The sequence below is a fragment of the Pinus tabuliformis genome, chromosome 7 (genome assembly GCF_031772625.1).
Source record: "Pinus tabuliformis cultivar Carrire ecotype Pingquan chromosome 7, CPIR1, whole genome shotgun sequence".
In the NCBI taxonomy this organism is placed as follows: Eukaryota; Viridiplantae; Streptophyta; class Pinopsida; order Pinales; family Pinaceae; genus Pinus; species Pinus tabuliformis.
The window spans coordinates 1,902,360,105-1,902,504,283 of NC_142293.1; positions in this window are offsets into that span (position 1 = coordinate 1,902,360,105).

Below are 144,179 nucleotides of genomic sequence, written 5' to 3' on the forward strand. Positions count from 1 at the left end.
TTCATTGGTATAATTGAGTAAATATTCTTACTTATCATTGACACTTTTGGGCATGGATTAGTGGGGGGATTCGACAAAAAGAGTGGGCTAGGTTTGTACTCTAGTGTCCTTCTCTCCATTTGGAAGTTACCCTTGTATCCTAGTTTCATGGGATCTCCTTTACAGTCGGTTAGCTTTAGGGTTGGCACTACATGGTAAATCTTGATTTTGGTGGCGTGGTCCCACTTCCTGACACGATATACATCACTCTTTTTCACTCATTCTAGCCCCATTCATCATTTTTCCTATATGGGTCCACATGTGTCCACTGGGTGCACATAGGGTTGGCCTCTCCCTCCCCTTGTCCACACCTTGGGTCGGCCTAGAACGATGCCTCGTAGGTTGATATAGTTAAAAAAACATAATTTGACCACTCTCAACATCAAATGTACCACAAAATGCAAAAGATGGTTGGGACATACAAATTTAACACGTGGGTAAAAGTCAAACATGAACTCTATGTAGAAATTTCTCTATAGATCAGCTAGCTCTGATACCATGTAGAAATTCTCACTGTAGATTAAACTGATTATGCAATGTGCTAAAGCAAAATACTTAATCTACTTCTACAATCAAACTTGCGGAAGCTTATTTGATTTTGGGCAAGATCAAACAGAACGCATATAATAGAGAAGAAGATTCAATCACACATGAAACACAGAGGAATACTCTGGGGAAAGCCTCAGCTAAAAACCCCGCTATCTGTATTATCATCAATGTTTTTAAAACCGGAACCGGTGACTGGACCGGTCCACCTAATGAACCGGTTTACCGACCGGAACCGGTCTAACCGGGACTGGTTTGGTCTAAACGAACCGGTTTTTAAAAAATACATTAAATAATTAATTTTTAATGAAACAAAACTATTTTTAAGATGTAAAACCATGATTCCAAGCCAATAGAGACAAAATATGCAAAGTTTGCTCATTTATATACCATGCAAAGGTGAATATATCAAAATGGCACCGAGTGCAATACATATCATCGACAAAATAGCAAAATACATAAGAAATGAGGCTCTAAATGGCCTATAAAGTCCAAAAACAATGCTGCAAGCTATGAGGCCATTGGCCTACTACAAGTCTACAGTGTACACATGATCAATCATCAAGTCCATCACCACTACTAGACACAGGATCATCATCAGGAGCTACATAGACATCATCTGGTTCAGAGTCTGAGGATGCCTCAGCCTGATCTGCAACATCAGTATCAATGCCACCAATGACAATAGAAGTGGACCTAATGGAAGCACGAGTTTGTCGACCTGCACGACTAGTGCCTTCCATTGGTTCCTTGCCTTTCCTTGATGCCGCTACTGATCCTGGTTCTGATGCCGCCACATAATCTGCCTCATCCCCCGCTAAAGCCATGTCGATATCAAAATCAGCCTCAAACACAGGATCTTCAGTCTCCTCCACCCATTCTGATGTTGGATCAATATCGTCCAACACAATGGGATCTAGATCCGGTGATTTGCTCATCATTTGGTTCCTCCTCAGTTGAAGGTTGTATTGCACAAAAACAAGATCATTTAACCGTTTTTGTTCCAAATGGTTTCTCTTCTTCGTGTGTATGCGCTCAAAAACAGACCAATTGCGCTCACAACCTGAAGCACTGCAAGTTTGACTGAGGACTCTAATTGCAAACCTTTGCAATTAAGGACACTGGCCACCAAATGACTCCCACCAATGTGCTGCAAAGAAAAAGACAATAATTAGTAACTTAGTTTATAATTTGAATTATAAAGAACGTAAACAATTTTAACTTGAAATGAAAACAAAATGGAAATTGGAATTGCTTACCTGGTTGGTCCACATCTCTTGCCATCTTTGCCAAGTTTTTGCCAAAAGTACCACTTGCCATATTGAAAATAGTAAGCTGTCTATGTATTTCCAACTGGTCTACATGGTTAGGGACCATGCGCTCCAAGCAATCAATCAATCCAGCTCTGACCTCCCCATCATGCTGATCTCCTAGCCGATTTTTATAGTGATACCTTGGGTTCAAAAAATACCCGGCTGCATGTATAGGACGATGGAGTTGATTGTTCCATCTGTTATCAATGGTCTCCCATATACGGCCATATTTAGCTAACCTGTCCTTGTAAGCTGCCCGTATCTGCTCCTTTGCCTGATCCATAGCTTCATAAATGTAGCCCATGGCCAATCTTTCCCCATCCACCAACCTTAGCACCTTAACAAGGGGCTCGGTAATTTTCACAAGCTCTACAGACCTTTTCCAAAAATAAGTGTCAAACACTTTCTTTTTGGTGTCTTTTCCATCTGGTCTACGAGCCCACCGAGATTCAGACCATTCTTCAGAGGAAAACATTTTCTGCAAGTTTTTATGTTGACCATTGAGACATTGCAACGTGAGGAAGTGAGTTGCAAATCTCGTAATTGCAGACCTAACAAGCTCTTTGCCTCCAGTGTGTTTCCTCATTAGGTTCAATACCCATGAGTGGTTGTAAATGTATTTTGTAATGCACTTGGCATGCTCTACAGTGTTTTTTACCCACTCCACTTTGCCTATATCCTCAAGCATGAGGTCTATGCAATGTGCAGCACATGGAGTCCAAAATATGGTCTTATATTTGGCCTCAAGCATCTTTCCAGCAAGAACATAGTTTGAGGCATTATCAGTGATGACCTGCACAACATGTTGCTCCCTAACTTCCTGAATAACGTTATCCAAAAGCTCAAATAGAAGGATTGCATCCTTTATCTTATCAGATGCATCAACTGATTTCAAAAACATGGTTCCTTGAGGACAAGAAACAAGGAAATTAATGATAGTGCGGTTCTTTCCATCGGTCCATCCATTTGACATAATGGAACAACTTGTTTTGAGCCATGACTCTTTAAACTCAACCAAATACTCATAAATGGAAGATATCTCTTTTTGCAAAAGAGCTCCCCTCAAGTCATGCATACTAGGGCCTTTGAAGCCCTTTCCTGCAGCTATAACAGAGTCCCACATAGCTTGGTAATAAGGTGAGCGAGCAGCATTAAATGGGATATCTGAATCATACCACCATCTAGCAATGTATTGGTGAGAAGTTTCTTTGCATTGTTTTTTCCAATGTTGATCCAAAGTGGGTTGAGAACTTGGCTGGGAGGAAGTGGGATTAGATTTAGAAGAGGCAATGTTGGCAGAAGATGAGAAATAACTTTGGATGTTTGCTCTCTTTTTTCCTTTTGATGATTGGCCAACTCCAACAGAAGGATGAACATAGTGAAAGGGGTCATTGGTGGAAGGGATAGAAGTGGAGTCTTGAATCTCATAATCATCATACCCACTCTCTTTCATGGCTTCTATTAATTCCCTCTTCCTTGCAATTTCATCTTGGATGGCCTTCTCCCTAGTCTTATCCTCATAAAATTTTTCAAGCTTGGCAATGTATTCTGCCCTAATAGGACCTAACAGTTCTTTTGGTGCATCACATGGCTTTACTTGGCCTCTTACCCCAGCGAAGTGTTGTTTCAACCTAAGAATACCCCCACCTCCAATAGATTTATGGCATAATTTTCATATCATTTTTCCCTCAATTACATCACAATGAACCCATGCACTGTCCTTTCCTTTTGGAGCCATGTTTGCTTGAAATAATAACAATTTGCAAAGAAATCTGCCATTTAAAAAAAAATTGCAGCTAAGCAAAATGGAAAACCAAAGATAAATGTAGGAAAACAAATGCACATGCAAGGCTCAAGCTACAAAATTTGATAGCATATAGCTAGAGAGTTTATAGCATACATGATAGATCATAGAAGTGAGAAGTTTATAAGTATAACACATTAAAAAAAAATTCATGGACAGCATACTCAAATGAGGAATTATCAAGTGCAAAGCCTTACCTGGAAATGCAAACTAGCTCCCTTAGCCTCCTCTTGAAGATGGCAACTCCACTGACAGCTACACACTATCTCCAAAATAGCTCCAACTCCAACTCCAAGATGACTACTTCAGCAAAAACTCCACACTCTCCAAGCTCACAAACAAACTCACAAACACTCCAAATCAGTTGTGTGAGACAAATGAGAGTGAGAGGGGTCTCTTATAGCAAGTGTGAGGGTGTTTTTGGAGGGAAAATACCTTTCCCTCCCCCCCAAAACCCCTAAACCACAAAACAGCTGCGCTTTTTGTCATTAATCGGTGGGCTGTCCATAAACCGGCCGGTTTAGGACGGAACCGGCCGGTTTGATACAAACCGGCCGGTTCCATCCTAAACCGGTCGGTTTTTACCGGTTAGGGCCAGATTTCGGGCACAGGAGGGAGCTGACCGGGTTTTTTAGGCCGGTTCGGACCGGCCAGCTATCTAACTGGCCGGTTTGACCGGTTACCGGTTTTTGTGAACGGTTTTTAAAACTATGATTATCATACAAGTGGAAATATCTTAGGATTACACAAAGCTTTAGCTGTCAAGCTATCCAACTCTCAGTACAATCCCTCTCTGCTGCTCATAGACAGAATAGACAACACATATGCCTTTTCCTCTGTCCTCCAAGCCTCCTATTTCCTTGCATTGTTCCTCTGGGATGATTCACCTTCAACCAAGTGGAACACTGCTCTTACACATTGTAAAACTGCGCAGTTCTCAAGGAACCTTTTCCTTTGGCATGGATGAGTTTCCTTTATAGGAAAATTCCTCTCGCTGAGAGTACAATGTCCCTGTCTTTAATCTCAACCGGGTCTTTGTCTGAACTGACATGCATGAGTTATTTAGGAGAGAATATTCAGTTATTTGGAGAACACTAGTTGCATGCATGCATGCATTAACTGACTGAACTCACAATTAGTTCCATAAACTGTTTGGAACTAATTTAGCTGGACTTAACTCAATTAACTGAGCTAACTAATTACAACTCAAATACAACACATCCTTATCTCCTTAATTAAGGGATAACTTCCTCAATCAAAGGGATAACTGTTGCATGTCTTCACAAAGACTTAATGTTTGAATTTCACCAACTAATTAACTCAAGATGAATTAATTAATTATTTTTCAAACAATTGGTAAGACTAAATTCGAATTTTAATTCTCAATTTTAATTCAAGGACAAATTAAAATTGGAATATATCGTGAAATGCTATCTATGGCAATGCTATTTTTAGCATTTCATGTTGCTATTTTCAACACTCTACCCCTTATTTGTGGTCATTATCTTAGTTCCTATGGGACCTAGATGAGCCCCTCCACATTAAGGAACCCATGATTGTTTTAAGCCCTCGTGGGCAACGAAATGCCCCATCTTAAAAAGGGTACCTACTGCTATATCCTACACATCATGCTCTCATCCCTTGGATCCCCGAGCAGTTATGAAGAAAAAGCAATCAAAGGCAAAAGGCATATGAAGAAGGGTGGGAAAACAAAGCCCGGGGTAACTCATGTAAAGCGATTTTCTCCCTCCTACATTCATATACTCAAGTATGGGCTTCCCTCATCATAGCTACCTTTGTACCATGACACACCCCCTAAAGCATTCCCCTAATGCTCACTCTATTCCATGACTATATCACTCACCACTTGCTGTATGTACCATGGACATATCACCCCCTTTAAAGGTTGAAACCAACTAATAGGGTCCTAGATTAACCCCCTTATTAAGCTTGGAGACAATTTTACATGCCAAAACCCACTATGGAAGAGCATGGCACCTTGAGGTGACTCATTGATTTCATGATTTGTAAGTTCTTTTACTTGATTATTCTAATGATTTGTTCTATTGAAGGGAAAGGGGACACATTGGATCTTATGGAGGATTGCAGGTGGGTCTCCAAAGAGCCACATTGACACTTGTAGGGTGAGCGTTGAGAGCTATGGGCCTCCACCATAACATAGATCACTTCATATATCCCCAACACCATTCAGTGGTTGCTTGTGTTCCACCTTTTGGATGAGGATGCTGCACCTAGACTACCATGCCCAACCTGCTCCACACTTGTGCCTCATACTTGGCAGAGGTTCCAGGGTCCAGATGAGGATGTGTCTCACTGCAGGAGACAAAGAGAGGGCTTATGTCGTCATCCTATCCCTTATAGACAATTTATAGGCATTATCGACCGACTTGGAGATCCATGAGGAAATCCTAGTGCCCCCACACCCACTTGGGAGAACCACAGTGACTTGCTTCGAAACCAAGGGGTCAATCCCTGTCCACTATGTTTGGAGTTCATTCCCTCACCATGGCATGATTTGGACTTCATTAGGCCTTTTCAATGGCTCAACGACTCATCATGTTCATTATTTTTCCCTCTTGAGAGAGGCTATTCTTTGTGTTATTGAGCTATCTTGGTGGGCTTGTTGCCAAGTCATGTCATTTTTATGTATTGTTTTAATTATTTGGGGCTAAATTAGGCTAATTAGGAAAATTGAATCCCATTTTGAGTTGTATAAATAGATGAGAGATGATTCATTTCTCTCATCATCACTTGGATTGGATTGGTATCTCTTAAGATATTTTCACACTTTTTGCTGGGTAAACTTTTCTTAGCTTTCTTGATGCACTATGATGTTTGTATTTTTGATATTGTCTTTGGATCTTCTTTCTAATTCGAAATTGATGAATGGATATACTCTCTCTCTCATGTAAGTCGAATTTTAATGCTATTCTTGTTATTTTACTAGTTTACTGCATGTTATGGTTATCATTATTCTTGTATGGGTTAAAGTAAATGCGAAATTCTTTTGGGATCCTTGAATAAGTGATTTAATGCATGTGTTGTACTTGGAGATAGTGGGTGAATGTTCCTAGAGGCACCTAATATGTTTTAAGCCTCAAAACTTCATCTCTTTGGAAAATTTGAAGTATAAATCCATTAACCTAGTTGTTGCCCTTGGAGAGGCTAGCAAAGATCAATTAGGGCTCCTTAGCTCACAAAAACTCTTGATCCATGTGTGTCTTGACTCCATTAAGCCCAAGAAATAAGGCATTAATCCTCGTATCCCTTAGTGGTCAAATTTACCTCTCTTTTCTTCATTTTTCCAAATTCTAGGCCTAACTCTAGAGGGTCACCTAGGGTATCAAGAAAAATATTTTATAGCCATCCAAACACCTTGAAAATTGGTCCACAACCGCGGTGGGGTCTTCGCAAGGGGTCCTCCAAATTTGAGTACAATTCGATGGTGGAATCCCAAGATATTGCAAGCCCTAGCTCAAGGATCATTTTGTTAGTTTTTGTAGCATCAAATGTGTTCTAGCCATGAAATTTTGTGGAGAGACTAGAATACATAAGATCTCCAAGACCTTGAAATTTTTTTTTTTTTTTTTTTTTTTTATTATTTTATTTTATTTTTATTTTTATTTTTTTATTTTTATTTTTTATTTTTATTAATTTTTATTTTATTTTATTTTTTTTATTTTTTATTTTTTATTTTTTATTTTTACTTTTATTTTTTTTTTTTTATTTTTTATTTTTTATTTATTTTTATTTTTTTATTATATATATATATTTTTTGGAAATTCCATTTAGAGATGGCTTAATTAGATTATTAACCTATTTTTTAATGTTTCCTAAGTCTAAACTTAGTAAAGCTGGTTAATTAATCATAATTAATTAAGGCAAAGTAAGAATAGTTTAAAAACTCACACGGATTGACTTCAAGATGATCCTAGCCCTTGATTAAGATTGAGTCTTGTTCGTTGGAGTCCCAACAAAGGATTATAAGAATAATTCGATGGGCACTTGGAGAGGAGACACCAACAGTTTGGTTTCCTTGGCAGATTGATTTCTAGAGAGAGCGACAGTAATTTCAGGAAAGCCAAAGATTGAAGTAGATTCATTGAGGGGCGGAGACAATGACCTAGAGGAAGTTTTCCATATCCGAAGAGGCAACAACGATGAGGCTGAATTATTCCCAGTGTGGTAGCGCGGATGACTGTGCATTTTCTTCAGAAGAGAAACTCGATTTCGTTGGACGAGAAATCATTTTCAGTTCCCGAGGTCCGGCAAAGCTTCCAGAGTGTCAAAGAAGTGATTTCCTCAACATAGAGAGGCATAACAAATTCATTAGAGGCATTTCAGAGGCTAGACATCATAGGGCATGCGAAACCACTATGCATCGACTGGCATAGAGGGTCCAGGAGAACAATTTTCTGAAGGAAAGTTGTGTCAGGGTTGCTTGTGGAGGAAGGGAATTTCCCTTAGTTAATTTTGGCTAGATTTTCTTGATGTTTGGATTTCCAGTTTGACATCCATAGATTGTACTCATATTTCACTACTACTTAATAATTAAAACCTTAAGCTGCTGCACTGATTTTCCCAAGTTGGGTTTTCCTAGGGACATTTGTCCAAAAATAACAGTGTCATTTTTTATGTGTATATGCTAGTATTTTCTCAATTTCCAACGCTATTATTTTTTGTAGTTTTATTTGTGAACATTACAGTGTGATTTATTTGATATTTGTCATAGTAGATAAATTGTTAAACTAATTAACAATTAGAAAAATGAATTCCATTTGCTGCAATACAATTTCAGTTATGAAATTTTCACACATTTCTCTCCCTAGGTTGATTTGGGTTAGTGTCCTCATCTGGATCATTGCATTTCAATCCTCAAAGAAAAGTTGCCCTTTGATCCTCTTCTCTTCCATAATTAGGTCAAGCCCCTCATTGGTTGATCAACTCCATAGACTTGACCTAATTCTGGGTCCACTTGGTCCTTTGTGGTCACACAACTTTATAACTCTAATTTCACAAAGATCACATAAAGGTCAATTCTCCATGAGGATTCTCCAGTCTATAAATTATCTTGATGAAATTCATTCCCAAACCCTAGCCTTGAGAATCCACTTAGCACTTCTTAGAGAGCCCACAACCTTGCTTTTGAAGCAAGCAAACTATCTAACTGAGCCTCTCTTGTGAATAGGCCTTGGGAATCACTTCTTATCCTTTCATAGATTCATCCTTCCTTGTGATTCCTCTTATACCGAGTCTCCTTCTATCAGTGAAAGTCCGCAAAGTGCAGGGAGATTTAGCTGAGGTGATATGGGTTATCACTCCATTATTTCCCTTGACCTAGTAGTTTCTCTATATGATCCCCTCCTAGGATCCTTGCTAGTTTGAGTGGTAACATTTTTGGTGTTGTTTCCAAGGACATGAGACATGTGTCTTGTTTCCCATACGACATCATTGATATATTTTTCTTGGCAATTGCATTGGAAGAAAAAATCCCTGGTTCTTCATTGAATTTTAGAGTTATTGCATGTAGGGTGAAGCAAGAATTTCTCTAGGCATCTTTAAATTCACTATGGCGGCCCCTACGTAATTTACATATATATCTCAATAGGATGTCTTTCTTTGATGATTTCCCTGCTTTGGACATCACTAGCATCCTTGGGCACCCTAATCATGTCACAAGAAGGATGGTATGTGGGGTGCCTGTGTTTGATGGTGATCGACTCTCCACAATTGATCATGTAGAAATATTTATTTCACATACTTCAAAGGAGAATGTGGTACATCAAGATGTCCATATATTATTATTCATGAGCTCTCTCCATGGTCATAACGCATGGTTGCATAATCACGAACCTAGGATCATCTCGTTTATTGAAGAGTTATTTGAAGGATTTCTTAGACATTTTCAAGTGTTCCCCGCACTAAACACTCAAGAGGAAGCTTTCATTGAGCATCACCATCACCTTTGGAATGTAGACGATGAGAAAGAAAGAGGTTCCTCCCTGGGTCCACATGATGGAAATAGGCATGGTGATAATTTTTGAAAGAACATGTGATAGGGAGGGTGAGTTTGTAGAATTTAACCCTACATTTTTTAAGGATACTATCTTCGATGATCTACCCTTTGAAGACCTTGGAGGTGATCCCATAACCCCTTCAAACATTGATATCAATGATTACTTATTCGAAAAGGGAAGTGGGAAGTCCGTTTTGACAAGGACTGTATCTATGACGCCAATGACAAATATATCCATAGGACCTTTGTTTTTCCTCAAAATTCTAGGGTTGTACTAGGGTCCCACGTGGACCCCTTCTTCAACCTTTCTTACATTATCACTAATAATGGAGAATATTCCATATCTCCTAAGTGTGATCATCATAGGCCACTTTCTTGTTGTGTCTCTCTATCTCATTGGTCTCTCTTTCCTACTAATCATGACCCTATGATGGTCGTAAAGCATGACATAAATAACGAAGACCATGATGGGAGTGATATGCGTGAGCTTGCCATCGATAAAACGTTTATGAGCCTAATTGTTGATATCTCTATCTTTTGGTTAGAAGAGTGGATCTCGTGGAGTAGATTACATCCATTTGTTCCCTCTTCTCTCGTAGTCCTCCATGTATGGAGATTCTATTTTCCCAGGTGACCCTCCATATGATTGTTCCCATCCTTGTTCTTCGATTTCTTGCATAAGTAATCATTGGGAAAAATGTTTTTATATTGATCTAGTGATGTCTTGGTTGTATTGCTTCTATGATTACACTTAGTACTTGCATGATGTAATATGCATGTTAGGTAGGATGCATTTCATGCTTATTTTTCTCATTAGAACTAACATCATATGCTATTTTCATGTTAGATTAGCTGCATTTAGATTAAAATTGCATTCGAAATTTTATTTTATTTATTAGTTGATTTTTATGGCCTAATACTAAGCATGGGAGATCATAAGACACCACAAAAACAAGTTCCCCTGTGTGCTTGGTATTTGATATGTGCAGATAACAGGTCTGTGATACTAATAGATTGCTGGTGTTCTCATGACCTCTCGTTCGAGTAGCTTTGTGTACCTTTCTGAGAGCTCATGTCCTAGTTGGAGCCAGATGTTACCCACCACCCACTAGTAGTATGCATAAGAGAAAAGATTTCTCCTAGATTGTCGTCATCCGACAACCAACAAACCCTTGCAGCAACTAGATAACTCTATGTGTCATTATCTCCGCCACCTGAGTGAGACATGTGGTCCCTCACCCATCTGTTATGATCGTATGCTTGAAGTTGGGCCTTCCGACCTTGAAGGTATGTATTTTCATTGATATAATTGAGTAAGTTTCCTTATTTATCTTGGACACTTTTGGGCATGGATTGGTGGGGGGATTCGGCAGAAAGAGTGGGCTAGGTCTACACTCTTGTCTCCTCCGCTCTATTTGGTAGTTACCCTTGTATCCTAGTCCTGTGGGATCTGCTTTATTGGCGATTAGCTTTAGGGTTGGCACTACATGGGAAATCTTGATTTTGGTTGGGTGGCCCCACTTCCCGACACCATATACATCATTCCCTTCCACTTATTCTATCCCCATTCATATTTTTCCCCATCTCGGTCCACATGTGTCCATTGGGTCCACATAGGGTTGGTCTCCCCCTCTCCTTGTCCACACCTTGGGTCGGGCTTGGAACGATGCCCTAGAGGTTAATGCATCTTAAAAAAAAAGAAAAAATAATAATTTGGCCACTCTCAATAGGAAATGTACCACAAAATGCAAAAGATGGTCGGGGACATACAAATTTAGCACGTGGGCAAAAGCCAAACATGAGCTCTGCCCCTTATTTGTGGCTATCACCCTGGTTCCCATGGGCCGTAGATGGGCCCCCTCCACATTAAGTGATCCAAATTGGATCCTAAAACACTCTCTAAGTTTTCATGAACTCTGTAAAATTCATGCCAAAGTTTCAAAGTCTTATAAAGATCAAGCTTATCAGAGATAACCTCGTAACAGTTGCAATTTGTGATCAGCGCGGAGCAACGAGGACCCTCGGTCAAGCGCGCAGACCGTTGGCCCATGGTAACACGCGCTACCACAAATTAGCAAAACCAAGAGTCAATTCAAGAAACGGGGGTAGTTTTTGATATGCGATTAGCGACAAGTCGCTAATCGCATATCGCAGGGAAAACCCCTCAAAGAAGGAAAAGCCCCGAGCGCCTGAACCCGAAATAATTGTAAATTGCGGAAAAGTACCGTTCCGATTCCGTCAGAAGCGGGGTCCCACAAAAACTGACAGAATATCGGAAGGGCTTCAAGCGGTAAGCGGTTTCAACCGAGTCCTGCCCGATGCCACACAATGGGTGCCACGTGTCCGGCGGAAGAGAGAGAAAACCGTTCACATCAGACGGGTAAACATCATGTTACTTACCCGCTCGATATGGACGATGACCGTAGGATTTGGGGCCCCCAGATCAACGACGAAGATGCGTTCTGATGGGTGACTAGACCTGACGAGGTAAATAGACAGAGTTGTATAAGATTTGAAGTCCGACGTGAACGATGCGTTGGCGATGGTCGTGTTCGCAGGCATTCTTGGAATTAACGGAATAAACGGTCGTTTTGAAAACGTCCAAGAGAACTGACACTCAGTTCGTTATGAAACAAGTGGCCACCTCCCTGTGATGCGTTATGTTAGTGTCGGTCTTGAAGCCCTCCATCAGCGATCAAAGCTCTTTGCATTTGCATAGGTAGGTGTCTCATCAATATCAAGTTTTGCATCTCGTTAGGCATGCCATAACCCTGATGGAGGAGCTGGTGTGTTGTACCCCTCTTGGCATTGCTGGTTCAGGTCATTTCAGTCATTAAGCTCTTTCAAGCTTGTCTTATCTTGTCTTGAGGTCAATTTCCTAGGTCTAGGGTTTTGGTCAAATATGTTTACAGGGTCATGTGTCTGAAAATTCAATGAGTATTCAACAAGCCAGAGGGATGATTGTAAAAGTGTTTCTTCAAGATTTCTTATCTGGTACAGTTAATCTTCACCTTGGATTTAAAAACTCTGTTTTTAAAGCCAAGGTCATTTTCCAAGTTTGTAAATAAGTGATGAAATTTCAAAAGTCTTCAGCGAACAAAATGCAACCCTGGTCCCCTTGCCAAGATCCCTCAGATGATCTACCTGCAAAAAGAATCAAGTCAAAGCACTCAATGAGTCAAATTCAGGACAAAAGAAACCAAAAAGTCAGTGTTATAAAGTGTCAAAGAGAAAACATTAGAAAGTGGGTTTGTGAATGAAATTTTTTCAAATGAAACTTATAAAACCCCAAATTCCCTCCTATCACTCTCATTGTGCATCCTAGACGCTTGCAAGAGAGGTTTGAGAGAGTGATTGAGAGAAAGGAGCGAATAGAGAGCGAGTTCGGGCATTGGACTGGTGCGCGACCCATCAGGCCAGGTGCGCGACCCGTCAGGTGCGCGCGACCCGTCAGAGGGTCTTCCACAGTGTGAAAATACAACGGGCGCGACCCGTCAGAGGTGCGCGACCCGTTGGGCGTGGTGCGCGACCCGTCGAGCTGTCTCCCTGCAAAACGATTTTAAATTTGCTCAAACGCTCTCCAAGCCACAAATTTGTTTGAGGTAGGTGTTCTAAACTTGAAATGGGTGTGGTTATGATTGGTGGATATCATAAAACATTTTTAATGATTGAAATTGTACAAGTGAAACCTCTTCATATGACTGCAATGTTAATGGGTAAAATGTGCTAGGGTTTGTGTTGTTTCAAGGTGTTTTCCCTTTGTAATTGTTTCCCTCCTTCCCCTTTCCACTCACACTTGTATGTATGCCTATTTTTCTCCCATGCTATTTATAAATTAAATGCAAACCCTCCCTTCTCCCTAATAACTAAAAGTGTAAACCCTACCCCTCTCCCAAAGCATTCAAAACCCTAATCTCCCTCTACCATATGCATGTGTAAACAATGGAAAATGTTGGTGAATATGTCAGCGATTTTGTGCATATGTTTCCCTATCTTCCCCTATTAATGCTGCATGTTTTCATATCCCCATATGTTCACTTTCATACATATTTTTCCCATATGCAGTGATTTTTGCAAATGATTTCCTAATATCCCTGATTTTAAATATGTACTCCTATATGCATAATGGTTTGCAACATTTTCCTTAAAAATTCCCGATCATATTTATATATTCCCAATTCCTTGTAAAAAGGTCCCTCCCCTAACATTTCCCTCATGTCTTTTTCCCCTTGAAACAGCATAGAATTCAACACTTTTTACAGGCAGAGACAGCAGTACAGTTTGTCCACTTTGCTCCTAAACTATGTCAGAAACCGAAACTTACGAGCAAAGTGATGACCATTCATCATCTGCAGAGGTTGAGGTACAGAGGAGGCCTCGTAAGGGTGGACATCATAAGCGAGAGGAGCCCACTTCTTTAGCAGAGTTACAGGCCTGTCCTATGGCAGTCACTTGTTTTCAGTACATGTCTTGTTATGAGTTCTGTGAGAGGATTTCTCGGATTCAGCACCACAGAGAGTTGGCCCGCCTTTTTGTTTTACACCTCCATGATGGACATGTCAATCTTGCAGGGGTGAACTTTACATTGACACCCGAGGTGATCTCACATGCTACAGGGATACCTAATGTTGGTGAGGTGTGGAATAAGCGCAAGATGCTAGATATTGTTCACTTTGAGCCTTATGTCCGGCCACCATTCATAAGACATTTGGCGGGTGTTTTTCCATTCAGGTTTCTCCGGAGCGAGTATGCTCCCATCATGAGGCTTATTATGCACTATTTTACCTGTGAGGGCAGATTTTCATAGGTGTACTCATATCACATTCGCCTTTTGATGCACTTCACCCGAGTGAGGATGATGAACATCCCTGTTTTCTTCTTTCAGAACATTCAGAGGATGGTGCCCATGTTGCAGAGGAAGACCCCGGCACAGCAGTACAGGAGCCTTCATCATTATGGTTTGATTCAGCTAGTAGTATTGCATCAGTTGACTCAGCAGGGCATCTCATGGGAGGAGTTCATCTCTCGTGAGTTTTTCACAGCGCCATCACAGCCACATCCTGAGGTTGTTCATGAGGAGGGAGGACCATCACACCGGCATCACATCCCTGTCACTAGACATGTTAGTTCCTCATCTCAGCTCACTTATCAGAGAGGCCAGAGGGCCTTGTTTGCAGCAGCTCGGCGAGTACTATCTCCACAGCAGGCGGAAGGGGTCTCGCCTTCATCTTCAGCTCAGCGAGTGTTCTCTCCACATCGGGTGGAAGGGGCCTCGCTTTCTTCACCAGCACAGGTACCAGAGAGGGGCAAAGGGCCCATGCTTGATGAGGGTCCATCAGGAGTTCCCGATGTTGAGTTTGTTGATCTTGAGACCAGTTCTCCTAGCCAGGAGGCAAAGGAGATCATTCAGCATCTGAGAGCTGAAAATTATGCTTTGCAGAGGAGATTTGAGGGTGCCCAATGGACCATCACTTACCTGGAGCAGCGCAACAAACAGTTGGAGGAGGAGAAAGCACTTGATGAGCTATGGAGGATTCGTAGTGACCGAACCTTAAACCGTAGAAGACCCGGTGACCCATTGCCTGCTGACCGAGAGTCTATGCTTATCCAGGAGAACGCACACTTGGAGAGGCTGTTGGCTAAGGCCAACCAAGATAAAAAGTTGCTGAGGAACATGAAAAACCATTACTGGGCAAGAATGCATGTGTGCAAGGCCAAAATGAAGATGTTTCAAAGGCGGTTGTCCGAGGCCCTAAAAGGGAAGAAGAAGACCAATCCACTCCGTATCTTGGCTGAGGCTTCACTCAAAGATCATGGCACTCAATAGCCTAGCCACAACTCAAATCCCAAATTTTTTTGAGAATTTTGGGTAATTTTGGCATTTTTTGGTAATTTACAGGTTTTGGCTCTTTAACGGGTCTCACCCCCCGTGAGACCCTTTGTCATGGCAACTCCTTTTCACAAAAACTCAGCATTTCTTGATTTTTTATGCAAATTTACATATGCCCATGGATGGACTTGAGTTTTTATGGAGTTTTGGGCCTCCAGAAGGTCAAAATACATGCAAAATTTGACTTTCTGCCACTTTTTTGAACTGCAGAAAGCTGTCTTGGGAGAATTGGTTTTTGACAGGGCAAATGAACTCCAAATTCAAAAATTCCAGTTGGGTTGGAAAGTAGACTCACAGAACTTTCCAACAAGCCCACTTTTGCTCAATTTGGCCACCTGAAAGTACCCCAAACAGAGCTCCAAATGGGCGCGACCCGTCAGGCAGGGGGGCGCGACCTGTCAGACAGTTTTTTGCCAGATTGCACTGTACAGCCCAGAAAACGCAGATTTGACTCAGTTTGAATTTTTGGGGTTGAAGATGATTACCTTTGATGTAATTTTTGTAACTCTAAGACACTTTTACTTTTGTTTAACACTTCTAGAAGATTCATTCATGTAATGTATGAATTGGTTTCCAAGTTTATAGAGGCAAGTTGTTTTGACTGCCTAGTTTGTAGTGCTTAGTTTAGAAGTGGTTGAAACAGCTCCTAGGATAGTGAGCTCGACCCATGGAGGCAGGGAAAGAGGTTAGATCATCTATATTATGTACTTTCTTGCTCATTTTCATGGTTGGACTCTTGAGGGAGAAGCTATCATTGTATTATTTCACTGTATCTCTGACATTTTTGGCTAAGGAAGACCAGGGTTTTGCAGTCCTCTTTGGGATTCTTGTGGACTCATGTGTTGATGGTGTGTTTCTTAATTTTCTTGTTGTTAAACACACATGGACAGCAAAGAATAGGAAAGATAAATCAGTGAGTACATTTTTTATTAACATCAAATATACATTTATAGTACAATATGTGACTCTTGGGTTTCAGATCCCAAGGTCACTTGGACTGCTTTTGTCCATTCGACTTCCACACTAACCCATTTAGGATTAGGTGTCCAACATTCCCCCCCTTAATCCGAAGGGTTATGTATGAGTCCAAGAAAATAGCTGTAATACAAAATGTGCAAAAATTGCATGGCAGCACTAGGCTGAATGTGCTCTATGAAATGTTGGTATAAAGGGCAGTGGTTTAAGGATGACCACCAACACTGGAACGCTTAGTGCAGTTCCCGGAACTCTTCCAAAACTGGCAAGAAACTGAAGTTTTCTGCTAGAGGAAGTGATCCTATTGTTTTAAAGAGAGAAACCTTCAACCATAAAAGGGAGGTCTCACCTGTGATGGTTTAAGGATGACCAACAACTCTGGAATGCTTAATGCAATTCCTAGAACTCTTCCAAAACTGGCAAGAAGCTGGAGTCTTCTGCTAGAGGAAGTGTTCTTAATCTGTGATGGTTTAAGGATGACCAACAACTCTGCGATTCCTGGAACTCTTCCAAAACTGGCAAGAAGCTGGAGTCTTCTGCTAGAGAAAGTGTCCCAGATTGCCAACTGAAGGCATGTTCAAGAATCTTTGTCTCTGGCTACAACTCTAAAACTGGTGTGGCAGGTTGTGGCTCAGGCTCGCTTGATGTGACTTCGAAGCTTGTAGATGACCATCATTTCCCCCCCTGTCAGATACAAGGTGAGAAGATGGAGAAAACTCAACTGCAAGACTGTTCAATATTCTGGAACAAGTTCTGACATGTGTTTGGAATATCTTCTTGGCTGTTGATGCCCATTGCCAAGAAGCGATCCATCCAAGATGAATCTTTGTTCTTGCAGGACGTTTTTTTTTGAAGCATCTGTGTGAAGAATGGCTAGTTTTATGACAGTGCTTACATGGATGAAGATCAAAACAATGATCTTTCAGATGGCCAACTCGGTCACAGTGTTGGCATTTTACGATCTATTGTTGTTGTTGTTGCGGTGGAAGAGGAGTAGAATCTGGAATAGCTGAAACTGAACTGTCATAAGGAGCAAGTGAACTGTCATGAATGAATCCAGCACTCTGAAACTGAATGGGCTTGGCATAGTCTGGAATATGAAAGGACAAGTCCTTGTCATATCCAAGACCAGTTCTGTGCTTATTGTGGACAAGCTGTTCCCAAGGTCTGATGATGGGCTTGGGAAGTGCAGACTGAGTTTCTGCATCTGCATGTACAGCTGCTACTTTATTGGGCACTAGATCTGAATGAACTGTAATATTATTGTCTTGCTGTTTATGGGAGTCTGTTTCAATCTTCTGAACAGAAACAAGTTCAGAATGATGACTCCACTGCTGTAATTCTTCCTGCTGTAGCTTTGTTTCAAGCTGCAAAAACTCAATATTCTCTTGTACATTATACAAACAGGTTCTAATATCAACCAGAGAAGCTTTGCTTATTCTCACTGTATCATGATCTGAGGAATGTATGAGAGTTTTTAAGAACTCTAATATTTCAGTAATTCGAGGCATATTCTCCATTGTCAAAATTACACCCCTTTAAAAAACTGATTACAACTATGACCCAATGAGTAAAAATAACACCCACTCACAGTACAAAGACACAGAAAAATCCTTTGTAAATGTGCAGCAAATGAATCAAGGAACAGAAACTATAATGAGTTTTAAATACAGTTTCACAACTGGGGCAGCAGCAACTGCAACATTGGTAACTGAGAAGAGAAACCAGCTGCCTCAAGCTGGATCTTCAAAGAGTCTTTTTGCCCAATTAAGAGATATACAAAAGAGGCTCCTTGAGTTTATTAGAAAGAGGGTATCACTTCTAGAAAAAGCACTGAATGCTGAATACCATAAGGAGTCAATAATTGCAGAGCAGAAGGAATTTGAGTCTATCAATGAAGAACCTGAGCAAGAGGCTAGAGATGCACATCAACCACTGGCAGAAATTGGTAGCACTGCTTTTTCTGCTCTATCAGCTCTAGGTTGATATTTATGCGTTTCTGCTGAAAGTTGACCCAAAGTTTTGATTCCAGATCCAGAAGAGGTGTCAACACATGTTTTTGATAATGATTTATTTGAATGCCCAGTGTATATTCGTCTGTCGCCAATATTGATGAATGGAGATGGAGGCTTAGCTGTCTAACACGACTAGACAAATCCCAGCGTGTTGAATATTCCAAATATAAAAAAACATCACTTGTAATGTAGAAACCAAACCGATATAGGGCACATATAATTCTCTGCTGGAATAATCTATGCTGTTTTACAAGTCCAGCATTCAAATACAGCGCACAATACACCACATGAATTCTTAAATAATGCCAAATTGCTGCAACTTTAAAGAATATAAACAGTCCCCATGACTGATCAAATAAAGATACAAGCAATGTTTTCTAAATGGCCAACAATGAATATTTACTGCATCAAAATTAGCTTAAGTAGGTTTGTATCAAACCTTGTCTCTGCCCATCAACCAACGCACCTTTGAGTGCTTTCGACCCTCTAAATTCTCAATGTACCAAGGGATGCACAACAATCGGTTTTTACTTCTCGCCTATTTGTGTTTTCACCTTGTGTTTGTAACAAGCTATCGAGGTTACTGTGGTTTGTTCCTCTGAATCAAAGGGAGCTCGCGTCTTTTTGCTGTGTGATAGATAGAGAGCGTTAAAATGGCTTGTTCTTTTTCTTGGCTTCGACTGTCTGCCTTGCTACATATAGCAGTGTGTATAGTGATATTATCTGCAGTCCCTGCTTCTGGACAGTCGAGAAAACTTGCGGCTTTGGTGGAAGGGCCAGAACAATGTAGCTATCAATGAGACTCCTGCCTTCACCGTTGTTGCAGCAGAAACAGTGAAACATCGGCAAGGGAATAAAGTGAAAAAGAAAAGAGAATGCGATTCAGCAGGTGCCACTGCGTATGGAAACCGAAATTTATCCACGCAAAGCAATACATTTCAGAGTTCACACAACGGTGGATGTCCAATGCATTATCACTGTAATACAATATACTTCATCGCAGAGAATAGAAAGGCATTCCAAGGCTGCTTGAACAGAGAGAATATGAAGAGATTACACTTCATTCAACACAGAGATCCTAAAATACAGTTTCGACATTCAATACAACGTTCAACCATCAAATGCCAGCGCACATAAATCCAGATTTTAATCAACGCAAGCTTCAATGCACTCACAAGACTCAACGCACAAAGAATTCAACCAAGGGATAAACCATCGCACGAATTCGATTGTCCCAAGTCGGCTTCACCAGTGTACATTCAACGTTCAAATATATTTGCGTCCAGGTGAAAAGAAAGCAGTCCTTCAACAGCACAACGACAATGACTTAGATCCTAAAATTTCTCTGGAGCTCGAAGGTGAATCCACAGGGCGCTTCTCGATTCCGCATCCCACAAATACTCTTCAATGTACAATGTACCTATATATCCCAGGTACTCATTTTATCTCTCAGAAGATGAACTGTATGGGATAATTCACTCACTACATTACTCACAGATTCAGGACGCTTACACAAAACTGCTTTGTTTAGAGTTGGACAAACACTACTGCTAAAGGAGCCTCTGAGATATATATTACATTTTCCGGAAAAACATTAAGTACTAACACTTAGTTACAGAAGGCTTGTCCATTCATCGAATATTGCACCCACGGGCTTCCAACATCTCAATCAGAACTCGTGGTAAATTAAACTTTAAGGATTGAAGAAGCTTAAGTTTCTTCAAACTTTTGCAAGCCAGCAGAAAATACATGAAACCATTGGCCGTTACACTCCTCAAATAAACTAGCTTTACGTTTTGTAAGCATCAAAGACTTGCCTGTGTATGAGACATTCATCTGTCGCAAATTTTGACAGGACTTGGCTACAGCCAATATTCCAACATCATCCACACCGTAGCACCTTTTGATATCTAACTCAACAATGCGTTTACATCCTGAAGCAATTGCAGAAAGACCAGCTGAGGAAATCCCGAAAAATCCTCGAATTTCAGAGAATAAAAGTACATTGCAGGTGGTGCAGTGCTTTTAAATGGAGCGAGAGCGTTATGTAGATGCATTATGGACAGAGGGGTTGAGCGTTATGCAGATGCGATTGGAAATGATGCGTTATTCAACGTAGCATATGCGTTATGACAGAATTGTAACATATGCGTTATGACAGAATCGTAATATATGCGTTATGACAGATGCGTTATTCAACGTAACATACGATACCTGGTATCATTTAACGCAACATAGTGGACTAACAGAGTGGTAGGTCAAGAATTGCAGGGAAGGCACCTCCTAATATAGCAGTACTGACAATTATATGAATGTACAGGACTGTCATGTAAGAAAGGCCACGGAAAACAAGTGGCTCATATTTGAGCAGGGCAGGAGATCGCCCGCTCTGATACCATGTTAAACACACATGGACAACAAAGAATAGGAAAGATAAATCAGTGAGTACATTTTTTATTAACATCAAATATACATTTATAGTACAATATGTGACTCTTGGGTTTCAGATCCCAAGGTCTCTTGGACTGCTTTTGTCCATTCGACTTCCACACTAACCCATTTAGGATTAGGTGTCCAACACTTGTAAGTGTGTTTATGTGATTCATCTCCTTTCTTTCCTTCTGCATATTAAACAAATGAAGTGTTAAAGTAAGAATTCATGCTTGCCATGCTCTGCTTTTAAATTTGTTTAATTTCAATGTTTTCTACTGTCTAAAGGGAATTCAAAGTCATTGTTTGCTCTCTTTAGCTCTTCATCTTTCTTTCTTGACCATCCACTTCAGTTAAAGGCATCAACACTGTCTCCTACCTCGCCCCAAGGAACCCCCTGCAGAAACTGTGTCCAATCTCCACACCCAAAATTGCCATCCCCTCAGTTTGCCACCAAAAACCCAAAAAACCCCAAATCAAACTCTTTGATCAGTTTACTAGCCTAATATCAGTGTTACCTTATTGGTCATCTCCATCTATTGAAGATTTTATGAGACAGACCGGAGAGAGCCTTCTCCTGCCCCGTAGGGCTAGCTACGAGGCTAAATGGTTTGATGTTGCCTTGAGGTTTACCTTTCTCAGCCTGAGGTGGAACTTCAAGCGCTAACACGTTATATAGTGATGATTACGCAGAACAGAGGGATTCAAATGGACAGAGGCAGGGGAACCAGAAAGCTGGGAAGCGGAAACGAATAGTTAGAAAGTAGATTGGCTTTAAAGCCACAAACTGACAGAGAAAGCGACTTAAGAAAGCTAAGAGCAGAGCATAGAGAGAAGAAGTTGAGCTGACCTGCAAAAGCAAAGGCAGCAACGAGTCAGAGAGTCTATGTACTCCAGAAAGGGCTTGAGAGGTTCAAGCGAACTCCTCTGTATATGCCTGTCATGTATTGAGTCTCAGATTGGACTCATACTATTGTGACCAATAGAGGTCGAGATTCAGTAAGGAGAGTCTGTGTACTCCAGAGACTTGGGGAATCCAAGTACAGTCTTGCTGATTTATATTTGTTGAGTGAGACTCAAATTGAGCTCACTGTTGTAAAAAACTTTGCTTTGAAAACATAATAGAGAGACCACCATTGAAGGCTGGACCAGGAGACGTAGCCCAGGAGTATTGGGTGAACTCCTTATTAAACTTGTGTTTATATGTTTGCCTGTTGTGTTTTCTTTAACTGCTTCAGTGTCTGTGTATTTCGCAATCTTATCGATCCGTTGCATAAAATAACATAGACACATCCATGCACATGAGTCTGTAATACCTTATTAATTGTCTTAGATCAATTATGGATCAAGTGGTATCAGAGCTCTAGGTTGCTAAGGTTAGACAAGTTTGTGCTGGATTTTGTTGTTGAATGCTAACTAGGACAAAGCTCAAATTAGGAGAAGGAGAATTGGTTGAAGCTAACCCAGAAATTGGAAGAGTCTATCCTAAGAGGAAAATGGCAGAAGAAAGTCCCTTGGAATCAGACTCCCAGTTCATGGATAGTTTCATGACCATGAGAGCCATGGTAGAGGAAATGTATAGAGAATTTAAGAAAGGTAGAGATGAAGATTCATCAAACTCCAAACAAGATAAAGGAGCAGAAGAATCTCTCCTCCATGACCATTCTAAAGGCAAAGGGAAAGAAGAAAAGCTTCCCACACCTCCTAATAGCCCTGAAAATAAAAAGAAAACATCTTTGATTAAATTAGATGTTAAATTTGATTTGTCGATATATGATGGAGAGTTGAATGCAGAGAAGTTGGATAATTGGATTAGACAGATTGATGTGTATTGCAGGGTGCAGACCATTGATTTAGACAAAAGTAGGATTCAGCTGGCCAGCCTACGCCTTGGAGGCATTGCCTTGGTATGGTGGGAAGGCAAGACACAAGCTGACCTGAAGAAGCATAGTAAAATTCTTTCTGTTTGGAGTGAATTTGTTTATGCAATTAAAAAGCAATTCTATCCACTAGCTTATATACAACGAGCCATGATGAGCTGGCAAACTCTTCGCCAATTAAAAGGGCAAAGTGTACAAGGCTACACTTAAGAATTTAGAAAAAGAGCTTTGATTCTAGGAATTTCTTTAGGCTCACCTGAAACTCTGCTGAAGTATATAGGTGGTCTACATAGCTATTTAAAGCACACCATTCTCATGTTTAATCCCACTAGCATAGATGAGGTATTTGTTCAGGCTGCACGTCTAGAGGCTAGAGGCAAGAATGCGAACCCAGAAGTTGGGGGATTATCAAAACCCACTGCAAGCAAAAACAAGGAAAAGAAAAAGCAGAAATGGAAAGAGAGGAAGACAAACACTGTACAAAAGACCAAGCCTTCATGCACTCACTACAAGAAGGATGGGCATGATGATGAACACTGCTAGATTCTGCATTCAGAGTTGAGACCCAAGAAGTTCGATGGCAAAAAGAAGAAGACTGCTGCAGCTATTCAAAAAGATTTGGGGAACCACAATCGCAGCCACAGGTATAAAAGGTAAAAATTCTGAAGCATCTAGTAGTAATTCTGCGCAATCTACTGATAATGAAGAAAATGAGAGGAAAAGACATGAGCTTTTTCATATTCGAGTTATTTCCAAGCATCAAAAGATTGATACTTTGTTTGATAGTGGCTCACAAGTAAATTTAATTTCTGAAGCAATTGTAAAGAAGCTGGGATTACTAACCACACCTCACAAGAAGCCATATCTATTTGGTTGGTTATGTGATAAAGCAAAGCTACAAGTGACTAGACAATGTAAACTTAGGTTTTCTTTTGGGTCAGCATTTGTAGATGAGGTTGAGTTAGATATAGTTCCTTTGGATATATGTGGAATTGTTTTTGGAAGTCCTTACTTGTATGATAGGAAAGCCATTTTCTATAGAGCTGAAAACAAGTATCACTCATTAAAGATGGAATCGAAAATATTGTAAGAGCTCATAAACTCAAGAATAATTATACTCTCATAAACTCAGGGCAGATGAAAAGAATTGTAAATTCATGCAAACAATTTTTACTGATGGTTGTAAAGGAAAAGAAACTTGATAAAACCAATATACTTGAGGGCTATAATGCTAAACAACAAGCTGATTTAGAAAAAGTTGTTTCAGAATATGATATACTATTTCAAGAACCTAAAAGTTTGCCACCCCAAAAAGAAATAGTACATGATATTAATTTGCAGCAAGATGCTCTATTGCCTAACATCGGAATGTACAGGTTGTTTGCCTTAGAGAATGCAGAAATCAAGAAGCAAGTACAAGAGCTGCTCGAGAAAGGGTTCATAAGACCTAGCACATCACCATGTGGGTCTCCAATTGTCTTGGTGAGAAAGAAAGATGGCTCATGGAGAATGTGCATTGATTACCGAGCAATGAATAAGATAACGATAAAAAATTGTTATCCCCTTCCTCGCATAGATGATCTATTAGATAAGTTGAAAGAAGCTGTTTACTTTTCCAAGTTGGACTTGCATAGTGGCTACCATCAGGTTAGAGTTGCAGAGCAAGATGCATGGAAGACTGCTTTCAAAACAAGGCAGGGATTGTATGAGTGGTTAGTTATGCCTTTTGGCTTAACTAATGCTCCTGCTACTTTCATGAGAGTAATGAATGATGTACTTAGGCCATTTATTGATGATTTTGTCATTGTATATTTAGATGACATTCTTATTTTTAGTAAAACATGGGAAGAACATTTGAAGCATGTCAAGCAGACTCTAGATGTTTTGAAAAGAGAAAATCTCTATGTTAAGCTATCAAAATGTGAATTTGGAAAAATGTCACGCTCTAAAACATAGGTAAATTTTTTTTATTATATATAAGTAAATCTACATTCACCAGACCATAATATATCAAACGTATAATCCACATGTACCGTGATTCTCCGAGAATTTGACTTATCTGTTTATGTAATAATGTTACGGCATGCACCTAAGACCTTTCGGGCTTTGAGACATTCATATTTTATTGCATGACACGCACTTTATAATCATCACAGTCAACATTCATTTGATTACAGTATTAGTCGTAACATTCGATTCCCTATCTAATTATAAGAAGGGTTTTCTTATATATATATGGGTTTATGTTGTGGCGGTCATGGGACTTGCTGCCACGGCAGATTCCGGGTACCATGGGCTGGCACCAACCTTAATTGCGACCTGTATGGCGTTCAACCCGAGATCGGACTAACTTGCTCTTTGGAGACATGGGTACAGTAATGCACTGTCGTTTGCAGTACTGGCCTGCTGTGGTTCATCCATCTGGCCCGATCAACGGCTCACCTTCGTTCTGCCATGTGCGGTGGCGTGATCGAGGGCTACGAGGCTGGCTCCTCGGTCTTACCATTTCGCGCTCAAACCCTTCCGGATCCTTCTCGCTGATCGGACGGTGGTGGCAGACTTCCTCAGATCAAAGGCGGAGGCTGTGCCACGAGGCAGGGTCATGCGTTGAATATTTAAGGTTCATTTTGTATTGGCTTGGTTATTGTTTTCATTCTGGGTCGAGAGTTTGGCTGCCGAAGTCCTCGGCTCGACTGTGTTCGGCCGAAGACCTTATGGTTCTCCACCGCACCAGGGTTCCACGCTCTACCAAGGCACAAAGAAACTCTCCAACTCACTGCTCAGGTTAAGTCGAGTTCTTGAAAGATATTTCCGATATTGTTTACATTTAAATGATTTCGTTCCTCAGTCATTTCACATGTTACTCAGTCATCTGTCTCCATGGTTTTACAGGGAAGGCTTTCGGCGCCCAGACATCGTTGGGGAAAAGACCCGACTTTCCAGCCCCGACCATCCTGCCACAGGTATGAGGAAATCCTCTTTCTTAGAATCTGATTTCGATTTTCTTCCTCGGAACAGTGGCTAATCCTCTGTTCTGCTGAACAGGGATGCCGAGTTCCTTGCTACCAAACTTTCCTCCGCTATACGACCAGGTTCTACTTGTTACGAACCTATATGGTTCATTTCCCTCGTCTGTTAGATTATTGTATTTAGTCTTTGTTTAAGGGCTCATGTTATGACGGCCTCTGTCTAAGCTTGGTTCACCGAGTAATGTATCTATGCACAGTTTATCATCTATTTAAATGCCCGACTCACGGCATAACTGTTATTCAAATACGGTTCTGACTTTATCATGCTATCCATTGGGTTATGCTCGTCTCAAGCTCGTCTATATATTACAAGTATTAAGTTTTGGCATTACCTGTTCTCGGTATAATAGCATTGTTTCTTTTTTTATCAGCGTTAAGCCTGTTTATGAGTTGCATGCCTTAAATATGTTTTAAGTTCTGCATTAACCTTGTTTTCTTGGTATACAATCCTATACCCAAGTTTATTTATTATTTTTCGACTATGGCGCTCCGGCCGTCCTGAATAAGCTTCAGCCCAGCTCGTTTAACTTATTCTGAGTGAGGGTTTTTACTAGAAAGCTTTGGCTGAGACTGCTTGTAACCACAGTTATCATGCAGTCCTCGGCATACATATTTCTTTTAAATGTTATGAATCTTGAATGCGTAAACCCTGTGCTGTTTAATCCGTGCATATGAATATTATTAATACAGTGTCTGGTTCTTCGACTCTAAGGTACTTGCGGTCCTCCTGGCCGGGGTCAATGTATATATATATATTCTTTTATTTCGTTTGAATAAGGCAATATCTACTACGGTGTATATATTGGGTTTGCGAGACTTGCCAGTCCCGTCTTATAAAATAATTGTCATATTGTTATGAGCATAATACATTCCTTTGCAAAGAGTGTCTGTACTTTTCTTTTCGATTCTGTCTGTAAATAAAGAATTCTGATTCTTTCCTTCGACATGTAAATATAAGTAGGAGTTTTTTTTACAGTATTACTTCTGTTCATATTTCTTGCCGTCCCTGTAGTAGCAAAGACTTATTTATTCAACTTTTATACTGTTATTTCCGAATGAGATATGCAAGGGTTTAATATTCGTTTCTTCAGAATGCAAGTGTCTCGGTCTTTGTCTAAAATACAACAACTAGTGTTCTTTTCTTATTTTCGGTTATGAATGATAGTCAAAGGGTTTCCACTGAATCAATCTTCTTAGCGCAGAACAGTGTATCTTTTAACACAGAACCATACAAGAGACATCTCAATAAGTAAATATACACATAGTATGCCGTACCTGTTTCTTTACAAACCTACTTGTAATGCTTGTCAATCCACCCGTCCGTAGGAAGAGTTCCTCTTTAATCTTCCACCCCCAAGCACTTGCAGGTCCTCTCGACTGCAATTACACTGGTCTCGCCAGTAAACGCTATCTGATCCTAACCAGACATAGCGTACACAGGAAAATTCCTTTCCTTAATGCCATCTGATCCTAACCAGACATAGCATGAACATTTTCTTTCTTCTCTGCCATCTGATCCTAACCAGACTTGGCATTCCCCCTTTTCCTCTGGGGTCTCAACTACCCCTGAAGGTAGTTAGGGTTCCATTGTAACTGATTCCACAGTTACTAACCATGATTTAATCATAAGCTCAGTTCAAATAGCACTAACACAATTGTTTTTAATTAACATAAAATTAATAACAGAGTTATATATATTTTTCAAATAAAGTCTTTGTTCATAATTACTTTTATTATTTACTAACATTAACTTTTCACGAGGGATGTTACACAAAACATATTTGAATTATTTGGGTTATATTGTAGGGGGGTGGTGAAATGAAAATAGATCCCTCTAAGGTTGCAGTCATTGTAAACTGGCCTTAACCCAAATCTGCTACAGAAGTTAGAAGCTTCCTAGGAGTAGCACAGTATTGGAGAAAGTTTATTGCTAACTTTTCCTTGATTGCAGCTCCCTTACATGCTTTAACAGGATTGAATAAGGTATTTCAGTGGGGAGGCAAACAACAGAAAGCCTTCGACACCTTAAAAGAAAATATTAGTACAACACCAGTACTAGCACTGCACGATCTTCAAAGACCATTTGAGATTGAAATAGATGCCAGTGACTATGCCATGGGAGCAGTGTTGATGCAGCACGGTAAATCCATATGTTATCATTCTGAGACATTTAATTCTGCAGTAGTTAATTATCCCACATATGATAAGGAATTGTATGCATTAGTACAAAGTGTGAAAAAGTGGAAACATTATCTAATGGGCAAAGAGACAGTTATACATACTGATCATCAACCACTTCAATATTTACACTCACAAACTAAGTTGCAACAATCAAGACACTATAGGTGGATGGGTTTTCTACAACAATTTCATCTTGTCATCAGATATAAAAAGGGCATACACAATAAAGTTGCAGATATGTTGTCCAGACCAATCATAAACGCATCTACTATACTTAAGCATAATTCAGTATTGCATGAAAGCTACATTGAACAGTATGCTCAAGATATATATTTTAAAGATGTATATGCAACTTTAAGTCGTGGCAAACAAGTAGAAGAATTGGATTATCATGTTAAGGACCAACTCTTGTATCATTTTGGAAAGTTATGCATTCCACAAACTGAAAGAGTAAAGATAATTCGAGAAGCACACACTTCTCTAATATCAGGTCACTTTGGTATAAGTAAAATAGTTGCACAGCTGCAAAGATTTTGTTATTGGCCAAAAAAATGAATGAGACAATTTCTAGATATGTAAGAGGGTGTACTGTGTGTGCTAAAAGCAAGCCCAACAATAGAAAACTAGGCTTGTACACTCCACTACCAGTTCCTTCTCATCCTTGGGAAAGTGTTTCCTTGGACTTTGTTGGGGGGCTACCTAAATCTAGAAAAGTTCATGACTATTTATATGTTATTGTGGATAAGTTCAGCAAAATGTGTATTTTAATGACTTATAACAAGCAAATTACAGCTGAACAAACAACAAAGTTGTTCTTTCAACATGTATGGGTTCATTTTGGATTATCCACTTCCATTGTATCTGATCGAGATTCCCGATTTGTTGGGAAGTTTTGGTCGAGTCTGTGGGAATTGATGGACACCACACTGAAAAAGAGTACAACCTTTCATCCACAAACAGATGGCCAAACAGAAGTGGTCAACATGACAGTGATCCAGTTGCTCAGAGGCTATTGCAGCAAGCATCCAAAGCTTTGGGATGAACATTTATGTTATGTGCAGCATGCTTACAACTGTGCTACACATTCTTCTACACAGAGATCTCCTTTTGAGACCTGTTTTGGTTTCACACCAAGGTCTCCCTTGGATTCTGTCTTTGGTAAAGACATAGCGAGTGATGGACACAGTGATGTGGACAAGGCAACCAAGTTCATTGAACAAATCCAAGATATTCACCAGGTAGTACAGGAACAGCTGGGAAAAAGCCAAGCCAAGTACAAGTCAAGACATGATAAGCATTGGATTGAGCATAGTTTCTAAGTTGGCGATCAAGCTGGCTGTATATCAACAAAGACAGAATGCAAGGTGAAGGTAAGAAGCTGAAGCCAATAAGGTATGGACCTTTCAAGATACTTGCGAAAATTGGTGAGAATGCTTTTTGCCTTTATTTTCCAGCTTACATGCACATCTATTTGGTAGTTAATGCAGAAAGCTTGAGACTATTTGAACCTTCATTGATTGAAGATCCCGAAGAGCAGAGTCAATTACCTTCCATTGATGATCTGTTACCTGAATATCTCAATGAATTGCAGAAAGATACAATTCTGGACAAGAAGGTGAGAACTACGTGCAGAGGTGATGTTGAGTACCTCAGGATTGGACACAAAGGTTCAAAACCAAGCAGTGCAAAATGGATAGAAATTGGGAAAGCGAGGAATCTATACCCTCACTTGATTGATGCTTAAAAACCAACTTTTGGTGGTTCAAAAGATTTTTCAGTGGGAAGGCCGTGATCCGAATTGGATCCTAAAACACTCTCTAAGTTTTCATGAAGTCTGTAAAATTCATGCCAAAGTTTCAAAGTCTTATAAAGACCAAGCTTATCAGAGATACCTCGTAACAGTTGCAATTTGTGATTAGCACGGAGCAACGAGGACCCTCGGTCAAACACGCAAATCGTTGGCCCATGGTAACGCGCGTTGCCACAAATTAGCAAAACCAGGAGTCAATTCAAGAAACGGGGGTAGTTTTTGATATGCGATTAGTCGCTAATCGCATATCGCAGGGCAAACCCCTCAAAGAAGGAAAAGCCCCGAGCGCTCGGACCCGAAATAATTGTAAATTGTGGAAAATTACCATTCCGATTCCGTTAGAAGCGGGGTCCCACAAAAATCGGTAGAATATCGGAAGGGCTTCGAGCGGTAAGTGGTTTCAACCGAGTCCTGCCTGATGCCACACAATGGGTGCCACGCGTCCGACGGAAGAGAGAGAAAACCGTTCACATCGGACGGGTAAACATCATGTTACTTACCCGCCCGATATGGATGATGACCGTAGGATCTGGGGCCCCCAGATCAACGATGGAGATGCGTTCTGATGGGTGACCGGACTTGACGAGGTAAATAGACAGAGTTGTATAAGATTTGAAGTCCGACGTGGATGATGCGTTGGCAGAAGGTCGTGTTTGCAGGAATTCTTGGAGTTAACGGAATAAACGGTCGTTTTGAAAACGTCCAAGAGAACTGACACTCAGTTTGTTATGAAACAGGTGGCCACCTCCCTGTGAGGTGTTATACAATGATGATTACGCAAAACAGAGGGATTCAAACGAACAGAGGCAGGGGAACCAGAAAGCCAGGAAGCAGAAATGAACAGTCAGAAAGCAGATTGGCTTTAAAGCCATGAACTGACAGAGAAAGCAGGAAGCAGAAAAAACAGTAAGCGAGTTAAGAAAGCTAAGAGCAGAGAACAGAGAGAAGAAGTCGAGCTGACCTGCAGAAGCAAAGGCAACATCGAGACAGAGACAAAGAGAGTTAGAGAGTCTGTGTACTCCAGAAAGGGCTTGAGAGGTTCAAGCGAACTCCTCTGTATATGCTTGTCATGTATTGAGTCTCAGATTGGACTCATACTATTATGACCAATAGAGGTCGAGATTCAGTAAGGAGAGTCTGTGTACTCCAGAGACTTGGGGAATCCAAGTACAGTCTTGCTGATTTATATCTGTTGAGTGAGACTCAAATTGAGCTCACTGTTGTAAAAAATTTTCTTTGAAAACATAATAGAGAGGCCACCACTGAAGGCTGGACCAGGAGACGTAGCCCAGGAGTATTGGGTGAACTCCTTATTAAACTTGTTGTGTTTATATGTTTGCCTGTTGTGTTTTCTTTAACTGCTTCAGTGTCTGTGTATTTCACAATCTTATTGATCTGTTGCATAAAATAACATAGACACATCCATGCACATGAGTCTGTAATACCTTATTAATTCTCTTAGATCAATTACAGATCATTAAGGAACCCATGACTGTCCCAAACCCTGGTGGGAAATGTAATACCCCACATTAAAAGGGGTTACCTACTACTACATCCTACATCATGCCCTCATCCCTTGGAGCCCCGAGTAGTTATGAAGAAAAATCAATCAAAGACAAAAGGCATATGAATAAGGTGGGAAAGCAAAGGTCGGGGTAATGCATTTACCACAATGTTCTCCCTCCTACATTCATATGCCCAGGTATGGGCTTCCCTCATCATAGCTACCCTTGCACCATGACATGTTCCCTAAAGCATTCCCCTGATCCCCACTCTATTCCAGGACTATATCACTTACCACATGATGGATGTATCATGGACATGTCACCCCCTTTAAAGGTTGAAACCACCTAATAGGGTCCTAGATTAACCCCCTTATTAAGCTTGAAGACACTTGTACATGTCAAAGCCCACTATGGAAGTGTAGAATTTCTCACTGTAGATCAATAGATTATGCAATATACTAAAGCAAAATACAAGATCTACTTCTATAACAAACTTGTGGAAGCTTAATCGATTATGAGCAAGATCAAATAGAACACATATAACTGAGATTGAGAAAGAAATCACACATGAACACAAAAGACTTCTTTGGGGAAAGCCTCAGCTAAAAACCCCGATCTCTGTAATATCATACAAGTGGAAATATGTCCAGATTAGACAAAGCTTTAGCTCACAAGCTATCCAGCTCTCAGTACAATCCTACAATGCTGCTCATAGACTGAATAAACACAACATATGCCTTCCCTCAGCCCTCCAAGCCTCCTATTTCCTTGCGCAGTTTCTCCTGGGGTCCAATGCTGCCACCTGTGTGAATTCACCTCTCACACAACTCACCAAACTCAGAAATAACTGTGCAGTCCTGAAGGAGGTGATTCCTTTTGCATGGATGAGTTTCCTGTATAGGAGAAATCCTCCAATTGATAGTACACTGTCCCTTTATTTGATCTCAATTGGGTCTCTGACTGAACTGACATGCATGAGTTATTTATGAGAGAATATTCAGTGATCTGAAGTGCAGCAGTCACATGCATGCATGCATTAACTAACTAAACTCACAATTAGTTCCACAAACTGTTGGAATTAATCTAACTGGACTTAATTAAGATAACTGAGCTAACTAATTACATCTCAAAGTACAACAAATCCTGATCTCCTTAATCAAGGGATAACTTCCTCAATCAATGGAGAAACTGTTGCATGTCTTCACATAGACTTCATGTTTGATTTCCTACAACTAATTAACTCAAGATGAATTAATTAATTATTTTACAAAGAGCTGCTAAGATCAAATTCGAATTTTAATTCTCAATTTTAGTTCAGGGACTAACTAAAATTGGAATGTATCCCAAAATGCTATTTTTATCATTTCTATTTTATCATTCCTTTTTGCTATTTCCAACACTGGTACCTGAGATGCTATTTATAGCATTTCTTGTTGCCATTTTCAACACTCTCTCTCAACAAGAAAGGCATTCAACTTGAACCCGATCCTGAAACTTTGGAATGTTTTGCATGCAACACTTTTCCCTAGTGTTGTTGCTCCAACAACTCAAGAAACAAAAAAATATCCAACTTGAATCAGAATGATGCCTCTGTCATCAAAGTCTCTGACTGCTATTGCCTCTGTCGACTGAAAACTCTACACCTCTATGCCCTGCAGTATCTGACTGCTCTAGCCTTTGTCACTTTGATCTATGACTGCATCAATCACACTGATTCTTGCTGCAACTGGTCCAATCTCCTAGCACTACATCCGCACTGCACCTCCTCTCATCATGTTGCATCGTGCTGCCCACTGCTATATTGCAACTCAGTTACTGAGAAACAAGTAACTGATCTCCCAACTGACTTCCCTATTGGGCTAGAAACATCCTCTGATGCTGAAGCTTCCTCTGTCGCTCCATCCGCATCTGTCTCTACCCACTCATCTAGTCCTGCTACTCATCGTTAGGGCTCCCGTAGCAAGGTTTAATCAAAGAGGTTGGGTACCTCAATGATCCTGCCCCTATTCCAGCCTTCTTGGGACTGTCACTCCACATCGCCCCACCTCCGACCTGGAGATATGGATGCATGTGATCCCTCTGCCCACTTGGCTTGAAATTTCCCCCTACTGGAGGTCTCTGCATGAGTGGATGCCTCCAATAAGTCTCCTCTCGACTTCTCTAATTGTGGCTGCTCCACAACCCCCTGAAGCTGCTTCACCAATTGCGGTTTCTCCACAATTGTCTGAGACTTCTTCTGGCACTGCATGTTGAGAGGTAATGTACTCTCCCTCTCAACCACCAAGTCTCCAACAGTTGCCTTGCTCCTCAAGGCTTTGCATGCATCTTGAACCTCAAGAGCATACAGGTTCTTGACTTGTGAACCGATCTGCTTCACCTGTCTCGTGGTGATGTGTCTAAGGAAAACCTTTCCCTTACTGAAGACTACATCATAGCCTTTGTCTTCCAGCATCGCGATCGATACCAAGTTTTTCCTCAGTCCTGGGACATACTTCACATTTGTCAAGGTAATGCGAGCTCCATGCTCCCTCTGAAAGGCAACCGTGCCTACACCTGAGACACTATACTTTTCCTCATTACCTATCTCTATGAGTATCTGGAGGTCTTTCTCCTCCAAGGTACTGAACAAACTCTTATCGCCGGTCATGTGGAATGAGGCTCCACTGTCAAGAAACCAACAACAACCCATCATTGATGAAACCATGCATACGATGAGGGTGAAATCCAATTCGAACTGTGAGGCCAATGCCTCACCTTTTGATCCTTCCAAGGATCCCTTCTTGGATTTCTTCTGTGGACAATTTGTTGCATAATGGCCCACCTCAAGACAATGAAAGCATCGCACTTTCGATTTGTCAAACTTCTTCCCACCATGGGAAGAACTCGATTTGGGATGAGAATCTTTCTCCTTCCCTTTCTTCGCCTTACTAAGGCGCAATTTTTTTTATCCTCCTTGGATGAAAAACCATCTCTGGTGCTTCTCCTTATCTCCTTCTGCATCAGATCCGACCAAAGTCGTTCCCAATCTGGTAGTTTCTCTCTTCCATTTACTGAGTCTTGGTAGCTATGCCAACACTTAGGAAGACCAAGGAGAGCAAGACTCACCATGTCATCATCGGCTATCGGGATCCCTACACTTCCAAGCTCATCCCTGCAGGTGGTGAGCTTGTTCATATATGTAGAGATCGTGTCGCCTTTTTCACACTTGATTTTCTGAAGCTTGTCTTTCAGTGCCAGCTTCCTCTAATCGCTGCTATTCTGATATAGATCCTTCAGTGTTTTCCACATTGAAAACGGTGTCTCCTTCCCATGGAGACTTGAGACTATGTGGTCTCAAACTCTAGAAGGATTCTCCTCGCTCTAGCCACACATTTCTTCCATTCCGCCAATTCTGTAGCATTAGCTGTTGCTGGCTTGGGGACTTCTTGATCAATGAAGTCCTTTAGACCGTTGTCCTCTAATACTGCTTCCATGCGATCCTTCCAGGCTATATAATTCGAGTTGCCATCAAGGGCATACTCGAGTCTTAAACCTTTGAACGCCATTGGTGAAATTTGAGATGTGATAAGAATTCGATTTCTATAATCAGGAACTTCAAACTTCGAACTTCTCCCTTCTTTGTATACTGTTCTTCTCTTTGATCACCTTTGCTCTGATACCATGTAGAATTTCTCATTGTAGATCAACAGATTATGCAATATACTAAAGCAAAATACAAGATCTACTTCTACAACAAACTTGCGGAAGCTTAATCGATTATGAGCAAGATCAAATAGAACACATATAACTGAGAATGAGAGTAATCACACATGTACACAGAAGAATACTCTGGGGAAAGCCTCAGCTAAAAACCCCGATCTCTGTAATATCATACAAGTGGAAATATGTCCGGATTACACAAAGCTTTAGCTCACAAGCTATCCAGCTCTCAGTACAATCCTACAATGCTGCTCATAGACTGAATAGACACAACATATGCCTTCCCTCAGCCCTCCAAGCCTCCTATTTCCTTGCGCAGTTTCTCCTGGGGTCCAATGCTGCCACTTGTGTGAATTCACCTCTCACACAACTCACCAAACTCAGAAATAACTGCACAGTCTTGAAGGAGATGATTCCTTCTGCATGGATGAGTTTGCTATATAGGAAAAATCCTCCAATTGATAGTACACTGTCCCTTCCTCTGATATCAACTGGGTCTCTGACTGAACTGACATGCATGAGTTATTTATGAGAGAATATTCAGTTATCTAAAGTGCAGCAATTACATGCATGCATGCATTAACTAATTGAACTCACAATCAGTTCCACAAACTGTTGGAACTAATCTAACTGGACTTAACTCAGATAACTGAGTTAACTAATTACAACTCAAAGTACAACTCATCATGATCTTCTTAATCAAGGGATAACTTCCTCAATCAATGGAGAAACTGTTGCATGTCTTCACATAGACTTCATTTTTGATTTCCTACAACTAATTAACTCAAGATGAATTAATTAATTATTTTACGAAGAGCTGCTAAGATCAAATTCCAATTTTAATTCTCAATTTTAGTTCAGGGACTAACTAAAATTGGAATGTATCCCGAAATGCTATTTATAGCAATGCTATTTTTAGCATTTCTATTTTATCATTCTGTGTTGCTATTTCCAACACTGGTACTTGAGATGCTATTTATAGCATTTCTATTTTTAGAATTTCTTGTTGCCATTTTCAACAGGAAGAGTATGGCATGAAGTGCCTCATTGATTCCATGATTTGTAAGCTTTTTTACTTGATTATTCTAATGATTTGTTGTATTGGAGGGCAAGGTGACACATTAAATCTTATGCAGGATTGCAGGTGGGTATCCGTTTGGGGTTTGGTCTCCATATACGAGGTCCAAGCCCTCGAAAGAGCCACATTGGCACTTATAGGGTGGGCATTAAGAGCCATGGGCCTCCACCATAGCAAATATTACTTCATGTATCCCCAATACCATTCAATGATTGCTCGTGTTCCACCTTTTGGATGAGGATGATGCACCTAAATCACCATACCCAACCGGATCCATACTTGTACCACACACTTAATAGAGGTTCCAGGGTCCAGATGAGGATGTGTCTCACTGCAGGAGACCAAGGGAGGGCTTATGTCGTCATCCTAGCCCTTATAGATGATGGTTTACATACATTACCTATCCATTTGGAGACCCATGAGGATGTCCAAGTGCCCCACATCCACTTGGGAGCACCATAGTGACTTACTTGGAAAACAAGGGGTCAACCATCTTTCCACTATGTTTGCAGTCCATTCCCTCACCATGGCACACTTTGGACTTTATTAGGCCTTCTTAATGGCCCAATGACTCGTCATATTCATTATTTTGCCCGCTTTAGAGGCTATTCTTTGTATTATTGAGCTATCATGGTGGTCTTGTCACCAAGTCATGTCATTTTTATGTGTGATTTTAATTATTTGGGGAAAAATTAGGCTAATTAGGCAAATTGAATCCCTTTTGAGTTGTATAAATAGATGAGAGGTGATTCATTTCTCTCATCATCACTTGGATTGGATTGGTATCTCTTAAGAGATTTTCGCACTTTTCATTGGGTAAACTTTTTGGAGCTTTCTTGATGCACTATGATGTTTGGATTTTCGATATTGTCTTTGGAGTTTCTTTCTAATGCGAAGTTGATGAATGGATATACTCTCTCTCTCTCATGTAAGTCGAATTTTGATGTTATTCTTGTTATTTTACTAGTTTACTACATGTTATGGTTATCATTATTCTTGTATGGGTTAAAGTAAATGTGAAATTCTTCTGGGAACCTTGAATAAGTGATTTAATGCATGTGTTGTACTTGAAGATAGCAGGTGAATGTTCCTAGAGGCACCTAATAGGTTTTAAGTCTCGAAACTTCATCTCTTTGGAAATTTTGAAGTATAAATCCCTATTGACCTATTTGTTACCCTTGGAGAGGCAAGCAAAGATCAATTAAGGCTCTCTAGCTCATGAAAATTCTCAATCCATGTGTATCTTGACTCCATTAAGCCCAAGCAATAAGGTATTGATCCTCGTATCCCTTTGGTAGTCAAATTTACCTCTCTTTTCTTCATTTTTCCAAATTCTAGGCCTAAACCTAGAGGGTCACCTAGGACATCAAGTGAAATATTTTATAGCTTTCCAAAAACCTTGAAAATTGTGTTGGGGTCTTTTAAAGGGGTCCTTCAAATTTGAGCACAATTTGATGGCAGAATCCCGGGATATTGCAAGCCCTATCTCGAGGATCATTTCTCTCCCTAGGCTGATTTGGGTTAGTGTCCTCATCTGGATCATTGCACTTCAATCCTCAAAAAAAAATTGTCCTTTGATCCTCTTCTATTCGATAATTAGTTCAAGCCCCTCCTTGGTTGATCAACTCCATATTATTGACCTAATTCTGGGTCCGCTTGGTCCTCTGTGGTCCCGCAACTTTATAACTCTCATTTCACAAAGATCACATAAATGCCCAATATCCACAAGGATTCTTTGGTGTAGGAATCATCTTGAAGAAATACATTCCCAAACCCTAGCCTCGAGAATCCCTTCAGCCCTTCCTAGAGAGCCCACCACCTTGCTTTTGAAACAAACAAACAATTTAATTGAGCCTCTCTTCTGAATAGGCCTTGGAAATCACTTCTTATACTTTCATAGATTTATCTTTCCTTGTGATTCCTCTTATACCGGGTCTCCTTCTATCGGTGAAAGTCCGTAAAGAGTAGGGATCTTTAGATGAGGTGATGGTATGCTATTGCTCCATTGTTTCCCTTGACCTAGTAATTGCTCTATAGGATCCCTTCCTAAGACCCCTGCTAGTTGAGTGGTAACAGGGCTAAAAAATGTTTGTGACAACAAAAAATATATTTTACATTACCAAGTATATAGATATTTATTTTTGAATTTAAACTTTTGTGACTTAAAAAATTTTGATTTCTATCTTCTGAATCCGTCACATTAATTTATTTTTTCCAATATTCCAAACAAGCCAATGTGATTCATCATCATGGTCACATCATCAGTCACATTAGCTTGTTCAAAACTTTGGAAAAAATAAAACATTAATGTGATGACAGAAGATAGAAATCAAAGGTATCTTTATTATTTCCAGTAAGTTCAAGTTGGCAGATGGTTGAAGATGAATGGACACTGATTTATTTTTCATTTTAAAACTTACATATTTTGCTAATCATATGGCACATTCACTCATATCACATCTGGTTATGATAGTGAGAATGTTGTTACCTTGCTTGAATGTGCTGAAGCTTCAGAATCTATCTGTAGTTACGTCCAAACAAAACATGCTAGACAGTGGACATGATAGCTCTAATCCATGCACATGACAATAATTATCTGCCTTGAGATATGATCATTTCCCCTCTCAAAGAACTTTACCTTCAATTGTAGTGGCAAATTTGGAAGTATAGACTACCTTGTCATGGGTTTCAATGGAGGATCACGTCCGTTTACCCTCTTCTCATTTAGTAATAAATGTCATCTAATACACATTCTCTAAGGACTAGAACTAATGAGAAAAGTCTTTTAAGAGGAAGTTTGCTACATCTTTGTAGAAAATAATTCAGTAAGTAATAAAGGTCATCTAATACACATTCTCTAAGGACTAATGAGAAAAGTCTTTTAAGAGTAAGTTTGCTACATCTTTGTAGAAAATAATTCTAAGTTAAAAGATAGGAAGAATGCAGGAACTGGTATCATCGTCTGATTTCCTGGATTTAATTCATCCAACCAACAAAATGTTTGAGGAAAGAAGGTTAGAATGGAGCAAGATTATTCATTTGACTTTGTTTCTATTTTAATATTTTAATGTGTAATGTTTCAATGTTTGTGAGTGTAAAATTCACTAAATAGTTTTATTAATTTTGGAGATACTAAATAAATAAAAAAATATTATTTTGTGAGAGAAAAGTGGAAATTATTATTTTAATGGAGAATTAGAGCAAACCTAAATGTTTGAGGAAAAATGTTAGCATGGAGCAAGATTATTCATTTCACTTTTTTTCTACTTCAATATTTTAATGTGTCATGTCCCAATTTTTGTGAGTGTAAAATTCACTAAATACTTTTATTAATTTTGGAGATATTAAATAAAAAAGAGAAAATATTATTTTGTGAGAAAAGTGGAAATTATTATTTTAATGGAGAATGGGAGTAAAATAATACTTTATTAGAGAAAGGAGGTAAATTATATTTTAATAGAGAATGACAACAAAATAATATTTTATTGGAGAATGGAAGAAAATAATTATTTTGTTCAAATGGTGAAAAAAAATAGAAAATGACCCCCACAAATAAAATAATAAGGAAAAATGAGGGATCTAGAAGATAGAGGGGGGCTCCATGAAGAATTATAAAAAGAGAATAAATTCAATTACAAATCATTCTATTTTATCATTTCTATTTGACATCTAAGCTTGAGTTCCCTTGAGTTGTTCAACCAAGACAACTAGTGCTACTTAGCACAAGGGATTTGCAGGTGGAAATTCTACTTCTATCTTCGGAGGATTTAGAGTGTCTCCCTAATGAGGCTTTTGGGGAGTCTATTTTAGGACTTTTGTTGGAGTTTATTGCAGAGTATTCACTCAGAAATTTGCTATTTCTGGGTGCGAAAGATAAACCCAGAGGTTATTTGGAGCATCATCTTTCTATTGCAGGTTCCAGGCATTTGTAAGATATTTTCTATTAGTTAGAGGAGTTTGGCACCATTTTTCAATAATTTCTCTTTGGTTGGGCGCAAAACTGTGTAGCTCGGAGATTTGCTCTATTTTGGGCATTCCGGGCCAGTTGAAATTAGGCCAAATAATTTCTGGGTTTTGTTGGTTGAGGTGTGAGGAGCCTATTGCTAATTTTATAGAATTTTCTGGGCAATATTCAGACCATAATCATACATTCTTATAGTAGGGTGTATTGTTGGTTAGCTGGCCAGTTTGTATCACATTGTGGGTTCGATTTTGGCTTCGAGTTGGGCTAAACTTTTTATGGGTATTATTGGGTTATAGGAGAGGAGTCCATGGTTGCAATTTCAGATCGATCCAGGAATTATTGAAGTCAAAATTTCAATTTCTTCTCTAGCAGTAGTAACAAAAACAATAACATTATTTGTTGGGTATTTTGCACATTTTGGGGCTTTCCGAGTAAGCTTGAATTAGCACAAGATTTTTCTAGGTTTGGTAGATTTGGGTGAGAGAAGCCTCCAATTAATTTTGTAGAATTTTTGGAGCAAATTTGATGGCATAAACCATAGTTCACCTCCAGCAGCAACAACATTTTTTTTGGGTAGTACATTGGGACAAATAGAGCCATTTCAGTTGGAGTTTGCTTAGATCTTCACGTGGGTATTGCATGCTTGCATTAGCAAACCCAGGTTCTATCATTCCACTCACTGTACTCACTTCTAGTTGAAAAATTAATAAAATGGCTCAGGTTTATGGTTGTTATTCTATGGTTCATTAATCTATATTTGCAAGTGTGAATTTTGTGTTTGCATGTGTAAAATGTTTGTTGTAGCTTCGTGAAGGTATTTGATATTCATTGTTTTTCCTAGTTTGGGACATTACAGTGGTATCAAAGCATGATTTTCGCTAGCTGTGGGAATGCTAGCAAGATCATGTAGGTGTAGGCATGCATGCATAGTGATTGGTGAAATTTATGGACATTACAATGGCGCAAAAGAGGAGAAGTACATAGGGAATCATGGAGGAGATCTTCAAAAACAATGAGGAGATGATAGAGATGTTAGCACATTTGTGTATTAGTAAGGGAATAAAACTGATCTATCCTCATCCTTATAATAGAGGCACTAGAGGTGTGGATGCCACGAGAATGAAGCTACTTACACCATGTGGGAAAAGTCAACAGAATCAGGGCACCAAACCTGCTCAAGAGGAGTGGGTAGGACGAGAGCAGTTGAATGATGAGACCAGGAGGAGATCTTACTTCATATCATGGGGCCTAAGGTGCAGGTACACTAACAATGAGCCTGAGGAGGTGGTTGAGGAGGAGACTAAGGGCACGTAGGATTTTGAGGAGCATGTTGATACACCCAGTGTGATACAAGAGCCACCCTTGTTGAAGTTTCCTTTGGTAGCCCTAGTTGACAGATCAATGGAGACATGTGAGCATACACTCGTTGATGAGGTGATGGGGAACACAAAGTTACCCACCATCGATGAAGTTCTAGGAGACACAAAGGTACCCAAAGCTAGGATTGAGTTTACAGATGTTGGTCGCCTAGAGCCCAGAGAGGTTTCATTAGCTCCAAGTAGACTTTCTAGCATTGAAAAATAAGTTCATGACAGTCTAAGAGAATTCTCTAGCGAAACAAGGAGCTAGATGGCATGAAAGTGGTTTGTGCCAAGACAACGACCAAGCTCACTTGTGTTGGGAAATGGTTAGATTCCCTAATGGTACAGTTAGAGGAGTACACATTGGAGCATCAGAGAAGCCCCCTTTAGGCAAATAGGTGGGGTTGATAACACTCTTAGGTTACCTTTGCACATTGGAGAGAGAGAGGCAGAGTTACCTAGACGATCTCATGCGTTGATGAAGATTATGAGCTAATGCAATATGATTGTGAGGATCTCCAAGCGACATGTGTACCTCCCAAACGGTAACACCTCTGTAGAATTTGAGATAGGATTTTGTAGATGAGATTTTTTGTGAAGAAAAGCCTTTATCATTATTTTCAAAGTCTTCCCAACTCCTCAAAGACCATTATGAAAAATCATGACCAAAACGGGAAAATACACAGTTTGAAAAATAGGCCTTAAAGATGCATTCGAAACTCCCAATCTATGACACCTGTGCAAAAACTGGAAGAGGTTATTGTGCTTTGATTCAATCTTGAGAATAATTCTTTCAAGTTTTTGAAATTCGGCTCCATGCGGTCAAAATAATCATTTCAAATTGATGACTAAAACAAGGTATTTTGCGCAACACTGTGCAATGAACAGTCCGAGTAGCACTTACGCACAACGGATTTTCCATAGTGAGTGCAACCTTGTTTCTTGTCAATTACTAACTAGGGATCAATCTGTCGTCTTTTGAATTGATGGTTGATTAGCTCATAACTAGCATGAAGGTACTGTGTATAAGATTAAGGCGACATTCCAATTTGAATTACCTCCTATCTTGTCCTATAGCGCAATGATGATTTGAACTGATGAGTTAGAGCGCTCCATTTGATTTAGCATGAGCATAAAAGCATGGGAAATCGCATGTTATAAATGAATGTCAACTCATACTATGAGTATGGGATATTATAGTGGTATTATGGGGAAATAGGTTGTAAAAATAACGAAGCAAGGGTGGAAAAGAATAGGGAATAAAATGTAGGATATTTTTAAGGACCATATTCCTTGCCCTTTAGAACTCTGAGGGTAATAATATCAATTGAATCATTCTGATAGACATATGACCAACACATAACCTTTTCGACTTGACGGTATAAAGATGTACGACCGTGACTCCCATTGACTAAGGCCCTATTGACGGTGTTGGAATCGCAAACATTCAAGGGATCTCTTCGGTATGAAGTCCCAACTAGACCTCACATCGTTTGGTGTAGGAGTCCCATCTGGTATGATGGCCTCATTGCCATTATCTTAAATGTTTGCCTTAGCGCTTACTTGTTGGCACAAGAGGTGGTCTACTTTGTCTTCGAACAACGAAGTTCGCATGCCTCGTGAGTGCCAATGTTACTTGTGTCAAGGTTCTTTCACAACAGAGAGAGAGGGTGGGAGTGAGTTTCAAGTCAGAAGGGAGGAAGTCCCAACTTTGTCAGAGACACACAACACAACTAAACATGGACAACTTCCGGAAGAGCAATCCACATGGATGCAATAGTCACAACACACAAAGGAGGATAACACATACAATGCCCAACGGGGCAGTCCGCGCGAGTACGACGGTCGTTATAACAAGTTTATGTGAAATGTTGTCTGATGTCGAGGGAGGTAACCAACACGGGCAGGACAATGCTAATGACTTATACAACACATTTTCATAAATATATGTATTAGAACAGATGAATGAGTTCAATTGTTTAACACAGGTTGAAGTAAAATGTATTACAAGTGTTCAAGGTTAATTCTTACAAACAGTTACAACACGTGTGAAAACTTGTTGCCCTGTGAGCAAGCTTCTGAATTAAGTGAAAGTTACAAGACACATCAATATATCATACATCACTAACCCTGTGGGCGTGACGTTGGAGCCTCTACTCGATCAGAGAAAAGATTACAGACTCTCAAGGCTATGTGGGAGGAGCCAAGGTGAAAAGTCCTTTACATGTACAAATGAGGGGGTATTTATAGCCAAGGGTGAAACTGGCCCTTATGACTATTCGACTTCCCTCATGACTGTTTGACTTTCATGCCTTTTTTCAGATTATGTGACTCTCCATATTACAAGTGGGTCTCTTGGACTTCCACATTACATTACATTGATTGACAACAGAGTGGCTCACAGTAGTGATGTGGCCGACACATATTGACATGATAGTGCTGGTATCTTCATGCTGCTGCTGGTGTGCATGTCGAGCTGCAGTGTTTCTGAGTGATGGATGTCCTCTTGGTGTATCACAGCTTCACCTCCACATGGAAAGCTATGCAGAGTCCTCAATGGTCATTGGGTTCGTTTGATGTTGCATGTGCACGTTCCTCCATTGCTTGTACTTTGGCATGCTTGACATGTTCGTATGTTCGCAAAAATATCTCCTCACATATTCACTTGTCCATCCGTTCACGAACACATTCTTGCATGTTGTCCATTCATCTGTCCGCGAACACATCTTCGCACGCATCGTTTGTTCGTTTATTCACGAACACATCCCTTTTCATGTACTCTCCTTGTTCATCCCATCTGTTGTCGCGTCATGTTTATTCATGTACCTGTATCTGTAGTCACTCATGACGATATGACATCATATCCATAAACCTTCTAGTCTACCATGATGCATGGTCGTTCGCTTTCGGATGCAGGTGACCAGGAGAGAGGATAAGGCTGCGAAACTACACGAGGCAAGTTTCAAGTTGGGATGCGAGCTCAAGGAACTGTTGGTGAAAATTGCGCAGAGGTCACTGGGGAACTGAGATGAACAATTCTAATCAGCAGTGACTATCCGCGAGATTTGGCTTAGCTGGAGGGTAGATCTGCACAATTTTTGGAGGGAAGTAGTTTGAGCAGCAGCGGGCCTTGGTAGCAAAATCCGCACAATTCTTGGAGGGAGCTCGCACGGGGCTGCGGGATGGCTTGGTAGCGAAAACTGTGCAATTCTTGGAGGGAGCTAACAGTAGCTTGTGGGGTTGCGGGAGATAAAAACTGCGCAATTGTTGGGAGGCTGACCTGTTGGACACATCTGCATAGTTTTTGAGTTGAGCGAGATGCTTGACTGCTGATGGGCTTTCACAAAAATCTGCGTAGTTTTTTGGGTGAGCAGTCGTCCGACTGTCTAGGTGACTGGCTGGAAAAACTGCACAATTCTTGAGGGGAGACAAGGACAGACTCTTGGTGTCAGTTCAACCTGTCTGTGCAATTTTTTCAGTCAGTGGAGCGGGCAAGGTCTACAGATTTTGTGCAATTTTTGAGGGGAGTGAGTCCTGGGGTCACTGCTCGGTCAAACTCTCTAGTTGACTAGTGGGAGGGTTGGTTGATCATATTATGGGCATCACAGATTGAAATGGCTTGTTGGACATTTCTGCATTGTTCTAGGTGACAATAAGTTGAGTCGATTGCATGGTGGAGGTCTAATTGTTAGAGGGTGGTCCGGTCGTCAGGACTTCACCCAAAATGACTAAGTGTGTGAGCAAGTGAATTTGTTCATACGCGACCTTGCGAACACACACTCCACATAACTTGACGACAAGACGCCTCAAGCCATCAAGACAACATATGTTCAACATGATTGACCAATGGTGTGAACGACAAGCACGACGCTTGTGATGGATCGTTGAACGACCGGGATGACGCTTGTGTGACAGTGCATACAACTTCGTGTGTGAGTGCGATAGATGTTTACATAGTGAACACAACATGTATACATGAAGTGAAGACCTTGTGCACGACCAGAGCATGGTTGCAAGTGTGACATTGTGACCAACGTGCAAAAGTTGTCCGTTGAACGGTTAAGCAAAGAGGGTGCAAAGATTCACACGAGCCCACGGGGTGAGGCCGAGTGCTTACAAACATCAAGTAAAAACTCAAGGGAGGCCTTGAAATTGGATGTAGGCCAAAATTTTGGAGGGTGTTACAACTGTTACAACACTTGGCGACACATTGGTAGAATTCCAGCTTCTCTGTTCTGGTTCATTGACAGCATAGGGCCTTGGTCTTTCAGGGAGTATTGAATCGTTGTTGGGGCTACTTCAGCTTTCCCACTTACCCTATGGACAGACATGGTTCACCTTTTTCCAACTCACTCTAACACAACAAAGTTTCATCTTGATCAAAATGTTTCGAAATTGGGAACGGTAGTTTGGCTCGTGAGTTAAAAATTTTTAGAGTATAAGTTTTCACTATAGTGTTGCTCCGGTGCTAGCAGGCCTAGACAGTACCCCGATGGAGTCACACAGGAACACACGCATTGCTCCACTACCAGCGAGCCTGGTTAGTACCGTCGTGGAGTTGCATGCTTCACCTCTCTCCACAGGAAGCCTTTCTCTTCTTTCGCCTTTGTTTTTTTTTTTTAAAGAGGACTGTATATAGGCACTTACTTATTTTTGGGGCAGAAGAGGGATCCTTACTTATTGAGAGAAGAAGAGGTTGTTCCTTCAGATAAGCATGTAAGACCTATGACATAGGTTTTCTCATCTAGATTTTCCCCTTCTCCGTTTCTGCTAGTTGGATGAGCTTGATCACACATAGAAGAAGACTGAGTATAGGCATGGGGTTTCACTGTGTGGACACAGTTTCATGGTTGGAACCAAGCTTCCCTTGCATACAACTCTTATTTTACATCAAGACTTCATCGGCCGAAGGTTATAACCAAGCAAAGGGAAGACGGATACAGGACTGGCCAAGTGCTACAGTGTCACAAGCCTCTTAAGATCTCAGCCACATACTCATTCAAGAGCCAAAACTCAGTAAAGGGAAACACTTGTTTCTAGAAAACAAAAATAGAAAGGTACCAAGCAAACAAAACAACACGAAACAAAAATAGTAAGCAAAGCAAACAAAGAAAAAAAAAACAATAAGTAGTAATCAGACTATGTACATGGCGCGGGGCACGACCCGACCTACTGAAAATAGTGTTTGAGATCTTTGCTGTTGAGAGGAAGGTTGTCAATCCTCCTGTCAAGTGATTGAAGATGGTATGTATGTGGGCCAAGCTTCTCATGGACTGTGTACAGACCAATCCACAAGGACTGGAACTTCGTATGCTTGCCTTTGTCTTCATGGGGCTTATCCCATTTTAAGGCTAAGTCACCAACATCGAAGTTAGCTTTCCCTATGGACTTCTTGTCGAACCATCTCTTGATACGGTTCTAGTGGAGTGTAAACTTTTCTTTTGCTTTCATCCTTTCTTCTTGTAGTTTGTGAAGCGTATCCGTCCTATGCTGAACTATCTGGCAAGGATTACCTTGGGATTCTTGAGACAATTGAAGTGCATGAAAGTAGATGTTGGGCGGTAGGATGACTTCTTTACCATAGACCAGGAAGTACGGTGACGTATTCAGGGAGGGTTTGGGTGTTACGCAGACAGTCCATAAAGAATTCGTCAAGGCATAGTGCGAGTTACGCTGCATTATTTTTTATTATACGGATAAGGTTTTTGTTCATGGACTCTGCGAGAACGTTTCCTTGCGGGTAGTAGTTAGATAAGTGTTTCAGCACGATACCATTTTGTAATGCAAAATCATAAAGCTTTAAAGATGAAAAGTACGTTGCATTATCAAACACAAGTGATATCGGAATGCCAAAGCGTGAGATGATGTTCTGCTGGAGGAAGCTGATGACTTCCTGGTCGTTCACTTGCTTGAGCGGAACTACTTCTGAAGATCGCGTGAAGTAATCAATTGTTGTAAGAATATAGCGGTGCTCTTTCGACGAATGTAGGAATATTTCCCGATGATGTCCATGCCCCATTGTTGGAACGGTTCAGTCACTGCAACAGGGTGCAGTGGGGTTGCCGACCTTCGCGTTTTGTTGGTGCATCGATGACAAACCAGGTGCTTGCAGGCATAAGCATGTGCATCCTTGAATAATGTGGGCCAGTAGAAACCATCTCGCATAACTTTGTGCGTGGTGGTATTTCCCATGAAGTGACCCTCGGCTGGTCCATCATGTAGATATTGCAAAAACTTCTTTGATTCATTTGCCTCCAGGCACCTGAGAAAGATTATGTTGTTGTGCTTTCTCTAAAGCACTCCGTGCACCAACTGATAAGCTAAAGCTTTAAGACGCAATGCCCTCTTCTGTTTGATGGAAAAATGAGAGGGTATGGTGCCCTGCTCAAGGTACTGGCACACATCGACGTACCAAGAGTTTATGTTAGCAGTGGGTGGTGCTCACACTACATCATACATTTCAACTTCCTACTCCGAGCTGACGAGCTTTGCTTCTTCCTCCTATGCGTGTACTGCCTTTGCTGCGAGTCTGCAGAGACCATGACCCTTGACATTGTGAATTGGCTTGATGTCAAGATCATATTCTTGCAAGCCTATCATCTAGTTCGAACGTCGTTCACCCATCTCTTGCTCTACAAGCAGTGAATGTACTGCGGCACATAGACAATGGAATGGTTTTTCAGCAAGTAGGGTCTGAAGTGTTTCACTGCCTTGTATACTACACATTCTTGTTTGTTAATGGTGGGGTAGTTTAGTTCGGTTCCCTGCATGCTTGCGCTCATGAAGGAGATGGGATGTTTGTCGTTCATCTCATCCTTCTGAGTGAGTACTGCAGCGAGTGAGTCATCAGAGGTGAAGGTGTATAGCAGGAAGTCTTTGTTGAAATCTGAGTTGTAGAGTGCAGGCACTTCTACAATATCCTACTTAATACAGGTGAATGCGTACTTTTCCCCCTTGCCTCAATTGTAAATGGCATCCTTCTTGATCATGGCTTGCATTGGTTTGACTATCTATGCATAATTCGAGATGAACTCTCGAAGGAAGTTTATCTTTCCCAAGAAGGACTACATTACTTTCTTGTTGGCTGGGTGAAGGATTTGTGTGATAGTCTGGACCCGGTCCAGATCAACCTTGATCCCTCTCTTGGCAACGATGTGTACAAGGAGGTTCCCCTCAAACACTGCAAATATGCTCTTTTTGGGGTTCAAGGAAATCCCGTATTTTCGGCATCGCTAATTTTTTTTCTTCAGATGGCATATGTGGTCTTCTCGTTTTCTTGAAAACACAGTGACATCATTGAGGTACACCACTACTCTCTGTTCGATGAGTTCGTGGAAGGCGATGTCCATGGCACACTGAAAGGTCGCGCCTACATTCACGAGCCCAAATGGCATTCGTCTGTATGCGAACGAACCCACTTGGTACGGAAGGTAGTTTTGAGTCTATCAGGTTCAGCTACCAGAACCTGATTATATCTTGAGAACCTATCAAGTAAGGAAAACATCTGTGCCCCAGATATTGTTTTCAGAATGTGCTCCATAGACGACACAGGGTAATTATTTTTGTCTGAGGTGCGGTTCAAGTTCTAGAAATCAACACACAAGCGTATTTCCCCAGACTTCTTTCATACATGAACAAGGTTTGAAACCCAAGTAGCATGACGAACTTTGTATATGATCCGTGCATCCAAAAGCTTGGTGAGCTCTTTTTGGAAGAGGGGTTTAAGTGACGAATGTACTTTCCTAAGCTTCCGCGGATATGGATTGACCCCTTCTTTGATCGGAATGATGTGTTGGATTATTCGTGTGTCGTAAGTTTTCAGATCATCATATGTCCACGCGAACACTTCCGGTATTGTTTGAACAAGCATACAAAGGGTTGCCGCGCCTGCTGTGTGCAACACGTACCGAGTTTGACGAAATTTGGAACTTGTTATAAGTTGATCAGTTTGTGCATCATGGTAGAGTTGTGGGCTTGGCTATTCCTCAGCCCCTGAAAACGTTCTTGCAAGTCATAGAGCTTTTCCAAAGATTACACACCTCTAGGGATGAGTGTCCTTTCTTGATATCCACCCCGGCTTGCAAAGATCACTCGTGCTCATCTTCGTCTATTGCTGCATCCTTGAAGGTATCAACATTGGCCATGAAATGCAGTATCTATTGATCATCATCAAACATGCGCAAATTAGTTATGTTATCCGGGATAGATGGTCTATACAAAATTTCAACAGTAAATCTATCCCTAAGCGGTGACATTCTAGAAACTATGTTTGCCAAAGCGCTGACAACAACGTTATGCATTCTTGGTACAACAATGATATTGAATGCTTGGAAGTTAGAGATCAGTCACCATACCTCTTGTTGGTAACTTTTGGGACACGATGATAAATAGTGAATTGTGTTACGTACTAACCATACCACTATTTCTGAATCACCTACCACTTTGAGTGTGACCACATTGAGGCTAATGGCTTTCTGCAAGCCCAACATGAGTGCTTTGTATTCAACAACGTTGTTCGTGCACTCAAACTCCAAGTGACTCGAGATCAGATTCTTCCTATTATTTGGGTCAATCACGACACACTTGGTGCATGAACCATCATGTGTATTTGATTTGTCGAAGTACATGGTCCACAACTCGTCTGTACACAGACTGTTCGACACACTTGCACTATTTCTACTGTTGTTGCTACTGCTACTACTACTACTAATGTTACAATGTATTGTACATGTTTCATTTCCATCAGTTGGGCAAGGAAGGAGACCCAACTGCATGTCTAGTGGGGTTGGGGCTGGCCGTGTGGGATAACACCCCAACGTTGTTTCCAAGAGGCAGTTTCTGAACATGAGCTCTGTGAAGGCCAATGGTTCATTTTCGCCATTGATGGGAGTGACATTGTGCCTCATATATCTCTTGGATAACACCCAGATTTGATTTTTTTTTCCCTTGTACGAAAGCCACATGTGCGACCAATCTGTAGCAAAGTATCCATTCATCTTGTTGGACCAATCTCTACTGAGTATTAAGCCATATGCTTCCGATATGTCCACAACAACGATCTTTATACACTAGTGAACTCGACCGTCGTGAGATTGTCTGATGGTCATGTCGTGAAGTTCACCAATGACTGGTAGAATTTTTCGATCAAGTTGGATGATCTAAGCGGGTGCCTTGCTCCACTGTGCATTGATCTTTTTAGCAATGGAGAGCGACATGACATTAGTTGTCTCACTAGAATCAACCAAACAATTATGAACATAAAATTTGAAGATTTCAAATGAAAGCAGGAACGGAGGGAAAACATAGTTTGCTTCTTCCATCCAGAGTGTGTTTAGCACAATTGAAAGTGATTTGGGAGGTGTGCTTACTCCCTTGCTGGTAGAGGCTGCGATGTCCGCTGATGTCTGTTCCAGCGCGCACGACAGGATGTCCCGCTGACTCTGGATTTTAGCCAACTCGAATAAACTAATTTTTGTGCGAGTTTTCTTCATGTCTTCCAGAATGTTGTAATCCAGAGGGGGTAGAGTCACCGAGGTGTTCGGGGTGAGGCTAGTCTTCGTGTTGGCTGGCGGAGTGTTTTGCAGTTTGTTTCTCATGGACGTACTTTTGTCCGCCACTATCTTCCCTGGATTGCTTTGTGTTTTCTACTTTTGGAGTGCTGGTGGATCAACCTTCCTCAGCAGTTCAAGATTTTCTTTCACTTCCCCAAGTTTAAGGGGAGCCCCCTTACTTTTGAGATTGTAACAATCATTTTGTTTTTGGGGCTCCTTCTCGGTATTCGTCTTCTGCGCTGCTTGAAAGCACTGATACATGTCTACCACATGCCCAGAGCTTGATGCCTCATTTGGCACAACATCTTCCTCATTTCCTATATCTCTTGGTTGTCCCTGCATACTGCTCACTACGTTAAGTGCGCGGTTGCATACTGAGCCTGCAACTCACTTCCAATCCGAACAAGACCCATCTGAATTATCATCTTCATGAAATGAACATAATTCGTCGTTCGTGCAGTGTTCGAGTTGGAACACGGAGCTCTGCGCAGTTTTAGTCTAGAGATGATTGCTATTGGATGACATGCTTCCTTGTCTCTGTCTGGGCGGTCGGTTGCTCGCAGATGTGTCAATGGTTCGTTGCTTGAGCTCAGACACTTTTGTTGTCAAGTTTTTGACAAGACGAGTAAGGGTTTCAATATCACTTGTTTCCCTATCCTTACCCTTGCTCGCCGCGACTTGTGGCTTCCCTTTCACCTCTCTGGGGTCCTTTTTTGGTTCATCATCCTTGATGACCCCAATCGCGTGCAGGTCCTTTTCAACAACGATTGCCTCTTTACAGTTTTCTAACAGTGTTGGTTTCGCGGCTTGATTGACGAACTACGCAATGCTGATTAACAATGCAGGCGTGTAGTAATCGACGGTGATAGAGTCATGAGGTTCCGTGTCTGTTGAAAACTTATTCAATATCCGCAGAAACCTCTGATTGAAATATTTTACCTTTTATTTCCACACCACGTTCAGGATTCCCAATTCTTTGAGTAACATTGCTGGGGTCTTGTCATCAGCAAACTTTTCTAGAAACATATGTTTGAACATACACCAGTTTTGTATGGACTTGACAAGAAGGTTGTGATGACATGCAGCTGCGTGACCATCCAAGGTACATGGGAATAGTCTACATGCAACATCATTGTAGCGTACCTCAATTGTTTGCAGCTATAGGTAGAAGTTGTCTAAGTGATATTTTGCCTTCACTATGCTGTCAGGGTCGAACTTTGTGATCATCCTCTCCGATTGCTTTAGCATCTTGTGCAAAGCACCTAGGAGGGCCAATGGTCCTTAAGTCATCCATTCCAAATTTTGGTCAGCCATGTCTTCTTGCTCTTCGTCCTCCTCCTCTTCTTCAGAATCTGATAGTTCCAGCTTTGAGTTTGTTGGTTCGTCTCTGCCTCCGCCTCCTCCGCTGCCTTCCCCCCTGCCTCTTGTATTAGAGTCTGAACCCAAGATCATGATGGTGTCTCGTTCTCCCTTTTGGAAGACTGAAGGTTCCTCTTTGTTCTCAGCTGCTTCTGTGAGACTTTCAAGTGTGGCAAGAACTTCTTCTTGCACTGATGATACAACAACCCTTGTGGGAGTGGTTTTAGATTTCTTGATGTGTATAGAAGATGTTGGATTCCTGGGATCAGTCTCATTGCTTTCGCAAACTTGCAGGTGATGGGACGGACGGAGCGAAGGCGCTGATATGAAATTTCATGTTCAGTCCTCAGAAGTGAGGAGTAAACAACTGTAGAGTCGTGCGTAGGTGAGGGGGAGTCCAAATTACTACCTTGACCAGATGATTGATGAGTGGATGTGAGAGGACATTCATCCATAAACAACTAGCGGCCCTCCCTCTAGCGCCATAAATGTTGACGGTGCTGGACCTGCCAACATTCCGGGGATCTCCTCAGTATGAAGTCCCAACTAGACCTCACACTGTTTGGTGCAGGAGTCCCATCCGGTATGATGGCCCAGTTTCCATTATCTTAAATGTTTTCCTTATCTCTTTCTTTTCAGCACGAGAGAGTGGTTTTCTTTGTCTTCAAACAATGAGGTTTGCGTGCCTAGTGAGTGCTAGTGTTACTTGTGTCAAGGTTATTTCACAGCAGATAGAGAGGGTGGGAGTAAGTCTCAAGTCGAAAGGGAGGAAGTTCCAACTTTTTCAGAGACACACAACACAACAGAACATGCAAAACTTCTGGAAGAGAAATCCACACGGATGTGGCAGTCACAACACACAAAGGAGGATAACGTGTACAACACCCAATAGGGCAGTGTGCGCGAGTGGGACTGCCGTTATAACAAGTTTACATGAAAGGTTTTATCTGATGTCTGCCGAGGTAACCAACACGGGTAGGACAACATTAACAACATATACAAGAAATTTTCATAAATATATGTATTAGAACAACTAAATGAGTTCAATTGTTTAACACAAGTTGCAGCAACATGTATTACAAGTGTTCAAGATTAATTCTTACAAACAATTATAGCACATGTGTGAAAACGTGCTGGTCTATGAGCAGGCCTCTGAATTAAGTGAAAGTTCTAAGACACATCGATACACCATACATCACTAACCCCATGGACAGGGCGTTGGAGCCACTACTCGCTCAAAGAAAATATTACAGACTCTCAAGGTTATGTGGAAGGAGCCAAGTCGAAACGTCCTTTGCATGTATAAATGAGGGGGTATTTATAGCCAAGGGTGAAACTGGTCCTTGTGACTGTTCGACTTCCATCATGATTGTTTGACTTTCAAGACTTTTTAGATTACATGACTCTTCAGATTACAAGTGGGTTGCTTGGACTTCCACGTTACATTAAACTGATTCACACCAATATGACTCATAGTAGTGATGTGGCTGACATGACTCATGACACGAGTCGAAATGAAAGTGCTGGTATGTTCATGCTGTTGCTAGTGTGCATGTCGAGTTGTAGTGTGGCTGAGTGATGGATTTCCTCTTGGTGTATCACAACTTCATCTCTGCATGGCAAGGTGTGCAAAGTCCCGATGTTCATTGGGTTCGATTGATGTTGCATGTGCACGTTTCTCCTTTGCTTGTACTTTGGCATGCTTGACATGTTCGTCTGTTTGCGAAAATATCTCCTAGCATGTTCGATCGTCCATATGTCCACAAACACATTCTTGCATGTCATCCATTCATCCATCCGCGAACACATCTTCGCATGCATCATTTGTTCGTCCGTTCGCGAACACGTCCTTTTTCATGTACTCTCCTTGTTCATCCCATTTGTCGTCGTGTCATGTTTATTCATGTACCTGCATCTGAAGTCATTCATGACGAGACGACATCAAATCCATAAACCTCCTTGTCTACCATGATGCATGGTCATTCACTTTCGGATGTAGGCGATCGGGAGAGAGGACAAGGCTGCGAAAATGCGCGAGGCTAGTTTTAAGCTAGGATGCGAACTCCGGGAACTATTGGAGAAAATTTCACAGAGGTCACTGGGGAATTTAGATGGACAATCCGGATCAACAGTGACTATCTGTGGATCTGGCTCGGCTGGAGGGTAGATCTGTGAAACTTCTGGAGGGAAGAAATTTGGGTAGCAGAGGGCCCTGGCAGCAAAAACTACGCAATTCCTAAAGGGAGCTAACATTGGGTTGCGAGATGGCTTGGCAGCAAAAAATGCGCAATTCCTGGAGGGAGATGGTAGCGGGCTACGGGGTTGCTGAAGACAAAAACTGCCCAATTCCTAGGAGGTTGACTTGCTGGACAACTCTGCACAATTTCTGAGCTGAGCGAGATGTTGGGCTGCTGATGGGCTTGCTCAGAAATCTATGCAGTTTTCTGGGTGAGAAGGCGGTCGACTGTCTGGGCGACTAGCTGGAAAAAATATGCGATTCTTGAGGGAAGACAGAGATGGAATCTTGGTGTCTTTCTGGCCTGTCTGCACAGTTTTCTCAGTGAGTGGAGTAGGAAAGGTCTGCAGATTCTGTGCAACTTTTGGGGGGAGTGAGTCCTGGGGTCACTACCCAGTTAAACCCTCTGGTTGACCAACAGGAGGGTTGGTTGATCAGCTTGCGGGCAACACAGATTGAAATGGCTTGTTGGACACTTCTGCGTTATTCTAGGTGACATTCGGTCGAGTCAGTTGCAGGGTGGAGATCCCGTTGTTAGAGGGTGATCCGGTCATCAGCACTTCAACCAAAATGAATAAGTGTGTGAGAGAGTGAATTTGTGCATGCACGACCTTGCAAACACACACTCAACATAACTTGACAAAAATATGCCTCAAACCATCAAGACAACATATGTTCAACATGACTGACCAACAGTGCGAGAGATAAGCGCGACGCTTGTGATGGATCGGTGAACGCCTGCGACGACGCTTGCACGACAATGCATACAACTTCGTGTGTGAGTGCGACATATGTTTACATAGTGAAAACAACATGTACACACGAAGCGAAGACCTTGTGCACGACCATAACATGGTTGCAAGTGTGACATTGTGACCAACGTGCAAAAAGTTGTCCATTGAATGATTAAGCAAAGAGGGTGGAAAGATTTAGACGAGCCCACGAGGTGAGTTTGAGTGCTTGCAAACGTCAAGTAAAAACTCAAGGGAGGCTTTGAAATTGGATGCATGCAAACATTTTGGTGGGTGTTGCAACTGCTACAACAGACCCTTTCATGCTTTTGGTGAACCCTTTGTGAGTGACCTTTGAGGCTATGATAGTAGTAGTGGTCATAGGCTTGACTTATTCAAAAATTGAAAATTAAAGGACATGGAAAATACATTTGACGATGAAAACTAATGACCCTAATAGGGTTAAAATGAGTGGAAGGGAGTGGCACCTGGTGTCAGGAAGCGAGACCACACAACCAAAATCAGATTTCCCATGTAGTGCCAACCCTAAAACTAATGGCCAGTAAATGTGATCCCATGAGACTAGGGTACAAGGCTAACCACAGGACCGGGCAATGGAGAAAAGAGTACAAACCTAGCCTACTCTTTTCGCCTAATCCCCCCACCAATCCATGCTCAAAAGTACCCATGAAAAGTAAGGAAAATTACTGAACTATACCAATGAAAATTCATACATTTAGGGTTGGGAGGCCCACCTTCAAATATATAATCATAAAAAGTGGGATAGGTGTTACAGGTCTATTTGGGCACATCACTCCTGATATTCAAATCAATACTTTTAGGGCTCATCAAACCCTACTTCAGTTGTTACCTTCCCTAGAGAATTCAACTCATTGAATGCCTCCTTCTATGAAAGTTTCCTAGCCTGAAGCCTTCCTAAAATTCCTCCTTGGGACACCAGCGCAGCCCAAACCTTGAGACAGTGCGCTGCATAGCAGGAATTCTCAGTGTGGCCTGCACTATAGTGCACTTAGGTCCTCTTTAGCCTGCGCTGGGTGAGATTGAGCAAAAATTGCATAGGGTTCTAGGAATATTCTTTCATTCTAGATGATTCTACAAGGTTCCCATCTCTTATCCCCTCCTATGAGCTCAAAATTGGATAGGCTAAGGATCCATTAACCTCCTTTCCTCTCATCCCTTGCTCCATGGAAACTAACTCCAAGTTTGGAAGGCTATTCAATACCCTCATTTATGATAAAACCACATCCATTTCCTATAAATTGAGCACTCATCATAGTGATGAGGGGGCTAGAATCTGAAGTTTGTAAGGAAATTTTGTTGGTTTAAGGTTTGATTTTATGTTAAGCAATGTTATGCTGCTGGAGTTGTGTGCTTTTGATGTGGCGAGGGTTGAACTGAAGCTGGAGGAGTGGCATAGGATCAAACTGTATTGGGTGATACTCTTCCTTCTACATTAATAAAGAGATTATTTATTTTCTCATATGATTGTTCATATCTGTGATGATTATGTGTTTCAATGTCTTCGATTCCATTGTTTTATAGTAGATAGATCATGTATGCTTTGATCGTTTCTTGTTTCTGTTTCTCTTGATGCAGGTACCTTTTGAGCAGATTTAGTTCAAGTGGGAGTGACGAGAGCGATTGAAAAGGGATAAAGGAAGCGAAATGCAACAAGTAAGTTCCTCCATCTCATCTATCTTCTATAAGAAAAGGTTAAACTACTTTCTTTCTGTTGCTCTAGGTGTAGTCACCCACCTAGGAAAAATGTGTTTATTTGTAGATGCAAATTCCATGTAACAAATTGGCGACCATACTGGGGAACGACTATTGTTCCTGGTCGCTTACCCTCATAATATTACACCCTAGTGCACTGCAGAGCACCCTTGGCTTAGAGACAATGATCTATAGTGGAGTCTCTCCCACTCTGGCCTGCACTGATCCTCCTTAGGCCAAAAACCCACCTTTGACTTGGGTTTTTCCAAATTTTCTTCTCAAGTTGTTTGCTGAAAGATCAATTTTCTCTATGGTTCTGAAATCAATTTGAATTTTCTCTCCTAGCCCTACTTTGACCTTGATTGTTTAATGTTTCTTCAATGATTTCTTTGTCATTGTCAATTCATTGTCAAAGTTAGCTTATAGTCTATTAATATTTTCTAAAAAGGAAGTGTCGTAAAGTCTTCATTTCTTTGAAAAAGAAACTGTCGTAAAGTATTCGTTTCTTGCGAAAAGTATTGATTGATTGTTTGTGCATCTAGTTCCTTTTTGTTCATCTAAACATTAAAGGGACTGAAGAGAAAAACTTACGTTGTGCATATTGCATTTTGTGAATGGTTGATAGGAATAGCTAGGGAAACTTCATTAGGTGTGCTCTTTGCTCTTTGTCAAAGATCTGATTGTTATATCGCTTACTAGCTACGGTTTTCATTGTTAATTGAATGAAATAATTTTTCTCATGTTATTTTCCTTCTAGGAATTGCAAACATACATCACATGGTGAACCTTGAAAGGCAAATTCTTAAGAAGATCAACATAAAAGTTATCTCAATTAACCTAATGGAGCATTGTAACTTAACGCATAACATTTAGAGGTTCTAGGCTAGAGACGTGTTTCGACGTCGTAAAACATAGCAGCTCTCGTTAATTGTCTACGATACATTTTGAGTGTGATACCTCATTCCACGTACATAAGTATATCGTAGCTTGTCCACCTACCTTTGAGCATATAGGGCAATGTTATAGTATGAAAAGTATAAAGGAATTCTCTCACTGTGCGGTTTCGCATTAGATAATGCTAATACAGACTGGGCCTCCTGTTATGAAACCAACTCAAGAAAAGATAGAAAAGATAGATCAACGCCTTAGAATTCAGCCTCTTCGAGGGAGAAACCTCCTTTACATTACATAAATGAACAATTCTTGGATGATTCAAATGACAAAACCTCCTTTCTATATATAGGAGTCTAAGGAGTCACAATATAATCCAGCCGACCTAACAATAATATAAAACCACAAAAATAACAATAGAGGGATTCTATGGGGCACAAAAATAACAACATGGGGGTAATAGGGGCACAACAATATAAATAAGGGGTATAACTACAATAGTAATGGGGTAATCACTAGTATTATAGGGACCCAACATGCCCCTCTCCTTCAAAAAAGTGTTGTCCTCAACGCTTGAGTAGTTTTGGATACTTCTGCATAAAATTCTCATCCTCCCATGTGGAATCTTCAGCGGATAAGTTCTTCCACTTGATAAGATACTCTGAAATTGATCGATTTCGTAGCTGTTGAGTTCTTGTTTCTGTGACTGCTTCCGGTTCCAATATAATTTTTCCTTCCTCGTCAAGTTCTGGCAATATTGTTTGAACTGGGAGCTTGTCGCCTATAACCTTCTTTAAACATGAAACATGGAAAACTGGGTGCAATCGAGAAGCTGCAGGAAGCTCCAATTTGTATGCCATAGTACCAATCTTTTGCAACACCTTGTACGGACCATAATACTTTGGTGATAATTTATTATCCTTCTTAGCTTGCTTTAGGGACATTTGCTTATATGGTTGTAGCCGTAGGAATACCCAATCACCTACATCAAAACTTCTTTCACTGCGATGTTGATCTGCTTGTTGTTCATTCTATTTTGTGCCAACACGAGGTTATCCTTTAAGAGTTGGAGGACTTGTTGTTGATGTTCGATGTGATGTTCCACTGCCTGAACCTTAGAATTTTCTCTTAAATATGATGTGATGGATGGTGGTTGATACCCATAAAGTGCCATAAATGGGGTCATTTTTGTTGCTGTATGGAAGGAAGTGTTATACCACCATTCAGCCAGAGGCAACCATTTGACCCATTGTGTCTGTTTATCAGAAACAAAGCAACGAAGATATCCTTCCAAACATTTGTTTACTATCTCAGTTTGCCCATCAGATTGAGGATGATAAGATGAGCTATGAGCTAACTGAGTACCAAGACAAGAAAATAATTCTGTCCAAAAATTTCCAGTGAAAATGGGATCTCTGTCACTTACAATAATCTTTGGGTTTCCATGTAGCTTTTGAATTGTTTCCATAAATGCAGTAGAAACTGTACTGGCTTTAAATGGATGTGATAATGCACAAAAGTGTGCATACTTGGTAAGTCTGTCAACTACCACCATGATGACACTCTTTCCCTCAGACTTGGGTAAACCTGTGATAAAATCCATTGAAACCTCCTCCCAACGTTGGCTTGGAATGGATAAAGGTTGTAATAGACCCGGTGTCTTAATTGTTTCAACTTTATTTTGTTGGCAAACCAAACATTCCGCCACAAACTTTTGAATATCTGATTTAAGGCCATCCCAAAAAAATTCCTTCTTAACCCTGTGGTAAGTTTTTAAAAATCCTGAGTGCCCTCCTAAGGGAGAAGTGTGCAATTCCATAAGAATCTTTTGTTTTAGCTGGGAATTCTTACAGAGGTATAAGCGATCTTTGTACCATAACGAATCATTTTGCCAGCTAAATGTATCAGACGTACTGGAATCTTGTTGTAGCTTTCGAATAAGTGCCCACACTTCTTCATCATTCTTCCATTCCTCCCTTGCTTCGTTTATCCAATCTGGTTGGATAATAGAAATGGCGCACAACAATGCTTCCACATCCTCATCCTTTCTTGAGAGTGCATCTGCCACCACATTTTGCTTCCCTTTTTTGTAGATGATTTCAAAGTCATAACCCAACATCTTTGTGACCCACTTTTGTTGCTCTTCAGAGGATAATCTTTGTTCTAAAAAGTATTTAAGGCTATCATGATCCGTTTTTACCTTGAAGTGTCTTCCCATTAGGTAGGGTCGCCATTTCTTAAGTGCATGGAGTATTGCCAACATTTCCTTCTCATAAATAGCTTTGCTTAAAAACTTTCCCTTGATTGGACGACTTTCAAAAGCAATGGGTCTTTCATCTTGCATTAGAACAACACCAATTCCATTTCCTGAAGCATCACATTCCACAATAAAGGTTTTTGTGAAGTCCGGTGTAGCTAAGACCGGTGCTTGGCACATTGCCTCTTTAAGATGTTCAAAGGCCTTTGTTGCTTCCGGAGTCCATGAAAATGCATCTTTCTTCAATAATGTTGTTAGAGGTGCTGCTATTCTCCCATAATTCTTAACAAACTTGCGATAATACCCTGTCAACCCAAGAAATCCTCGCAGATGCTTTATGGATGTGGGGATTTTCCATTCCTTAATGGCTTTAATTTTGCTAGGGTCTACCTTAACTCCTTCATGAGATACAATATGACCCAAATATTCCACCTCCTGGACTCCAAAGAAACATTTGGATCTTTTTGCATATAATTGTTTCTCCTCCAATAGTTGTAGCACCTGTCAACATGTTCAACATGATCCTTCCAAGACTTGTTGTAGATTAGTATATCATCAAAAAATACTAACACAAATTTTCTAAGGAATGGTTTGAAAATTGAATTCATCAAACCTTGAAATGTTGAAGGTGCATTGGTAAGGCCAAAAGGCATGACCAAAAATTCATAATGACCCTCATGAGTTCTAAATGCCGTTTTCGGAATGTCTTCAATCTTCATTCTGATTTGATGATATCCCGAACGAAGATCCAACTTGGTGAAGTAAATTGATCCATGCAATTCATCCAGTAATTCATCAATGACAGGAATGGGGAACTTATCTTTAATAGTGAGCTTGTTGAGCTCCCTATAATCCGGACACATGCGCCATGATCCATCCTTCTTGTGCACCAATACTACTGGAGCAGAGAAAGAACTTTGACTCGGTTGAATTATACCAGCCTCTAGCATTTCTGCAACCATACGTTCAATTTCACTTTTTTGGACATAGGGATATCTGTACGGCCTGATGTTTGGAGGAACACTTCCTGGAATCAGATGAATAGCATGATCATGATCACGCATAGGTGGGAGACCTTTGGGAGTCTCAAATACCTTGGAATGATTGTCCAAGACTTTTTGGAGATCTGGAGAAATAGATGATTCCAATGTGGAAACATCTAGCGAACATAATTGTGCAATTACACCTCTTTGCTCCTTTTTTAGAAGCTTTGTCATACCATTAGAGCTGATTATCTTTCCTGGTTTCCCTGCAATACCCCTTAATTCAACTTCCTTTCCTTCCGTAGAAAATTTGATGAAAAGTTCTTGAAAATTAAAAGCTATTGTACCCAAGGATTGTAGCCATTGGACTCCTAGTACAACATCAGCACCTCCCATTGGAATGGAAAGCATTGGGCTAGTCAATACATATTCTCCCATGGATAGCTTGATATTATGGCACTTTCCAGAGCAATTTATTGTTCCTCCATTTGCAATCATCACTTGACACTCTGGTGCTGGATATAGGAAGCAATTCAATTCTTTTGCTACCCTACAATGAATAAAATTGTGGGTGCTTCCTGAATCAATCAACACTATTACCTTTTTCTTCTTGATTTGTCCTTCTATCTTGATGGTTTGAGGAGTGGTAATTCCCGCCAATGCATTACAAGATATGGTCGGATTTATTTGTTCTTCATCTAGGCTTTGTTCCTGGAGTATATCTTCTTCTTTTGACCTTTCTTGCTCCTTTTCTTCTTCCTCTTCACAATCTATGTAGAATAATTTCTTCTCAGCACACTTATGACCTTTAGTGTATTTGCTATCACAACTGTAACAAAGCCCTTTTGCTCTTTTTTCTTCCAATTGTTGTGGTGTCAACCTTATAGGTTGTGGAAGACTAGGGGCAACAACACTTCCGTCTTTATAGTTGTGAGTGGTATGCTTCCTGGTTGCCATAATTTTGCTTTCCATTTTTCTTGCTAACCTGAATGCCTTCTCTAATGAATCAGGTTCCCAAAGGCGAACATCATGTTGGATATTATCCTTTAAAGACCCTATGAACACATCAATCCTATGCTCCTCTGGAATATCTTTTACCCTTATGTTCAATTTTTGGAACTCCTCAATGTGCTCCATTACTGAACCCTTTTGTTTGAGACTTATCAATTGGCTAAAAAAAGTGTTGCTTTTTGTATCTTCATAATGTGCTATCAATTCTTCCGTAAAAATTGCCCAAGTGATAAATTTTTTACGAGAGAAAAGCCATTGATACCATACAAACTGATTTGGTTCCAAATATACAGTTGCCATACGTACCTTTTGTGTGTTTTGCACATTATTGAGATCGAAGAATTGCTCCATCTGTAATATCCATGTGGCGGGATCCTTGCCATCAAACTTCCTCATATCGATTTTTGGAATATGGTGGGTCTTCGATCCAACATTAGAGTCTATGGAATCATGATTAACATTTCTTTTGTTCACATCATGAGTTTCCTTTACAACCTTTTCACCATTAGTAAGTATTTCTTGTAGAAAATTTGTCAAATCTGTCTTCAAATCTGCCATGTCTGTCTTCAAATCTGCCATGTATCTCTTCAAATCTGTCTTCGAATCATCCATCTTAGCTTCCATGCCCTTTATCTTAGATTCCACGCCATTTATCTTAGATTCCACGCCATTTATCTTAGCTTCTGTTAGCTTTTGTGAGCGTGACATTTGTTGCACTTGTTCTTGTAATTTTGATATATCATGTAGCATTTCTTCCTCTTCTTCATGAGTCATGCTAGAGCTTTCAGGTTCCTTACTAGGTGTTTGCATTTTTTTTCCTCGGGGCATCAGTTACCGATAATAATGCTTTACTATGCCCTTTGAATTCTGTTAAACCAAGCTTACGCAAAAATTAAAAAAAAACTACACACCTTTTTTCACTTTATAGAAGCCTGATATTGAATCTGATGTATCTCTGTAATTTTAGATCATCCAGTTCTGAAATTGTGATCTGTAGTAGCCTTTTGCGTCCTATTTCCAATGCCACAAGTCTGACCCAAATTGGATTCTCCAACGAAGAGTTATGTGAAATCTCCCACAGTGACTTGCTTCTAGACTAGTTCAGTAGAGCGAACTTGTAAGACGTGCCACGAGTCACTGTTTCAACCTTTGGATCTAAAAAATGCACAAAAGAAACTACAGTCCGTCCTCTTTCTGTAACTTCTTACGAAATTTCAATCCGATCCCCAGAGAGAAAGTTATGACGATTTTCCCCAGGTCACCTGTTTTGAATGTAATTCAGGAGTCTGCAAAAAGACCAAATTCCTTAGATCATATCTCCGAAAATATCACGCGAAAAGCTCTGAAATTCGGACCCAAGGTTCAGCGCGATTTCTTCTCAAATGGGTTTTTTTTGCGACTTCTGAAACGTCACAGAAAAAACGTTATAGCGAAAATGCCACGATGACCTGTTTGGAGCAGCGAAACCCTAGAATCCAAAGCTCTGATACCAAATGTTATGAAACCAGCTCAAGAAAAGATAGAAAAGATAGATCAACGCCTTAGAATTCAGCCTCTTTGAGGGGGCAACCTCCTTTACATTACATAAATGAACAATTCTTGGATGATTCAAATGACAAAACCTCCTTTCTATATATAGGAGTCTAAGGAGTCACAATATAATCCAGCCGACCTAACAATAATAATATAAAGCCACAAAAATAACAATAGAGGGATTCTATGGGGCACAGAAATAACAACATGGGGGTAATAGGGGCACAAAAATATAAATAAGGGGTATAACTACAATAGTAATGGGGTAATCACTAGTATTATAGGGACCCAACACCTCCACTTACTTTTGGGTATATTTGGGAGGACTACATTAGGTTGCTATCCATCCTTAGGTAACCAAGTCGGCCACCTTGTACACTGTGATACACCAAAGACAACATTCGGGGAGATTTCCTACACGTATGTTAAGTCATTGGTTTACTGAGGCAGTATATTGCAGTTCACAGTTACCTGGTAATCATTTTTCCTAGATTATCCCTCTTTTTTTTTGTTATGTTATTTTGATTAAAATAAAATTAATTGACCGTGATAACATCCTCCACGTCACTCCTTAGTTGATCTTAGGTTGAGACATATGGCAACAAATCCAGAGTCCACCGATCAAGGAATTCCTTTTGATGGGAATCCTAGTCCTTTTCCTCCTTTCAGAAATATTGGTGCTCCTTATATGGCTATATTGTCCCTTCTGGGACTTACCATCGGATTTCCAGTTTGGTTGTTCTCAACCTCCTTGCCCCCGCAACTGAATATTCCTACAACTGGACAAAGTCAACCTCTAGTTGATCCTAAAGTTGACCCTTTGCCTTCTTCGTCAGTTGTATCTTCCTCCCCTTCTTCCTCTTTGCCTGGTGAAAGTATTGGCACTAGTAATCAGGTGGATAAGAAGAAGAAGAAAGGGAAGAAGAAGAAAAAGAAGAAGAAGAAGAAGAAGCAAATTCAGCGGGGGGAACCCAGAAACCATTGCTTCGAATGAAACTTCTGATGAGAAACCATTCGATAAGCCTCACAAACTTCGATATCCTTGAAAATTTTGTACGAGAGACCATCTTCTTCAAAATTGTTATGGTATTCCTCAGATCTTAGAAGAATGGTCTTCTCGTTCACATCATCCCGTGTCATCAACTTCTGGAGATAGTGTTGGTGACACACTATCAATTACTGGTAGTAAAGTTCATGGAAAGAAGGGTAAAGTTAAGTTTCCCTGTAGGTTATGCAAAGGGAATCACCCCATTCACCTTTGTCCCAATCTGGATGAAGCCAAAAAAGTGTTGGATAATCGTCCTGCTTCTCCACAGTGACTTCCATCTGGTTACAGGAGACTCTCCCTTAATCCTTCACTAGTTTATGAATTAAATGACCCAAATCAAATGTCGGTCAAACCCACTCTCTTTGAATGTGAATTACATGAGTCTATACCTGACCAATCACAGGTTGATGAAACAGTTGACCCAATTTCACCTTCAGTTAATCATATCTTTCCTATAGAGAGTGAGTATGATACCACTCAGGTTCTTTTTGTTTCTTCAGATTCCAATGAGCTTGGAGGCAACCCTCTTGTTCCATCAAAATAGGAGTAAAATCCTCTTGTTCCTGTAACTCAAGGGGGTAATTATCTTGTTCTTATGGTACCCCCTCCAAGTAGTCTGGTCACTTCCTTTGATTGTAATCGACGAGCAAGATGTCTTCTTCCTTCTTATGTGCCTTTCCAGATAATAGTACAGGTTTGTAATATGATTGTACCTGGCACTATTATAGATGAAGGTGCATCTGTGAGTATCCTTTCCTCCACTGCTTGGCAAACACTTGGTTCGTCGCCACTTGTGCCTGTTACTCAGACTCTGTTGGCTTTTAACAGAGGAACCAGTCAACCATTAGGGATCCTTCCTCAGTTGCCTATTACTTTGAGAGGAAAAAATGTTTATCTCAATGTGATGGTAGTCCTAGACCCTTTATATTACAATTTACTTCTTGGGCGCGACTATGTTTATGACATGCGAGCTATTGTTTCAACACTCTTTCCAGTGATGTGTTTCCCGCATGAAGGCAAAATTTTCACCATTGACCACCTTTCATTTCCCGGTCCAAATATGGCTTCCAGTCAACCATCTTCCCTAAATGGTCATTTTGTCCCAATGGTATCTTCCCTGCCACGGGTCAATTATGTGGCAACCCGTTCCATGCCTACATCAACTGACGATCAATTCCGTGATGTTGTGCATTATGTATTGGGGGCATTGGAACCATATCTCTCTAATGCATTCCTTGCTACGTATCCCTTTCAGAGCATTGTTCTCCCATCTGATGAGAACCTCTTGGAAGTCATGACCTCTTATGGGTCACGAAACAAGGAATATGAGCATAGTTCCTTGTTTTGTGTCAAGCTCGTTAAAAAATGAAACAAGGAATATGAGGATAGTTCCTGGTCTTGTGTCAACCTCGTTAAAAAATGAAACAAAGGGTATGAGGATAGGTCTCGGTCTTGTGACAACCACATTAAAAAATGAAACAAGGAATATGAGGATAGTTCTTTTACTGTGACAACCTCATTAAAAAAATGAAACAGGTCCTACACCATAGTTCCTTGTCTTGTGTCAAGCTCGTTAAAAAATGAAACAAGGAATTTGAGCAAAGTTCCTTGTCTTGTGTCAAGCTCATTAAAAAATGAAACAAGGTCTTTGATTAGATCTTGTAAAATCCCAGTCGAGTCTTTCACTTGATCTCGTAAATGAACCTTCATTCGATCCACCTGATAGCCACGAGTAGTCTATTTAGGTGAATGAAATGAGGCTTGGGGGGCATGCACCTAGAATCGAGTCATCATGTTGGGGGCATGTAAGCCAATCTCAAGCATAGTTTTTTCATTTCAAGCTTGTGTAAACATGAAACTGAAGCCAAGCATAGTTTTTCGTTTCAATCTTGTGTAAGCATGAAACTGAATCCAAGCATGGTTCAAGTTTGTGTAAAAATGAACCCATCTCCATTTTAACCCTCATGATTTCCAGTCTATCAGCCTCTTTCGCCAGATGACCCTTGGTTTTTTTCCTTCCATCGTCACTATTTGCTTGGTCGATCATACACTTTCACTTGGTTGTTTTACCTTTTTGAGGAACCGTTGCAATGAGTGGTCTTATTAGCCAGCCTCTTCACATAAATCAACATGTTTTGACAAGTTCCAACATCTTCGGAACCCGTTTCTATCCTAGATACCACTCGTTCTTCTAAGTGGAGTCCTCTTTAAGCTCTTTTCAGACTCTTGAAACATGAAAAGATTGCTGAGCGCTTGTCCTTTTCAGCTTGTAAATGGATTGGAAACGACATCTACTCCGTATAAGTTTAACCCTTTTCTGGATTGGGATAGATTTCTTACAAAAAAGGAATACGTTGATCGAACATGCTCAATAGGTTCTCTCTTGTATTATTTTACGCTTTTTTAGATTTCAGAGAAAAATTTACGAAAAATAACTTGTGGAGTTTCCTTTTTGTCCACTTTCAAACTCTCTAAACATGAAAAGGACCGAGTTCTCATTGTCGTTAAACTTGTTAAAACATCAAATAGCGACAAAATTGTCCATCATGACAAGACCGAGTTTCACCTTCGCTAGCCTCGTTAAAACATCACATAGCGATGGATTCACTCGAAGGGTGGAATTATACTACAATCATATGTTATCCTTCTCAAGCTTGTTAAAAAATAAAGAGATATTGGTCAACAATGACTGGGGAAAATGGGAAAAGGGATAAATCGCTTTATGGTAGCAAGTTGCTCTTGAACATGACACTTTCACTTCATCTCCATGACTATTTGGGTTGGGTTATCTTCTTGATGGTTATCATACCTATGGTCTATCACACCATCCATCACTTTGGTTTTGGGTCAATGCTGTCAATTCATTCAGTGTCGCCGACATGTTCAAGAGAAGTCATTCAATAAAACTTCATCCTTTGCAATACTCATAAACCTTCAATTCATGACCGCCATTCCTGAACCTTGTGTTGTCAGTCACATTCCATCTCCAAAATCATTAAAATCATTTCGTGTCATTCATGTGGGATACATTAAGGCTCTCTTGTGACGAGTCACTTCTTGTCGACATCAATACATTATCCAAGAAGTTGACTTAGAAACACCCTTTCAGTACCTTGGGGCTTGCATACATTAATGGAAAGTTTCTCACTTCTGGCGACAGGTTTACATCACTGGCCTTCGACCGAAAGACTTTATATGGTGTTCGACATCAAAACATCTATTCACACCATGCAGAATGTATTGCAGTACCTTGAGAATCATTATCATTATCATTATCGGAGATCTCTCTCATGTCTGTTAACATCTTACATCATTGGCTGGTAATCAAATGGTGTCTTCCCATGTTCGACTTCAGATCACATGTTCACATGGTTAGACTCGTACTTGAGCGAACGATTGGACGAGATAGAAGACCTTGGATCTATTTTCCTCCATCTGGGCTATGATTTCAGGAAAGTACTAAATCATCTGTATGATGGCTTCACATTGATGGTCATCTCATCACGGGTCTTTATCTGTAGATGACTATCTATGTACATGTAATGAAAAGTTTATATTTTGAGTATGGGTATGCCTTCCCTCAGCAATTCATGAAAAAATCCAAAATATCATGATGTTATGTATTGTAATCGATGTAGGTCACCGTCCGCTTCAGTTCCTCTCTATCACATTGTAAATCATATCGCTTGAGATTATCATTTTCAACTTCGTGCTTTACGGGGCAACTATTACAAGTCTATTTGGGCACATCACTCCCAACATTCAGATCAATTATTTTAGGGCTCATCAAACCCTAATTTAGTTGTTACATGCCCTAGAGAATTCAACTCATTGAATGCCTCCTTCTATGCAATTTTCCTGGCCTGAAGCCTTCCTGAAATTTCTCCTTGGGACACCAGCGCTGCCAAAACCTTGAGACAATGCACTGCAGAGCAAGCAGGCCCACTATGGCCTGCACTGCAGTGCACTTAGGCCCTCTTTGATCTAGGTGGATATTGGTGGCCACCCGCCAAGTCCACTTGGACCCCCACCATTGTTTCTTTCAGCTTTTCAGTTTCCTTAGTTGCAACACAATTTACTATTTTTAGCAGTTTTTTCGGGTCCTGAACTTCCGAAGCCATTTTGAGGTCTCAAAGTTGTAGTTCTTGGATAGATATTTCTAACGAGATATTGTGCGTGTCAAATGGAGATCGTATGCCAGAGTTACGACCCCGGGAAGTTGATATACCAATTTACCCAAATGGGACCCACAGTTTGGCGTTTCATCTTCTAGGGTTAGGTTTTTGGATGTTTAGGGTTTTCCATTGTTTCTGAACAATAAATAGGCCTTCGAGCCTCATTGTAACAGAGTTCAGAGGCATGTAGCTGCCACATCTCTTCTCAGAGATAAGGTTCCATCTCCCTAATTGGTTTATTTCCATTTATGTTTGTAAGCATATTTCAGTATTTCACATTAATGAAATGAAGTATTATTTCCGCTGCATCTCTGTGTTTATGGTTATCTCTGTAATTTGTTGCATTCCTGTTTAAATCCGGATCACTCTTTAGCCTGCGCTGGACAAGATTGAGCGAAATTTTCATAGGGTTCTGGGAATATTCCTTCATTCTAGATGATTCTAGAAGGTTCGCATCTCTTATCCCCTCCTATGATCTCGAAATTGGATAGGCTAAGGATCCATTAACCTCTTATCCTCTCATCTCTTGTTCCATGGAAACTAACTCCATGTTTGGAAGGCCATTCAATACCCTCATTTATGATAAAACCACCTCCATTTCCTATAAGTTGAGCACTCATCATAGTGATCAGGGGGCTAGAATCTGAAGTTTGTAAGGAAATTCTATTGGTTTGAGGATTGGTTTTATGTTAAGCAATGTTATGCTGCTGGAGTTGTGTGTTTTTGATGTGGCGAGGGTTGAACTGAAGCTGGAGGAGTGGCACAGGATTGAACTGTATTGGGTGATACTCTTCCTTCTACATTAATAAAGAGCTTATTCCTTTTCTCATATGATTGTTCATATATGTGATGATTATGTGTTTCAATGTCTTCGATTCCATTGTTTTATAGTAGATAGATCATGTATGCTTTGATCGTTTCTTGTTTCTGTTTCTCTTGATGCAGGTACCTTTTGAGCAGATTTATTTCTAGTGGGAGCGACGAGAGTGATTCAAAAGAGACCGAGGAAGTGAAAGGCAACAAGTAAGTTCCTCCATCTCATCTATATTCTATTAGAAAAAGTTAAACTACTTTCTTTCTGTTGTTCTAGGTGTAGTCACCCACCTAGAGAAAATGTGTTTATCCATAGATGCAAATTTCATATAACAAGAGGGACCACATGGCTCGATTAGGTGGTGGAAATAATGGTACATCGAGCTATTTGGTGGCTACAAGGGGGTGTTGGTTGTCGACTAATGACCACCTAGTAGAAATTGTTTCTCCTATATATACTACCCACGGGTAGTGGGTAACATCTGGCTTCAAATTGGGCATGAGATCTCAAAGAGGTGAATGAAGCTACTCGAACGAAATTTCATGACAACACCAACACTCTGTTGGTACCACAAACTAGTTACTTGAACATATCAAAGACCGAGCACATGGGGCAACATGTTTTTGTGGTGCCTTATGATCACCCATGCTTATTATTAGGCCACTGAAAATCAACTAGTAAATAAATTTTAAATAAAATTTGAAATGCAATCTTAATCTAAATTCTCATAATCTAGCATGGTAATATCATATGATGTTAGTTCTGATGGGAAGAAATGAGCATGCAATACATCCTACCCTAACATGCATGTTACATCATCAAAATAATAAGTGTAATCATAGACCTAATGTAACCAACATATCATCCAATCAACATGGAAGCAATTGCCCTTCTGCTCACTCATTTAATGTATCCAAAGGTAAGGGTGGGAATGACAAGATGGAAGGTCACAAGGGCGGGAGGCAGGAAAATGAAGTGACCACATGTGGAGTATTATGGGGAAAGAGGGGGCCAAGGTATACAATATTTTCTATAGGATCCTTTCTTCTAACAAAAATATAGATATATCAAAAATTAAGCTCATAAACCTCTGATTGATAGAAACTTCAGGCATATTATCCCCATTATGGTTCCCATCATGATTATCATGCTTTATGACCACCATAGGGTCATGACTGAGAGGAAAGGGAGACCGATGATAAAAGGAGACACACCAAGCAGGTTGTCCATCATAATCATATTCACAATCTCGAGAGTATAAGGGGGAAGGAGAGATACATCTGATGGATATTTTTTCATTAGCATCATACCTAGGAGAGGAAAAGGGATCATCCATAATTGTGATAATGTGAGAATTTCCAAGGCGAGGGCTCCTAGATAATGCAGCTATACTGTTGGGATCCTGGGGAAGGTTAGAAAAAATAAGGCCTTTGTTAGTGTCATCATCGGTGTCATAAATGGGTCCCACCATTTCCAATGAACCTTCTTCATGCGTGGGAAAACCATGATCCTCCCTTTCGATGCTGAGAATAGGAATATCATCATGATTAATGTCCTGGGAAAAAGGAGAATCAATTCCTACCTCATTTTCGGTGTCAGTATCATAAATAGGATCGTAGTAAAAATGATGGTTTCCCACATCCCACTTTCCCTCATTAATGCATAAGAAATCATAAATGTCATCGTCATATAGAGCTACAATATTCAAGGCTTCAAATGACCTTTCCTGAATGAAACTCCCCACTTCATCGTGGGTTCCATTCTTCCATATATTCTTCATTTTCATAATTTCCTTCCACATTCAAATTTTCTTTAAGGTCACCTTGATCATCTAATTGATTAAATTACATGGGGTTTTGTGACTGATTATAATATTTTTCATTGATTAGGTCAGTTAGAATATTAAAAGCACAGGTTAGGCCAACAAAGTCAAAGAGATGACTAGGATCCTTCTCCTAGGAACACATCATTATGTAGGGTTGATTTTGTGTTGACCTATGAAACCTGAGCATGAATTCCTTATCCATGTTTTCCAATAAATATTCATAAAACTTAGCATATTTGTCCACATTCTTTTTTAGTTCTTGAAGATATTCATCACTGGGTTTTGCAAATCGAGAGCCAAGAGTAATTTCTCTCTTACCATAATCCATTTTTTATGATTTTGCATAGTAGGATCAAACTGGAGTCACCACGGAGAATTAAAATGCCTTGATAGATGCTTTCTTCACCGTACAAGAATTAACTTTGAAGTTCAATGAAGAACTAGAGTTTCGTTCTTCCAATGGAGTCACCAAGAATGATTGCCAATGAAGTCGTAAGGGAAATAAGGCACACGTCTCGTGTCCCCATCCATGGCGTCAAAAATATTACCACTCAAACTAGCAAGGGTCCTAGAAGGGGATAATATAGAGCAACTACTAGGTCAAGGGAAACAATGGAGTGATAGCCCACTATCACCTCAGTTGAGGGTCCCTTCTTTTTACGGACTTTCATCGATGAGAGGAGACCCGGTATAAAAGGAATCACAATAATGAATATGTCAATGAGGGGATGAAGGGTGATTCCCAAGGCATATTTCCAAGAGAGACTCAATTGTATGACTTTATTGCTTGATAATAAAGGAGATAGGTTCTCTAGAAATAGAAAAGAGGATTCTCGAGGCTAGGGTTTGGGAATGTATCTCATAAAGATGATTCCTAGGACTAGAAATCCTGATGGAGAATTGGTCTTTATGTGATCTTTGTGGAGTTGGAGTTATAAATTTGTGGGCCCACATGAGACCAAGTGCGCTTAGAATTAGGTCAAGGAAGTGGGGTTGATCAACCAAGGAGTGGCTTGACCTGATTGTGGAAGGGAAGAGGATCAAAGGATAAATATTCTTAGAATAGAATTCAATGATCCACATGAGGACACTAGCCAAGGGAAACGTAGGGCAAGAAACGATCCTTGAGCTAGGGATTACAATATATTGAGATCCCACCATCAGAATTTGGAGGGCCTATAGAGGAAACCCCAATGCAGTAATGGACAAGAGATTGAAGTATTTTGATGATTAGAACATGAGATGAGTGATTCCTTAGATGCCATATGGAGGCTAGGCCTATATGAGAATGGGAGGTGAGAGAAATATTATTTAAAGGTGATCACCTATGGAGGATTAGTGCCTTATTCATTTGGGAGAGATGGAGTGAAGGATAATTTATTGTTTGGAATAGGTTTACCCAATCAAGGTGGTCTTCAAGAAACTTCACATGGCATGAGGGCATGAGAGCAGCTACTTGAGATCTTTATACTTAGATATGAAATAATTTTTTACTTATGAAGATGTATTTTAACAAAATAATCTCTAGGAACATTCACCCATTCATACATGGCCCATGCAATGATGGAGTGCTACAAAAGATCAAAATTTCCACAATTTCGCATAGAAAAACAGTAAATTTCAGACTTGTATAGTGAAAATGCCAACACAATTTCATGTGACAAAGTAAATAACCAAATTAATCATGAAAAATATCACTTACATGTACAAATGAATATATAAAATCATCAAATTCTGCCAATAATGAAGCTCCAAGACAACAAAAGTAGATCCAAAAATCAAAATTCATCCATAACATCCAAACTTGTCCTCCAAAAGGGAATGTGAAATTCTCAAGAACTACTAAATCCAAATCCAAGTGACGATGATCAAAATAAATCACCTCACTTTTATTTATACAATCACTAATGAGTTTGATTAGCCTAATTTGGCCTAATTGAGCCATAAATAATAGAATGGTGCACAATAATAACATCCCTTAGTGACAAGCCCACCAAGATAGCTCAATATCATAAGAATAAGCCTCTCAAGAGGGTTGAATGGTCAATCAAATGTGTCATTGGGCCTTTGAGGAGGCCTAATGAAGTCGATAGGGTTCCTTGGTGAGAAAATGGATTCCAAACATAGTGGACAAGGGGTTAGCCCCTTGTTTTCCAAGCAAGTCTCTTTGGTGCTCCCAAGTGGGTGTGGAGGCACAAAGACATCCTCATGGGTCTCCAAGTGGATTGAAAATTCATGTGAACCATTTGTAAGGGATAGGATGATGACATAAGCCCTCCTTTTGTCTCTTGCCATGAGACAAACCATCATATAGACCCTAGAACGTTTGCCAATTGTATGGTTCAAGTGTGGAGCTAGATGGGAAGTGGTGAACTAGGTGCATCATCATTGTACAAAAGATGGAACATGAGAAATCAATGAGTGGTGTTGGGGATCAATGAAGTACTCTTTGTGTTATAACCCTATTTTCCACTCCATTATAGTGAGAGAAAACTGATATCAACTTACATCAATTGTTTGGCTAAAATGCATCCCTTTCATTTTTTCTTTTACTTATGTGGGATTTATACTATGATAAAAGGGTGGAATTACATGATTAAGTTATTTCTCATAATTAATTTTCCAAATATTATAATTATGATATAATAATTATTTCATAATTGAGAAAATTGAGAAAAAAATCATAATTGTGAAAAAGGTTTCTAGAGTTTTCCATTCCCATGGAGATCAACTTGACCCACTTGTGTATGAGTTGGATAGGGATCCATTATTATAGAAGTTTCCTAACTTCTCAAGCCCTTAGGTGTCTAGATACATTCTCTTGAAGGATAAAAAGAACCTGTATGATCTCACATAGAGGAAAAGGTGTTAGATAAAGTATCCAAACTATAGCGCGATAGCTCTGCTGTATTGGGAGAGGAGACCATGCTACAATATTGAAGAGAGGATATTGTTTGTTGAAGGTATAATTGTACCATTTGATTCATGGTTAATAGAAATTTATGTTCCTTCCTTGTATTTACGTGTTTTCAGCTGTTACATATATTGATTCTATGATGCTTTGAGCTTATGAAATTCGGAGGAAGATCACTTGTTTTCGTTGAGTGTTTGTGGTTGTATGTATGCGTTGAGATCAAGTGCAGATGAAGAATATCACTTGAGTGGAGCATGAGGGTTCTTCTACGAATTCAAAACCCTTCACTGACCTACAAGGAGGCCAAGTGCACGCTCTTTTTTTATAACACCTAGAACTGTTTGTATACTTCATGTATAAGCATTGGGTTGGGGATTGATCTATTTACCTATTAGCCATGTCTCTCTTTACTGTCTGGTGATCTTACTCGGGAAAAATATCATGGAGAAATAGCTCCTTACATGTAAATTTCATTGCAACAACCATAGTAACAGTGAGAGAGAACGACTGCAAGTGTTTATAAGTCTTATCGCAATCATGACTAGAAGATGAAAGGTCATGGAATGAAAAGAATCGGTAGAAACGCCACTTGCGATAGCAAGATGACACTTGTAGGAGTGAGAATAGACGAAAGTGACACTTCATATGCAAAAAATAGATTGAAACACCAATAAGGAAAATAAAAGCACCATTAAAAACGATAAAATAAAACAAAGTGACATGTTGCAAAACTTACCAAGAATTGGCGCACTTGTGACCAAGAGTGGAGAAGAACTCCTTATCATGAGAAAATGCGCTTTGCCAAGAGTGACTAGTGATTGTGAAAATGAATAATGAGATGGGCTACTTATAAAGAGAATCCACATGCAAGGCAAGATAATTCATGCTCACCACTTTTCACTTGATGAAAGAGTTAGTTAATTTAAGTGGAGAGGGTTCCTATTTTATAGGAGCATACTCTCCATGCAAGTAAGGAAGGGTGCATGTGTGAGAAACAAGGGGGCGCACTAGCTAGAAACAAGTAGCGCAAAGTTGTTGTGAACACAGAGTGCACACTTGCTATTGACAGGGAGTGCGAACTCACTATGTGCAAGGAGTGCCCTCAACTGTGAGACATAAGTACGGTCAACTGTGAGAAGGAAGTGCCCTCAATCTCACGATGGCACAGTTTCCTTTGATAGTGCGTGTGTGTCCATTAACTTTAGAAAGTGTGCTTTCTCTAAGAGAAAAGGTTGTGATTTCTTGCTTTTGTGTGGTATGCATGTTGAGTGAAGAAATTTAACACTAAGTAAAAAAAAAAGCTAGTGCTTTTCCTATCTTTAGAAAGACAACGCAAGAACTTCCAGATATAGGAAAACACCACTTAGGAAAATTTGACCTAGGAGAAGAAGAAACACTTATGAATGTTGAAAGGATGGTTGACATTTAGAAAAATATGAAAAAATGACAAGACATCACTAGGTAACATGAATCGACAGCTCATGAAAACATATGTAGGCTCCAAAATTGAATAAGGAAATTTTTTTGTGGGTCACTGTTGTAGTGAAAACTGGGCACAAGCCTTACTGCTTTATACTTGTAGTCATTTTCTATTTTAGGAAAGAGAGCAGAGAGATCTCACCTTCTAGCTAGATTTTCTCCGTAAAGTAGGTTATATCTAGTGTTTATTGTGGTTTTGTGAGTTTTTATTTCATTTTTCTATATCTTTTTATAGTTTTTATTGTGATTAGAATTACGTATTCATAAGTGCTTTTTACTCTATGAGTCTTTCCTCGGGCTTGCCAGACAGATGTGTGAAAAAGTGCGACTATAACGATCCTTATTATATGCAAACAATGATATAAATTGCAAAGGATGGATGATAGATTATTCCTTTTAATAGAAGAAGCAGATGGTTGATTCAACTAGCTTAAGGGAACACAGTAGAACTCCTAGCTCCCAATTCCAAGCCAAAATCTTGCTCACAATCAACCGAAGAGACTGCCATACACACTTCCTGCAAGATCTTGTTAGCGTAATAACAATTAATAACAAAGGAAGAACATGTAGTAACCAAAGGAAACCAATGCAAGGGAAGGGAATTAACTTTCATTATAATAAACAAATTGTATGATAACCCAATGATCTACCATCAAATGTAGTCTCTCCTCTCCAATATGCAATCCTCGTCTCCTTCTCTAGCAAGGATAGCCTTAACAAAATAACATAGATCTCTCACTATATTTGAATCTCTAGATCTAGCTCCTTTCCTCTTGATAGAGTGAGATTAGATAGGTTCATTTTATCATTTGGGATATTGTATATGAACACCAAGGGGCTTGATAAGTTAGGAAACTTCTACAATAATTAACCCATAGTGATCCAGGGGCTCAGTAAAGTGCTCAAAATTAAAAGTGTTCAAAAGTGCTCAAAAACAGTGCCAAAGTGTAGAGCTGGATGACCTAAATCAAACACAACTTGAATCGATCAAAATTGATATCATATGTTCCCAATATCACATTCTGATTGTTTTTCCAAACATGTAAAATTTTTGTAGGTTGGTTGCAGGACTGTTGACTAGGAATTCTGTACACTCACTGGGTAGTCCATACGTTGACTGGGCAGTCCATACACTGACTAAGTAGGGTGACTGGGCAAGTTGATCGTACCTCGTAGGCCAAATGGCAAGCTGCCAAGTGGCCTCACTTGATTGGTCTGAGTTGGTAAGGTCTGATTGGTCAATGGTTTTGTTTGAGGTCCAATGGCAGGGTGCCACATGGACCAATCATGGGCTGCCGTGTGGCACTCCTGTGGTGTGTAAAATTTTGGTAAGGGCCGAACTGGCCTCTAGAAGATTCGAACGAGCAACCTCATGTAAAACATTGCAGTGCTTTACCAGTTGCACTGCGGGTGGAGCTTAACAAACATAGTAGCAATTTTATATTTAAAATTCGAAGGGTTAATGTTTTGGGATGGGACCAAGGCTAAGCCTTGGCCCCCGATCACCTTACTGGCCACGAGACTGCATGTAGAAGGGAGCTGAGGGCTCAGGCATAACCCCGACCCAAGGTTTCGCAACCCACCATATAACTAAAGGCGCATCAGAGCAGAAGGCGCTAATGTTGGTGCGGCAGACATGAGGGCTAAGGATTAAGCCCAACCTGAGGGCATGTGGGGTCACATAGAACCATGTCTAAGGGGGAAGAAGGGAGCTGAGGGCTCAGGCATAACCCCGACCTAAGGTTCTAATCCCCTTTAATTTAATTCTTTTAGGAATTTTAAAGTCACATAAACGATTTTTAATTTTTAGATTTTTAATGTTTTTTATTTATTTTTTATTTTTTTAATATTTTAAATGAAATAAAAATAAAAAAAACAAAAAATGAAAATAAAATGAAAGGAAATCAAAATAAAATGAAATCAAAAGTAAACAAATTGAAAAGTAAAGAAAAATAAAATTGAATTAACTAAGAAAACTAAACTAAAGAAAAAATAAAAATAAGACCTAACCTAACCTAATGCATACACAATATAAATGAAATGAAAAAGGAAAAAGTCGAATGTTGAGTGCTTTGTGTGTAGGGTGAGGTTTGGACGACGATGGATAGAAGAAGGGCTCGAACAAATGGAAAGAGGGACTTACGTAGGCCAGGAAGAGGATAAGTCTACGCGGGTGAGGGAGAGGAGGCAATGAATGGTCGCGGGTATGCTTGCAGGATGAAGTTTCGACGACGATGGATGGGTGAGGAAATCGATGAGACTCGTTGAAGGCAGGGAAATGGAGTTGTGAGAAGTGAGAATGACAATGGGAGGAGAGACAACAACATAAAGGAGTAGGACTACATGATTTGGTGTGGATAATGAAGACCGTGGGAGAAGAGGAAAACGCAGGTGAAGCCAACGAGGAGCTGTAGGTCGACAGGAGGGAAAGGAGTTATAACTTTAATGGAGTTTGGAAGGTAGCATGATGAGGAATGAAGGTCGAGGGTTATGGATAGAGAAGGCATTGAGGGATAGAACGTTGGCAGCAATGCATAAGTGGAATAAAACGCAGCAGCAAGGAGGACGAGGAATATAGTAGATGCAACAAAGAAATTCGAAATTTTCTAGAAACCCAAAAATGCAGACAACACAAAAAAATCAAAATTTTCTAGAGGCTCAATACGGCAGTAGACAGGAGAAAAATGGTAGCCAAAAACCTAAGTAAATTTCCTAGAAAATCTTATTTTAAAATTACATGCTTCTACTTCAAATATATCCGTTAAACCCTTATGAAAATTTCCAAATTTAAAACTTTTTAAACACTTAGACTGCATTTTGTTTTGAATAATGTCTCTGCGAGATCATATTGATAAACCCCCAGAGATCCAGATCTTACCCCCCTAGGGCCTAAATTTGTACTCTACACAAATTTCCTCCTAAGCTCCGTAGTTGCACGACAACAAGAAAACACCCAAACGATATATTCAATGATAGAAAATAAAACCCAAAAAAACCCACGTTAGAAAAATAATATGAAAATTTATAAACTATAGGCTCTAATTAGCCAGATTTATCATTATACCGCACAAAAAATTATACTTTTTGAATTTTAAAGGAGGTGATAACTCGAAACCCTTTGTGCATCACCATCAAAAAATATAATGATAAGCCTGGAGTTAATTTAGCTGGGCTCTTCAGAAAACACGAATCGGGAGTTGGCTGGTCCAACTGAAAACTTCCTCTAACACCCAAGGATTTAAAATCAAGGTTTCCCTGCAAAACTCAATTCAGCCATCAAAATAAAGCGAGAAAGTAACAATAAAATTTAGACAAATAGAGATACTTGCTATTGCATTCAAAATTTAGATTGTTATTCAAACTGCAACAACTGAGCAAGATAGTTGTACTCAAATCACTCTTTAGAAGCTATCATCAATGGCTTGAGAAAAAATTATGCATGGAAACAATACATCTTACAATATTCCCATGAAGAGTAACACCAGAAAAACTTAACCCCAAAGTCTTTTTTTATTATCCAAAAAAATATTACACAAGAGCTTCTTGCGAAGCACACGACTCAAAGGTTGGATCAATCGACTAACAAATGACTTCCAATTTAAAGATAAATCCTCCAACGGCTAGTTCTAGCGATCCTCATCAAAGCAATCCCGACCGTTGATGAAGATTAAAATTTCTTTTAATCTTATCAGTCGAAATATTTAAATAATTGGGGAAATTTGAAATTTTTCATTAAATGCATTTTAATTAACTCGAAAATAAAATTTTTGAGTTAATTTCCCCAAAAATTTGACTTTGACTTAACCACGAGGGATCAAAGGTTTAAAATTTGGCAAAATAATTAATTCAGCTTAGTCTCGATATCTTTTAAAATTTAATTTTTTAGGACCAACGAATTTTGCCTTTGGAGAATTTAAATTTACCTAAGACCTAGAATTAATTAAATTTTTGGCTTAGGATTTTAATTAATTTTTGGCGAGAAAATTTAATTAATTAACCTATGAGGGGATAAACTACTTTTCCAACCCTCAAGACACTTTACATCATGATTTTCATATTTTTATATTATAAGGAGGAAAACCCATTTGTAATAGACCCTCATAGACCACCCACTTTTGCGACACAAATATAATCTAACATACCAAGCAATTTGTAATAAAATAACCTAACCAGATAGTTAGGATTATTCCCAAATCACTTTTACATAGACTCGATCTAGAACACTAGCAATCGCCTAAGATCATAGCGACAAAATCTATTCTAGCTTTGGGGTAAGACTGGAGGGGAAAACTCTGTCGACCATCCGAGAATGGATCAGTGAGACAAAAAACCTCCCAGAATGAAGATCGTCAATAGAAAGGTAGGTTTACCTAGGTTGTTAGATACATGACACAGTTTTGCTGAGATTATTTATATCATATGCATGCATAATGGGTTTACATATAACATGATGGTTACGTTGATGATGATCGCTGGCCGACACAGACACATCAATCAGGGGCTATCCCTTTTGCGAAAAAAAGGGGTGTACTGTTATGGGTCGTTGACACGTAGTGGTCAACATATAGGTCTACTTGGGGACATGTTGTTGCACCAGAGGAACGTGAGAATTCAGAATATGCATCCACGCAACACACAATATAACATAAGTAGCGTCCATCCAAATATCATCATATAACATTAAGCACATGAAATATATAATCTCTTCATTTATTTATTATCTTAATAACATGAAAAACACAAATATAACTATAAAATGAAATACTGAAATAACAAGGTATAATGTTAGAAGTACGAAACAAAGATGCCTGATGGAATTAGATGCGTTCAATATAGTGCATACTGAGCATTTGCCTGCTTTCAGGAAAATCTGTTGGCTATTTCTCGGATGTGCCATGTCCAATCCTGCACACGGTAGGACTTTTTCATATCCGAAAATCGAGTTTCTCACAACCATCACATACATCAAACACTTTCTCATTCCCTTTCTCTTGCGCCTTTTCTTTGTGGCAGTCTGTATCCCTGATGATGTGGAACATTTTGCTTGAAAACTCTCAGATGAAGTATGTAAGATATGCATGACATGTATTTCTTCATTTTGCATCTGCTCTGTCAAGAATGATGGATCAGTCTCATAGGTGTCATGAGTTATAACTTGACTTTTTTTTATTTCTTCTTTGATCATGTCATTCTTAGTTAAATATTCATTAATGGAATTAACTTCTTTCTCAAGATATTCACAACAAGACGGGACCTATGATTTCCTCTCTTCCAGCCTCTTTTCTAATGAACTCATTTCTCTGGCATGTCTTACTATTAAGTTCTCTTTATTGAGTTCAGTTTTCATGAATCTTTCTTGCAGAGTGACATGATTAGCTTGCACAACCTTTATTTGATTCTGAATAGTGGACATCTGATTAGAATGATTAACTTCCATTATTTTTAATCTGTTTTTGATAATATGTATTCCATCTGTATTTATTGCTTTTTTCTCTATTGTCAAGAATATGTTCTGAAGAGATATCTGATCAACTTCCATGTCCTTTATAATTTTATCATTCTTTGCTTTCATTCCCATGAAGCAATTTTGCATATGCTTTATCTCTTTCTTATGATTTGCTTGCATGGTAACTAACTGTTTATTATAATCAAATCTCATGATGGTCATTTCTTCATCCATAGTTGACAATTTGTTCTGAATCAAATGTATTTTTTCTTGATAACTTGCTTCCATGGAAGTCACTTGATTTGAATGATTGAATTCCATGATCGTCATCTTTTCTTCTAGGGCTAATAACTTGCTTTGCTTGGAATTAATTTCCCTGGCATGATCAGTTGTTAATGTTGTTTGATTAAGTTACATATATTTAATAAGTGGAGCCTGATTAGCTTCTGCATTTTTGCTTACTTGAGCCTGATTTAACTCTATGTCTTTAACCATTTGAATTAACTCCTTGAAATCATTTTCAACTTCTATAGTTTCCTTTACTTCAGCTTTTTCTTTGACTTTGTCTTTATCTCCATATCTATCTTCAAAGGCATCAATGATTGATTGCAGAGAATCAAAAATGTTATTAGGGAAATTAACAAACCAATCTAAAGCATCTCCAGATAAGGTAAGAATGAAAATCTTCATCTTCACATCTTCATATTTAGAATATGGGCGATACTTGCTTATACAGAGGCTAACATTTTGAAGGTGAGTTTCAGTGGTAAAAGTATTGTTACCTTGAAAAGGAGGAAATTAATCAATGGCTTCACCCAAAACATAAGAATAACTATGCAGAGATCCTTGAATATTAGTAAAATCACAAGGAGAAAACAAGTCAAAATCCACGATGATCTGCTTAATGGGAAAAATATGGGCCAAATGGATATCAGAGAGAGAGATCCCTGCTCAAGAAAATCAAAACATCTACAAGAAGTGAGCTTCTAGCAGGAATTCCTATAAGAAATGGATGAAGTGGAGTCTCTACTTGAGCATGAATCTCTCAAAAAGTTTCCAAAGGAGAAACTGAAAAGTTAGTGGATGCAGGTAGATAGATATTCAAGGAGGGCTCCTTGTCTAGGATTAAATGACTGAATAAGTGGAGTTGCCACCCAAATAGGAAACCAACCAAAATGTTTAGGTGTAGAAAGTGAAGATGAGAGGATTAGATGAGAGATGACGAGAGTTAAGATGGTGAGAAATGAAGAGATGAAATGGCGCCAGAAAAACGAGATGAAATGTCGTAAAGCCAAGGCCCAATAAATTGGTCCTTGGTGTAACTTCCAAGAAGCATTGGCTTTTACAGTTCGAATGAGAGATTAAAAATGAGAAGAATGATGAGGAAATGTCGTTGAAACACCAAGAATAATATGTCCCTAGGAATGACGCAAAAAAATGTTGTGCCACTTGACGGGCTAATGCATCGCGGAAAATATGAGATGATTAGAAAAATGTCATGAGGACCAAGGATAGAAAAACCTTATCCCCAAAAAATACGCCAAAAAATGTTGTACTAGATGATGGGAAGAATAAAGATGAAATGATTAAAATGATGTCGAGGAAACTGAGGAAAAAAAACACTATCCCCGGGAACGACGCTAAAAAATGTTGTCGGACAAAGTGTCTAGGCACTGCGAGGCGCTGCAGGGTGACAAGAGGGAAAGGATTTTCGGCTTTAATGGAGTTTAGAAGGCAGCATGATGAAGAATGAAGGTCGAGGGTTACAGATAGAGAAGGCAGTGAGGGATAGAACACTGGGAGCAATGCATAAGTGGAAGAAAACGCAACAGCAAGGAGGACGAGGAATATAGAAGATGCAGCAAAGAAATTCGAAATTTTCTAGAAACCCCAAAACGTAGACAACACAAAAAATTAAATTTTCTGGAGGCTTAATACGGCAACGGAAAGGAGAAAAATGTTACCCAAAAACTTAAGAAAATTTCCCAGAAAATCTTATTTTAAAATGGCATGCTTTTGCTTAAGATTTATCTTTAAACCCTTATGAAAATTTCGATATTTACAACTTTTTAAACCCTTGGATTGCAATTTTTTTTGAATAATGTCCCTGCAAGATTATGTTGATAAACCCCCAGAGATCCAAATCATACCCTCCAGGGCCTAGATCTAGACTCTACACAAATTTCCTTTTCAGATCTGTAGCTGCACGACAACAAAGAAACACCCAAACGATATATACAATGATAAAAATAAAACCCATAAAAACCCACGTTACAAAAATAATTACAAAATTTACAAACTACACGCTCTAATCAGCCAGATCTATCATTATACCTCACAATTATTTTTTATTTATTTATTTATTTATTTATTTTTTTTAATTTTTTAATTTTAAAGGAGGTGCTAATTCGAAACCCTTTGTGGATCACCAAAAAAAAATCTAATGATAAGCCCGAAGCTATTAGCTGGTCTCTTCAGAAAACGCAGATCGAGAGTTGGCTAGTCAACTGAAAACTTTCCCTAATGCCTGAGGATCTAAAATCAAGATTTCCCTGCAAAAATCAATCCAGCCATCAAAATAGAGCGAGAAAATATTAATAAATTTAGACAAACAGAGGTACATGCTATTACATTCAAAATTAGATTATTATTCAAACCCCAGTGACTGAGTAAGATACCTATACTCAAATCACTTTTTAGAAGTTATCATCAATGGCTTTAGAAAAAATTATGCATGAAAACAACACATCTTACAGTATTTCCATGTAGGTAACACTAGCAAAACTTAACCCCAAAGTCTTTTTTTATTATCGAGAAAAATATTACACAAGAGCTTCTTGCTAAGCACACGACTCAAAGGTTGAATCAATCGGCTCACAAATGACTTTCTGTTTAAAGATAAATCCTCCAACAGCTAGCTCGAGTGATCCTCGTCAAAGAAATCTCGACCGTTGATGAAAATTACAATTTCTTTTAATCTCATCTGTTGAAATATTTAAATATTTGGGGAAATTCAAATTTTTTCATTAAATGCATTTTAATTAACTAAAAAATAAAAATTTTGAGTTAATTTCCCCCAAAATTTGACTTTGACTTAACCCCGAGGAATCAAAGGTTTAAAATTTGGAAAAATAATTAATTTACCTTAGTCCCGGGATCTTTTAAAATTTAATTTTTTAGGACTGACGAATTTTGCCTTTGGAGAATTTAAATTTACATAGGACCTATAATTAATAATTTTTTTGGCTTAGGATTGTAATTAGTTTTTGGTCAAAAAATTTAATTAATTAACCTGAGGGGATAAACTATTTTTCCAACCCTCAAGACACTTTACATCATGATTTTCATATTTTATACATTATAAGGGGGAAAATCCATTTGTAATAGACCCTCACAGACCACTCATTTTTGCGACACAAGTATAATCCAACAGATCAATCAATTTTTAATAAAATAACCTAACCAAATAGTTACAATTATTCCCAAATCACTTTTATATAGACTCAATTTAGAACAATAGGACTCACTTAAGATCCTAGTGACAAAATCCATTCCAGCTTTGGTGTAAGATTGGAGGGAAAAACTCTGACGACCATTCGAGAATGGATCGGTGAGACAAAAAACCTCACAGAATGAAGATCGTCACTATAAATGTAGGTTTACCTAGGTTGTTACATACATGACACGATTCCGCTGAGATTATTTATATCATATACATGCAAAATAGGTTTACATTATAACATGATGATCAAACTGATGATGATCGCTGGATGACACAGACACATCGATTATGTGCTATCCATTTTTCGAAAAAAGGGGGTGTACTACTATGGGTCGTTGACATGTAGTGATCAACAGGCCCAACATTGGAAGTTGGACCAGGAGATGTAGCCTAAGGAGATGGGTGAACTTCTTTATCATTTTGTTTTCTTGTGTTTTTGATATGGTATATTTGTCTTTGTTTTTATGCGGTTGACTAAGTTTTAAAACCATTAATTTATGTACTTTTCCAAAGTGATCCATTGCCTAAAAGACAAAATTTTACTTGCATATTTTCTATCACCTTCAATTTTGCATAACTAATCACCTAGACAACTCATGCATAAGTAGGAAAGCATGATGTCCTTGGAAATGACAAACTCTAGAACCTTTTTCTTAATTATGAAGTAATTATTATTTCATAATTACGAAATTGTGACGAAATAATTATGATAAATTTCTCAATTATGTAATCACCCATTTAACATGGAATAACTCCCTTGTAAGACCCACATAAGCAAACGAAAGGGCGAAAGGGGTTACATTCTGGCCAACAACTAAGGTATGTTGAACTTGGGTCTATCTCCCTATAGTGGATTGGAAAATAAGACTATAACAATTATAATTTGCATACATATGTAATAAACTGTTATGAAACCAGCTCAAGAAAAGATAGAAAAGATAGATCAACGCCTTAGAATTCAGCCTCTTCGAGGGGGAAACCTCCTTTACATTACATAAATGAAAAATTCTTGGATGATACAAATGAAAAGACCTCCTTTCTATATATAGGAGTCTAAGGGGTCATAACATAACCAAAGCCGACATAACAATAATAATGTAAGGGCACAATAATAACAATAGTGGGCTTCTATGGGGCACATTAGTAACAATATGGGCATTACATGGGTACATCAATATAATAAGTGGGTTTTACTAATAACAATAAGGGGTTACACTAGTAGTATAGGGTCCTAACATGCCCCTCTCCTTCAAAAAGCGTTGTCCTCAATGCTTGAGTAGTTCTTGATGCTTCTGTATAAAATTCTTGTCCTCCCATGTGGAATCTTCAGTGGGTAAGTTCTTCCACTTGATGAGATACTCTGAAATTGATCGATTTCGTAGCTGTCGGGTTCTTGTTTCTGTGACTGCTCCAGGTTCCAATATGATTTTTCCTTCCTTTTCAATGTCTGGCAATATTGTTTGAATTGGGATCTTTTGAAAGTTTTGAATAAGTGGCCATACTTCTTTGTCCTTCTTCCATTCATCCCTTGCTTCGTTTATCCAATCTGGTTGGATAATAGAAATAGCACAAAACAATGCTTCCACATCCTCATCCTTGAAGAGTCTTCCCATTCGGTAAGGTCGCCATTTTTTAAGTGCATGTAGTATTGCCAACGTTTCCTTCTCATAAATAGCTTGCTTTAGATGTAGTAGTAAAAATACCCAATTGCCTACATCAAAACATTTTTCACTATGATGTTGATCTACCTGTTGTTTCATTTGATTTTGCACCGAAGTGACGCTATCCTTTAAAAGTTGGAGAACTTGTTGTTGATGCTCGATGTGATCTTTCACTGCTTGAACCTTTTTCTTCTTGATATGTCCTTCTATCTTTAGATTTTGAGGAGTGGTAATTTCTTCCAATCCTTTACAAGATATGGTCAGATTCATTTCTTGACGCTCGATGTGATCTTTCACTTCTTGAACATTTTTCTTCTTGATATGTCCTTCTGTCTCGCTAGTTTGAGGAGTGGTAATTCCGACCAGTGAATTACAAGATATGGTTGGATTCATTTCTTCTTTCTTGATGTGATCTTTCACTTCTTGCACCTTTTTCTTCTTGATATTTCCTTCTATCTTGAGAGTTTGAGGAGTGGTCATTCTTGCCAATAGTTTACAAGATATGTTCTGATTCATTTATTCTTTCTCTGGGGTGGGGTCCTGGCGTATATCTTCTTCTTTTGATGTTTCTTGATTCTTTTTTTCCTCCTCTTCATATTCTATGTAAAATAATTTCTTCTCACCACACTTATGACCTTTAGTGCATTTGCTATCACAATTGTAACAAAGCCCTTTTTCTCTTTTTTCTCCCAATTGTTGTGGTGTAACCCTTGTAGGTTGTGGAAGACTAGGAGAAAAAACACTTCCATATTTATAGTTGTGAGGGGTATGCTTCCTAGTTTCCATAATTTTTCTTTCCACTATGTCACAAATCCCTTTTACTCTTTCCAATTGTTGTGGTGTTGCTCTAAAGAAGGTGTTGCTCTTTGTATCCTCATAATGTGCTATCATTTCCTCCGTGAAAATTGACCACGTAACAAGTTGTTTACGAGAACAAAGCCCTTCGTACCATAAAGATTGATCTGGTTCTAAATATGAAGATGCAATACATACCTTTTGTAACAATTGTACACCATGTAGATCAAAATATTGCTCCATCTGAAGTATCCAATTTACTAGATCCTTGCCATCAAACTTCCTCATCTTGATTTTTCTTGATTTTAGGAGCTCGACCTTGAAATGACTTTAACTCTGTACTTTTAGATCTTTAAGTTCTGAAATTGCGACATATAGTAACCCTCTATGTCCTCTTTCCAATGCCACCAGTCAGATCCAAAATGGATTCTCTAAGAAAGAGTTATGTACAATCTCCCAAGATGACCTGATTATAGACCTTTCCAGAAGAGAAAAATTGTATGAAGTGCCACATGTCACTGTTTCAACCTTTGGATCTGAAAAAGATATGCAAAAGACTACAGTCCGTCCTCTTTCTGCACCTTCTTACGAACTTTCAATCCGATCCCCAGAGAGAAAGTTATGACGATTTTCCCCAGGTCACCTGTTTTGAATGTAATTCAGGAGTATGCAAAAAGACCAACTTCCTCAGATCATATCTCCGCAAATATTGCGCGAAAAGTTCTGAAATTTGGACCCAAGGTTCAGCGCGATTTTTTCTCAGATGGGTTTTTTTTTTGCAACTTCTGAAACGTCACAGAAAAAAAGTTATAGCGAAAATTCCACGATGACCTGTTTGGAGCAGCGAAACCCTAGAATCCAAAGCTCTGATACCAAATGTTATGAAACCAGCTCAAGAAAAGATAGATCAACGCCTTAGAATTCATCCTCTTCGAGGGGGCAACCTCCTTTACATTATATAAATGAATAATTCTTGGATGATACAAATGAAAAGACCTCCTTTCTATATATAGGAGTTTAAGGGGTCATAACATAACCAGAGCTGACATAACAATAATAATGTAAGGGCACAATAATAACAATAGTGGGCTTCTATGGGGCACATTAGTAACAATATGGGCACTACATGGGTACATCAATATAATAAGTAGGTTTTACTAATAACAATAAGGGGTTACACTAGTAGTATAGGGGCCTAACATAAACAATAACTTACAAGTCCACAAATATAAAGAGAAATAAGCCCTCGTAGTGTGGATTTTAGATTTTCTAGTATAGTTTTATCAATTCTATTGTGGTGAAGTATTCGACGGAATATCCAAGATAGTTTAAAGACCAAATTTTATCATATTTGTTGTGAAAAACTGTCCAATAGAATATCAATGATAGTTTATGGATTATGCAAACCAACCTTGGTTGAGTGATATCACTTTATGGACAAAGATTTTAAGATATCAAAAATATGGTCCTTTGAATCTAAAACAAAGGACCTCTTTATGTTCTTGCAATGAGTCTACCATGAGATGAAGAAACACTATAGTCACTTGTAAGATTCACATAACTCATTTCCTACTTTTAGATATATCCAAACTAGAGATGTTAAGTATGTGTTATTAGAAACATCATTCTTTACTAGAGAAAAATTCTATATAACGTTCAAATCCAAGAAATGACTAATGAGTAACTACTTTATTTTTCCATCATACTAATGTGAACTAATGAGATAGCATAACAAGTGTCATATTAAGCTGAATGGATGAAAAAATAAGTTAGTGAGATAATGCATTTTTCATTTAATAAGACCTAACAAAGAAAATATTTTAAATTTTAGGTATTCTTTTCTCATAGGATAGAAAGCTTTCCAAATTTAAGACACCATATCTTCATATTCTTCATCTATTAGGTGGGCCTGGATATTAGGATTAGAAGAGCCTAGTCTTGAATGTTAAGAGTAGCCTAGCCTATTGTATCATCATCCCACTCACATCAAACACTCAACAACACTTTAAAGATTTTGCAACCCTACATATTAAGAATCTAATGGGATAACATGGAATTCTTACTTTTCATAAATGTGTGGTTTCTTTCTTTCTTTCTTTCTTCACATCTTTAACTTTAACTTATGAGATCTCACTAGTATATGTGTTTGAATTTCTATATTTATTTATACTTGATTAATTCTTAATTTCAATTTATCATAGGATATATGAGGTCCTTTTAAATATACACATCATGAATGTTACAAAAATATTTATAATATATTTCTTTTATATATATAACATTTTTAATGTTGTTTTCAATTTTTATGAATTTAAAAATCCCAAATTTGAAAGTCTACCCAGTGTGGAAGCGTGCATTTTATACATTTAAGCAGTATAGTGGCTTATATGGACAAATATTGCTATTTATGTTGATCATTAATTTTGAATGTTAAAATTTTGGATTATTTATACCATTACATTGTTTAGTTTAAGAAATGTGATAAAAAATTGAATATATATTTTTAGGTGATAAATTTGTTATGGTGTCGTCTTAATTCTCCTAGTTAGTAGAATATATGGTTATATTGAGGTCATCTTTATTAAATAATTCTATTTTTATTAAATAATCTTAAAAGTATTAGAAAGTGAAAGCGATAAATATAAGTGGTGTGATTGTCTGAGTTCCATATTAAAATTTTGGTTAGTTAAAAGCTATATATCATAAACGTTATATCATTAGTTTTACAATGAATATTATTCTCTTTCCGGCCCTATTCAGTTAGGGATTTTCTTGCAGAAGAGGAAAGTAAGATTTTTTTTTGTGAAAAAAAACAATATACCATGTCTATTAGTTTTAAATTAAATTAGATTTTATATGATCGCTCACTACTGAGCATTTACCATATTTACTTCTTTAGATTTAATTATTTTAGGCATAGTTGGAAGTTAGGACTCAAGATCGACTTTGCAATAACAAAACATAATTTTATTTACACGTTGGTGGGTGAACGTTGGGTCGGCAGGGTCTCTTTCGCAGTGTACCTTTCACTTGGAGGTGAGCTTACGATGCCGGAGCAATTGCAGACCTTTGGAATGAAATTAGATTTATGGGTTTTGATATACAAAATATTGTCTTCATCGTTCACATCATTCTAGTAATATGATTGGAGAGAGCGTTGTGTGTAATTTTGTATGTGTTTATTTTGGAGTTAACATGTTTTTTAAAAAAAGTATTTTTTTTTTCGAGTAGAGAGGTTCATTTTATAATTCAGTATGAGGGTTATGTGTAATTATGTCTGTAATTAACTTGTTGAGTTTAGAGGTTCATTTTAGACTGCAGTATGAGGGTTATGTGTAATTCTGTTAGTGCTTAACTTGGAGCTTCCCATAAAAAATGTTGGCTAAAAAGTAAATGAGTAGACATATTTGGTTAGTTTTAATAAAAGACATTTTAAAACATCAACAATCTCATTCTCTGATTTAGCTTACTTGGTTCATTTTTGATATTATTATTTAGTAAGAAAAAAATATAAAAAAATTTCACTTTCATAGTGGATATTAAATCCCCATATAAAATAATATTTCAAAATGAGAGAGAGGATGTGTGTCTATAAATGTGTCTACGTTGAGCTTAATAGAATATTTGATAAAAGTAACAAAAGGTAAAATACTTTGGCCACTTAATAAGAGAGATATGTGCTATTCATTCAAATTTTAATATAAAATAATTTTAAGTTGGGTCTCTTCTTAGTAAGAGAGATATGTGCAATTTATTCAAATTTTAATATAAAATAATTTTAAGTTTGGTCACTTCTTGGTAAGAGAGATATTCACAATTCGTTCAAATTTTAATATAAAATATTATTAACGATAAATTATTAAAATTACACACTGTCTATAAATAGAGAGACAAAACCACTTTAGATCCATCTAAATCTTGGATTTATAAGCACCAAAAATAATTAAATCTCTGAATTTGTATATCTTTTTCAAAGTTATATTATATCTTATAAAATGGGGTTTGTTTATAATAAAATTTAATCTGTGATTAAGATAGATCTATATTAATTTATAATGATATTCTATTTCTATTTTGATAGTTAAATATATAAAACGTTTAGAATTTATTTTTAGAAATTTTATAAAAATATTGTATTTTTATATTTAGAGCCAAACATTAAATCTGTTAATATGTTGTAATTTTAGACATTATATTTTTTTTGGTTTTCAAATTATTTAATTATTTGAAAACTCCTAATTATTTTGTTTTGAATTATTGAGGAAATTGAAATTAATATTAAAAAATTCTTTTATTTTAGAGATAGCATATATGCAAGAAGATTTATGGATAAATCATACATTGTTTTTAATAGTAAATTTTGGAAATGGGAAATGATGAAATATGAAAGAGAAATTCAATTGGAAGTTTATTATTAGGAAAACTGATTGTGATAAATGAGGCATTGTTGACTAGTATTTTAGCAGATTATTTATTAGTACAAGTTAAACTGTGAAGGGAGAGTACACAATCTCTCTTAAAAAAAATTAAAGGCTTTTGTATTAATAATTGATTAGATATATTATTAATAAATTTTGTAAATATTTATAATGAGTTATATTTAGTTGAGAAAGTAAATGTACTGTACTAGTGATAATATATTTTTATTTATATAAAAGAAAACTGGTACAATAATCAGTAAAGTGGATAAAAATAGGTTTTTTTCTACTATTTTGTTAGAAAATGGCCAAAAGATTGAAATTTTGAGAGAAATTACTAAGCTAGACATTCAAATAGATTTAAGAATTTGATAATTACATAAAACAATTTTCAAAATCATTATAAATAAATAAAATTGTTTGATGTAGACAGTCTTCTTGAAATCAAAATATCAAGATAAGAGATGTGATAATTTATAAAGTGAAATGTGATTTTTTTAAATACCAAAAATATTTCACCTAAAATTTCAAATTTAGATTTATTTGTACTATTTTTATTTTTTTATTTACATTATGCTTTGAACATTACTGATTAATCACTTCTGGTTTTATGAAAAGAAGATTTGTAAAACTGAAGATAAGTGACTTCAGAAATTATTGATAGTGGAAATAGAGATAGGAAAGGTTCTGGGTTTATACTGTGGAGATGGCTGCAGGGTTACAAATATTTTTTACTTTGCCAAAAGCATAAGTAAGAATATGAAGTTCGTTCTTAGTAAAAGGTATTATTTTGGTTGGCCTCTCACTAGTATGCTTTAGAGGATAGTGAACAACATTTTAATAATAAGAAAATGCGATGTAGAGGGTAGTGAAAAACATTTTAATAATAGGAAAATGTGATGTGGAACATAACACGAGAGGAATTTTGTAATATATATTTTCAATGTAATTATAATATCATGTATTACATATTTTTAAAAATAATCTTTATTATTTAATATAAAATCTTAAATTTATTATAATTAATAGTTTTGTTTTTCATAAAGAAAAATCAATTTTGGGAAAACTAATTACATTAAAAATAATTGAAAATAAATTTAATTAATTTTTTTCCTTTCATTATTAATACATTCTGAAACTTTGTTGTGATTGGTTTTCCAAATTAATTCACATGACATTGACATTCTTTTAATGAAAAGAGGAAAATTAATTGTAACTATATGTTAAATTCAAACACCTTTGGATTACAAATTATTTAAAAAATAATATATATATATCTATGAGCTTAGATGTTTACTATGAAAACATGTAATTTCTGCCGGTACGGTTTTTCTTGGAATGTATACCAGCTCTATCTTCTGAGAGTGTAAATCGATAGATTTGATGAGACATAACCTATTTAAGTATATTAGAAACTTTTGTAGTATTTTATAAGGCTAGGTCTCATATAAGACCTCGGCAAAAGTAGATGTATGCAATCTAGGGAATTGCCTTGATGATCCGTTAATATTAATTTTATTTTTGGAAAAAAATTACATAAAAATTAACTTTTATTCTCAATAGGAAGGCATTCATTCTCCTATGGTTCCCAACAAAAATGGCCATCCAACAATAGGAAGCCATTCATTCTCCTATGGTTCCCAATGCAAAAAATTACAGAGGTTTCCTTTTAGAACCTTTATCACAATGTTCTTGTTCTATGCACTCAATTACTGTACAAATTTAATAAGGATTGTAGCATACTTCGTCACTCATGCCTGAATGATCAAATGCTCAAAGGATCTGTAATGATGAAGTAGTAGTAGTAGATAGCGCTTCCTGAGTATAGCTTGTTTAAGGTCGACAACAAAGCACTTGATTCATAGGATTCAGATAACAATGGAGTACCTGTTCTAGTAAGTGGATTGATTACCTTTAAAAACATCGAAATACACACTTTCATTGGACATTAAAGTAAAAAGAATTTGTAACCTATAATGCCGGTATCTTCATATTGTAGACCCAAAACTTTTCGTACCTTTATTGACAGGGTTATCTCAATTATGATAATGGGTAATTTATAATTATGGGGTATGAAACTAATTTTCCAAAATTTTCTACCATTACCACTTCAGTTTCAACTAACCATTTTTTAGTAACCAGGTTGAGTTTAGAATACGACTAACCGTTTTTTAGTAATGAGGTTGAGTTGAGAATAGGGCTAACCAGTCTAGATAGAAGAATGATGAATATGGATGGAACAATGGAAAATTATGGATCAACCCACAATAGGCATGGAAAACAAGACTATGGATGAACCCATAGTGGGATCTAGATGGAAGAATGGAAGACTATTGATCAACCTACATGGAAGAATAGAAGACTATGAATCAAATTATAGTGGGAATGGAAGACAAGAATATTGATAAAGACAAGACTATGCATGAATTCATTGTGGGATCTAGATGGAAGAATGAAAGTCTATGGATCAACCTACATGGTAGAATGGAAGACTATGGATCAACCTATAGTGGGAATGGAAGACAATAGAGAGACCCCTGCATGCAAGAACAATCAACCCATAATCAAACAAGAGTGGGAATGTAAGACAATAGAGAGACCCTGCATGCAAGAACAGTGAACCCAAAAGCGGACTTGCATGCAAGAACAATCAACCCTCAACCTTGGCTTCCCCATAATGAGACCAATCAACCCTCAGCCATGGCTTCCCCACAATAACACTCAACCACAAAAGCGAACCTGCATGCAAGAACAATCAACCCCTCAACCTTGGCTTCCCCACAGTGAGACCAATCAACCCTTAGCCTTGGCTTCCCCACAATGAGACCAATCAACCCCCACAATGAGACATGCATACTATCAACCCATAGTCTTGGGATAGTTGGCTTCCCCAAAGTGATACCTCCATGTAAGAACAATCAACCCACATTAGCCCTACAATGAGACGTGCATACCATCAACCCACATTGGGATAGTTGGCTTCCCTTAAGTGAGACCTCCATGTAAGAACAATCAACCCACATTAGCCCCACAATGAGACATGCATACCATCAACCCACATTCTTGGGATAGTTAGCTTCCCCAAAGTGAGACCTATTCCTGGGATAGTTGGCTTGCGTACCATTAACCCACATTCTTGGGATAGTTAGCTTCCCTAAAGTGAGACTTATTCTTGGGATAGTCGGCTTCTTGACACCCGCATGGCTTCTTGACACCCGCATGACGTGCATACCATCAACCCACATTCTTGGGATAGTTAGCTTCCCCAAAGTGAGAACTATTCTTGGGATAGTTGGCTTGCATACCATTAACCCACATTCTTGGGATAGTTAGCTTCCCCAAAGTGAGACTTATTCTTGGGATAGTGACACTTGCATGACGTGCATACCATCAACCCACATTCTTGGGATAGTTAGCTTCCCCAAAGTGAGAACTATTCTTGGAATAGTTGGCTTGCATACCATTAACCCACATTCTTGGGATAGTTGGCTTGCGTACCATTAACCCACATTCTTGGGATAGTTAGCTTCCCCAATGTGAGACTTATTCTTGGGATAGTCGGCTTACCCATAGTGACACCTACATGTAAGAGCAATCAACCCATAGTCTTGTGATAGTTTAATTCCTTCAAAATTCCCTCAAAAGTGCCCATAGTGACACCTGCATGTAAGAACAATCAACCCACAGTCTTGGGATAGTTTAATTCCCTCAAAATTCCCTCAAAAGTGTCTTCCACCTGCAACCTTTGAGATTTGGACCTAAAACCTGGTAGAGACTAAACTCCACTCAAACCAATTGGTATACGCCTCTTGGACTATGATCCTTTTATAAACCAACATCAAATACATAATCAATTTTTTTTATGCATTATACAAATCAAAAAGCATTGAAAAAAAAGAAATCTAAGTTGAAACTTTAGCCCAAATTATTTAAAACATTCTAATAAGTTATATGCCACTTTGTTGCCAAAGATTTTTAATCCAAACTATTACAAAGTAACAAAAAAAATATTGAGTAAAAAACCACTATAAAATATTGAGTAAAAAACCCCAACTACAAAGTATAAAAAATCAGTTTTGATGATCAAACTAGTACTCAGTAAAAAACAAGATCAATTATGATAATCCAAATGATTATTGAGAAAGGAATAAATTGGTAAGGGTTGAGAAAGTAAACATTGGAGAAGGAAAGAAATGTAGTTATACAGTGGTTACATGTTTAATTTTAAAAACATCACCCTTCTTACTTCAAACAATTTCAGTTCATTTCAATGAGAATGTTATTTTATACTTACCAAGGCCTTTAATCCATGAGAGATATCTCTATTCATACATAATTTTTTATGTGTTTTTTGGTAAAGTATTCATGAAAATATTTAGCTTTATAATCTAGGTTAATATTTCACTTTTTTCCCCATTATTCAACATGGGAATAAGTGAAAATGTGCTCTTTGTCTAAGTGCAAGATTATTGTCTAGATCCATCTTCCAAGTGTCAAATCTCTTCTGCATATCTGGTAGATACCGAGTTAAGATGACCAAGTTAATTTTATGTGAACTACCAACAAAAAATAATAGAATTAAAAATAATAACATAGAATCTTTAATTTAACATATCATTATTTTTTATTTTATTTTGACTGATTTAAATATCTACATTACATTACAACATCTCTACCATACTAGGGTACGATACACGGTGTAGAGGAGTTGGTTTATTTTAAGGTTTAGTCTCTATTAAGTTACTAGTTAATTCTAATGGGAGGAGTTGAGGGTAGGAGACACTTGTGGGGATAAAGTATCCTATGGGGCATCTAGTGATAACATCAATGGTAGTGACAACATCCGACAAATGGGAGTTCTTCCATCCAACATTAGGTTTGGCCTTGGATTAAGCTCACCTTTGAAAAAGAATTGTTAAAATATCATACATGTTTCTTTCTCTCAAAATAGGAATATACCATACATGTTTCCTTCTGTAGTTTCAAGAAGAGGTGCTCTCCATCCTAGTATGGAAGAGATGTTGTCATATCTTTCGCTGATCTCCATCCTAGTATGGAAGGGATGTTGTACTATATTGCCTTGTCCAATTGTGTTATGTAAACATTTTGACTTGTTCAAATTACACAAAAAGTAAAACTAAACATTATTATTATTATTAATTAAAACATTTTACCTAGATCAAATTACATAAATAAATAATCACTAGATCAAATTGCCTAAATAAATAAATAAATTAATTAAATTAAAACAAAGGAAATATAAAATAAGTAATTAAAATTATAGTTAATAATTGAACTATCCTAGATCGCTCTTAACTTCAGATCTAGTGGGGATCAAACATCCTGAGGAGAAAACCTCTTTTAGAGTGAAAAGATAATTGATCCTTTTCAGGGGTTGGTACATCAAGAGTTAATATGGATGGAGAATATACCATCACTAATAATTAACTTCAGATCTAGTGGGGATCAAACATATTGAGGAGAAAACCCCTTTTAGAGTTAAAAGATAATTGATCATTTTCGACGGTTGGTACATCTAGAGTTAAGATGGATCAAGAATATACCATCACTAATAATTACACCACTAGGCTTGTCTATTTTGGAATTGAGTTGTCTATAGTGTGACTTTTTGGAAGCTTTTCCAATGGAATTTTATGGTCTAATTTATCTAAAATCTGACACAAATTCATTGAAATCACAAGCTTGATGGCTAATCCCTGCATAATAGAAGAATTTTGATAGGGGTTTTAAGTCGCACTAAAGACAACTCCTTTTAGAATAGGGCTTCTAGAATTTGTATTTAATTATTAATAATTATTAGGTGGAAGGTAGAGATTGAACCTTCACTGAATATAGTAGAGTACGCATAGTAATATACCCAAATCAAAGGTTGAATTTTTTTTAAAAGAGTTATGTGCTTATTTAAAAAGAAAAAATATCATATGAACAAGTGTCATATAAAGTGAGCTATTTTTCTGGGCATGTGATATTGATAAATCATGTTATCATAACAAAGGCTATTTTGAAATTATAATTATCCATCGTAAAGTGGAAATCAGTGCTTTGATGCTTGTTAATTGATGTCTATCCATGTTTAGTAGTAGTTTAATTTATATGGTTGTGTTAGTATATAGTTCATTTACTTTTTCAAATAATTATAACACTTAACTATTTTACAAATTTATTAATTATGTGATATGAGTGTATATTTTAGAATATGGCTTCAAAAACTTTAATTCGTTAATATAATTATTATGTGGATGGTAGAGATTTCATCTGCATGGAATATTGTAAAATATTCTTAGTACAAGTGAGACATCAAACGTTGATGCTTATCTCAAAAGTAGTTATGCCCTTTATGTTCATTTACTTAAATTGATTAATTAATTAAAAAAATGTCATATGAAATGAGGTATAGTTTTTTTTACATGTGATATCCATAAGCCATGGTATTGTAACAAATATTATTTATAAAATAACAATATCCATGATAAAGTGAGCGTAAATATCGATAGTTAAAAATATTATATATATATATATATATATATATATATATATATATATATATATATATATATATATATATATATATATATATATATATATATATATATATATATATATATATATATATATATATATATATAAGTCTTTAAGTGCAATTTTTTAAAAAGTGTTCTGATTTATTTTTCAATCTAATTTGTCTAGAATCCAATAGGGTTTCATTGAAATCACAAGTTTAACAGGTGAGCTCTTCAAAATCGAAGTACCCAAGAGGTTTTAGAGGGTACTTAATCCATATATGTAGTGAACAAACAATTTTAAGAAACACAAATCAAGATTTGTCCACAAATTTCTTCACTGGATTCCGACCAAAATTTCACCAAAAAATCCAACAACAATAATAATAACTTCAAAGTTATAATTTAGTTAGTTTTTATGGTTTTTTTATTTTTTTATTTTATGAACATATGATGTATGATAAAGTAACTGTTTTGATACTTAATATTGAGCCACTTAATTTATATGGTTGTGCTAGTTAATATTTTTTTAAAATCTTGGCAATGTGATATGTGTCATGAAGTTTTTTGATGCCTATTGTAATCTAGTGAAAATCATAGATTGTTACCAACATATAGACATTGAGTAATTATATAACAAGAATTGATAAAAGTACGAGAAACATACTAATGGAGAACTAATGGAAGCACATAGATATAATCTTTATTATATATCGAATCCTCATTGTTACATTGTTATGCTGACCAATGATCTATAAATTTCTGTGGATATTCCACTAGACAGTTTGTCACAACAGATCTGATAATATTATATTAAAAATCTGAGATTCTACACTATTACAGTTTAATTTAATTTCTTGATCTATAAAATTAACTGTAATTAGTGCATGCATGTAAAAGTAAATAAAAAAAAAAAGTAGAGAATGAAAAAATAAGCTCACAAACACCTAATACACAAGATATTCTCTTTGGGAAACCCTTTCAGGAGAAAAGCCAGATGGAAGGTGAGGTTGCTTCGCTCTCTTTCTCTGTCTTGAAATATGACTGCAGATACAAAGAAGTAATGCCTGTGGCCCATGGGCTACTACAGTGCACAAATATTTTCTGTGTGCTCTACCTCCTATCTCTCCTGGCTATCTTTGCTCAACTATGGAACAAAATGATCTCGAAAGAATGGAATGCCTCTTCCTCCTAGTGACCTGGTTATAACACAGTGTGATAGCCAACCAATGGTTAAGTTTGACTACATCAACTCTTAACTAGAGTTACAAAATAGACTCTTCTAGAGTCTTTTACAACACAAACACATGGCTAGCCCCTTTCCCATGAATAATGGGGGCTGACGCGACATCCTCCCAATCTATAGGTGTGAAAACAGGAAGTTCAACTTCTAAGTGGCATAACTTTTGCATACAGACTCTGATTGACGCGATTCTTGCACTGTTGGAAAGAAGTAATGTTTATGGCCCATGGGCTGCTACAGTGCATAAATATTCTCTTTGTCTTCTACATCATATCTCTCCTGGCTATCTTTTCTCAACTATGGAACAAAATGCTCTCGAAATAATGGAATGCCTCTTCCTCCTAGTGGCTCGGTTATAACACAACCCGATAGCCTACTAGTGGTTAAGTTTGACTACATCAACTCTTAACTAGAGTTACAAAATAGACTCTTCTAGAGTATTTTACATAACAAACACATGGCTAGCCCATTTTCCATGAATAATGGGGGTTGACGTGACATCCTCTCGAACTATAGGTGTGAAAACAGGAAGGTCAACTTCTGAGTGGCATAACATTTGCATACGGACTCTGATTGACGTGATTCTTGCACTATTAGAAAGATTTCTGTGTGTAGAATAGCATGAAATATGTAGCACATAAGCGACAATTCTTTACCCCCATAAAATTTCCTTTGATGCCTCAAAATTCTCCTGGAAGGTTTCAGACCTAGTTTCGCCACACTGGGTCCTGCCGGAAAAAAACAGTTCCATGAGATGATTCCTCCACCTTTTCCACTCCAAATAAATCAATATGGATGAAAAATAATATAATGATCCAACTCAATTCACACCTCCCTATTTTGGGAGGCTTTTGATCCCCAAAATATTTTATTGAATGAGGTGAGGAAATTTTTCCTCCATCTTCTCTCTGGTGTACCATTTTGCTTTTCCTAGAAGTTGTCCCTTCAACCCAATTTGCCAAAGGTATTGTTTCCCTTGTCTTAAAGTTATGGACCTCTTCTGCAAAACTATATCTTCTGTCAACTCTGCCTCAGCGTCTGTGTTGAAAATAGGAACAAGAAATGTTAAAAATAGAAATGCTAAAAAATAGCATTGCTAAAGATAGCATTTCAGGATATTCTAATTTTAATTTCTCCTTGAATTAAAATTGAGAACTAAAATTCGAATTTAGTCTCACGAGCTGTTTGAAAAATAATTAATTAATTCATCTGGGATTAATTAGTTAGATAAATTCAAACATGAAGTCTTTCTGAAGTCATGGAGCAGTTATTCCTTTGATTGAGGATGTTATCCCTTAATTAAGGAGATAAGGATGAGTTGTATTTGAGTTGTAATTAGTTAGCTCAGTTAATTGAGTTAAGTCTAGTTAGATTAGTTCCAAACAGTTTTTGGAACTGATTGTGAGTTCAGTTAGTTAATGTATGCATGCATGAAACTAGTGTACTTCAGATAACTGAATATTCTCTCATAAATAACTCATGCATGTCAGTACAAACAAAGACCCAGTTGAGATTAAAGGCAGGGACAATGTACTAACAGTTGCAAGAATTTTCCTATAAGAAAATCTCTTGTATGCAGAAGGAATTCATTCCTTGAGATTTGCGCAGTTTTATAGTGTGTTGGAGTAGTGTGTGAGATCAGTGCCACACAAGGTTATAGCTGGAGCACCCAGGGAAAATTACACAAGGAAATAGGAGGCTTGGAGGGCAGAGGAAAGGCATATGTGTTGTCTATTCCATCTATGAGCAGCAGTGAGGGATTGTACTGAGAGCTGAGAGCTGTGAGAGCTAAAGCTGTGTGTAATCCTAAGATATTTCCACTTGTATGATAATACAGATAGTGGGGTTTTTAGCTGAAGCTTTCCCTAAAGTATTCTTCTGTGTTTCATGTGTCTGGTTTCTTCTTTGTTGTTATGTGTGTTCTGATTGATCTTGCTCAAATTGATTAAGCTTCCATAAAGTTTGATTGTAGAAGTAGATCTAGTATTTTGCTTTAGTTACATTGCATTATCAGGTGATCTACAGTGATAATTTCTACATGGTATCAGAGCAAAGGTGATTAAAGCTGTGAAAAACATATTGCGAAGGGAAAAGTTTGAAGTTCGAAGATCTTGATTGCAGGTACAAAATCGATTTCTTATCACACTTCAAATTTCACCAATGGCGTTCAATGGCTTGAGACTCGAGTATGCCCTAGATGGCATCTCGAATTACATAGCATGGAAGGATCACATGGAAGTGGTATTAGAAGACTATGGTTTGAAGGACTTCATTGATTAAGAAGTCCCCAAGCTAATAACAGCTAATGCCCAAGAATTGGTGGAATGGAAGAAGTGTGTGGCGAGAGCGAGGATGATTCTTCTGGAGGGAGTTTGAGACCATATTTTCTCGAGTCTCCATGGGAAGGAGACTTCGTTTTCAATGTGGTAGACATTGAAGGACCTATATCAGAACAAAAGTGACCAGAGGACGCTGGCGCTCAAGGACAAGCTTCGGAAAATCAAGTGTGAAAAGGGCGACACGATTTCTACATATTTGAACAAGCTCACCACCTGCAGAGATGAGCTTGGAAGTGTAGGAATCACGACAGCTGATGATGATATGGTGAGTCTTGCTCTCCTCGGTCTTCCTAAGAGCTAGCATAGCTACCAAGACTTAGTGAATGGAAGAGAGAAACTACTAGATTAGGAACAAATGTGGTCGGATCTGATGTAGGAGGAGATCAGGAGGAGCACCAGAGATGGTTCTTCATCTAAGCATGATGATGAAGAAAATCTAGCCTTAGCAAGTAAGGAAATGAAAGGGAAAGGGAAGGCTTCCCATTCCAAATCGAGTTCTTCTCATGGTGGGAAGAATATTGACAAATCTAAAGTGAGATGCTTTAATTGTCATGAGGTGGGCCATTATGCAACTAATTTTCCATTGAAGAAATCCAAGAAGGGATCCTCGAAGGGATCTGAAGGTGAGGCACTGGCCTCTCAGTTCGAATTGGATTTTACCCTCATCGCATGTATGGTTTCATTGATGGTTGGTTGTGTTTGGTATCTAGACAGTGGAGCCTCATTCCACATGAACAACGATAAGAGTTTATTTAGTACCTTGGAGGAGAAAGACCTCAAGATGCGCATAGAGATGGGCGATGATGGAAAGTACCGTGTTTCAGGTGAAGGCACGGTTGTGTTTCAGAGGGAGCATGGAGCTCCTCTCACCCTAACTTATGTAAACTATGTGCCTGGACTGAAGAAGAACTTGTATCCATCATGATGTTGGAATACAAAGGCTATGATGTAGTCTTCAGTAAAGGAAAGTGTTCCTGAGACACATAGCCACGGGTCAGACCAAGAGGATTGGGATTCGAGTGAAGAATCTCTACAAGATTGAGGTAGATGATTGTGCTGCATTGAGTTCGAAAGATGAATTGGTGCAAAGCCAAGACATTGGTGAGTTATGGCATATGAGGTTGGGACACTTGCATCATGGGGCATTGAAGATAATGTAGCGGATCTCTATCAGACTTCCCAAAGGTAAACTTGAGCAAGTGGACACTTGCAAAGGTTGTACTTTGAGTAAGTATGCAAAATCTTCCTTTCATGATCGAGACAGTCGAGCTGAAGCAATCTTGGAGCGAGTTCATACAGATGTGTGCGGACCATTCTCGACAGCAACCACTGCGAAACAAAGGTAGTATGTGATTTTCATTGATGATTTTTCTCGTAAGTGCTGAATCTATTTCATGCAGAAGAAGGATCAAACCTTCTCAATTTTTTGTCAGTTCAAAGCATTGGTTGAGAAAGAATCAGGGAAGAAGATCATGGCCTTGAGAAGCGACAATGGTGGAGAGTATGTCTCTCAAGCGTTTAAGGACTTCTGTGGAATGGAAGGAATCAAACGAGAGTTGATGATACCCCATAACCCACAACAGAATGGGGTGGACGAAATGAAGAACCGAATGATTGTGGAGGTAGCTCGGGCAATGTTGCATGACCAAGGCCTACCACTTCATTTGTGGGCTGAGGCATGCAACACAAAAGTTTATTTCTAGAATAGAAGCTCGCATTGCATGCTTGGGATGAAGACACCAGAGGAATCTTTCTCTGGGAAGAGACTAGATGTGAGTCACTTCAGGATCTTTGGCTCATCGGTATTTTTCCATGTGACCAAGGATGCCTAGAAGAAACTTGATCAAACACCTAAGTTTGGGATACTTGTGGGGTATAATGATACACCTTATAACTTAATGCATAACATTTAGAGGTTCTAGGCTAGAGACGTGTTTCGACGTCGTAAAACATAACAACTCTCGTTAATTGTCTACGATACATTTTGAGTGTGATACCTCATTCCACATACGTAAGTATATCGTAGCTCGTCCACCTACCTTTGAGCATATAGGGCAATGTTATAGTATGAAAAGTATAAAGGAATGCTCTCACTATGCGGTTTCGCATTAGACAACGCTAATACAGACTGGGCCTCCACGTACTTTTGGGTATATTTGGGAGGACTACATTAGGTTGCTATCCATCCTTAGATAACCAAGTCGGCCACCTTGTACACTGTGATACACCAAACACAACATTCGGGGAGATTTCTTGCACGTATGTTAAGTCTTTGGTTTACTTAGGCAGTGTATTACAGTTCACAGTTATGTTATTTTGATTAAAATAAAATTAATTGACCGTGATAACATCCTCCACGTCACTCCTTAGTTGATCTTAGGTTGAGACATATGGCAACAAATCCAGAGTCCACCGATCAAGGAATTCCTTTTGATGGGAATCCTAGTCCTTTTCCTCCTTTCAGAAATATTGGGGCTCCTTATATGGCTATATTGTTCCTTCTGGGACTTACCATCGGATTTCTAGTTTGGTTGTTCTCAACCTCCTTGCCCCCGCAATTGAATATTCCTACAACTGGACAACAACCTCTAGTTGATCCTAAAGTTGACCCTTTGCCTTCTTCGTTAGTTGTATCTTCCTCCCCTTCTTGCTCTTCGCTTGGTGAAAGTATTGGCACTATAATCAGGTGGCTAAGAAGAAGAATAAAGGGAAGAAGAAGAAGAAGAAGAAGCAAATTCAGCGGGGGGGGAACCCAGAAACCATTGCTTCGAATGCAAATTCTGATGAGAAACCATTCGATAAGCCTCACAAACTTCGATATCCTTTAAAATTTTGTACGAGAGACCATCTTCCTCGAAATTGTTATGGTATTCCTTAGATCTTAGAAGAATGGTCTTCTCGTTCACATCATCCTGTGTCATCAACTTTTGGAGATAATGTTGGTGACACACCATCAACTAGTGGTAGTAAAGTTCATGGAAAGAAGGGTAAAGGTAAGTTTCCCTGTAGGTTATATGAAGGGAATCACCCCATTCACCTTTTTCCCTATCTGGATGAAGCCAAAAAAGTGTTGGATAACTGTACTGCTTCTCCACAGTGACTTCCATCTGGTTACAGGAGACTCTCCCTTAATCCTTCACTAGTTGATGAATTAAATGACCCAAATCAAATGTCGGTCAAACCCACTCTCTTTGAATGTGAATTACACAAGTCTATACCTGACCAATCACAGGTCGATGAAACAGTTGACCCGATTTCACCTTTAGTTAATCATATCTTTCCCGTAGAGAGTGAGTATGATACCACTCAGGTTCTTTTTGTTTCTTCAGATTCCAGTGAGCTTGGAGGCAACCCTCTTGTTCCATCAAAATAAGAGTAAAATCCTCTTGTTCCTGTAACTCAAGGGGGTAATTATCTTGTTCTTATGGTACCCCCTCCAAGTAGTCTGGTCACTTCCTTTGATTGTAATCGATGAGCAAGATGTCGTCTTCCTTCTTATGTGCCTTTCCAGATCATAGTACAGGTTTGTAATATGATTGTACCTGGCACTATTATAGATGAAGGTGCATCTATGAGTATCCTTTCCTCCACTGCTTGGCAAGCACTTGGTTCATCACCACTTGTGCCTATTACCGAGAATCTGTTGGCTTTTAACAGAGGAACCAGTCAACCATTAGGGATCCTTCCTCAGTTGCCTATTACTTTGAGAGGAAAAAATGTTTATCTCAATGTGATGGTAGTCCCAGACCCTTTATATTACAATTTACTTCTTGGGCGCGATTATGTTTATGACATGCGAGCTATTGTTTCAACACTCTTTCGAGTGATGTGTTTCCTGCATGAAGGCAAAATTGTCACCATTGACCACCTTTCATTTCCTAGTCCAAATATGGCTTCCAATCAACCATCTTCCCTAAATGGTCATTTTTTCCCAATGGTATCTTCCCTGCCACGGGTCAATTATGTGGCAACCAGTTCCATGCCTACATCAACTGACGATCAATTCGGTGATGTTGTGCATTATGTATTGGGGGCATTGGAACCATATCTCTCTAATGCTTTCCTTGCTACGTATCCCTTCCAGAGCATTGTTCTCCCATCTGATGAGAACCTCTTGGAAGTCATGACCTCTTATGGGTCACGAAACAAGGAATATGAGCATAGTTCCTTGTTTTGTGTCAAGCTCGTTGAAAAATGAAACAAGGAATATGAGGATAGTTCTTGGTCTTGTGTCAACCTCATTAAAAAATGAAACAAAGGGTATGAGGATAGTTCTCGGTCTTGTGACAACCTCATTAAAAAATGAAACAAGGAATATGAGGATAGTTCTTTTACTGTGTCAACCTCATTAAAAAAATGAAACAGGTCCTACACCATAGTTCCTTGTCTTGTGTCAAGCTCGTTAAAAAATGAAACAAGGAATCTGAGCAGAGTTCCTTGTCTTGTGTCAAGCTCATTAAAAAATGAAACAAGGTCTTTGATTAGATCTTGTAAAATCCCAGTCGAGTCTTTCACTTGATCTCGTAAATAAACCTTCATTCCATCCACCTGATAGCCACGAGTAGTCTATTTAGGTGAATGAAATGAGGCTTTGGGGGCATGCACCTAGAATCGAGTCATCATGTTGGGGGCATGTAAGCCAATCTCAAGCATAGTTTTTTCGTTTCAAGCTTGTGTAAACATGAAACTGAAGCCAAGCATAGTTTTTCGTTTCAATCTTGTGTAAGCATGAAACTGAATCCAAGCATAGTTCCCTATGGTTCAAGCTTGTGTAAAAATGAACCCATCTCCATTTTAACCCTCATGATTTACAGTCTATCAGCCTCTTCCGCCAGATGTCCCTTGGTTTTTTTCCTTCCATCGTCACTATTTTCTTGGCCGATCATACACTTTCACTTGGTTGTTTTATGCTTTTGAGGAACCGTTGTAATGAGTGGTCTTATTAGCCAACCTCTTCACATAAATCAACATGTTTTGAGAAGTTCCAACATCATTGGAACCAGTTTCTATCCTAGTCACCACTCGTTCTTCTAAGTGGAGTCCTCTTCAAGCTCTTTTCAGACTCTTGAAACATGAAAAGATTGTTGAGCGCTTGTCCTTTTCAGCTCGTAAACTGATTGGAAATGAAATCTACTCCGTATAAGTTTAACCCTTTTCCAGACTGGGATAGATTTCTTACAAAAAGGGAATACGTTGATCGAACATGGTCAATAGGTTCTCTCTTGTATTATTTTATGCTTTTTTAGACTTCAGAGAAAAATTTACGAAAAATAACTTGTGGAGTTTCCTTTTTGTCCATTTTCAAACTCTCTAAACATGAAAAGGACCGAGTTCTCATTGTCATTAAACTTGTTAAAACATCAAATAGCGACAAAATTGTCCATCATGACAAGACCGAGTTTCACTTTTGCTAGCCTCGTTAAAACATCACATAGCGATGGATTCACTCGAAGGGTGGAATTATACTACAAGCATATGTTATCCTTCTCAAGCTTGTTAAAAAATAAAGAGGTACTGGTCAAAAATGACTGGGGAAAATGGGAAAAGGGATAAATCACTTTATGGTAGCAAGTCGCTCTTGAACATGACACTTTCACTTCATCTCCATGATTATTTGGGTTGGGTTATCTGCTTGATGGTTATCATACCTATCTTCTATCACACCATCCATCACTTTGGTTTTGGGTCAATGCTGCCAATTCATTCAGTGTCACCGACATGTTCAAGAAAAGTCATTCAATAAAACTTCATCCTTTGCAATACTCATAAACCTTCATTTTCATGACCGCCATTCCTGAACCTTGTGTTGTCAGTCACATTCCATCTCCAAAATCATTAAACTTGTTTCGTGTCGTTCATGTGGGATACATTAAGGCCCTCTTGTGACGATTCACTTCTTGTAGACATCAATACATTATCCAAGAAGTTGACTTAGAAACACCCTTTCAGTACCTTGGGGCTTGCATACATTAATGGCAAGTTTCTCACTTCTGGCGATAGGTTTACATCACTGGCCTTCGACCGAAAGACTCTATATGGTGTTCGACATCAAAACATCTATTCACACCATGCAGAATGCACTGCAGTACCTTGAGAATCATTATCATTATCGGTGATCTCTCTCGCGTCTGTTAACATCTTACATCATTGGCTGGTAATCAGACGGTGTCTTCCCATGTTCGACTTCAGATCACATATTCACATGGTTAGACTCGTACTTGAGCGAACGATTGGATGAGATAGAAGACCTCGGATCTATTTTCATCCATCTGGGCTATGATTTCAGAAAAGTACTAAATCATCTGTATGATGGCTTTACAGTGATGGTCATCCCATCACGGGTCTTTATCTGTAGACAACTATCTATGTACATGTAATGAAAAGTTTATATGTTGAGTATGGGTATGCCTTCTCTCAGCAATTCATGAAAAAATCCAAAATATCGTGATGTTATGTATTGTAATCGATGTAGGTCACCGTTCGCTTCTGTTCCTCTCCATCACATTGTAAATCATATCGCTTGACATTATCATTTTCAATTTCGTGCTTTACGGGGCAACTGTTACAAGTCTATTTGGGCACATCACTCCCGACATTCAGATCAATAATTTTAGGGCTCATCAAACCCTAATTTAGTTGTTACATTCCCTAGAGAAGTCAACTCATTGAATGCCTCCTTCTATGCAATTTTCTTGGCCTGAAGCCTTCCTGAAATTTCTCCTTGGGACACCAGTGCAGCCAAAACCTTGAGACAATGCGTTGCAGAGCAAGCAGGCCCACTATGGCCTGCAGTATGGCCTGCACTATAGTGCACTTAGGCCCTCTTTGATCCAAGTGGATATTGGTGGCCACTCGCCAAGTCCACTTGGACCCCCACCTTTGTTTCTTTCAGCTTTTCAGTTTCCTTAATTGTAGCACAATTTACTATTTTTAGCAGTTTTTCGGGTCCTGAACTTCCAGAGCCATTTTGAGGTCCTAAACGACGTTTTTTGGGAAAACTAGAAGCAACATGGGTCCATGAACCGATGTTTCTCTTCCCAAAGTTGTAGTTCTTGGATAGATATTTCTAACGAGATATTGTGCGTGTCAAACGGAGATCGTATGCCAGAGTTACGACCCCGGGAAGTTGATATACCAATTTACCCAAATGGGGCCCACAGTTTGGCGTTTCATCTTCTAGGGTTAGGTTTTTGGATGTTTAGGGTTTTCCATTGTTTCTCAACAATAAATAGGCTTTCGAGCCTCATTGTAACAGAGTTCAGAGGCATGTAGCTGCCACATCTCTTCTTAGAGATAAGCTACCATATCCCTAATTGGTTTATTTCCATTTATGTTTGTAAGCATATTTCAGTATTTCACATTAATGAAATGAAGTATTATTTCCGCTGCATCTCTCTGTTTATGGTTATCTCTGTAATTTGTTGCATTCCTGTTTAAATCCGGATCACTCTTTAGCCTGCGCTGGGCGAGATTGAGCGAAATTTTCATAGGGTTCTGGGAATATTCCTTCATTCTAGATGATTCTAGAAGGTTCGCATCTCTTATCCCCTTCTATGATCTCGAAATTGGATAGGCTAAGGATCCATTAACCTCCTATCCTCTCATCCCTTGCTCCATGGAAACTAACTCCATGTTTGTAAGGCCATTCAATACCCTCATTTATGATAAAACCACCTCCATTTCCTATAAATTGAGCACTCATCATAGTGATCAGGGGGTTAGAATATGAAGTTTGTAAGGAAATTCTGTTGGTTTGATGATTGGGTTTATGTTAAGCAATGTTATGTTGCTGGAGTTGTGTCTTTTTGGTGTGGCGAGGGTTGAACTGAAGCTGGAGGAGTGGCACAGGATTGAACTGTATTGGGTGGTACTCTTCCTTCTACATTAATAAAGAGCTTATTCCTTTTCTCATATGATTGTTCATATCTGTGATGATTATGTGTTTCAATGTCTTCGATTCCATTTTTTTGTAGTAGATAGATCATGTATGCTTTGATCGTTTCTTGTTTTTGTTTCTCTTGATGCAGGTACCTTTTGAGCGGATTTATTTCAAGTGGGAGTGACGAGAGCGATTCAAAAGAGACTGAGGAAGTGAAAGGCAACAAGTAAGTTCCTCCATCTCATCTATATTTTATAAGAAAAAGTTAAACTACTTTCTTTCTATTGTTCCAGGTGTAGTCACCCACCTAGGGAAAATGTGTTTATCCATAGATGCAAATTTCATATAACAAGAGGGACCACATGGCTTGATTAGGTGGTGGAAATAATGGTACATCGAGCTATCTAGTGGCTACAAGGGGCTATTGGTTGTCGACTAATGACCACCCAGTAGAAATTGTTTCTCCTATATATACTACCCACAAGTAGTGGGTAACATAGGTGAATGAAGCTACTCGAACGAAATTTCATGAAAACACCAACACTCTGCTGGTACCACAAACTAGTTACTTGAACATATCAAAGACCGAGCCCATGGGGCAACATGTTTTTGTGGTGCCTTATGATCACCCATGCTTGGTATTAGGCCACTGAAAATCAACTAGTAAATAAATTTTAAATAAAATTTGAAATGCAATCTTAATCTAAATTCTCATAATCTAGCATGGTAATATCATATGATGTAAGTTCTGATGGGAAGAAATAAGCATGCAATACATCCTACCCTAACATGCATGTTACATCATCAAAGTACTAAGTGTAATCATAGACCTAATGTAACCAACATATCATCCAATCAACATGGAAGCAATTGCCCTTGTGCTCACTCATTTAATGTATCCAAAGGTAAGGGTGGGAATGACAAGATGGAAGGTCACAAGGGCGGGAGGCAGGAAAATGAAGTGACCACACATGGAGTATTACGGGGAAAGTGGGGGCCAAGGTATACAATATTTTCTATAGGATCCTTTCTTCTAACAAAAATATAGATATATCAACAATTAAGCTCATAAACCTCTGATTGATAGAAACTTCAGGCATATCATCCCCATTATGGTTCCCATCATGATTATGGTCATGACTGAGAGGAAAGGGAGACCGATGATAAAAGGAGACACATTGTCCATCATAATCATATACACAATCTCGAGAGTATGAGGGGGAAGGAGAGATACATATGATGGATATTTTTTCATTAGAATCATACCTAGGAGAGGAAAAGGGATCATCCATAATTGTGATAATGTGAGAATGTCCAAGGCAAGGGCTCCTAGATAATGCAGCTATACTATTGGGATCCTGGGGAAGGTTAGAAAAAATAAGGCCTTTGTTAGTGTCATCATCGGTGTCATAAATGGGTCCCACCATTTCCAATGAACCTTCTTCATGCGTGGGAAAACCATGATCCTCCCTTTCGATGCTGAGAATAGGAATATCATCATGATTAATGTCCTGGGAAAAAGGAGAATCAATTCCTACCTCATTTTCGGTGTCAGTATCATAAATAGGATCATAGTAAAAATGATGGTTTCCCACATCCCACTTTCCCTCATTAATGCATAAGAAATCATAAATTTCATTGTCATATAGAGCTACAATATTCAAGGCTTCAAATGCCCTTTCCCGAATGAAACTCCCCACTTCATCGTGGGTTCCATTCTTCCATATATTCTTCATTTTCATAATTTCCTTCCACATTCAAATTTTCTTCAAGGTCACCTTGATCATCTAATTGATTAAATTACATGGGGTTTTGTGACTGATTATAATATTTTTCATTGATTAGGTCAGTTAGAATATTAAAAGCACAGGTTAGGCCAACAAAGTCAAAGAGATGACTACGATCCTTCTCGTAGGAACACATCATTATGTAGAGTTGATTTTGTGTTGACCTATGAAACCCGAGCATGAATTCCTTATCCATGTTTTCCAATAAATATTCATAAAACTTAGCATATTTGTCCACATTCTTTTTTAGTTCTTGAAGATATTCATCACTGAGTTTTGCAAATCGAGAGCCAAGAGTAATTTATCTCTTACCATAATCCATTTTTTATGATTTTGCATAGTAGGATCAAACTAGAGTCACCACGGAGAATTAAAATGCCTTGATAGATGCTTTCTTCACCGTACAAGAATTAACTTTGAAGCTCAATGAAGAACTAGGGTTTCGTTCTTCCAATGGAGTCACCAAGAATGATTGCCAATGAAGTCGTAAGGGAAATAAGGCACACCTCTCGTGTCCCCATCCATGGCGTCAAAAATATTACCACTCAAACTAGCAAGGGTCCTAGGAGGGGATCATATAGAGCAACTACTAGGTCAAGGGAAACAATGGAGAGATAGCCCACTATCACCTCAGTTGAGGGTCCGTTCTTTTTACAGACTTTCATCGATGAGAGGAGACTCGGTATAAAAGGAATCACAATAATGAATATGTCAACGAGGGGATGAAGGGTGATTCCCAAGGCATATTTCCAAGAGAGACTCAATTGTATGACTTTATTGCTTGATAATAAAGGAGATAGGTTCTCTAGAAATGGAAAAGAGGATTCTCGAGGCTAGGGTTTGGGAATGTATCTCATAAAGATGATTCTTAGGACTAGAAATCCTGATGGAGAATTGGTCTTTATGTGATCTTTGTGGAGTTGGAGTTATAAATTTGTGGGCCCAGACGAGACCAAGTGCGCCTAGAATTAGGTCAAGGAAGTGGGGTTGATCAACCAAGGAGTGGCTTGACCTAATTGTGGAAGGGAAGAGGATCAAAGGATAAATATTCTTAGAATAGAATGCAATGATCCACATGAGGACACTAGCCAAGGGAAACGTAGGGCAAGAAACGATCCTTGAGCTAGGGATTACAATATATTGAGATCCCACCATCAGAATTTGGAGGGCCTCTAGAGGATACCCCAATGCAGTAATGGACAAGAGATCAAAGTATTTTGATGATTAGAACATGAGATGAGTGATTCCTTAGATGCCCTATGGAGGCTAGGCCTATATGAGAATGGGAGGTGAGAGAAATAATATTTAAAGGTGATCACCTATGGAGGATTAGTGCCTTATTCCTTTGGGAGAGATGGAGTCAAGGATAATTTATTGTTTGGAATAGGTTTACCCAATCAAGGTGGTCTTCAAGAAACTTCACATGGCATCTTGGCATGAGAGCAGCTACTTGAGATCTTTATGCTTAGATATGAAACTATTTTTTACTTATGGAGATGTATTTTAACAAAATAATCTCTAGGAACATTCACCCATTCATACATGGCCCATGCAATGATGGAGCGCTACAAAAGATCAAAATTTCCACAATTTCGCATAGAAAAGCAGTAAATTTCATACTTGTATAGTGAAAATGCCAACACAATTTCATGTGACAAAGTAAATAACCAAATTAATCATGAAAAATATCACTTACATGTACAAATGAATATATAAAATCATCAAATTCTGCCAATAATGAAGCTCCAAGACAACAAAAGTAGATCCAAAAATCAAAATTCATCCATAACATCCAAACTTGTCCTCCAAAAGGGAATGTGAAATTCTCAAGAACTACTAAATCCAAATCCAAGTGACGATGATCAAAATAAATCACCTCACTTTTATTTATACAATCACTAATGAGTTTTATTAGCCTAATTTGGCCTAATTGAGCCATAAATAATAGAATAATGCGCAATAATAACATCCCTTAGTGACAAGCCCACCAAGATAGCTCAATATCATAAGAATAAGCCTCTCAAGAGGGTTGAATGGTCAATCAAATGTGTCATTGGGCCTTTGAGGAGGCTTAATGAAGTCGATAGGGTTCCTTGGTGAGAAAATGGATTCCAAACATAGTGGACAAGGGGTTAGCCCGTTGTTTTCCAAGCAAGTCTCTCTGGTGCTCCCAAGTGGGTGTGGAGGCACAAAGACATCCTCATGGGTCTCCAAGTGGATTGAAAATTCGTGTGAACCATTTTTAAGGGATAGGATGATGACATAAGCCCTCCTTTTGTCTCTTGCCATGAGACAAACCATCATATAGACCCTGGAACGTTTTCCAATTGTATGGTTCAAGTGTGGAGCTAGATGGGAAGTGGTGAACCAGGTGCATCATCCTCGTCCAAAAGGTGGAACATGAGAAATCAATGAGTGGTGCTGGGGATCAATGAAGTACTCTTTGTGCTATAACCCTATTTTCCACTCCATTATAGTGAGAGAAAACTGATATCAACTTACATCAATTGTTTGGCTAAAATGCATCCCTTTCATCTTTTCTTTTACTTATGTGGGATTTATACTACGATAAAAGGGTGGAATTACATGATTAAGTTATTTCTCATAATTAATTTACAAATATTATAACTATGATATAATAATTATTTCATAATTGAGAAAATTGAGAAAAAAATCATAATTGTGAAAAAGGTTTCTTGAGTTTTCCATTCCTATGGAGATCAACTTGACCCACTTGTGTATGAGTTGGATAGGGATCCATTATTATAGAATTTTCCTAATTTCTCAAGCCCTTAGGTGTCTAGATTCATTCTCTTGAAGGATAAAAAGAACCTATATGATCTCACCTAGAGGAAAAGGTGTTAGATAAAGTATCCAAACTATAGCGCGATAGCTCTGCTATATTGGGAGAGGAGACCATGCTACAATATTGAAGAGAGGATATTGTTTGTTGAAGGTATAATTGTACCATTTGATTCATGGTTAATAGAAGTTTATGTTCCTTGTATTTACGTGTTTTCAGCTGTTACATATATTGATTCTATGATGTTTTGAGCTTATGAACTTCGGAGGAAGATCACTTGTTTTCATTGAGTGTTTGTGGTTGTATGTATGTGTTGAGATCAAGTGCAGATGAAGAATATCACTTGAGTGGAGCATGAGGGTTCTTCTATGAATTCAAAACCCTTCACTGACCCAGGAGGAGGCCAAGTGCACACTCTTTTTTTATAACACCTAGAACTGTTTGTATACTTCATGTATGAGCATTGGGTTGGGGATTGATCTATTTACCTATTAGCCATGTCTCTCTTTACTGTCTGGTGATCTTACTGGGGAAAAATATCATGGAGAAATAGCTCCTTAAGTGTAAATTTCATTGCAACAACCATAGTAACAGTGAGAGAGAACGACTGCAAGTGTTTATAAGTCTTATCGCAATCATGACTAGAAGATGAAAGGTCATGGAATGAAAAAAATCGGTGGAAACGCCACTTGCGATAGTAAGATGGCACTTGTAGGAGTGAGAATAGACGAAAGTGACACTTCATATGCAAAAAATAGATTGAAACACCAATAAGGAAAATAAAAGCACCATTCGCGCACTTGTGACCAAAAGTGGAGAAGAACTCCTTATCATGAGAAAATGCGCTCTGCCAAGAGTGACTAGTGATTGTGAAAATGAATAATGAGATGGACTACTTATAAAGAGAATGCACATGCAAGGCAAGATAATGCATGCTCGCCAGTTTTCACTTGATGAAAGAGTTAGTTAATTTAAGTGGAGAGGGTCCCTATTTTCTAGGAGCATACTCTCCATGCAAGTAAGGAAGGGCGCATGTGTGAGAAACAAGGGGGCGCACTAGCTAGAAACAAGTAGTGCAAAGTTGTTGTGAACACAAAGTGCACACTTGCTATTGACAGGGAGTGCGAACTCACTATGTGCAAGGAGTGCCCTCAACTTTGAGACATAAGTACGGTCAAATGTGAGAAGGAAGTGCCCTCAATCTCACGATGGCATAGTTTCCTCTGATAGTGCGTGTGCGTCCATTAACTTTAGAAAGTGTGCTTTCTCTAAGAGAAAAGGTTGTGATTTCTTGCTTTTGTGTGGTATGCATGTTGAGTGAAGAAATTTAACACTAAGTAAAAAAAAAACTAGTGCTTCTCCTATCTTTAGAAAGACAACGCAAGAACTTCCAAATATAGGAAAACACCACTTAGGAAAATTTGACCTAGGAGAAAAAGAAACACTTATAAATGTTGAAAGGATGGTTGAAATTTAGAAAAATATGAAAAAAGGGCAAGACATCACTAGGTAACATGAATCGACAGCTTATGAAAACATATGTAGACTCCAAAATTGAATAAGGAAATTTTTTTTGGGTCATTGTTGTAGTGAAAACTAGGCACAAGCCTTACTGCTTTATACTTGTAGTCATTTTCTATTTTAGGAAAGAGAGCAGAGAGATCTCACCTTCTAGCTAGATTTTCTCCATAAAGGGTTTCCCAAGTTATATCTAGTGTTTATTGTGGTTTTGTGAGTTTTTATTTCATTTTTCTATATCTTTTTATAGTTATTATTGTGATCAGAATTACGTATTCATAAATACTTTTTACTCTATGAGTCTTTCCTCGGGCTTGCCAGACAGATGTGTGAACAAGTGCGACTATAATGATCCTTATTATATGCAAACAATGATATAAATTGCAAAGGATGGATGATAGATTATTCCTTTTAATAGAAGAAGCAGATGGTTGATTCAACTAGCTTAAGGGAATACACTAGAACTCCTAGCTCCCAATTCCAAGCCAAAAGCTTGCTCACAATCAACCGAAGAGACTGCCATACACACTTCCTGCAAGATCTTGTTAGCATAATAACAATTAATAACAAAGGAAGAACATGTAGTAACCAAAGGAAGCCAATGCAAGGGAAGGGAATTAACTTTCATTATAATAAAAAAATTGTATGATAAACCAATGATCTACCATCAAATTTAGTCTTTCCTCTCCAATATGCAATCCTCGTCTCCTTCTCTAGCAAGGATAGCCTTAACAAAATAACATAGATCTCTCACTATATTTGAATCTCTAGATCTAGTTCCTTTCCTCTTGATAGAGTGAGATTAGATAGGTTCATTTTATCATTTGGGATATTGTATATGAACACCAAGGGGCTTGATCAATTAGGAAACTTCTACAATAATTAACCCATAGTGATCGAGGGGCTCAGTAAAGTGCTCAAAACTAAAAGTGTTCAAAAGTGCTCAAAAACAGTGCCAAAGTGTAGAGCTGGATGACCTAAATCAAACACAACTTGAATCGATCAAAATTGATATCATATGTTCCCAATATCACATTCTGATCGTTTTTCCAAACAGGTAAAATTTTTGTAGGTTGGGTGCAAGACTGCTGACTAGGAATTCCGTACACTCACTGGGTAGTCCATATGCTGATTGGGCAGTCCATACACTGACTAAGCAGGGTGACTGGGCAAGTTGATTGTACCTCGTAGGCGAGTGGCAAGCTGCTAAGTGGCCTCACCTGATTGGTCCGAGTTGGTAAGGTCTGATTGGTCAATGGTTTTGTTTGAGGTCCAAAGGCAGCGTGCCACGTGGACCAATCATGGGCTGCCGCCTTGCACTCCTGTGGTGTGCAAAATTTTGGTAAGGTCCGAACTGGCTCCACAAGATTCGAACGAGCAACCTCATGTCAAACATTGCAGTGCTTTGCCAGTTGCGCTGCGGGTGGAGCTTAACAAACACAGTAGCAATTTTATATTTAAAATTCGATGGGTTAATGTTTTGGGATGGGACCAGGGCTAAGCCCTGGCCCTCGATCACCTTACCGGCCACGAGACTGCATGTAGAAGGGAGCTGAGGGCTCAGGCATAACCCCGACCCAAGGTTCCGCAACCCACCATATAAGCAAAGGTGAATCAGAGCAGAAGGCGCTAATGTTGGTGCGACAGACATGAGGGCTAAGGATTAAGCCCAACCTGAGGGCATGTGGGGTCACACAGAACCATGTCTAAGGGGGAAGGCGAAGGTCGCTACGGAGGGGGCTAGCTCCAGGTTCTATGGTAACTCATGTGATCCAGTGAATGGGATAGATAGGCCGGTGCGTAAGTTGGGGATCAGTCCCAGGCCACGTGGTGCAATAAAACCGTGGGCATGGAGGTTGAGGGGCCTATGCAGACAGGGTTGGGCAGTTAACCCCAGCCCTTGGGCATATGACCCAACTTTCCCGCTCATGGGGGTCATTGAGCATTTAAACGAACAAAAAAAATGCACCTGAACGAGGGGAATCTAAACGGTGTTGGGAAAAAATGGCACTTGGCGGTTTCGGAAAAGGCACAATTTGTAGAACAATTAGAAGGAGAGTGCAGTTTGTAGAGAAGTGAGCATAAAAAATTCTCTAAAGCATAACTTCTTCACTTTTCGGCCAAATTGAGCTCAACAAGAGGCCAACTTAGGGTGTTTTACTGTTCTGGTGCCATTGAAGACATAATTTTTACATTCTGAGCACCACAAATCCAACTAAACAAAAATTTGTGCACTTAATGAAATAGGCCCTATTGTCGCACAAAGTGTCTAGGCACTGCAACAATGCTCAGAGTAAGGGCTGTCACTCTAATGCTTACTCACTCTGTTTAGACTCTCTCCTAGACAAGTCAAGAGGGCTAGTCCCTAAGGTGAATAAATGAGAATAGCCCGTGGAAAATAGGCTCTAGGAGACTAAAAGATGGACAAGTTGATGAATGTAAATGGTTCTTGGATAACTGAGATGAATATATTAAACACTAATACAACCAAGACACAACCACAAGATAGAAATGATTATAGACCAGTGCCTTTATATTCAATTAGCCATAGACTATTCAGAAACAAGTTATTTCGAGCAATTTATAAATATGGTGAAATTGATGATCATGATGATTAAATGTAAACGACCAAAACTGCAATATATTCTAGCAATTAAATCCCATGAAAAATTATGAAAATTAACTACTAAATAATGATTCTAAATTAAAAATGATTTTCTTCAATAACCCAGATCTAGAAATAATTATCCTTCTCCTATAGTCAATAATTTTAAAACATTAATCGCACTTGCCAATAGAGAAATCAATACCACAAAAATTAAATTTTTACATTCAACACCAATGACAACAAGGAACTTTAAATTTGAATTTTATTTATCCCTTAGGCAATTAATTTAATGTGGTAAAATGAAGAGATTAAATTTTTAATGTGACCAAAGTAAAACAAATCAAATTAAAAAATGTTTAATAAATTGAAATTTTAATGGGCCATAGGCCACATTAAAATTTTTAATGTGAAAGCGCAAATCCCCTTTTGATTTAATTCTTTTAGGAATTTTAAAGTCACATAAATGAATTTTTTTAATTTTTAGATTTTTAATGTTTTTTATTTATTTTTTACTTTTTTTTTAATACTTTAAATGAAATAAAAATAAAAAAAACAAAAAATGAAAATAAAAGGAAAGGAAATTAAAATAAAATGAAATCAAACGTAAACAAATCGAAAAGTAAAGAAAAATAAAATTGAATTAACTAAGAAAACTAAACTAAAGAAAAAATAAAAATAAGACCTACCTAACCTAATGCTTACACAATATAAATGAAATGAAAAAGGAAAAAGTCTAATGTTGAGTGCTTTGTGTGTAGGTTGAGGTTTGGAGGATGATGGATAGAAGAAGGGCTCGAACAAATGGAAAGAGGTACTTACGTAGGCCAGGAAGAGGATAAGTCTATGCAGGTGAGGGAGAGGAGGCAATGAGTGGTCGCGGGTCTGTTTGCAGGATGAAGTTTAGATGACGATGGATGGGTGAGGAAATCGATGAGACTCGTTGAAGGCAGGGAAATGGAGTTGTGAGAAGTGATAGCGACAATGGGAGGAGAGACAACAACATAGAGGAGTAGGACTACATGATTTGGTGTGGATAATGAAGACCGAGGGAGAAGAGGAAAACGCAGTTGAAGCCAACAAGGAGCTGTAGGTCAACAGGAGGGAAAGGAGTTACAACTTTAATGGAGTTTGGAAGGCAGCATGATGAGGAATGAAGGTCGAGGGTTATGGACAGAGAAGGCATTGAGGGATAGAACGTTGGCAGCAATGCATAAGTGGAAGAAAATGCAGCAGCAAGGAGGACGAGGAATATAGTAGATGAAAGAAAGAAATTCGAAATTTTCTAGAAACCCAAAAACGCAGACAACACAAAAAAATCAAAATTTTCTAGAGGCTCAATACGGAAGTAGACAGGAGAAAAATGGTAGCCAAAAACCTAAGTAAATTTCCTAGAAAATCTTATTTTAAAATGACATGCTTCTACTTCAAATTTATCCGTTAAACCCTTATGAAAATTTCCAAATTTAGAACTTTTTAAACACTTAGACTACATTTTGTTTTGAATAATGTCCCTGCGAGATCATATTGATAAACCCCCAGAGATCCAGATCTTACCCCCCTAGGGCCTAAATTTGTACTCTACACAAATTTCCTCCTAAGATCTGTAGTTGCACGATAACAAGAAAACACTCAAACGATATATTCAATGATAGAAAATAAAACCCAGAAAAACCCACGTTAGAAAAATAATATGAAAATTTACAAACTATAGGCTCTAATTAGCTAGATTTATCATTATACCGCACAAAAAATTATATTTTTTGAATTTTAAAGGAGGTGATAACTCGAAAATATTTGTGCATCACCATCAAAAAATATAATGATAAGCCTGGAGTTAATTTAGCTGGGCTCTTCAGAAAACACGAAACGAGAGTTGGCTGGTCCAACTGAAAACTTCCCCTAACACCCAAGGATTTAAAATCAAGATTTCTCTGCAAAACTCAATTCAGCCATCAAAATAAAGCGAGAAAATAATAATAAAATTTAGACAAATAGAGATACTTGCTATTGCATTCAAAATTTAGATTTTTATTCAAACCGCAGCAACTGAGCAAGATAATTGTACTCAAATCACTCTTTAGAAGCTATCATCAATGGCTTGAGAAAAAAATATGCATGAAAACTACACATCTTACAATATTCCCATGAAGAGTAACTCCATAAAAACTTAACCTCAAAGTCTTTTTTTATTATCCAGAAAAATATTACACAAGAGCTTCTTGCGAAGCACACGACTCAAAGGTTGGATCAATCGACTAACAAATGACTTCCAATTTAAAGATAAATCCTCCAACGGCTAGTTCTAGTGATCCTCATCAAAGAAATCCCGACCATTGATGAAGATTAAAATTTCTTTTAATCTCATCAGTCGAAATATTTAAATAATTGTGGAAATTTGAAAATTTTCATTAAATGCATTTTAATTAACTCGAAAATAAAATTTTTGAGTTAATTTCCACAAAAATTTGACTTTGACTTAACCCCGAGGGATCAAAGGTTTAAAATTTGGCAAAATAATTAATTTAGTTTAGTACCAATATCTTTTAAAATTTAATTTTTTTAGGACCAACGAATTTTGCCTTTGGAGAATTTAAATTTACCTAGGACCTAAAATTAATTAAATTTTTGGCTTACGATTTTAATTAATTTTTGGCGAGAAAATTTAATTAATTAACCTATGAGGGGATAAACTACTTTTCCAACCCTCAAGACAATTTACATCATGATTTTCATATTTTTACATTATAAGGAGGAAAACCCATTTGTAATAGACCCTCATAGACCACCCATTTTTGCGACACAAATATAATCTAGCATACCAAGCAATTTGTAATAAAATAACCTAACCCAATAGTTTGGATTATTCCCAAATCACTTTTATATAGACTCGATCTAGAACACTAGCACTCGCCTAAGATCATAGCGACAAAATCCATTCTAGCTTTGGGGTAAGATTGGAGGGGAAAACTCTGTCGACCATCCGAGAATGGATCAGTGAGACAAAAAACCTCCCAGAATGGAGATCGTCACTAGGAAGGTAGGTTTACCTAGGTTGTTATATACATGACACAGTTTTGCTGAGATTATTTATATCATATACATGCATAATGGGTTTACATATAACATGATGGTTACGTTGATGATGATCGCTGGACGACACAAACACATCGATCAGGCGCTATCCCTTTTGTGAAAAAAAGGGGTGTACTACTATGGGTCGTTGACACGTAGTGGTCAACATCTAGGTCTACTTGGGGACATGTTGTTGCACCAGAGGAACGTGAGAATCCAGAATATGCATCCACGCAACACACAATATAACATAAGTAGTGTCCATCCAAATATCATCATATAACATTACGCACAGGAAATATATAATCTCTTCATTTATTTATTATCTTAATAATATGGAAAACACAAATCTAACTATAAAATGAAATACTGAAATAACAAGGTATAAGGTTAGAAGTACGAAACAAAGATGCCCGATGGAATTAGATGCGTTCAATATAGTGCATACTGAGCATTTGCCTGCTTTCAGGAAAATCTGTTGGCTATTTCTCGGATGTGCCATGTCCAATCCTGCACATGGTAGGACTTTTTCATATCCGAAAATCGAGTTGCTCACAACCATCACATACATCAAACACTTTCTCATTCTCTTTCTCTTGCGCCTTTTCTTTGTGGCAGTCTGTATCTCTGATGATGTGGAACATTCTGCTTGAAAACTCTCAGATGAAGTATGTAAGATATGCATGACATGTATTTCTTCATTCTGCATCTGCTCTGTCAAGAATGATGGATCAGTCTCACAGGTGTCATGAGTTATAACTTGACTTTTTTTTATTTCTTCTTTGATCATGTCATTCTTAGTTAAATATTCGTTAATGGAATTAACTTCTTTCTCGAGATATTCACAACAAGACAGGACCTATGATTTCCTCTCTTTCAGCCTCTTTTCTAATGAACTCATTTCTTTGGCATGTCTTACTATTCAGTTCTCTTTATTGAGTTCAGTTTTCATGAATCTTTCTTGCAGTGTGACATGATTAGCTTGCATAACCTTTATTTGATTCTGAATAATGGACATCTGATTAGAATGATTAACTTCCATTATTTATAATCCGTTTTTGATGATATGTATTCCATCTGTATTTATTGCTTTTTTCTCTATTGTCAAGAATATGTTCTGAATAGATATCTGATCAACTTCCATGTCCTTTATAATTTTATCATTCTTTGCTTTCATTCCCATGAAGAAATTTTGCATATGCTTTATCTCTTTCTTATGATTTTCTTGCATGGTAACTAACTGTTTATTATAATCAAATTTCATGATGGTCATTTCTTCATCCATAGTTGACAATCTGTTCTGAATCAAACTTATTTTTTCTTGATAACTTGCTTCCATGGAAGTCACTTGATTTGAATGATTGAATTCCATGATCGTCATCTTTTCCTCTAGGGCTAATAACTTGCTTTGCATGGAATTAATTTCCCTGGCATGATTAGTTGTTAATGTTGTTTGATTAAGTTCCATATATTTAATAAGTGGAGCCTGATTAGCTTCTGCATTCTTGCTTACTTGAGCCTGTTTTAACTCTATGTCTTTAACCATTTGAATTAACTCCTTGAAATCATTTTCAACTTCTATAGTTTCCTCTACTTCAGCTTTTGCTTTGACTTTGTCTTTATCTCCATATCTATCTTCAAAGGCATCAATGATTGATTGCAGAGAATCAAAAATTTTATTAGGGAAATTAACAAACCAATCTAAAGCATCTCCAGATAAGGTAAGAATGAAAATCTTCATCTTCACATCTTCATATTTAGAATATGGGCGACACTTTCTTATACAAAGGCTAACATTTTGAAGGTGAGTTTCAATGGTAAAAGTATTGTTACCTTGAAAAGGAGGAAATTAATCAATGGCTTCACCCAAAACATAAGAATAACTATGCAGAGCTCCTTGAATATTAGTAAAATCACAAGGAGAAAACAAGTCAAAATCCACGATGATCTGCTTAATGGGAAAAATATGGGCCAAATGGATATCAGAGAGAGAGATCCCTACTCAAGAAAATCAAAACGTCTACAAGAAGTGATCTTCTAGTAGAAATTCCTGTAAGAAATGGATGAAGTGGAGTCGCCACTTGAGCATGAATCTCTCAAAAAGTTTCCAAAGGAGAAACTGAAAAGTTAGTGGATGCAGGTAGATAGATATTCAAGGAGGGCTCCTTGTCTAGGATTAAATGACTGAATAAGTGGAGTTTCCACCCAAATAGGGAACCAACCAGAATGTCTAGGTGTAGAAAGTGAAGATGAGAGGATTAGATGAGAGATGACTAGAGTTAAGATGGTGAGAAATGAAGAGATGGAATGACGCCAGAAAAACGAGATGAAATGTCGTAAAGCCAAGGCCCAATAAATTGGTCCTTGGTGGAAATGCCAAGAAGCGTTGGCTTTTCCAGTTCGAATGAGAGATGAAAAATGAGAAGAATGATGAGGAAATGTCGTTGAAATGCTGAGAATAAAATGTCCTTAGGAATGACGCAAAAAAATGTTGTGCCACTTGACGGGCTAAAGCATGGCGGAAAATATGAGATGATTAGAAAAATGTCATGAGGACCAAGGATAGAAAAACTCTATCCCCGAAAAAGACGCCAAAAAATGTTGTACTAGATGATGGGAAGAATAAAGATAAAATGATTAAAATGATGTTGAGGAAACCAAGGAAAAAAAAAACACTATCCCCGAGAACGACACCAAAAACTGTTGTCGCACAAAGTGTCTAGGCACTGCAAGGCGCTGCAGGTTGACAAGAGGGAAAGGATTTTCGGCTTTAATGGAGTTTCAAAGGTAGCATGATGAGGAATGAAGGTCGAGGGTTACAGATAGAGAAGGAAATGATGGATAGAACGCTGGGAGCAATGCATAAGTGGAAGAAAACACAACAACAAGGAGGACGAGGAATATAAAAGATGCAGCAAAGAAATTTGAAATTTTCGAGAAACCCCAAAACGTAGACAACACAAAAAATTAATTTTCTGGAGGCTCAATACGGCAACAGAAAGGAAAAAAATGGTACCTAAAAACCTAAGAAAATTTCCCAGAAAATCTTATTTTAAAATGACATGCTTCTGCTTCAGATTTATTTTTAAACCCTTATGAAAATTTCGATATTTACAACTTTTTAAACCCTTGGATTGCAATTTTTTTTGAATAATGTCCCTGCAAGATTATGTTGATAAACCCACAGAGATCCAAATCATACCCTCCAGGGCCTAGATCTAGACTCTACACAAATTTTCTTTTTAGATCTGTAGCTGCATGACAACAAAGAAACACCCAAATGATATATACAATGATAAAAATAAAACCCAGGAAAACCCACGTTAGAAAAATAATTACAAAATTTACAAACAATAGGCTCTAATCAGCCAGATCTATCATTATACCTCACAAATTTTTTTTTTTGAATGTTAAAGGAGGTGCTAACTCGAAACCCTTTGTGGATCACCAAAAAATAAATCTAATGATAAGCCCGGAGCTAATTTAGCTGGTCTCTTCAGAAAACGCAGATCGAGAGTTGGCTAGTCCAATCGAAAACTTCCCCTAATGCCCGAGGATCTAAAATCAAGATTTCCCTGCAAAATTCAATCCAACCATCAAAATAGAGCGAGAAAATATTAATAAATTTAGACAAACAGAGATACATGCTATTACCTTCAAAATTTAGATTATTATTCAAACCCTAGTGACTGAGTAAGATACCTATACTCAAATCACTTTTTAGAAGTTATCATCAATGGATTTAGAAAAAATTATGCATGAAAACAACACATCTTACAGTATTTCCATGTAGGTAACACTAGCAAAACTTAACCCCAAAGTCTTTTTTTATTAACGAGAAAAATATTACACAAGAGCTTCTTGCTAAGCACACGACTCAAAGGTCGGATCAATCGGCTCACAAATGACTTCCTGTTTAAAGATAAATCCTCCAACAGCTAGCTCGAGTGATCCTCATCAAAGAAATCTCGACCGTTGATGAAGATTACAATTTCTTTTAATCTCATTTGTCGAAATATTTAAATATTTGGGGAAATTCAATTTTTTTCATTAAATGCATTTTAATTAACTAAAAAATAAAAATTTTGAGTTAATTTCCCCCAAAGTTTGACTTTGACTTAACCCCGAGGGATCAAAGGTTTAAAATTTGGCAAAATAATTAATTTACCTTAGTCCTGGGATCTTTTAAAATTTAATTTTTTAGGACTGAAAAATTTTGCCTTTGGAGAATTTAAATTTACATAGGACCTAGAATTAATAATTTTTTTGGCTTAGGATTGTAATTAGTTTTTGGTCAAAAAATTTAATTAATTAACCTATGAGGGGATAAAATTATGTTTCTAACCCTCAAGACACTTTACATCATGATTTTCATATTTTATACATTATAAGGGGAAACCCATTTGTAATAGACCCTCACAAACCACTCATTTCTGCGACACAAATATAATCCAACAGATCAATCAATTTTTAATAAAATAACCTAACCAAATAGTTAGGATTATTCCCAAATCACTTTTATATAGACTCGATTTAGAACAATAGGACTCACTTAAGATCCTGGTGACAAAATCCATTCCAGCTTTGGTGTAAGATTGGAGGGGAAAACTCTGACGACCATCCGAGAATGGATCGATGAGACAAAAAACCTCACAGAATGAAGATCGCCACTAGAAATGTAGGTTTACCTAGGTTGTTACATGCATGACACGATTCCGCTGAGATTATTTATATCATATACATGCAAAATGGGTTTACATTATAACGTGATGATCAAACTGATGATGATCGCTGGGTGACACAGACACATTGATTAGGTGCTATCCATTTTTCGAAAAAAAGGGGTGTACTACTATGGGTCGTTGACACGTAGTGGTCAACAGGCCCAACATTGGAAGTTGGACCAGGAGATGTAGCCCAAGGAGATGGGTGAACTCCTTTATCATTTTGTTGTCTTGTGTTTATGATATGGTATATTTGTCTTGTTTTTATGCAGTTGACTAAGTTTTAAAACCATTAATTTATGTACTTTTTGCAAAGTGATCCATTGCCTAAAAGTCATAAAATTTTACTTGCATATTTTCTATCACCTTCAATTTTGCATAACCAATCACCTAGACAACTCATACATAAGTAGGAAAGCATGATGTCCTTGGAAATGAAAAACTCTAGAAACTTTTTCTTAATTATGAAGTAACTATTATTTCATAATTACGAAATTGTGACAAAATAATTATGATAAATTTCTCAATTATGTAATCACCCATTTAACACGGAATAACTCCCTTGTAAGACCCACATAAGCAAAAGAAAGGGCGAAAGGGGTTACATTCTGGCCAACAACTAAGGTATGTTGAACTTGGGTCTCTCTCCCTATAGTGGATTGGAAAATAAGACTATAACAATTATAATTTGCATACATATGTAATAAACAATAACTTACAATTCCACAAATCTAAAGAGAAATAAGCCCTCGTAGTGTGGATTTTAGAATTTTTAGTACAGTTTTATCAATTCTATTGTGGTGAAGTGTCCGACGAAATATCCAAGATAATTTATAGACCAAATTTTATCATATTTGTTGTGAAAAACATTCCAATGGAATATCAATGATAGTTTATGGATTATGCAAAGAATGACATCACTTTATGGACAAAGATTTTAAGATATCAAAAGTATGGTCCTTTGAATCTAAAACAAAGGACCTCTTTATGTTCTTGCAATGAGTCTACCATGGGATGAAGAAACACTATAGTCACTTGGAAGATTCACATAACTCATTTCCTACCTTTAGATATATCCAAACTAGAGATGTTAAGTATGTGTTATTAGAAACATCATTCTTTACTAGAGAAAAATTCTATATAACATTCAAATCCAAGAAATGACTAATGAGTAACTATTTTATTTTTCCATCATACTAATGTGAACCAATGAGATAGCATAACAAGTGTCATATTAAGCTGAATGGATGAAAAAATGAGTTAGTGAGATAATGCATTTTTCATTTAATAAGACCTAACAAAGAAAATATTTTAAAGTTTAGGTATTCTTTTCTTAGAGGGTAGAAAGCTTTCCAAATTTAAGACAACATATCTTCATATTCTTCATCTATTAGGTGGGCCTGGATATTAAGATTAGGAGAGCCTAGTCTTGAATGTTAAGAGTAGCTTAGCCTATTGTATCATCATCCTACTCACATCAAATACTCAACAACACTTTAAAGATTTTGCAACCCTACATATTAAGAATCTAATGGGATAACATGGAACTTCTTACTTTTCATAAATGTGTGGTTTCTTTCTTTCTTTCTTTCTTCACATCTTTAACTTTAACTTATGAGATCTCACTAGTATATGTGTTTGAATATCTATATTTATTTATACTTGATTAATTCTTAGTTTCAATTTATCATAGGATGCATGAGGTCCTTTTAAGTATGCACATAATGAATGTTATAAAAATATTTATAATATAATATATTTCTTTTATTTTTAAATATTTATAATATAATATAATATATATATTTAACATTTTTAATGTTGTTTTAAATTTTTATGAATTTAAAAATCCCAAATTTGAAATTCTACACATTGTGGAAGCGTTCATTTTATACATTTAAGCAGTATAGTGGCTTATATGGACAAATATTGCTATTTATGTTGATCATTAGTTTTGAATGTTAAAATTTTGGATTATTTATACCATTACATTGTTTAGTTTAGTTTAAGAAATGTGATAAAAGATTGAATATATTTTTTAGGTGATAAATTTGTTATGGTCTCGTCTTAATTCTCCTAGTTAGTAGAATATATGGTTATATTGAGGTCATCTTTATTAAATAATCTTAAAAGTATTAGCAAGTGAAAGCAATAAATATAAGTGGTGTTATTGACTAAGTTCCATGTTAAGGTTTTGGTTAGTTAAAAGCTATATATCATCAAAGTTATATCATTAGTTTTACAATGAATATTATTTTCTTTCCGGCCCTATTCAGTTAGGGATTTTCTTGCAGAAGAGGAAAGTAAGATTTAAAAATAAAAAATAAAATATACTATGTCTATTAGTTTTAAATTAAATTAGATTTTATATGATCGCTCAGTACTGAACATTTACCATATTTACTTCTTTAGATTTAATTATTTCAGGCATAGTTGGAAGTTAGGACTCAAGATCGACTTTGCAATAACAAAACATAATTTTATTTACACGTTGGTGGGTGAACGTTGGGTCGGCAGGGTCTCTTTCGCAGTGTACTTTTCACTTGGAGGTGAGCTTACGATGCCGGAGCAGTTGCAGACCTTTTGAATGAAATTAGATTTATGAGTTTTGATATACAAAATATTGTCTTCATCGTTCACATCATTCTAGTAATATGATTGGAGAGATTGTTGTGTGTAATTTTGTTTGTGTTTATTTTGGAGTTAACACGTTTAAAAAAAAAAGGTATTTTTCGAGTAGAGAGGTTCATTTTATAGCTCAATATGAAGGTTATGTGTAATTATGTCTCTAATTAACTTGTTGAGTTTAGAGGTTCATTTTAGACTGTAGTATGAGGGTTATGTGTAATTCTGTCAGTGCTTAACTTGGAGCTGACAAGTGTCCCATAAAAAATGTTGGCTAAAAAGTAAATGACTAGATATATTTGGTTAGTTTTAATAAAAGACATTTTAAAGCATCAACAATCTCATTCTCTTATTTAGCTCACTTGGTTCGTTTTTGATATTATTATTTAGTAAGAAAAAAATATAAAAAAATTTCACTTTCATAGTGGATATTAAATCCCCATATAAAATAATATTTCAAAATGAGAGAGAGGATGTGTGTCTATAAATGTGTAAATGTTGAGCTTAATAGAATATTTTGATAAAAGTAACAAAAGGTAAAATACTTTGGTCACTTCTTAATAAGAGAGATATGTGCTATTCATTCAAATTTTAATATAAAATAATTTTAAGTTGGGTCTCTTCTTAGTAAGAGAGATATGTGCAATTTATTCAAATTTTAATATAAAATAATTTTAAGTTTGGTCACTTCTTGGTAAGAGAGATATTCACAATTCGTTCAAATTTTAATATAAAATATCATTATTGATAAATTATTAAAATTACACATGGTCTATAAATAGAGAGACAAAACCACTTTAGATCCATCTAAATCTTGGATTTATAAGCACCAAAAATAATTAAATCTCTGAATTTGTATATCTTTTCCAAAGTTATATTATATCTTATAAAATGGGGTTTGTTTATAATAAAATTTAATCCCTCTTAATTCTTGGTAGATCTGTGATTAAGATAGATCTATATTAATTTATAATGATATTCTATTTCTATTTTAATACTTAAATATATAAAATGTTTAGAATTTATTTTTAGAAATTTTATAAAAATATTGTATTTTTATATTTAGAGCCAAACATTAAATATGTTAATATGTTGTAATTTTAGACATTATATTTTTTTTTGGTTTTTGAAAGTATTTAATTATTTGAAAACTCCTAATTATTTTGTTTTGAATTATTGAGGAAATTGAAATTAATATTAAAAAATTCTTTTATTTTAGAGATAGCATATATGCAAGAAGATTTATGGATAAATCATACATTGTTTTTAATAGTAAATTTTGGAAATGGGAAATGATGAAATATGAAAGAGCAATTCAATTGGAAGTTTATTATTAGGAAAACTGATTGTGATAAATGAGGCATTGTTGACTTGTATTTTAGCAGATTATTTATTAGTACAAATTAAACTGTGAAGGGAGTGTACACAATCTCTCTTAAAAAAAATTAAAGGCTTTTCTATTAATAATTGATTAGATATATTATTAATAAATTTTGTAAATATTTATAATGAGTTATATTTGAGAAAGTAAATGTACTCTACTAGTGATAATATATTTTTATTTATATAAAAGAAAACTGGTACAATAATCAGTAAAGTGGATAAAAATAGGTTTTTTTCTACTATCTTGTTAGAAAATGGCCAAAAGATTGAAATTTTGAAAGAAATTACTAAGCTAGACATTCAAATAGATTTAAGACTTTGATAATTACATAAAACAATTTTCAAAATCATTGTAAATAAATAAAATTGTTTGATGTAGACAGTCTTCTTGAAATTAAAATATCAAGATAAGAGATGTGATAATTTATAAAGTGAAATGTGATTTTTTTAAATACCAAAAATATTTCACCTAAAATTTCAAATTTAGATTTCTTTGTACTATTTTTATTTTTTTATTTACATTATGCTTTGAACATTACTGATTAATCACTTCTGGTTTTATGAAAAGAAGATTTGTAAAACTGAAGATAAGTGACTTCAGAAATTATTGATAGTTGAAATAGAAATAGGAAAGGTTCTACTGTGGAGGTGGCTGCAGGGTTACAAATATTTTTTTCTTTGCCAAAAGCATAAGTAAGAATATGAAGTTTGTTCTTAGTAAAAGGTATTATTTTGGTTGGCCTCTCACTAGCATGCTTTAGAGGGTAGTGAACAACATTTTAATAATAGGAAAATGTGATGTAGAGGATAGTGAACAACATTTTAATAATAGGAAAATGTGATGTGGAACATAACACCGGAGGAATTTTGTAATATATATTTTCAATGTAATTATAATATCATGTATTACATATTTTTAAAAATAATCTTTATTATTTAATATAAAATCTTAAATTTATTATTATAATTAATAGTTTTGTTTTTTATAAAGAAAAATAAAATTTTGGGAAAACTAACATTAAAAATAATTGAAAATAAATTTAATTAATTTTTTTCCTTTAATTATTAATACATTCCGAAACTTTGTTGTGATTGGTTTTCCAAATTAATTCACATGACATTGGCATTCTTTTAATGAAAACAGGAAAATTAATTGTAACTATATGTTAAATTCAAACACCTTTGGATTACAAATTATTTAAAAAATAATATATATATCTATGAGCTTAGATGTTTACTATGAAAACATGTAATTTCTGTGGGTACAGTTTTTCTTGGAATGTATACCAGCTCTATCTTCTGAGAGTGTAAATCGATAGGTTTGATGAGACATAACCTATTTAAGTATATTAGAAACTTTTATAGTATTTTATAAGGCTAGGTCTCATATAAGACCTCGGCAAAAGTATATGTATGCAATCTAGGGAATTGCCTTGATGATCCGTTAATATTAATTTTATTTTTGGAAAAAAATTACATAAAAATTAACTTTTATTCTCAATAGGAAGGCATTCATTCTCCTATGGTTCCCAGCAAAAATGGCCATCCAACAATAGGAAGCCATTCATTCTCCTATGGTTCCCAATGCAAAAAATTACAGAGGTTTCCTTTTAGAACCTTTATCACAATGTTCTTGTTCTATGCACTCAATCACTATACAAATTTAATAAGGATTGTAGCATACTTCGTCACTCATGCCTGAATGATCAAATGCTCAAAGGATCTGTAATGATGAAGTAGTAGTAGTAGATAGCGTTTCCTCAGTATAGCTTGTTTAAGGTCGACAAAAAAGCACTTGTTTCATAGGATTCGGACAACAATGGAGTACCTGTTCTAGTAAGTGGATTGATTACCTTTAAAAACATCGAAATACACACTTTCATTGGACATTAAAGTAAAAAGAATTTGTAACCTATAATGCCGATATCTTCATATTGTAGACCCAAAACTTTCCATACCTTTATTGACAGGGTTATCTCAGTTATGATAATGGGTAATTTATAATTATGGGGTATGAAACTAATTTTCCAAAATTTTCTACCATTACCACTTCAGTTTCAACTAACCATTTTTTAGTAACCAGGTTGAGTTTAGAATACGACTAACCGTTTTTTAGTAATGAGGTTGAGTTGAGAATAGGGCTAACCAGTCTAGAACCAGTCTAGATAGAAGAATGATGAATATGGATGGAAGAATGGGAAATTATGGATCAACCCACAATAGGCATGGAAAACAAGACTATGGATGAACCCATAGTGGGATCTAGATGGAAGAATGGAAGACTATTGATCAACCTACATGGAAGAATAGAAGACTATGAATCAAATTATAGTGGGAATGGAAGACAAGAATATTGATAAAGACAAGACTATGCATGAATTCATTGTGGGATCTAGATGGAAGATTGAAAGTCTATGGATCAACCTACATGGAAGAATGGAAGACCATGGATCAACCTATAGTGGGAATGGAAGACAATAGAGAGACCCCTGCATGCAAGAACAATCAACCCACAATCAACCGAGAGTGGGAATGGAATACAATAGAGAGACCCTGCATGCAAGAACGCTGAACCCCAAAAGCGGACTTGCATGCAAGAACAATCAACCCTCAACCTTGGCTTCCCCATAATGAGATCAATCAACCCTCAGCCATGGCTTCCCCACAATAACACTCAACCCCAAAAGCGAACCTGCATGCAAGAACAATCAACCCCTCAACCTTGGCTTCCCCACAATGAGACCAATCAACCCTTAGCCTTGGCTTCCCCACAATGAGACCAATCAACCCCCACAATGAGACATGCATACTATCAACCGATAGTCTTGGGATAGTTGGCTTCCCCAAAGTGATACCTCCATGTAAGAACAATCAACCCACATTAGCCCTACAATGAGACATGCATACCATCAACCCACATTGGGATAGTTGGCTTCCATTAAGTGAGACCTCCATGTAAGAACAATCAACCCACATTAGCCCCACAATGAGACATGCATACCATCAACCCACATTCTTGGGATAGTTAGCTTCCCCAAAGTGAGACCTATTCCTGGGATAGTTGGCTTGCGTACCATTAACCCACATTCTTGGGATAGTTAGCTTCCCTAAAGTGAGACTTATTCTTGGGATAGTCTGCTTCTTGACACCCGCATGACGTGCATACCATCAACCCACATTCTTGGGATAGTTAGCTTCCCCAAAGTGAGAACTATTCTTGGGATAGTTGGCTTGCATACCATTAACCCACATTCTTGGGATAGTTGGCTTCCCCAAAGTGAGACTTATTCTTGGAATAGTGACACTTGCATGACGTGCATACCATCAACCCACATTCTTGGGATAGTTAGCTTCCCCAATGTGAGAACTATTCTTGGGATAGCTGGCTTGCATACCATTAACCCACATTCTTGGGATAGTTGGCTTGCATACCACTAACCCACATTCTTGGGATAGTTAGCTTCCCCAAAGTGAGACTTATTCTTGGGATAGTCAGCTTCCCCATAGTGACACCTACATGTAAGAACAATCAACCCATAGTCTTGATAGTTTAATTCCTTCAAAATTCCCTCAAAAGTGCCCATAGTGACACCTGCATGTAAGAACAATCAACCCACAGTCTTGGGATAGTTTAATTCCCTCAAAATTCCCTCAAAAGTGTCTTCCACCTGCAACCTTTGAGATTTGGACCTAAAACCTGGTAGAGACTAAACTCCACTCAAACCAATTGGTATACACCTCTTGGACTATGATCCTTTTATAAACCAACATCAAATACATAATCAATTTTTTTTTATGCATTATGCAAATCAAAAAGCATTGAAAAAAAAGAAATCTAAGTTGAAACTTTAGACCAAATTATTTAAAACATTCTAATAATTCATATGCCACTTTGTTGCCAAAGATTTTTAATCCAAACTATTACAAAGTAACAAAAAAAATATTGAGTAAAAAACCACTATAAAGTATTGAGTAAAAAACCCCAACTACAAAGTATAAAAAAATCAGTTTTGATGATCAAACTAGTACTCAGTAAAAAACAAGATCAATTATGATAATCCAAATGATTATTGAGAAAGGAATAAATTGGTAAGGGTTGAGAAATTAAACATTGGAGAAGGAAAGAAATGTAGTTATACAGTGGTTACATGTTTAATTTTAAAACCATCACCCTTCTTACTTCAAACAATTTCAGTTCATTTCAATGAGAATGTTATTTTATACTTACCAAGGCCTTTAATCCATGAGAGATATCTCTATTCATACATAATTTTTTTATGTGTTTTTTGGTAAAGTATTCATGAAAATATTTAGCTTTATAATCTAGGTTAATATTTCACTTTTTTCACCATTATTCAACATGGGAATAAGTGAAAATGTGCTCTTTGTCTAAGTGCAAGATTATAGTCTAGATCCATCTTCCAAGTGTCAAATCTCTTCTGCGTATCTGGTAGATACCGAGTTAAGATGACCAAGTTAATTTTATGTGAACTACCAACAAAAAATAATAAAATTAAAAATAATAACATAGAATCTTTAATTTAACATATCATTATTTTTTATTTTATTTTGACTAATTTAAATATCTACATTACATTACAACATCTCTACCATACTAGGGTACGATACAAGGTGTAGAGGAATTGGTTTATTTTGGGTTTAGTCTCTATTAAGTTACTAGTTAATTCTAATGGGAGGAGTTGAGGGTAGGAGACACTTGTGGGGGATAAAGTATCCTATGGGGCATCTAGTGATAACATCAATGGTAGTGACAACATCCGACAAATGGGAGTTCTTCCATCCAACATTAGGTTTGGCCTTGGATTAAGCTCACCCTTGAAAAAGAATTGTTAAAATATCATACATGTTTCTTTCTTTCAAAATAGGAATATAACATACATGTTTCCTTCTGTAGTTGCAAGAAGAGGTGCTCTCCATCCTAGTATGGAAGAGATGTTGTCATATCTTTCGCTGATCTCCATCCTAGTATGGAAGGGATGTTGTACTATATTGCCTTGTCCAATTGTGTTATGTAAACATTTTGACTTGTTCAAATTACACAAAAAGCAAAACTAAACATTATTATTATTATTAATTAAAACATTTTTACTAGATCAAATTACATAAATAAATAATTACTAGATCAAATTGCCTAAATAAATAAATAAATTAATTAAATTAAAAAAAGGAAATATAAAATAAGTAATTAAAATTATAGTTAATAATTTAACTATCCTAGATCGCTCTTAACTTCAGATCTAGTGGGGATCAAACATCCTGAGGAGAAAACCTCTTTTAGAGTGAAAAGATAATTGATCCTTTTCAGGGGTTGGTACATCAAGAGTTAATATGGATGGAGAATATACCATCACTAATAATTAACTTCAGATCTATTGGGGATCAAACATATTGAGGAGAAAACCTCTTTTAGAGTTAAAAGATAATTGATCCTTTTCGATAGTTGGTACATCTAGAGTTAAGATGGATCGAGAATATACCATCACTAATAATTACACCACTAGGCTTGTCTATTTTGGAATTGAGTTGTCTATAGTGTGAATTTTTGGAAGCTTTTCCAATGGAATTTTATGGTCTAATTTTTCTAAAATCTGACACAAATTCATTGAAATCACAAGCTTGATGGCTAATCCCTGCATAATAGAAGAATTTCGATAGGGTTTTAAGTCGCACTAAAGACAACTCCTTTTAGAATAGGGCTTCTAGAATTTTTATTTAATTATTAATAATTATTAGGTGGAAGGTAGAGATTGAACCTTTACTGAATATAGTAGAGTACGCATAGTAATATACCCAAATCAAAGGTTGAATTTTTTTTAAAAGAGTTATGTGCTTATTTAAAAAGAAAAAATATCATATGAACAAGTGTCATATAAAGTGAGCTATGTTTTTTGGGCATGTGATATTGATAAATCATGTTATCATAACAAAGGCTATTTTGAAATTATAATTATCCATGGTAAAGTGGAAATCAATGCTTTGATGCTTGTTAATTGATGTCTATCCATGTTTAGTAGTAGTTTAATTTATATGGTTGTGTTAGTATATAGTTCATTTACTTTTTCAAATAATTATAACACTTAACTATTTTACAAATTTATTAATTATGTGATATGAGTGTATATTTTAGAATATGGCTTCAAAAACTTTAATTCGTTAATATAATTATTATGTGGATGGTAGAGATTTCATCTACATGGAATATTCTAAAATATTCTTAGTACAAGTGAGACATCAAACGTTGATGCTTATCTGAAAAGTAGTTATGCCCTTTATGTTCATTTAATTAAATTGATTAATTAATTAAAAAATGTCATATGAAATGAGGTATAGTTTTTTTTACATGTGATATCCATAAGCCATGGTATTGTAACAAATCTTATTTATAAAATAATAATATCCATGATAAAGTGAGGGTAAATATCGATAGTTATATATATATATATATATATATATATATATATATATATATAAGTCTTTAAGTGCAATTTTTTAAAAAGTGTTCTGATTTATTTTTCAATCTAATTTGTCTAGAATCCAATAGGGTTTCATTGAAATCACAAGTTTAACAGGTGAGCTCTTCAAAATCGAAGTACCCAAGAGGTTTTAGAGGGTACTTAATCCATATATGTAGTGAACAAACAATTTTAAGAAACACAAATCAAGATTTGTCCACAAATTTCTTCACTGGATTCCGACCAAAATTTCACTAAAAAATCCAACAACAACAATAATAACTTCAAAGTTATAATTTAGTTAGTTTTTATGGTTTTTTTTTTTTTAATTTTATGAACATATGGTGTATGATAAAGTAACTGTTTTGATACTTAATATTGAGCCACTTAATTTATATGGTTGTGCTAGTTAATATTTTTTAAAAATCTTGGCAATGTGATATGTATCATGAAGTGTTTTGATGCCTATTGTAATCTAGTGAACATCATAGATTGTTACCAACATATAGACATTGAGTAATTATATAACAAGAATTGATAAAAGTACGAGAAACATACTAATGGAGAACTAATGGAAGCACACAGATATAATCTTTATTATATATCGAATCCTCATTGTTACATTGTTATGCTGACCAATGATCTGTAAATTTCTGTGGATATTCCACTAGACAGTTTGTCACAACAGATCTGATAATATTATATTAAAAATCTGAGATTCTACACTATTACAGTTTAATTTAATTTCTTGATCTATAAAATTAACTGTAATTAGTGCATGCATGTAAAAGTAAATCAAGAAAAAAAGTAGAAAATGAAAAAATAAGCTCACAAACACCTAATACACAAGATATTCTCTTTGGGAAACCATTTCAGGAGAAAAACCAGATGGAAGGTGAGGTTGCTTCGCTCTCTTTCTCTGTCTTGAAATATGAATGCAGATACAAAGAAGTAATGTCTGTGGCCCGTGGGCTACTACAGTGCACAAATATTTTCTGTGTGCTCTACCTCCTATCTCTCCTGGCTATCTTTGCTCAACTATGGAACAAAATGATCTCGAAAGAATGGAATGCCTCATCCTCCTAGTGACCTGGTTATAACACAGCGTGATAGCCGACCAGTGGTTAAGTTTGACTACATCAACTCTTAACTAGAGTTACAAAATAGACTCTTATAGAGTCTTTTACAACACAAACACATGGCTAGCCCCTTTCCCATGAATAATGGGGGCTGACGCGACATCCTCCCGATCTATAGGTGTGAAAACAGGAAGTTCAAATTCTGAGTGGCATAACTTTTGCATACAGACTCTGATTGATGCGATTCTTGCACCGTTGGAAAGAAGTAATGTTTATGGCCCATGGGCTGCTACAATGCATAAATATTCTCTTTGTCTTCTACATCATATCTCTCCTGGCTATCTTTTCTCAACTATGGAACAAAATCCTCTCGAAATAATGGAATGCCTCTTCCTCCTAGTGGCTCGGTTATAACACAACCCGATAGCCTACTAGTGGTTAAGTTTGACTACATCAACTCTTAACTAGAGTTACAAAGTAGACTCTTCTAGAGTATTTTACATAACAAACACATGGCTAGCCCATTTTCCATGAATAATGGGGGTTGAGGTGACATCCTCTCGAACTATAGGTGTGAAAACATGAAGGTCAACTTCTGAGTGGCATAACATTTGCATACGGACTCTGATTGACGTGATTCTTGCACTATTAGAAAGATTTCTGTGTGTAGAATAGCATAAAATATGTAGCACATAAGCAACAATTCTTTACCCCCATAAAATGTCCTTTGATGCCTCAAAATTCTCCTGGAAGGTTTCAGACCTAGTTTCGCCAAACTGGGTCTTGCCAGAAAAAACAGTTCCATGAGATGATTCCTCCACCTTTTCCACTCCAAATAAATCAATATGGATGAAAAATAATATAATGATCCAACTCAATTCACACCTCCCTATTTTGGGAGGCTTTTGATCCCCAAAATATTTTATTGAATGAGGTGAGGAAATTTTTCCTCCATCTTCTCTCTGGTGTACCATTTAGCTTTTCCTAGAAGTTGTCCCTTCAACCTAATTTGCCAAAGGTATTGTTTCCCTTGTCTTAAAGTTCTGGACCTCTTCTACAAAACTGTATCTTCTGTCAACTTTGCCTCAGCGTCTGTGTTGAAAATAGGAACAAGAAATGCTAAAAATAGAAATGCTAAAAAATAACATTGCTAAAGATAGCATTTCAGGATATTCTAATTTTAATTTCTCCTTGAATTCAAATTGAGAAGTAAAATTCGAATTTAGTCTCACTAGCCGTTTGAAAAATAATTAATTAATTCATCCGGGATTAATTAGTTAGATAAATTCAAACATGAAGTCTTTGTGAAGTCATGGAGCAGTTATTCCTTTGATTGAGGATGTTATCCCTTAATTAAGGAGATAAGGATGAGTTGTATTTGAGTTGTAATTAGTTAGCTCAGTTAATTGAGTTAAGTCCAGTTAGATTAGTTCCAAACTGTTTTTGGAACTGATTGTGAGTTCAGTTAGTTAATGTATGCATGCATGAAACTAGTGTACTTCAGATAACTGAATATTCTCTCATAAATAACTCATGCATGTCAGTACAAACAAAGACCCAGTTGAGATTAAAGGCAAGGACAGTGTACTATCAATTGCAAGAATTTTCCTATAAGAAAATCTCTTGCATGCAGAAGTAATTCATTCCTTGAGATTTGCACAGTTTTACAGTGTTTTGGAGTAGTTTGTGAGATTAGTGCCACGCAAGGTTATAGCTGGAGCACCCAGGGAAAATTGCACAAGGAAATAGGAGGCTTGGAGGGCAGAGGAAAGGCATACGTGTTGTATATTCCATCTATGAGCAACAGTGAGGGATTGTACTGAGAGCTGAGAGCTGTGAGAGCTGAAGCTGTGTGTAATCCTAAGATATTTCCACTTGTATGATAATACAGATAGTGGGGTTTTTAGCTGAAGCTTTCCCTAGAGTATTCTTCTGTGTTTCATGTGTCTGGTTTCTTCTTCGTTGTTATGTGTGTTCTGATTGATCTTGCTCAAATTGATTAAGCTTCCATAAAGTTTGATCGTAGAAGTAGATCTAGTATTTTTCTTTATTTACATTGCATTATCAGGTGATCTATAGTGATAATTTCTACATGGTATCAGAGCAAAGGTGATTAAAGCTGTGAAAAACATATTGCGAAGGGAAAAGTTTGAAGTTCGAAGTTCTTGATTGCAGGTACAAAATCAATTTCTTATCACACTTCAAAATTCACCAATGGCGTTCAATGGCTTGAGACTCGAGTATGCCCTAGATGGCATCTCGAATTACATAGCATGGAAGGATCGCATGGAAGTGGTATTAGAAGACTATGGTTTGAAGGACTTCATTGATTAAGAAGTCCCCAAGCCAATAGCAGCTAATGCCCAAGAATTGGTGGAATGGAAGAAGTGTGTGGTGAGAGCGAGGAGGATTCTTCTGGAGGGAGTTCGAGACCATATTTTCTCGAGTCTCCTTGGGAAGGAGACTCCGTTTTCAATGTGGTAGACATTGAAAGACCTATATCAGAACAAAAGTGACCAGAGGACGCTGGTGCTCAAGGACAAGCTTCGGAAAATCAAGTGTGAAAAGGGCGACACGATTTCTACATATTTGAACAAGATCACCACCTACAGAGATGAGCTTGGAAGTGTAGGAATCATGACAGCTGATGATGATATGGTGAGTCTTGCTCTCCTCGGTCTTCCTAAGAGCTGGCATAGCTACCAAGACTTAGTGAATGGAAGAGAAAAACTACTGGATTAGGAACAAATGTGGTCGGATCTGATGTAGGAGGAGATCAGGAGGAGCACCAGAGATGGTTCTTCATCTAAGCATGATGATGAAGAAAATCTAGCCTTAGCAAGTAAGGAAATGAAAGGGAAAGGGAAGGCTTCCCATTCCAAATCGAGTTCTTCTCATGGTGGGAAGAATATTGACAAATCTAAAGTGAGATGCTTTAATTGTCATGAGGTGGGCCATTATGCAACTAATTTTCCATTGAAGAAATCCAAGAAGGGATCCTCAAAGGGATCTGAAGGTGAGGCACTGGCCTCTCAGTTCGAATTGGATTTTACCCTCATCGCATGTATGGTTTCATTGATGGCGGGTTGTGTTTGGTATCTAGACAGTGGAGCCTAATTCCACATGACCAATGATAAGAGTTTATTTAGTACCTTTAAGGAGAAAGACCTCAAGATGCGCATAGAGATGGGCGATGATGGAAAGTACCTTGTTTCAGGTGAAGGCACGGTTGTGTTTCAGAGGGAGCATGGATCTCCTCTCACCCTAATTGATGTAAAGTATGTGCCTGGACTGAAGAAGAACTTGGTATCCATCACGATGTTGGAATACAAAGGCTATGATGTAGTCTTCAGTAAAGGAAAGGTGTTCCTGAGACACATAGCCACGGGTCAGACCAAGAGGATTGGGATTCGAGTGAAGAATCTCTACAAGATTGAGGTAGATGATTGTGCTGCATTGAGTTCGAAATAAGAATTGGTGCAAAGCCAAGACATTGGTGAGTTATGGCATATGAGGTTGGGCCACTTGCATCATGGGGCGTTGAAGATAATGTAGCGGATCTCTATCAGACTTCCCAAAGGTAAACTTGAGCAAGTGGACACTTGCAAAGGTTGTACTTTGAGTAAGTATGCAAAATCTTCCTTTCATGATCGAGACAGTCGAGCTGAAGCAATCTTGGAGCGAGTTCATACAGATGTGTGCAGACCATTCTCGACAGCAACCACTGCGAAACAAAGGTACTATGTGATTTTCATTGATGATTTTTCTCGTAAGTGCTGAATCTATTTCATACAGAAGAAGGATCAAACTTTCTCAAATTTTTGTCAGTTCAAAGCATTGGTTGAGAAAGAATAAGGGAAGAAGATCATGGCCTTGAGAAGCGACAATGGTGGAGAGTATGTCTCTCAAGAGTTTAAGGACTTCTGTGGAATGGAAGGAATCAAACGAGAGTTGATGACACCCCATAACCCACAACAAAATGGGGTGGACGAAAGGAAGAACCGAATGATTGTGGAGGTAGCTCGGGCAATGTTGCATGACCAAGGCCTACCACTTCATTTGTGGGCTGAGGCATGCAACACAACAATTTATTTTTAGAATAGAAGCTCGCATTGCATACTTGGGATGAAGACACCAGAGGAAGCTTTCTCTGGGAAGAGACTAGATGTGAGTCACTTCAGGATCTTTGGCTCATCGGTATTTTTCCATGTGACCAAGGATGCCTAGAAGAAACTTGATCAAACACCTAAGTTGGGGATACTTGTGGGGTATAATGATACACCTCATAACTGTTGGGTGTACATGCCTACCAGTCGGAGGAAAGTGGTATGCAGAGATCTAAATTTTGATGAGCAAAAGGCCATGTGAGCTTCCCTTGAGAGGGAGCTCTAAGTATAGACTGTGGAGGAACTTCTAGTTCCTAAGGTGGAGGAGCCTTAGACTAATGCGGAGCATCCGCATGTACAGGTTCCAGGAGTGGAGACATCCACTCAAGCAGAGTCTTCCAGAGATGGGCAGAAGCGCATGAGAGAAGCTGACAGATTGTTGTTGTATGTGAAAGAGAATGTAGGAGAACCATCTTCTCAACGCAGACACAAGAGGTCACCTGATAGGTACACTAGATACATGGCCCTTGTTGGGGAATGTATGGAGACCGAACTATCTTCCTTTGAGGAAGTAGCGCAGCAGCCGATTTGGGTTGATGCTATGGTGGAGGAGTATGACTCCATAGTTCGGAACAATGTTTGGGATGTGGTTCCAAGACCAGAGAACAAGTCAGTTGTGAGTTCCCATTGGCTTTACAAGGTAAAGCAAGTTGCTGATGGTAGTGTGGAAAAGCATAAGGCAAGGTTTGTTGCCTGTGGCTTTTCACAGGTCGAGGGGATTGACTATGATGAGACATTTTCTCCTGTCACAAGGTACTCATCTATCAGACCAATGTTGGCATAATCAGCATAGATGGGTTGGAAGATCCATCAAATGGATGTGAAGACTGCCTTCCTCAATGGCAAGATTGAGGAAGAGGTGTACATAGAGCAGCCGGAAGGTTTTGAGACCTACGATCGTGAGTCACATGTGTGTCGACTCAAGAGAGCTTTGTATGGGCTGAAGCAAGCACCTTGTGCTTGGTACACCAGGATTGAAAACTACTTCACGGGGTTGGGCTTCACAAAGAGTGAAGCGGATGCGAACTTCTACCACATCATGGTGGAAGGTAAGTAGTTGATCATTTTTCTTTATGTTGATGATTTGATATATTAACAGGTGATGTTCAGTTGATCATGTCTTGTAAGGAGGATCTTACAAGAGAGTTTGAGATGAAAGACATGGGTCTCATGCACTACTTTCTAGGCATGGAAGTGTGACAGAAGGATGGGGGAAGTGTTTTTGTCTCAAGGCAAGTATGCCAATGAGATACTCAGGAGATTCCACATGGAGAAGTGCAAGCCCATGCAGAATCCTCTAATAGGAAACTAGAGGAAGGAGGATGCTACTTCAGGAGAAGTAGTAGAAGCTACTGTGTATCGACAACTTGTCGGTTCATTAATGTATTTAGTGAACACATGAACAGATTTGTGCTCTGCAGTGAACTCGATGAGTCAAGCTATGGTTCAGCCTACCAAGTTGTTTTGGAAGGCAACTGAGCATGTTTTGAGATACCTCAGAGGCACATCTCAATATGGATTATGGTACAGAAGGACAGAGGGAGTGAATCTACAGGGCTTCACCGATGTAGATTGGGCAAGGAGTCCATCAGATTGGAAGAGCACATCAGGAGGAATTTTCAACCTTGGTTCAGTTGCAGTTTCTTGGTACAACAGGAAATAGAGGTCAGTTGCACTCAGCTCAGTAGAGGCTGAATACATGGCTGCAAGTCAGGCAGCATGTGAGGCCATTTGGATGCGGAAAATTCTAGTTGGTTTGTTTGATCAGAGGATGGATCCAACTGTGATTTATTGCGATAATAAGATTTGTATCAAACTTTTTGAGAATCCAGTATTTCAAGACAGGTCCAAGCACATTGACATTCGATACCATCATCTTCAAGACTGTGTGGTGAGGAGGATCATGTTGTTGCAGTATGTTTCGATCGAGGAGCAAGATGTAGAAATTTTGACTGAGGCATTGTCAAAGTGTAAATTAGAGTTCCATAGAGACAGGATTGGGGTGGCTGATAATCTATTTCTTGTTGAGAGGGAGTTGTTGAG